Source organism: Patagioenas fasciata, chromosome 2, assembly GCF_037038585.1.
Source record: "Patagioenas fasciata isolate bPatFas1 chromosome 2, bPatFas1.hap1, whole genome shotgun sequence".
Classification (NCBI taxonomy): domain Eukaryota; kingdom Metazoa; phylum Chordata; class Aves; order Columbiformes; family Columbidae; genus Patagioenas; species Patagioenas fasciata.
Genome location: NC_092521.1, coordinates 13,997,337 through 14,141,515, shown reverse-complemented (window position 1 = coordinate 14,141,515; position 144,179 = coordinate 13,997,337). Strand labels below are relative to the sequence as shown.

The 144,179-nt window shown below is 44.8% G+C and overlaps 1 protein-coding gene across 2 annotated transcripts; it reads left to right on the top strand.

Moving 5' to 3' along the window:
* Nucleotides 1-63,568: 63,568 nt before the first annotated feature.
* On the top strand, nt 63,569-140,262 carry ZHX2 (zinc fingers and homeoboxes 2). Of its 2 annotated transcripts, XM_065832556.2 has the most exons (4): nt 63,607-63,694; nt 96,128-96,199; nt 130,996-133,679; nt 138,983-140,262. In XM_065832556.2, exon 3 carries the CDS (start codon nt 131,186-131,188, stop codon nt 133,673-133,675), a length of 2,490 nt encoding a protein of 829 aa, XP_065688628.1. In that variant the 5' UTR covers nt 63,607-63,694; nt 96,128-96,199; nt 130,996-131,185; the 3' UTR covers nt 133,676-133,679; nt 138,983-140,262. The 2 variants fall into 2 exon arrangements, with proteins under 2 accessions (XP_065688630.1, XP_065688628.1); XM_065832558.2 differs by lacking the exon at nt 96,128-96,199 and having other exon boundaries at nt 63,569-63,694.
* The last annotated feature ends 3,917 nt before the right edge of the window (nt 140,263-144,179 follow it).

Below are 144,179 nucleotides of genomic sequence, written 5' to 3'. Positions count from 1 at the left end.
TATGCACCACTTGTGCCCAAGATCAGTAGTGAATTCAAAGCAGAGTAGCTGGAAAAAGAGTATAGCCTCACATTGGAAGGTATTTTTAAGGCTAAACACATCCTGCAGAGGCAAATAAAAGAAACAGTCCAATATTTCTTGTCAGTAGGCACTTAGGAGCAGCCTTGACTGATCACAAACTGTGCAGCTGCTGAACCAATTCTGCAGAGACACTTTGGGCATCAGATCACTCCCTAAGTGACACACACACACATATGCAAAAAGATGTCCCCTGAGGCAATGTTCCCTTTCTGGATTTGTGTTTCCAGACCAGTGTAGATATAGGAGCACTCACCCTGAATCTACCCCATAGAGGTGTTGATTGACAGATCCACGTGGCTGTGGACCATAGAAATTCAAAACACACCTCAGCACCCTTCCAATGACTTCTGAACCTCCCTGCTCCATGGGAAACATGGGCACTAGCAAGTGGTGAAAACTACTAAAAATAAATGGGTATTGGTGTAGGGTCAGAAGCAACCTCACTGTCATAACCATCTCTGTCTTGTCAGGGCATGCAGGGATCTATTTGGACTCCATCATTTCATCCAGCTTTCTCATGACACATCCCAGCTTTGGGCTGGGGATATGAAATATGAAAATCATTATTGGAGAGTGAACTGAAATATTTGAAAAATAATAATTTTTCTTTGAATGTGCTTTCTTATTTCATCATAATATGACATAACACACGCTGCATAAACTAAAAAGAGGTCAACAGGATCTTTTCTACTACATTCAGCTACATTTGGTTATTTCTGGGAGTCCATTCAAAACACCACTGGTAAGTGCATCTCCTTTCTTCATCCTGTTGTTTTATTACAACTGTGCAGCCATATTGCTCCCTTGTTTCCTCATCAAACATGAGGTTTCTCTCCTTGCTTTGAAAGTCCTCCAAAACACTGTCCCACCCTATCAACCCAAGCCTTTACTACAAGATCAACTAAAACCCCAGCTTTGCCAATAGCAACAGCCCTAACACCCTTTTCTCCAGAAAACCCTCCAGCATGCCAGTTCGGAACCACTTACCCTAACAATCTTGTTTCTGTGTAAGGGCAATGAATATAAAGGCCCTGTGGATAGTATTTGACAGCACCAGCACAAATAGACCTGCTTGATTGAAATCTTAATGCACTATAAAAGAACATAGGATCGTAGACTTACAGGATAATTCATGTTGGAAGGGATGTTAGCAGGTCTCTAGCCCAACCTTCTGCTCAAAGCAAGGACATTTCATAAGGTCAGACCAGGTCGCTCAGTGCTTTGCCCATTTGGGTCTTTAAGAATCCTCCCAGGACGGAGATGGCACAGCTTCTCTGGACAACCTGCTCCCACATCTGACTGCCCTCATGCTGCAAATATTTTTCCCCTGTTCAAGTCAGAGCCTCATTGTTTCAATTTCAATGTGCATTTAATCAAAATAAATATGATCTTGATATATAATTATTATTTGTAAGCATTAATATTGTGTAATGCAGGGCTTTTCACTCAGCTTTGCTCTCAAAACTTAAGGGGTAGATAAATCTATATGGCCATTTTAGAGCTACACCAGCTGTTGCTTTTTTATTGTCTTGGGGGACAACTAATACACATACAGAGATATTCTATAACCAGTTACGATATCTTGCATTTCAATGTCCTTTACAGTAAAAAATACCCCCCAAGCACTTAAACATATATCACATAACTCTGCATTAACTGGTGGTTGCTTCTTTGGTAAAGCCTGGCAGCTGTTTAACCACAAACAGAAAATAAGGAAAAAATATTTCAGGATAAGACATGGGAAGTACTGTAGGAATTTGGCCTGTCCTTCTGTGGTAATGTTTCACTGGGAAGAGCCATCATCAGCATTTCTCTCAGAAGAGGTTGTCTGGAAAAAAAAAGCACTCTTATTTCACTTCAATACACCTAAATAGCAAAGCTCAGCATCTCCCAGTGATATTACTAGAAACTATTGGTTTCTCAGACTGATCAAAAAGCAGAAAAATTGCTTTTAGTTAATGAAATGTGGATTTTGCTGCCCCATACAAAGCTCATGTAATTCAAAAATTTCTTGTTGCCTTTTCAGTCCTGCACACCATGACTCACAACTTCACTAAACTAAACAGGGACTACACAAGAAAGCAAAATGCAGTGAGACATGACACATTTCTTGAATTGGAGTATGAACTGGTGTCCCTCCCGACACACCTCAGGATACCTTCGTTGTTCAAGAGTGATGAAGAGCACAGCTCTGCACCATCTCAAAAGCGTTCACTTCCCCTAGGCAGGGTCAGAGCTAAGATGTTTTAATCTGGTAATGACCCATCAGAGGCAAGGATTGCTCTTTGCTCATCTGCACAGCATGTGCAGATATTTGCCTTGTAAATGCCACTTTCCAGTGCTTGCTAATTAACCTCCTCTTCTGCTAAAGGAAAAGAGTAGGGACACCAAAGGGTAAACAAGCCTCGAGGTCTGGTTCACCTCCACAGAAAATCTGGATGAGTAACAATGACAAAGATGTTGTGGGTTCGTTGTTTGGGTTTTTTTTTTCTAGGATTGTTCAGTTTCACAGATTACAGTTCATGTTTTCTGGCAAGCTATTCAGCTGCGATTGAGCGCTCTGTGAATAAGAACAGATGCTCTACAACTTGTCAGTACCTTTCTCTACTATCCTTAGCCAGTGTGCTGGAAGAGGAAATCAGTGTAGTACATTTGGGTGGGTTCTTTTTTCTGTATAATGGACAATTTATCATAATGAGGAAGAGCGAGAAACAGAAACAATCGACAAAGCTTTCACAATTAACACGGGGAATCAGTCTGGTGACAGGATTAGCCAAGAGGCTCTGATGATTTTGCTTTGACATTCCAGGTTAATTTCTCTCAAAGGGTGGTAGAGACAACTGGGTTTTCTTTCTTCAGAGCAATTTGCAGCACTCATGAAATAATACAATAACCTCAACATGTTGCCAGTGTCTTTCAGGAATGAAGACATGTTCTTCACCAAAGCCATCAACATCACTGCATCAACTGGGAGACAGCATCTCCATCTACTGCCTATGGCAGAAGGACTTCTTTGACCAACTTTCCGAAGGCTGGACCATTGACTAAGGCAATGGAGTGGAAGAAAATAAAGGTTCTCCAACAACTCTTAGGTCTGGGAGCTGAGATATAACCCTGCTTGTTCAAGGTGCTTTGACCCTCCTGCCACCAGTGAAGTTCTCCAAATCCCTAAAGGACGAAGATCCACCTGACACCTGGCAGAGACCCCAGTTTACTCTTGCACATAACAGGAACGAGAAAATTCCTCAGCCATTTGTTTGGGTTTTTTTCTTTCCCTCATTGGACAAAGTAAAACTGCAAACACAGGGGTTTGTGTCTATATGGCAAACAAAGGGGTTTGTGTCTTGTTGAAGACAGGCATGATAGTAATAATAAATGCATACAGCACATTCAGCACACAGGGGAAAGCACTTCTTGCTGATAAGACTTATGCACCACTACAGCAGTGACCTCCAGACACTGATTTCAGGGAAGTCCTGAACAGGTTTAGCTCCCCATCCCACCACCTCTTCGGCTTGTGATTCTGAAAATAACCTACAAATAGGTGAATCCAGTGGCAAGGAGGCCATAAAATGCCAGTAGCCTTTATAGGGGCATCTAGGGGAGGTTCCAAAAATTCATTGCAGGGGTCAGAGATTTTTTTCAAAATTAATTTTCAGGTAGGATAGAGATAGATCAATCAGTGCATTAAAACAGTAGATTCATCCCTTCAGTTTAAAAACATTGCAGTTCATCCTTGTTTCCTGTAAGTGATTTTATCCCTCTTCTCCGCTTGATACAGACTTGTGTTTCTCAAATAAAAGAGTTCTTTAGTGCTGAAGTTGAATCTTAATATCAGAAACATAGAAGAGAATTCAGTAGGCAAAAAGCTAATTCTGCTAATACCCCATGAATTAAATTTTAGCTGACAATTAAAGAGAAATACTTCCTCTTCTTTTAAATGCCAGAGAGCAGAATTAATGCCACAGCTCAATTTCTATCATACAATGTAATAACACCATTATGAAGCTGAGAAAATCCTGAAACTTATTTTGCTTGGCCTCCAGCCTGACAATTTTCAGAACTGTGTGCAATGCGTGGATATGTTTCCCATTAAAAAAATATTTGTTAAGCTCCATACACTCAAGATGCAGGAAGAGACAATTCAATGGCTTATAAATTTCATCTGAACATCACTTGATTTTTCTGCTTGGCCTGCACTCACACTACAGTCTCCCTAAGTAGATGCAAGAGCCTATATTCAAATACCCTCCTGTACCAGACAACAAGGAATTATAGGCCTCTCAAATTTCTTTTGTCAGTCATGGAACTTCCACAGCCTCTCATCCACAGCTGGGCTGTTTCCTTGGACATCTTCTGTGCAGCATCATACCAAGTGCCCTGCTAATCCACTTCACCTAACACAAATAGGGAGATTCAACTCCAAACTGGAACACGTAAAGCTAAATGTCCCTGTGTGATTATATGTGTGCTAGATATCTGAGTTTCACTCATAAATGATCTACGGCTCAGTTTGTTGCCATTAGACATGCCCTAGGAGATCCCACATAATCTTCAGGCATTGTCATGGTCCGTTCAGCGATGGACTGATGATGGTTCTTTTAATTTGATCTCAGAGTGCAAAATTAAGGCAACCAAAAAGCCAAGGAGTTATAATTCAATCAAGCAGTGTTACTTTATTAATTTGCCTGTAAAGCAGCATGCGATAGAGAGAGAGAGTAAGAAAGAGAAAGGGGAAAGAAATGGGGAAAAGTAAAGGTAAAGATGAGAAATGAGGTTGCGTTTATCACCAGTCCAGTTCCAGAAGCGTCCCTCTGGCCTCCGAGTCCCGTGGAGTCCTGCCGCTCCTCTGTTGTGGTTTAGGATCCTCTGGTGGGAAGATCTTCAAAGGTGTCTGTTCTGGAGTCACCTTTTATGCTTCTTCACCCCCCCTTGCTCTCATGTTTTAGGCCAGTCTCCGCCTGGACTTCGCTACCCAGGCTCGTACTGCACAGGCTCGAAAGATTCACGCTTTCTTTTGCCAACGCTTACATGTCCAGCATTCAGGGGTCTTTCTCTGGTCCATTGGGTAACCTCAGGACTCTTGGCGAGCTTCTGGGCATGCTCCTTTTCGTTGGCCATTGTTTGGAGGAGCAGGTGAGGAACACGTGTAACTGAGGCTGTAGGTGAGAACACATCTTCTGGATGGCAGCTATTGTCCCTGAGTCGAAGAGACCCTCATAACAATCACTTTCAGGAGGCTGGGGTTTGTTTGGCTGAAGCAGCAGGCAAAGTCCACACAGCAGCGCCCCTGAATCAGAGAAACAGTGCAACACAATGCTTCTCCTCGGGCCTCTCTCCAATTCATTGTCCATCTGTTCTTTCGGTCTCAGCTTCAGTTCTCTAGGTTCTTGATGGCGATGTTCAGGCAAATACTGCTCCATCTTCAGACCAACTCTCACAGGCACCACTCCAGAACAGCCTGGATCTCTTCTAGGACCCTGTTTTGCAGATCCATCCAAACATCTTGAGCGCTTAAGAGAGTATGCCACATGTTATGAAATGAAGTCATGCCCTTTGCCTTGACTTAATCCCACCCAGAGAGGTGGAGAAAGAACTGAATTTGCACCTGGCAGTGTCCAGTTCCCTTGCAGCAAAGCGTTGTTAGATTCATTACACCACACTGGGCTGTATTCATAGACACACACCAAAACCAAAAAACAAAACAAAACAAAACAAACAAACAAACAAAAAGACAGCTTATGCTGTAAACTGCAAACTAGTCACATTCAGAGCTGGCTTGAAATCTGGAACACTTCAAGATTAAGGGCTGTATGGATCTGGCATATTGGCTCCCTCCCCTGGAAAGATGGGGTTTTTTGGAAAAGAAGAAATTAGACATAGATTCATAACACTGCTAATATTGTGAGGATGCTGGAATATAAGGACTGGATCAGGCCTGTTTCCCAGTATTAGAAAAATATTTTAAACAGAATTCATAAACAGAAAAATCTGTTCAGCGAAGTGCATGGAACATGGGTAATAATAAATCAGCTGATGCATTTAAAATGGCTCAATTTTTTTCAAAAGTTGCCTAGTTGATCTCCATTCTGTCTGCTGTGCAGCTCCATTGAGAGTGATGTGTGATTAAACCTTTTTGTGATACTCGTCTTGAGGCTAATGCTTCTAGTGTGGCCATTTATAGTACAGATTGTTTTCATTGCCATATACAACACTCACTTCAACCAACCAGAGAGAGGACATGCAAGAACTCATTAGCAAAGCCTTTAACTGCAGAAGCAGGGCAGGTTGTGGGCAAAAGTTTGGAACAGGTCATCAGCCTTGGGTATCCGCCTCCATGGGGCCAAGGCCACAGTTTGGGGTCAGGATCAGAACCAGTGAGGCAAACCAGGGTCAGACACAGGAAGAAAGGTGCACCAGGGGAGATTTAGGTTGGACATTAGGAAAAGGTTCTTCACCCAGAGGGTGGTGGAGCACTGGAACAGGCTCCCCAGGGAGGTCATCACGGTGCCAGGCCTGATGGTATTCAAGAAGTGACTGGACAACTCCTTCAGACACGTGATGTGAATTTTGGGCTTGTCCTATGCAGGGAGAGGAGGTGGACTCAATGATCCCTGTGGGTCCCTTCCAACTCAGGACATTCTATGATTCTGTGATTCTGTGACACCTCTGGGATGTCTGGGCAGGACGATAGGGATGGGAACAAGCTCTGCAGGGCCCATTGCTGGGCAGGGCTGTGGCAGAGCTGGAGACCAGCATCCTACAGCATTGCTGTAGGATCAGCCAATATCTAGGCCTCAATTCAGTTGCCTACACACAGGGATCTTGTGATAAGGGATTTTCCATGGAACATGTGAGATATCTGCAAAGTGCTAGCAGATGTGATATAGGACCAAAAATGGACAGGCTGATGGAGATGAGCAACTCTTCCCAGAAGTATCAGGTACCTCTCGGGAGCTGTGTATGGGCCTCTGGAAATTGCTCCTGACCACATGCTTGGTTGAGTAATTCAGTTTTACCTGGTAGGTGCCTAATTCAAGGTACACTGAATCAGTTTTCATGGAGTATTTTGCCTCTTGGAGAAGGAATGTCCCCTGGAAGCCAGAACGAGGTGAACCTGAGCTCACATGGACAAGCAAGATCACAGGAATAGGTGTTAATCAAAACAAAAGAATACATGGCCATTCTGTTTAAGGAGGTCTGGTCTATCATGGACATGGATGGATGTCAGAAGAGAGATGGTGTGAAGATAAGGCAGAAGTAGGACATGGTAAAATGGGTGAGTACAAGGCATGTTATGCTGGGCTAAAGGGAAAGAAACATCATGGGATATTCAAAGAATTTTACAAGTGGTATCCAGAAAACTCCTGGAGCCGATATGAAGGCATAAAAGCTCTGGCACCAGAAGTTTAGGCTGCTCTTTCTTTTTCTCCCTTTCCATCACTCCCATGAATTCTCCTGAATAAATCATAGCAGGGGCTTGTTGACTGCTCAGTACACAGCTACAGTCACGAATGGTGTCTTGGTGTCTTTCATTAATTCTCTTAAGAGAGTAATACTCTCCAAACATATTATCCAACCACAGACTGGTAGATGATCATTACAAGGAGTTCTTTTTTTGTTTCCCTTCTGGTTTGCATTTATTTGTCTTAATTAATATTCAGTCAGAGGAGTTCACTTTCCACTTAGATAATGAAAGAGAATTAACAGTGAAGTGGACTTTTTGGATGTATTCAGTGATCAGCCTTCATGTGCGCACCTCCTCTTATCTCAGATGAGAGGTGGCTCATGTGTCAGCAGAAAGGGGACGAAGTACCAGCACTTCTGAGTCCATCGCAAGGTGCAGCATGGACATAGATGACAGACCATTCTTGGAAGGAAGGATTCACAGGCAAGGGAAAATCTGGGAATCTGGCCTCAATTCCCAGCTCTGCTGCACCATGGTGGGGATTGAGCTGCAGTTCTTCAGTTTTTCAGCACCTAAACTCACCTGCTGTTCACCTGAACTTGTCCATAGGCTAAGGTGCTCTGTGTCAGTCTTGCTACACATTGCATTTAAATTTTATAAAGAAAGAAGAGTACTGGGGAGTCAAGTTATGGTGATTCATATGGCCCCAGGTTGGAAACAGGAGCGGCAGAGGGAGACTACTGACACAAATAGAGGTAGAAGCCCAGAGCTGAAATAGCCCTTGGTGACTCTGGGTATCACAACCTCTAAGGATTAGGAAGCTGTCCTGAGCTGGGTGACTCAGATCACCAGAGCTGGGGCTCAGACATCAGAGAGAGTCAGTCCAAAAAGCAGTGCAGAAAGCCTCTATTCCAAGCAACAATCTGCCCAGCTTTGGGCATCTAGAAATGTTAGCCCTATCTAAACACTGGCCCTGATGGTTTAGTCCTGAAACCTGCCCTGATGCAGGGTCAGTGACACAAATGCTCTCTAGATCCATGGTACCGACCTGGACAGGCTTGCTACCCTGACACCGTGGATAACACCAGAAAGTGGCCCCAGTGCTCCCTTCTTCCCTTCTGTAGCCCATCACCCTGGGATCAAGGAAGTGCAGTTTTCTGTTTTCTCAAGCAGCAGGAAGACCCAAGCCCCAGGATCCCATCTCCTGGCCAACAACCAACTCTGACACCAACAGCAGGGCCACTTCTCCCACTGTGAAATGCTTGGTTCAGCATTGCATTGGAGCTCAGAGGCTAGGCAAGGATCCAGGTCTTCAGGGTGGTATTTGAATGCATTAAACATTAGGCCACACTTTCTCTTTCTAAAATCTCTTTATTTGCTCCTTCTACACTTTCCAAATTCTGCAGCTAATGAGGCTGGGACCCTGCAGACAATTGCCTTAGTCCCATACCATCTCAATTAACACTTTTCACCCTACACACTGCATGTAGCAAAGATCCTATGAAAGAAATAATGTATAATATTTTTTCTGCTCACTATCCTTGCCCCAAGATGGATTAGTTCTTCTTTATTATGAGTCCTTTGTCAATCAGCCCAGGCAACCATAGCTTTATTACTGTGAGTTTAAATAATTGCGTATGTCTATCCTAATAAGAGAAAACATGGTTTGAATTTTGTAACAGATGATCTTTAGGACTTCAAGCCTTCTATGTCACTGCAGTTGGCCATAATTCTAAAATGACTAGTTTTATTGTAAATTTAAATTACTAAAATCTCATTAAATTCTGAGCTTTCACTGTGACACGTGCATCATACAGATCTTATTTACTTATTATTCACATTTCTATGCTGCTAATCATCAGAATATCCTCCTAATGAAAGAAGACGACATCATTTTGGGTAGGAAAACATTGCAATGCCAGGAGAAAAAAAATAACAACCCAAACTTTCTCCTCCAACCCTAGGTTGGAGGAAAAAGAATGTCCCCTGCATCAACCAAAAACTGCCAACATTAACACTGTGCTGGTACTTCCTCCAGATTTAGGAGGTCAGCTGTTGCAAAGAGGTAGATTAGACTGTTGTTACTCTACTGAAATATGGGAAAAACATCTGCCAATGTCTGTGTTGGAAGATTAGTATTTTTTAAATGATCTAATGACTACAGTTTAACCAATGGAAATTCTGGACAAGTAGGCAGTGGACATGCGATGCTGAGTAGATCTAAGCATGCAGAGATAAACCTCACACATTTGAGCTGAACCTACTGTTTTTAAGCTTGACCACTGTGAGAGAAGAAAAGTAATAGATGTGTGGATGTGAAAAGTGAGACATTTTCAGAGCTTTAGAGGTACTTATAAGATTAGTAGAATCTTGAACTATTGTTGTTGAATCTCATTTCTCTTTGCTACCTTGTAATTGGGTGATTGCAAAGGTTTACAATAACCAACATATTGTAGCACAATACAAGACCATAAAATTGCTTTGTTTGCCTGCCAATTATGTGGTGAGAAATATATGGCTGAAATGTCTTGCCACATAGGGGAAAAAATCATTTCCCAATTAGCTTTGTATATTTTTGGCTAAGAAGTTTTCTCATGAGTCACAAATCATTTTCTCATGGCATCAGTAGCCTTATTACATATGCAACTAATTTTGTTCTGTAATCTAAAGCAGCAACAAAATGAAAATTTCTGATGTCTCTCCTGGCATTCAGTTATGAGAAGCTGCAATAATTTTTTTCGCTGTCTGTAAATAGCAGTATATACAAAGGATCTCAGTAACAGGAATAGCATTGTGCTTTCACTTGGCAATAAGGAATATAATGAATAGCATATACAATGGTCCTGACCTCAGCGCATCAGTCACCATTGACTATTTTCTGTCGGAGTTCCAAAACAATGCCAGCTAAAAAAAAAAAAAACATAACACTCTTCTTTTACTTATCACATGGAATTAAATTGGCTCCACCCTATTCTCAGCAAGATCAAGAGAGAGTTCAAAATTGGTAACAACAGAAGAGAAATTAAAGATTCCTTTTTCATTTGCTGACCCTTAAAAAAGAGACAATTTTAGTAACCACATTAAATAAGAAACAATGTAAGTACTTGAAAATTGAAAACATTATCAGCAGAAAATATCTCACTTTTATGAACATTAGAAAAACTAAATGTAATGTTTCCTGCTTGCTTGTTGCTTCTGGATTTCTCTGCCTCCTCCAAGAAGTGGTCTTGCTGTCCCCCATGAGAGACCATCCACTGTGAAAACAGTGAAGTTTACCATAGGATATACATTTTCTGAAAGATGTCACACTTGACAATGGAGTTCGTGTTACAAGCTGGCTATTTTAATGTCAAAGTGTTTGTCTTGAGAGTGTCTTGAGATGTTACTTTTTCCATGGTCCAATTGCTTTGAATCCTTCCTGCTGCAAAAAGATGTCTGATGTAGCATAGACCTTTTTTTGAAAAAAACAGTCAAAGTCCTGTCCATGATAAAAATACTCCATAATGTCAAACTAATCACAAGCATGTTGAATTTGGCATACCAAATCTTCAAAGGTATATTATCTAGAGTTTTGGGACAAGGCTGAATTGTCCTACAAATCTTAGAAAACTTCCTGCTGCAGCCCACAAATGAAACAGTAGCATGATTATTTCACTGCAGGCATGAAAATTAATCCGAAGATTTAACTCGTAACATGGGCCTAAGTGGGAATAACTCACCTCAAGCCTTCCAAGCCTTTAAACATCTCAATACACCCTGCTGTCAGCAGAAACCTTTGAGTGGATTAGCGACAGATATTTTCAGCTTGGTTTCAGAGGTGCTACAGAACGCTAGAGACATAGTATCTCAGATACTACATTCAGGGTGGAGGGCAGGCACCGGCAAAGTCAGAGAGAGCCTTGCCTTGTCCAATTACACTACATCACATTGGAGGCCACAACCCCAGCTTTGACCCTGAGCATCCAGTACCTCTGTCAGCTTCTAACTACATTTTCATGTATAAGAACTGACCCATAGGTCACACCAGGTGAGTTCTTGAGATTGTCTTTCTTGCATGTCTGCCATCTATTATTTTAGCAAGGATCAGTGATGGCTGATCAATTAATTAGGTGCAGACACTTTACATACACCCACTTGGGTTTATGCTGACCCAGCAAAAGCACAGATGACAGGCTGACTGTGAGCAGTGGAGGCTTCTGAAAGGTCATGGCTCTTGAGAAGAACTTTCTTTTTAACATTTTTTTTCCTCTTAAAAAATTGTGGTTTTTTCCTCTTCCATTTTGGAGACTGGTCTCCTTTGCACAGTATGTAAAGAGACTCTACAGACAAAGACAGTCACCAGAACCATCGGTTCCTCTGTTGCCTCTCCTGCCTGGGTTGACAAAGCTGGTAGCAGGGACCTACCAGGTGAGCACAAGAGTTGAGAAAGGGAAGCGTTGTGCTGTAAAATCAGGCAAGACAAATAATAGCATGCTGACTTGGACTGTGTCAGTATCAAACTGTAACAGACTGACTCCAATACCAAGCAATCTGCAGATCTGGAAGGGTCATCAGGATTATAAACGTGATCCCAAAACCATTAGTCACAGAATCATAGAATAGTTTGGGTTGGAATGGACTTTCAAAGCTCATCTAGTCCAATCCCCTGCAATGAGCAGGGACATCAACTAGATCAGGTTGCTCAGAGCCCCATCCAGCCTGGCCTTGAATGTCTCCAGGGATGGGGCATCTACCATCTCTCTGGGCAATCTGGACCTGTATTTTACCACTTTGATTGTGAAAAATTTCTTCCTCATGAGCAGGCCAAATCTCCCATCCTTTAGTTTAAAACCCCTTGTCCTGTCACAATAGGCCCTGCTAAAAAGTCTTTCGCCATCTTTCTTATAAGCCCCTTTTAAGCACTGAAAGGCCACAATAAGATCTCCCCAGAGCCTTCTCTTCTCCAGGCTGAGATGACTTGCTTGTTTTTGTTGGTGAGGAATCAGGCTGCCTGTACATCTGTGACTGCTGAGTTCAGTTTCTTTTGCAAACCAGCATACTTTCAGATTTATTTTTTTTTTTAAATGGAAAAAAGAAAAAAAAAAAGCCTGAAACAGGAGCCAGTTTTGAGGCAGGCATGCCCCAGAAGGTGAGTTCACTTTTCTTGCTCAAAGGCATTTCAGCTCTGCCAGTTTGTTGCAAAGCCCTGGCTGCTTCAGGATTCTCCAAGCCCACCTGACTTTCAGATACTGGCAAATTTCAAGGAGGAATATGCTGCAAATCAGGGGATTTTCTTGTCAAGCATTGACCCAAGTGCACATCATAGCACTTACAGTCACTGATGGCTCAGTCCCAAGCAGTGACAAAGCTGATGGCCTGTTTCATCTTAATCAGCTCACACTGACTAGCTTTAATTACCTCTTATGGATTGGCCTTGCAGCTCTCCAATTGTACTTTTCTTGCCAAGATTGTTCATTTCAATGTTTTTCTTTCAAGTGTCCCAAGAGCACAGTTCATATGACTCCATATAAATCTCCAAATTTACAGCATGTCTAAGTTATACACAAGATGGTCAGGAAATCATGCCTAATAGGAAACTGTCAGCAGCAGATTATGAGAGAAGTGTGTGGGACAGGTTACGATAAGGCAGGAGAGAAATAGAAAGACCTGCAGGAAAACAAAAGAAGAAGCAGTGGGTCTGGGTACAGAGGCCAGGTCACCAGTCGGCATTTTTGCCAGCTTAATCACGTCAACTGATGGTGCTGTTTTTATAGTACTTCTCTATTGGCAAAAGCCCTAGCAATCTTACCAGCATAAAAAATATTAGACCTTTCTTTGTCTACTGTAAGAAAATTTCACAAACCCAAAATACCTTCTGTTTTTGGTTGAGTCTGTGTCTAAGTCCAACATTTAACTAGATCAGCCAGCCACCAGTCCTAACCTTGATGCGGGGATGGAGTCTGGGTGTCAGCACGGAAGAGCAGGGGTTGTGTGAAGGTGCTGCTCATTCTCCTTCCCTCACAGGGCTCCAGCCTAAGTTTGTCCATGGGTGAAGACAACATGGCAGGTGAAAATGGGCATGGTGGACCAGTGCTTGACCATAGGGTAGATGTCCATGACCTTGAGCCTTCCTCCCTCTTCCCAGACTTTTGTCTGTTGATCCCAGGGCCAGCACCCTCCTCCTCTTCAATCATAGCTCCCATCCAAGTTAAAATCTCCGTCTTGCTAAGAAGGACAGAAGGGAAGGCTGGTTTTAATAACATGGTTGACAGTAAGAACATTGCCCAGAGGACCTATTTCTGGCAGCCTTTGATGCCTTCCCCTTTTAACCTTGATAAGGGGTGAGAGGAAAAGAAGTGAGAGGCTGGGTTGTGAGGCTCTTGCTGGAGGAACACAGGAGGAAACCTGCCAGCAACAGAAGAGTGAGAAAGGGACAGATATGAGCCTGGCAATTAAAAAAAAAAAAAAAAAAACAAACCAAAAAGAACAAACCACCAGTGCCAATAGTCAGTGCTTAAAAGTCCAGCTGCCAGGTATTCTCCTGTCCTGAGTGCTCAGTTGCCTGGTCATTAAGCCCAGCCATCCCAGAGCGTTTTGGTCCCAGGCTCCTGCAGTGAAACTGCGTCTGTTTTTGAACAGGATCACACGCTAAGGGAAAACCCTGAGCAGTCCTGCTGGATCAGGACAGACAGTCACATCTTTATGCAGCCATACTGGTTGTGCAGCCCAGGCAGTGGTAAATCTTTGTTCCTCTGTTAAACACTTCTGTAGTTAGAAGACACACGTGGATGCATTTCGGTAGACCAGTGGGTGTGTTTAGCTATTTCTTTTTTGAAGTAAGAAAAGGAGGGGAAACCCAGCTTTTTAATAAAAGTTTTGTTTCATCCTCCCCCAGGACCTAGTTCAGATTTGTTTTTCCAGTCAGGACATTTATTCACCTGACTTGAAGCTAATCAGCAGCATTTTGAAGTTAAAGCAGAGTTTGTAAGTGAATCTTCTTGTGAATGAATTTAGGTGGAGGGAGGAAGGGTTAATTCTATGATTTTCCACTATGAAACCCAAAAAACTATCAGCTACTGTCTTTTTCCATATAGCTTTTTTTTCCTTTGCCTTTCTTTCCAAAGGACTGGGAGAGAAGATCCAGACCCCCTTCCCTCTGCACTTTTGTTTCTAATAGGTTTCAAACACTCCGCAATGAGCAGTGATTTTTCCCTCCCTCTCCTCAGACAGCTGAAACTGAAACTGCATTCTGCCGTCATCTGGCAGAAAAGAGCAGTATCAGGGAGCCACAGCAGAGAGGTCACCAGTAAAATGGACACGGAAAATGAAGTATGCGCTGCCTACAATAGGACACACTCTGGCTAATGGTCAAGGCTTGTCTTTGGCTTGCAACTATTATAGCTGCTAACATTTGAGATGTCCAAGCATCGCAAAGTGGCTCTGAAACGGGGATCCCAGGTCTTAGCTTGACATCTATGAGTATTTCCATCTCAAACTCGGTGAATGGTGAATCAGGTTCTTAACACAAATACTGAGAGGGAGAAAATACTGCCTTTTATTCAGTGCTAATATACTTGACCCCATGCACACTTTTCCCCAGCTGATAAATTAGAGCTTTTATTTGCATTTGGGTCCCTCTAGTGGAAAAAGAAAGAAGCCCGAAGACTGCTGGAAAACTTGCATGTGACGTGCTTTTTACAGAAATGCACAACTTGCAACCAACAGAGCTTCTGCACCTTTGTTTTACCATTTAAGACCAGGCCACACCGCAGCTTGATACAGATTAAGCTGTTGTGGTGATGGAAGCCAAATATCAGCCCCCACCTCCACGTTCTGAGGGACATTATTCCTCCCAGTCTCCTGGTCATCTATGTACCAGGATATTCAACACCTCTTCCATCATTCAGGTGTATTGGGATGGAGTGGCCCCACACAGCTGTACAGACTGGGAGTCAGCTGGCTTGGGAGCAGCTTTGCAGAAAAGGACCTGGGATCCTGGTGGACACCAAGTAAACCCTATTCAGCAGTGCACCCTTCCCAGCTCCATACTGAGCTGCAGTAAGACCAAAGTCAGCAGGTCAAGGGAGAGACCTTTCCCCTCTATTCAGCACTAGGGTAGCCACAGATGGAAAACTGTGGCCAGCTTGGGGCTTCTGAACACAATGACAGACCAGATGAAATCCCACAGAAGGCCACCAAGGTGGTTGGGGGCTACAGCACCTGATGTAGGAGGAGAAGCTGAACAAGCCGGTCTTGTTCAGCCTGGAGAAGAAACAGCTCAGGGGAGACCTTACTGCAGCCTACAGCTACCTAATGGGAGGGTACAAAGAAGGTGAAGTTCATCTCTTCTCAGAGGTGGACACTGAAGAGACACAAAGCAACAGACACAAGCCACCACAAGGGAAATTCTAAAGGCACACAAGGAACAAATATTTCACTGTGAGCACAGTTGAGCAGTGAAGAAAGTACCCAGATAGAGTGGGGAATCTCCAGCCCTGGAGATATTCAACACTTGATCGGACAAGGCCTTGAGCAACATGTTTTGATTTCAAAGACAACTCTGTTCTTGGCAGGAGGTTGAGCCAGGTGGAGTCTAGAGGTTTCTCCCAATCCAAATTATTATATTTTGCATCTCTCACCCACTAAATAAATCATCTGGGCCCTGGCTTTTGTGAAGACAATCTTGAAAATGAGCAGTGGCTATATAAGAAATTAGCCAAATAGACCAATGTCTGAAGGACAACAGTCGATCTGCATTTGTCCCACCTAAACCCACGTACCTGCATTAGGAGTGTGGCTACTCAGTCCTGGCCCATTCTGAATCACCCTCTATCTCTTCATCACAGAAGAAAGAAGCTAAAATGTAGAAGAATTCAGTGACACATTCTCATCAGCAGTTCAGTAGCTCAGGAGAACAATTTTTACGTGCTTCAAATCAAGGCACACTGCAGTTTAGAGATGAAATAACAAGATTTGGGGTGGGGAGGAGGGAGGGACTTAATGTTTTGCACATCACAGCCAGAGTGGCAAAACGGTTATACTCATTTGGAAAAAAAAAATGCTGGCAAACCTGCTTGACACAAGGGAGGTTTTTGTGTTGTTTTTTTTTTTTTTTTCTAGTTCTTTCTTCACTTTTCTGTGTTTTGTGACTACCTGATGTTGTTAGGAATTACAGGCCTGGTTTTGCTCCAGCTGAAATAAACAGAAAACTCACTGATTTTTCTACTGCCAAACTGAGATTTTTATGACTCAGTGGAGGTCAACTTCCACAGTGGTCAGCCCAGCACATGGACAGCCTGGCCAAGAGACCAGGCAGCCTTTCTCCAGGGCGAGGTGTTGACTGTCCTCAACACATGGCTGCGTGGGTATTTCCCCTCTTAGGCAAGGGCTGAGCAAGGGACCGTTCCCTCATCTCATGTACAACCGAGGAGTCTCTGCCAAACCTTTCAGAAAATATTCAGCCTAGAGCAGGAGGCCCAGTGAAAAGTTGTGGCTCCAAGGGTTAAAATCCAACTGAGCTGTGAGTAAAAGAAGTAATTTGCAACGTTATTGTGTACAACAGTATGAGCTGTTCTATATTCTGCCTGGCAGTGTTGGCACTGTCCTTGCAGGGCTGTGGAGCAAGTGTTGGGCCATTAATAGGAAAGTATATGGCACTAGGAGCATTCTTTCTTGTTTCGAGTTGTTCAAATACCAGTTGGGTGTCACACTGAAACAGGACAACTCCAGGATTGTGCTTTGACACAAGAATCTGCTCACGTCCAGGCAGAAAGAGAAAAATGTTGTATCTGCCTCTGAGACCAAAACCACAGACCAGAAAGTAAGTGAAGAACAAGCGATGGGACAGTGGTTCCCTACCCAGGTCACCATGAAGCAGTGAGGAGAGCTGATGATACGACCTTGAAAGAGAAGTTTGCTGCCATGGAATGAAAATGCCAACATGAATCAAACTACCTGCCTCCCCCTTCCATTTTGGGGACTGGAAAAGACCCATCTGACATTATTGAGCAGTTGAGTACCTGCCTCCAGAGCATTAACACACCAGGCTCCAGCAGGTGAATTTCAGCCCTTAAAATCATACAATTACCTGAAACATCACACTGATCTGACGGCCAGCCCCCTCAGTCATTATATTTGAGAGTTCAAAACGGTGTGAAAATTGAAGACCCAAGAACAGAATGCTTAGAGGGACTTGAGGGCTTCCTTACCTACGTAATTAAGTGCCTTTAATATCACAAAAGCATAGCAGGGCGTGTGGAGAGTCCATAGTTGGTTAGAAGGAACCAGCTTCCCTCATCCACCCCAAAAATGCCCTTGTCCAGTCAGGTTTTCCTGCATGTGGGACCCAACGGTGACGGGAAGGTGCCAGGCACTGAGAAAGCGCAAAGAAATAGCTGAGCATGCAGTTTGATTTAAGCCCCCAAGTCTATTAATACACAGCAGCCTCAGTGGACCTTTTCTGCCACCTCTCTCTGCCTTGACTCGGGGTTTGACAAAGCAAAAGGAGACCATGAAGAAAGAAGAAACCAAAGAATGGATGAGAACAAAAACACAGAAGCCAAGTGTTAGAGGAATGGGTACCAGATCTTTGTATAAGCAAATCTGTTGACAATCACTCAGCTACCCAGAGAAGACCATGCACCTTGAGCAGTTTCCCCATAAAAGGAATGTGGATTTTAAGCTAATTCTGATGGCTAAAAGCTTGCCATGGGGCAAGGAGTGGAAGGCAGCACATGGACCTCACTGGTAACATATTGGTTTTAAACACTGTTATGATCCTCAGTTAGAGGCATGACAGCATGATGTCCCTCTCTCTCATCTCTTGTCAGCTGTATGTCAGTTCTCCACAACTGAGTCCCAACATAGCTATTCTACAGCAGCCAACTTCTCGCTTATCTCCTGCCCACAAGTAATGTACATCGTGTTCACACTGTAGACCCCTAGCTGATCAGGACAACTTTGCATCCTCACTGCAGGGTATCTTGCATGGCAACTCTTTCCCAGCCCAAGGCTATGCTGTCTGGCAGAAACTGGTCCATCCCTCAGCCTCTGCTGCTGCCTCTCTCTGTGGGATCTCCATGGTGGTTGCTCTGCTTTTGCCTATGGTAGTGAGAGATCCAATGAGGCTCAGCAGTCTCTGCTCCTTTCAGTGAATGATTTCTCATTTCCCTACATATGAGATAGCAGCCAGTCTGGTTGGGAGTGCCCCTGCCAAAAACCTCCTGGGCAAAGGAGCTGACTGGCATGCCAGAGCTGTGCAATGACTCCTTATGGACCACAGGCAATCGTAGAATAATTCGGGTTGGAAAGGTCCTTCAAAGTTCGTCTAGTCCAACCCCCTGCAATGAGCAGGGACATCAAGTAGATCAGGTTGCTCAGAGCCCCGTCCAGCCTGGCCTTGAATGTCTCCAGGGATGGGGTATCTACCACCTCTCTGGGCAACCTGGGCCAGTGTTTCACCACCCTCATCATAAAAAATTTCTTCCTCATGTCTAACCTGAATCTCCCCTCATTTAGTTTAAAACCATTCCCCCTTGTCCTATTGCAATAGGGCCTGCTAGAAAGCCTGTCCCCATCTTTCTTATAGGCCCCTTTGAAGTACTGAAAGGCCACAATGAGATCTCCCCAGAGCCTACTCTTCTCCAGGCTGAGTAACCCCAGCTCTCTCAGACTGATGTCTGATAGGACAAAGCATAAAGGAAACCCACTTTTAACAGTGGCCTGAGGCCATGCTAAACACCTTATTGCTTGCCCTATGGGAGAGCTTCTCACAGCTGACCTTCACTGGCCCAAACACCGCCTCCCAGCCAGAAAAACCCAAAATGCCATCATGAGGAGCTGTAGAGATGTCTTAGCTAAGTCAGGACAGGGACTCCAATCTGTTAGCAGGGAGCTCTTCTCTTCCATGCAGAGCTATCTCTCACTCTGACAGTGGGTTTCAGAAATAATCGCCAACAATAGAGGGTTTCAGGACTATTTTACACTAGGATCTACAAAGGGGGTCCACAAGGTTACTAAACATCATGTCCCTCGTTCCTTCAGGTCTACTATTAGTAAAAGTTGAAAAGCTGGACACCACAGCACCCTGACTAGTTCAGAGCGTTGGAAAACCAGCAGATAATGAAATTAATAAAGAAGTTATACTTTCATCATATTTGGCTATAATTCTTGGGAACAAATGAAGACAAATTATGATGTTGATATGGCCTTACTGTGCAATTTTAGGTACTTGCTCCCAATGCCAGAAGTAGTCAAGTTTCTCAGCAAAACAATTTTAAGAAAACTTTGACATGAACTTCACCCTCTAATTCAGCTTGCAATTGGCTGACATTTTCTTCCAAAAATCACAGTCCAAAGGAGTGATGAATTTCAGATAAATATTTTTAAGGTTCAAGGAGTTTCAAGTGATAGAAGTGGGTCTTATGGCAAAAAATGTTTGGCAATACAGGCATAGCAATTGTTAATAGCTCCACCTATAACATATTCAAATTAGTGTGTACTGCAGAGTCTCTAGTAAAAAGTAGATTAGTGAGGCCAAGTGTTTCCACTATTATTTGCATTGATACTTGTCATGAGAATAGCAATGTTTCATCTTTCAATAAAAACATTATGTCTAAGCCTTTCTGGCACTACACATAAAAATTCCCTTTTCTCCCACATGTTAACATGGAGATTCACAGGCAACATGCCAATAAGACCAGAGAAGCTAAATTCACTGTATAAATAATTCAGGATCAAAACCACTGGTGGTAAATCTGGAAAGTCACCATCTGACCTACCATATGTGGTTACTATGGAAATAGCTTTCTCCTTTAACTTAATGTACTCAGTAGTGGGAACCATTTCCTTGTGATTCACATGTATCTCTGGCATGTGCTGCACTGCTAAGTGCCAGCAAAAAGCTGTTTGTTGCAGTGATATTATAACACTTTGACAGGACAACAGGACTGGAAACTGCCACAAACTGCGTCTGAGCTAACCAGAGTGAAGTTGGAATACCTGTCAGCAAAAGCAAATCAGAAGGGGACCTGGCATCCAGTATTGCCACATGGTCACGTCAAATGCCAGTAATATCAGTCCCAAATCGATAATAAAAGTGTAGCTCACAATGAATAGACACAGCTGGTTTCCAACCCAATATGAGGTTCATCGCCACACGCTTATAAAATGTGTACTTGTTTGGACTAAAAAAGATGGGTTTGAGATTTGAAGGAGTAAGTGTAATGAAAATATTTGAGAACTCAGGACTTCTACCTGCTACTGCTGCATTGTCTTTGGAAGTAATTTTACTTATTTATGCCTGTAAAATTGAAATGCTTATATATTCCTGTGTATACTTCACAGCGTTTTAACAGATCGGATATCTGGGTGATTACAGCATCAGTCAGAAAGAAAAGAAAAAAAATCTTGGGATTAAATCTATTGGAGGGACAGGGGAAAGGGAAGAAGGGTCAAGTACTGGTATAATTCTTCAGAGTTTTGGCAGAAACAAAAACAGCACACCGGTGATGTTCAAAATCAATCCATTTTGAGCACTACCGGGAAACAACATGAGAAACCAAACAGGAAAGCAAAGAACAGAATTATCAGAGCATTGTTACATAGGAAGTTTTTCCAAAGCCTTCATTTCAAGTATCAGATAAATAGCATGTTTTGCTAAGTACCAAAAAATATTTAAATTTATGTAATGCCTCTACAGTAGCAAATTAAAACTCTTCATCATACAAAGCCACTAAAACGAAGCCACCTCCAGGATGAAGTGCAGCAGTCATTATGCTGCTCATATTAACACTCTATTGAAGGGCAGCAGCAGAAGATACTAATTTATTTAATTTTTTACAAGCCAAAGCCATGTACAACCTCTATTTATCAACCAGAGCAGCCTGATCAGACCCTGCCTTTCCCTTCCATGGACCAGCAGAGATTCCTACCTTTGCAAAGACGTAAGAATTTCTACTCACTTACTGCATGACACATGCTGCAAAGCTCTTTAATTTGAAAGGAAAAGGGCAGGAAAGCCCTGCAGATTATGTTCTCCTTTAGGAGTGCTGGGATCCATCAGGCCTTGAAGAGTAGAAAGGGGGTCCCTAAGGAGCAGCCCAAGGGACAATGGGTGGGCTCACTGGCTGTAGAAAGCAGAAAGGCATATCCAGAGCGGTCAGCACTCATCGCCTCCTATGTCTCTCTGGATGACAGAGCTTTCCCACCCCTTGATGCAATCCACAACTCTGCAGTCAGATGTGGTGAATACAGCCGTTGGAGAATCACTGGGCATTTGGTGCTTTAGTAATTCCCGACTCACTCTAACTCCTTGCTTTCCCCCACATCCTTTTCTCTTTTTATCATAAAGAAAGAAGAATGGCATTCAAATATACCCAAAGTTGAGAAAACACAAGGCACAAAATTATAGTCCTTTTTGACACCTTTGGAAAAACACCTTGGTGTAATTTAGGATATCACTGATGACTCCAAACTGGTTATTTGATATTTACTGACATCCTGGAGCAGAAGGAGCTCTGGGGAAAACTTATTGTGGCATTTTAATATGTAAAGAAGGCTTATAAGAAAGATGAACAGACTTTTTGCCAAGTACTGTAATGACAGTATAAGGGACAATGATGGAGGGAAAGTTTGGGTTGTACACAAGGAAGAAATTTTTTGTGATGAGGGTGGTGAGACACTAGAAGAGATTGCCCAGAGAAGTTGTGGATGTCCCATCCTTGGACGGGTTGAAGGTCAGGCTGGATGAGATTTTAAACAACCCGTTCTAGTGAAAGCTGTCTCTGTCCATGCCAGGGCGGGTGGACGAGATGATCTCCAAAGGTCCTTTCTAACCTCAACAATACTACGATTTTATGATAGTAGGACATGGAAAAGTCATCATTTGCGACAGCTGGGTCACACTGTTACATAAAATCATGATGGTCACTCATTATGGCCGTTGTCTGCACCCAGATATGTTACAGACTGAGCTATTAAGATTCTCTCATCCTTTTGTAGACAGAACCCAACAGTGTATTTATTACTGATGTGACAGTGAAATGTAGTTGTCATTCAGGTACTCAAACATCCCACTACTCAAGTAACACATATTGCAATGCCTTTGGTAGAGTTAATTAACGATTTACAGACCCTAGCACAGGTTTCCACCTCAGCTTCATAGGTCAGTGTGAAAAGGTCAGTCACACAGCTGCTACACAAACAAATACTCATCAAAAGTGTAAACCACAATGCCATGATGTGGCTTCCTGAAGATACTTTCACGTAAAACCTTCCTCACTAGTGCTCATGATCAAAGGGTCATTTGGGTCCACCATCATTTCATTTTCTATGTGCAAGGAGAAAAGGGCTAGTAGCTGGGCATCCCTAACTCTCTCCACCTTCTGTTTTGAATTGCTGTCATCTTGTGGTTAAAGAACAGCAGCTTCAGACTTTCCCATCCCGCCTCTTAGCCCTCTGTCATTTCTTATTCAGTGTTTGGATAATCTGGGTCAGCTGAAGGACAGGGGATGCTGTCTAAGGAATGGCGAGCAATGCTCAGAAAAGGGAGGGATCAGGCTGTACCTGGCCCAGATGTGGCCAGTGTGTACCTCAGCTGTGTTCAAAATGGGGAGAAACACTGCCTTTTACAGTTATCAGATTTAACCATGGTTCAAGATCCTTCATGTCTAGATATGATGAAGCATAACACACTTTTTTCCTGAATTCAAAATCTTTTCCCTTAACAGCCAGCTAGTCATGATAGCAATTAAAAAGCTAACAGATGTGTCACTAGTTCTTTCCAGAGCCTGACCAGCTCTGTAATACATAGACCCATCACAGTCTACAGATTTACACTCCATTACCTACAGCACCGATATGCATTTTTCAAACCCAGGCAAATGAAGTTTGATTGCATCAGTTAAAACCATCAGCAAAACATGCATCAAGAAGTAACAAAAAGCTCTTCACTGTGGATAACAGTGATGAGAAAGCTTTTGATTTGATCTCATATCAGCTTTACCCCTTCCCAAAGTATAATACATAACACACTGGTTTTTGGAGGCAGTGTGCAGATTCCCTACGCGAACCCTCACAATGGCATTTATTAAGATTCTATGAAGTAATAGCAAGGATACTGTGTGTTATCAACATCTATTAGGCATTAGCCTGGCAGTACAGGGCAATGCAGAGCTCATGCTATCCAGCTGGAGAGCTTGAGATAGTGGGACCCTGGAAAGGCACTTTGCTTTCCATCTCCCTGCCTGGAGCGGGTCGGCTGCTCTGCTCTCCCGGAGCAGCACAAGTAAAGGACAGTCCCAAAGTGCTGGAAATCTCCTAAAGGGAAAGGTGGCTCCTCCACCTTCTCACACAGGGCAGATGCAGTGGCGACAAGGGCGACCTACACCCTCTGCAACTGCCTCAGTCTGGTCAGATGCATTAAATGGCTGCTCTGTTTAATCAGTCATTACAGAGATATATAATTATTCAAGTGAGGTGTAAAAATCTGAAACAGAAGCTGTAACTTTGTAGCTATGAGTGTGCTGAGATACAATCATATAGTCATAGAAATAAATATTTTAATGTTCTAAGGCAGCTAGTTACAGATATTGCCTCAGGTATGTGGTGGTGATCTCGACCTTGGACATATCCCTCAGCCTGAGCAGAGACTCACCTGGTAGCTGATAAGCCAGGTGCACCTCCCCAAGCCTGGCTGTTCCTACACATCAGTTTCCCAAGCTCTGCCTTGCCAATTCACATGGTGCTGGGTGCCTGTGTCTGGTCCTCCCTCACCCTCCAGACATGGAGTGCACACAGAGACCCACAGCAGCACTTTCAGGTCTCATCAGCTCCAGCTCTGCATGGGACACACACAGCTCACCTGCTTCCCAGACTGGCTCAGGTCAGCAAACACCATCTCCATGCACACACAGCGCTGCTCCTAACATTAATGAGCTCTGTCAGGCCTGTGTCTCTGGTTCGGTTAACCACAACGCACCATGAATGATGGAGAGGGAATGGTGTTGCACTCCCTGAGAGAGCCTGTCTGCCTCAGCGCTTTGGATGCCAAAGATGTTTCTCTACCAGGCAGGCAGACAGACCTCTTGTAATTAAGTAATGAGCCTCAGCACCTCTCATTACCTCACACTCACATATTTTATGCTGACTCTCCTTACCTTCCTCAACTTTCATGTGAGAACTGCTCAGATGCTTAATTCTGAAAATGATGGATGATCTACAAATGGGCAAATAATCTTGATTTCCTCACTTGTAATGAATATTATCTGGCCTAAGCAGACCTGTGCTGCGTATCTGAGAGCTTTACACACTAAGGTCTCCTTTCCTACAGCCCACTGAAATTCAAAAGCCATCTCAATATGTCCAAAACCTAAAAGACACAATTGAGTATTTTTTCACCATGTTTTATAGTTTTTATGGCATCTAAAGCAAACCTTTTAATAAAGGAATTGGTGTGATTTGCAATTATTTGTGTCAGGCAAACTCTGAACTCACAGCTGTTGCTAGGTTATCTGCATGTCCGCATGGCCATGTCCACCCATTTCTGTAGGGGATGCGTAAGAATTTGCATTATCAGGACGATGAAATGTTTGCACTCTCACAAATAGTCCAGTGAAATATTATTTTGTTTTGCACAAAAAGATTTAAGTTTCATCTGTTGAAAAAAAGGAAAGTCTTTGGCCCTTCATCCAATTTACAGACAAAAACATTTGGGCCTTTAGTTATCATGAACCAAACACAAATAATTATTTGGCTTTTACATTGTTGTGTTTGTTTGGTTTTTTCAATACAAACAGGAATTTTCCACATCAGTTTCTATTTTAACAATGAAATTATTTCTTTTCAAGCAGAATTTCCAAAGGAATATTCCAACTGGCTTTAGCTGCTCACATTTTTGTCCAATAAAGAAAGGGAAAATGTCAGTGCAAGAGACAAAAGCTGTGGAGTCATACAAGGATTGTATTTTACTTGGCTATTTCCAAAAATCTGTTCCTCAGTAAGTAGTAATTCTGAGTTCTTGTTCATCTACAGATCTCAAATAACATTTCTGAGAGATGTCTTTATTCTTAAAAATTCACTTCTTTCATGTGCTTTTCAGAAAAGGGATGTACATACATTTCACATGCAAAATTGTTTCTAGCCACCCACACTAACTTCAGTAACCACATATTCCAATTTCCATAACCCATTTTCTTCCCCACACTTTCTCCTCACTAAACTGTCAAAACCTTCATTGCACTGTAATCTCCTTTTCCATACAATTACCTTTCAAGAACCTCATTTATTTTCAGGTGCTATCAAATAAATAATCATTTCCAAAATTGATCACCAAAGCTAAAATCTGGGTTTATTGCTGCTGTCATTCTACATGTAGTTCACAGTCACATATACACCAGAGCACAGACATGAAGAAAAAAAGAAGTGTGGCAAGAAGATAAGAAACTCAGGGGATTTAAGGATCTAGAGTCTCGGATTTTATACACTCCTAAGCCTATGTTGGTGCTTGAAGCAGTAGATATTCACTGTATTTCACAAAAAGAAGCAGCCAAGATGTATGCTCCCATCTCACAGTTTCAGCCTACCCAGAACACCACATCTGGCAGAGTCCTGACGATGTTCATCCAGGTGACTTAAATCCCCATTTTTCTGTCTCCCAGGCTCATCCTGGGTCCTGACATGCAGATTGAGGTACCTGGTAGTAAACTCCATGTAAGAAGTTATACAGACCGAGCATCATGCAACATCATAATAGACACAGCATACTCCACTAGAAACTGAATTATTCGTTTCCTTATTTAACTTTCCTATCTCCATCCTTCAATATAAATGAAGTTGCTATAGAATCCATATTCCACTGCAGCCACATAAATTAGTCTATAGAATCATAGAATCATTTCAGTTGGAAGAGACCCTCAAGATCATGAAGTCAAACCGTAACCTAGCTTACTCTAACACTAAACCATGTCCCTAAGAACCTCATCTAAACAGCTTTTAAACACCTCCAGGGATGGTGACACCACCACTTCCCTGCGCAGCCTGTTCCAGTGCCTGACAACCCTTTCCAGGAAGAATTTTTTCCTAATATTCGATCTAAACCTCCCCCAGTGCAACTTGAGGCCATTTCCTCTTGTCCTATCACTTGCTACTTGGGAGAAGAGACCAACCCCCTCCATGCTACAACCTCCTTTCAGGCAGTTGCAGACAGGTATAAGGTCTCCCCTCAGCCTCCTTTTCTCCAGGCTGAACAGCCCCAGTTCCCTTAACTGCTCCTCATCAGACTTGTGCTCCAGACCCCTCACCAGCTTCATTGCCCTTCTCTCAACTCTCTTTTGTGGGAACAGCAGTTCTAGCTAAAAGGCCTTGGACAGATTATACAGAAGTACAGTTTTTATGAGTGTAAGAAGTGATAGCCCAGGCCAGTGAGAATGATATCTCAGGTCGGAAAACCGTTCCCATACATATGATGTGTGAATGTCCTTGGGTCTGGTCTGTGAACGAGCAGGAACGTAACTGAAACAAAGATAAAATCAGCATGGTGTGTTTTTAATAACAATTCTTGGAAGAACATCTGATGTAACATCTTAGTCCAGGTCCATATCTGTACATTCTATAAATTGTCACTGACTAATAAAGAAGGCCTCAGCCTAGCTTAGCTCTCTGCTCTGCTTGGCTCGGCACTCCTTCCTGAACCAGATCTCTGACTGTCCGTGCATCTCTGCCTGCGTCCCGGTGTGCGCCATTTCTAATCGCCGCTCTCTCTAGTACTTCAATGTCCTTCTTATGATGAAGGCTCCAATAAGCTACAAGAGGGAGTTTGAGGATAACAGATTCCAAAAGTAAAAATAGAAAAAGAGGATCCAACCTTCACAGTAGATGAATCCCCTTTAAAACAGTGGGGTTTTTCCAAAGTATCCTGGTCTGATGTAACTCTGCCAGGTACCGAAATTTTCGTAACGAACAACAGAACCTGATGGAATGTCAGGAAGATGTGCCAGGGGAGGCTTAGGATGGACATTAGGGAAAGGTTCTTCACTCAGAGGGTGCTGGAGCACTGGAACAGGCTCCCCAGGGAGGTGTCACGGTCCCAAGCCTGACAGTGTTCAAGAAGAGACTGGACAACACCCTCAGACACATGGTACAAACTGTGGGGTTGTCATATGCAGGGACAGGAATTGGACTCGATGATCCTTTTGTGTCCTTTCCAACTCATGACATTCTATGATTCTACTGTTTGCTTGCTTTGGCTCCAGGATTAGACTCTCCAGGTGCATTTGACAAGCTCATTCCAGAAGATCTGCCTGGATGTTCAGTCCAAGGGTGCAGTTACAATTGCAGCTGGTTGGCAAGATTTTGAAGTATTTGGGAACCCAAAACCAGGGGTTTTGTTCATAATTTATGCATTTTAAAAGATCTGTTCATTCTCATAGCATTCGCCCTAGAAAGAAATTGAATGACACATTGTAAAGTTCATGTATCTTACGTTGTCCTTTTGGAATGGTAGTTTTGATTTTCTTTCTCCTGAAATGGACTTCCAAAACAAAACTCAGCTACAAAAGTTACAAAATATTGAAATTAAGACCAAACATTTCTTTTGTATTTATCTGCTTTCCTGGAATTTCACTTACTTGGAAAGGGTGGTTTTTCCTTTCCAGTTGAGAACAGAAAATCAGAATTTCCTTGAAACAGAAGATCTAGTCTCCACCCGTACTATTTGCCATCAAATGCTAAAATGCTAGGAAAGGATCTTCAAATAATCAAAACCATATCTAAATTGCTCAAAATTTCATTCGTATTACACAGAGAAAATGTGGTCAGTGTGATCAGGCTAAGTCCCACAGTGGAGCATGTGGATCCAAATGGTAGGTCTTCCCCAGTGCCTTGCTCCACTAGAAGACTCCCCAGATCAACCACCATGCCAGAATGTAAGACACTGTTCACAGAGTTAGGCACCAAAAGGTCAATCACATCGAACAGCGGCAGAAGGAGATAGCAACTTATACCGATAGTTAGTTGTGAGCTTTAACAAAGGTTTGAACCAGAACCCTAAAGAATCTCTCCAAGCAGAATGACTGGATTGTCCCTGGATCAGGAAACACTGGTCCAATTTGCCTTTTATGTAATGAAACTCTGACTTGTCTCAGAAGTACACAATTCCAAATTGTACTTTTACCAGAATCCTGAAAGTGTCATTACTAGAGATATCACTTCTAAACCCAGATAGGATAGAAGGTTGGGCGCATTGCACTAATAAGTCAATGAACTCACAGACAATGACAGACTTCAGACCACACAGTGCCAAAGCTCTGTGGTTTCGATCTTCCTTTTACTCAGTTAGTAAGGGGTTGTCCTGCTAGGTGACGTATCTGGAATTTTTTGTTTCCATCCCCAAATAATTACAAGGAAGATGGAAATTATCCACTGGGAGAAGATAAATGAGTGTATAAGCACACAGGGAATTGAGAGGGTTGTTACCACACCCGGAACAAATGAATCATGGGACAACACTTTGAAGAACGTCATGTTATAGGAAATATTATTCCTGCATTATTCTAGAGTGTTTTAGGACAAGAAAAAAAAATACTTGTGTCATCACCAGGACTGTTAGGTACTTCCAATCTAGGCCTGTGCTGCCAAGTATTCCCAGAGTGGTGATTTAATTTTGGCTGTGTCACTACTGCTATGTCAGCTGTACTGCTGTGAATGCAGCTCTTGTGTCATTCCAGCGAGGCTGTTGCTGTCTTTCAAAATCCTTGTCATTTGTGACACTACAAATGGACCAGTCACCAAGGCAGTAGTTGCAATAATAAATTCTAATTGTGCATATGGTTAAGATGCATTACTACAGGTAAGAGTTGTTACGGGGCCAAGTATGGGACTAACCAAACTAAACAGCAGACTGAATAAGACGAGCTTTTAGGAGATTCATGCTAACCAGGTGTGTAAATGTTTGACTGTTCCCAGTCTCAGTAGAGTGGCTGGATGAGGAAAGGCTGTTAGTGGGTACTTTCCCTGGGAGAATGGGACTTCTGTCTTGGCATGGATCCTCCACTTCAGCAGTTACAAAACAGACCAAATGGGACCTCTTGTCACGTGTTGTACATAGAAATGCTAAAGTGTTCCAGCTCCTCGTTTAAGCTGGAGCACACTAGTTGTCCCTTGCTAGTTCCAGTAGATGGAGCAGCTCCTATCCTGCTGCAGATGTCTCACTTGTTCTGGACTTCTCCTCCAGAGCTTCACAAGCACACTGTGACAGCCCCTCAGGCCTTCAACTGCATTTTGGAAGAAAAATTAGGAACAAACAGATAGCATTCATCCTGAAGACAAATATATATTGAGTCGAGCACAAAATCACAAATAGAGAAGTAGAACCAGCTCCGGAGAGAGAGAGTAGTGTGCCAATGAAACCAAAGAGAAGCAATGTGGATGGATGCGCAGCCATCTCTTTCATCTACTTAATAGCTCTTTCCCCGCAGGGATATGTGAAAACTTAACCACTGGCCATGCAGTAAGCTGACACCCATTTTTTAGCTCACACAAATCATCTGACATCATTCCACACCCTGGTGGGCGAAATGGAGCTGGGGTGCAAATCCCACAGAGACAGGACCCGAAGACCCCATCCTAGTAGCTCACATTGCAAGCCAGTCATTGATATAGGGGCCTGGGCCAGCCAGACCAGCACTAGGGCAGGACCTGCTGCCCCACCTCCGTGCCACGGTGCAGACACGGTCTGCTGGGGACAAACCTCCACCTTCCCCAGGCTCCAAAATATGGACCGTTTAATGACAGATTGCATGTTGCCATGCCCAGGTGAGCAGATCAAAGTGCCTGCGTGCACAACCCACAGATAATGCTGTACACCGTTCAAGTTTGCTTTGCCTTCAGTAATCTTTTCCAGCAGCAGATGAACTCCTAAGCAGCAGAAAACTGCTGTATCAAACATAGGTCTCTTCCAGTTTCTCACTGGACCAGGGAAATTGGTGTCCAGAAAGAAGGCACCAGAGGCAGCAGCCTCCAGCTCATTCCTTCTCTCCTGTTCATGGAAACAGGAGGCAGCACAAGGCAGAAACCACCACGTGGTCAAGAGCAAGAAAATCAGTCATCAGAAAATCAGTCATGCTGTCTTCATGAGGAAAAGGTGGAAGATTTCACTAAGAACAAAAATGTCAAATGCATCTCCACCAAAGCATACTGAGGGTCAATTCTTCACTTATACATCGATCTCACACGAGTAAAGCCAAGAAGTATTTCTCCATCGACTAAAATGTCAATATGAACTCTTTCCAGCCTGAAGTGACCCATTTAAGTGGCAGTAGTAGAGACAAATCTTAGACTGTTAATGTATCTATTAACAAAATGCAAAGACAGAGGAGTTATGCTCTAGCTATCTTCTTAAGACTATGGGGCACAAATGTCAAGTGGACATGTATTAGCCTATTTTGGGCGACATACACAACACAGAACTGGGAAAGCTCTGAAAAGCGGGTAAAAAGCTAAACCCGTTGTGTAAATTGTGATAGACCCATAATAAAGTACAGGTAACCACAAGATGATAGTGAAAACACAACCATCCAATGTATCTATGTATAAATATATGTATTTACATATATAGCAGTCAGACCACTATATAGCATGTTTTATTGACAAGATGGCTTGTTACTGACTGTGTTTCCTAAATAATTGAACTAGAAGGGCAAATCCATCCTTGAACTGAGACTGGAGACAAAGACAACAAAGTGAGGCAGTGTGCCCTGGTTATGGGTGACAATGACTGTCAAACAATATTAACAGAGAAAGAATGAGTCCTGACATAGTCAAAAGCTCATTACTATCACTGACTGTTGGATCTCTCTTCTGCAGTCAGTGATTTCTCGGGTTAGACTGGAGGGACATTGGTTTTCTCTCTGAACAGTTTCAAGAATATTTTCCTTGTCCTAGAATTTTTGTAGATTAAAATTCTTGTACTTGGGGATACATCCAGAAAGTTTCTGGAGCTACATGATGACAAATTCCCTCACTACTGCAGCCTACTTCTGACTGACCCGGGGTGATGGGACTTTCCTCTTGCCTTTTGCAAGTGCTCAAAGAATCTCTTTCACAGTCAGAAATCAGGGCAACTCACCAATTTCAGTTCTTGAGGAGAGTAAGCTGGATCACCATTTTTAATCAGTCTAAGATTTTATGGCAAATAAAGTTGTTTTAAATGAGTCAGAGCAAAACCCATCATCCCCTCAGAACTGTGCATATTTCTCTCTACTCTGTAATTTCATCCTTGGAAATTCCAGCAATGTCAATCAGAGCAAACTGATTCCAAAGGAATAATAATGAAACAAAACAAGAAAATCAGTGTTAGATCCACCACAACTTAGGAACGATTTAAGAACTAAAGTGGAACTTCTACAAAACCCTGAGCCCTGAGGAAGTTTTACATTTTGTAGTGTCAGCAAAGCTGCAATAACAATCCTTCCCTCCACAGAAATTCACAAAGAGCTATAAACACCTACAGTAAGTCTAAGACTTATGACCACTTCTTAAATTGAATGTGTTGGAGGGGTTTTGTTGCAAATCCCAAAGTACTCTCAGTATTGTTATATTTTATTATACTACTTCAATAAGCTTTTAAATTTATGTACTGAACAAGGTACATTAACTACCATAGTAGCTGTAATCTGGTAAAGAGTTTACAAAAGAACAAACCTTAGTAATTTTTTTATATTGTTTTATATTTCAATATAAGAGCCAATATTTATTCTTTTAGCCTTGGTATGACATGTTAGACTCAAAAGTCTGTGAAAACAATTCCCTGGATTCCTAGGAATTGTAAGAAAAGAGCTAGGCTCTTTTATGTGAATGGGTAGCTGGAATAATAGGCAGCTCCAGCCTAAACATGGCATGTCATCGCCCAAAGGAGAAGCATGTGCAAAAGGCAAAAAGGTTTTACTTGTTATTCTTCCGTGAACTTACATATTTTAAGCAGATAAGCAGGGAGATCAAAGGAAACAGAAATGCAAAAGACACAACTTGAAAAAAACATCACCAGCATGACAAGGTAGAAGGCAAAACAGAAGTGCCAGGGAAAGGGCTTGCAGAGAAAAGTCACGGCCTCTTGTCACCCAGGTCTTTCAAGGTTCAGAAAAAATTGATTTGGTATGTTGCTTAAAAGCACCCTTGCCTGAGAAGGGGACTAGATTCTTTCCTCAGTTTCTCCTCTTCACAAGAGCCCACTGCTGCTGCCCAACACGTGCCTGGAGATTCCCACATCCAGGCAGGTCCCAGTGAAGTCACTGTGTCCCCAGAGGCAGAAGAATCCACAAGCAAAGCTCAGACCGTGAGGTCAAAGTGCTTGCAGGCTCAGCACACAATTCCTGCCAGCTCCCACTGTGCTTAACGTTAAACAGTCCGGCTGAATTCAATGGGTCTGCTCACATTTGCACACTTACTCATGAGTTCCCTAGGTGTTGCATGCTCAGTTTCTAATTGTAAAAGCCAAAAAAAATATCATCAGTGTGGGGTTTTGATTACAGAAGTGTAACATGAAGGAGAAAGTGGTGTGAGAAGAGAGAATTAGAGGAGTATACTGAAGTGTTAGTACAAGGAGCTATTGAAAAAAGAAAAAAGCATGTTACTGTAAAACTTCAAGGCCAATGGCAGTAAAATGAAATAAATTTTAAAGTTTAAGTCAATTATCATTCATTAAACATTGAGCCTGCGATAGGACTTAGAAACCAACTGTGTTGACTTTCACTGGGTTATCAGTCTGGGGGCTCCACCACCACAGAATAACCCAATTCAAAGAAACACCACAGTTCAGAAACTATTTTGCAGTCTACACAGAGTCGCTCTCTGTGAGAGGCTTTGGGAACCCAGGGGACACAACGCTGAAGCAGAAGCAGTCCTGCCTGAGAAGCCTCCCAGCTCATCTTTCTCTAACCTATTTGTGAAAATTCCCCACTGAAGGAAGATCCACAAGTTGTATCCTTGTCCTTACAGGAGTGACCCAACCAATTACCCCTGCAGGTTTTGCAGCATCCCACATCAGCTGTAGTGTGCCATGACTTTGTTAAACATGGATTCTGTCTGGTGTATGAGGCTTTATTTTTAATGTTTTAAAAGTTAGCATGAAAATTTATGACGGGAAACTCAGTAAATATGCTGATTACATTAGTTTTATTTTCCACTCCCTTTTATTGAAGAAGTCATTGTTTATTGGTATATTAATGACAGTATCTGTTCATTTAGAAGGTTTGTCTGGAGAGCAAGAGTTAATTCACTAACTTGTTCTGTTACTTCCACCTCTAGTGCCTGTTTCACTGCAGTCACCGTGGTGCCTCTCCTTTAACCCACACCTTGCTTTGAGGGGTCATCCAGAAACATGCAAACTGATGTGAATTAAATGCAGAGGGTCTTTTCCAACTGCCCTGTGTCAACCAAATTGACAAACAGACTACAGAGCCATATTTTTGTATTATGTTGTAATTGTGATATACAGTGAAGTTCAGTGGGCTGGTCTAAATTTGTCCTAGGACTGCTGTCTTGAATCAGAGCTGTGATCCATCTAGTTCACCATCCTGGTTTTTTTAGCAGAGCAAGTCCCATGTACTTCAGAAGAAACCTTTTAAAATATCACACAATAGTCAGATACAGATTGAACTAAGCTCTGCATTAAATCTCAGCATTAAATCTAATTTTTGAACACTGGATTATCCCAAAAGAGCAAGATTTAGTAATAAACTGCTAAAATCTCAGAGAGAGAGAAAAAAAAAAAAAAAGACAAAAATAGCTTTAATGTAGGAACTAATTTAGTAGCAATGGATAAAGACAGTATTAGCAGGAGATAGGTAGGCTCCAGCTGTCATCCTTTCTGATCTCAGATCCAGATCCAAAGTAGCATTTGCATTACTAATTGTTTTGTAGATACAGAAATCTCAGTGAAATCAGCAGGATTTCTGCACTCAAGTGAAACCCAGGCATGGCCTTGCTTCTTCTACCTCAGTTCGTGGCAGCCTTGTGTTCCACTTCAGCCAGGCTTGAGTGAATCCTGATTTGGAAAAAATTATTGCGGGTACCTAGTTCATGCAGGTACCTAACCCCAGCCGTACCGACCCCACAGTGTCCAATTCTGTATAACCATAGGATCCCAGAATCACAGCATGGCTGAGGCTGGAAGGGACCTCTTGGGGGTCATCTATCCAACCCTCCTGCTCTCAAGAGAGCCTACCTGGACTATAGTCCCACTGTCATCAGCAAGACCATTTCCAAGGGATGAAACTAACTACTCATGTATACCTTTGCACATAAGAACCTCCAGCAGATCCTAAGGGAAGATTTCTGTTCTTACTGCAAGGCGTTTAATTCCAAATCTTCACATTAGAACAGACAAATCATCTCAACTGTGGCAATTCAGAGATTTTCAATGAGTCACCATCCAATAATGACTGCAGGCATGTCTCCTGTGGAAAGGGCATGTCTCCTGTGGAAAGGGCATGTCAGCAACACTATGTTGAACTACTAGCAAAGAGACACTTTCTGAAACAAGATCAATGAGAAGATCTCATTCATACCTGTCTCTAAATTTAAGGTGTTTAAGATGTTCTTCAGGACATTGTTTAGTGCCAAAGTTAGGTTAGTCAATGGCCTTGATGACCTTAAGGGTCTCTTCCAATAAAAATGATTCTATAATTCTACAATAAATATTAACCATCTGTGGCAAAGACTGCAAATCAGAGGTACTTAATTTCTGGGGTAGAATTCAGATTCATGTGCAGAAACTTGACTGTCCACACATGCACTAGTAATGTAAATTCACATTGCGGTCAGCTCCAGGACTTGATTTTGTTGAATAAATATAACTGTCTAATGTTGTTTGATATGCTCCAGGGGATTGAGGAGATCTACACAGAGCTGAATGACATGGCACCGGACCCATGAGATGTCCAGTTCCTCCCTGAGCAGCATAAGAGATCAAGCATGATCTCCTAAGCTGATACCCCAGAACACCTTGGACCATTTTTGTGCAGGTTGCCCTGATTCTGCCACTTAACACAGCCACCTAGTGCCACCTGAGATGCTTGCCTCCAGCTACACTTCCAGAAGTGGACAGATCTTTAGGTCCTATACAGTATCTGCCAGGCCCACATAGGTGTGTCAAACACACTACAGCATCTCGAATGGCATGTGATGCACATTTGTGGACAAACTATATCCCTTTACAGTTGTTGGAGAGAAAATAGCAGTTCACACCGACAACTTTAGAAAGCTTCTTTGCGATGACATGAATCACATAATGGACATGTCTATTGCTATTTATTGAGTATAAAGAGGTTCTAGGTGACGAGCTCAGATACAGACATTAATGCTGTGGATATCTTCATCTGATCAGATGAGAAGTGCTCTGAGGAGCACAATTCACCATCTTACAAGGGTTTTTCTGGGGAATTTTATTTTTTCTATATAAAACAAACAAACAAGCAAACAAAAGGTAATTTTTGCACAGCTGGCTTAAACTTTAATATTCTTTACCATAAAAAACTTGTGAATATTTTTCATTTGGCAGAATGCTTTATTAAGAGTAGAAAACAGAGCAGCCCATTTCAGGAGTGCAAGTCTTCAAATTTTTCACAAAATATAGCAGGAGATTTTACTAAATTAAGTTACAATCAAGAGTGAAAAAGAGTTGGAATTATTACATCCCTTAAACCACACAAATAGATTAAAGGATGAACATAAATAGAATTACATGCCGCTTTGCAGTCTCTGCCAATGAATATTCTATCCAATCAAAGTGAATACATGCCTGATAGGATCAACCAAAAATGTTATGAGTGTGGTGGCTAATTATTGAATGAAAGGTTGGCAGTGGAACAAATAATGACATCTCATCACTAGCTCATCAAAACGAGCATTTGAATGTTGAACTGAAGTCTGTAAATAAATAATTTAAGACACTTCAACAAATTCTATATTCCAGGAAGTGAACCCAACTTAAATACGTAACAGTTATTGCAAGACCCACTTTTGATGTTTGTGGGAGTGGGAGGTGTTTCAAGAGGAACAGTCCTTCAGTCATTAAGAGCATCACAAAAGCAGCTCACACTATGCTTTTCTTGATTTACTTCTGTAAGTTTGGCATGAGCCTTTATATATTACAAACGTTGGGTATGTTTCTGTACTTCTAAGGGATGAGAGATAATTACTGAGGAGAATGGCAAGTTAACCATTGTTTAAATGTAATGAATAACATTAACTTGACTGAGCAGAACAACAAAAAAATCGAGAGAGGTTTGGGTTTTTTAATTTCAAGATGAGGATGATGCAGACTTATCACACCAAATTAAGCCAAACACAATTCCACAAAAATTTGGAATCAAATAGCACTTTTGCTTCCAGTTTTCATACCAGATCATAATCCACAAATTTGGCTCCTATCTAATGTATGGGAGTAAAAAAGGTTTCTCAGTACATAGAAACTTATTGCTTTTAGCCATGGCTATTTGGGCAACAGCATCCTGCCTTGTATGAGAAACAGTGTGGCCAGCAGGACCAGGGCAGTGATTGCTCCCTTGTACTCAGCACTGGTAAGAAGCACTGCATCTCGAATCCTGTGTTCAGTCTTGGGCCCCTCATCATAAGAAGGACATTGAGGTGCTGGAGAGAGTTCAGAGAAGGGCAATGAAGCTGGTGAGGGGTCTGGAGCACAAGTCTGATGAGGAGCAGCTGAGGGAACTGGAGCTGTTCAGCCTGGAGAAAAGGAGGCTGAGGGGAGACCTTATCACTGTCTACAGCTACCTGAAAGGAGGTTGTAGCATGGAGGGGGTTGGTCTCTTCTCCCAAGTAACAAGTGATAGGACGAGAAGAAATGACCTGAAGTTGTTCCAGGGGAGGTTTAGATGGGATATTAGCAAAAATTCTTCGACGGAAAGGGTTGTGAGGCTTCCGAACAGGCTGGCCAGGGAAATGGTGGAATCACCATCCCTAGAGGTGCTTAAAAGATGTGTAGATATGGTGCTTGGGAACACGGCTTAGTGGTGGACTTGGCAGTGCCAGGCTAATGGTTGGACACATTAATCTTAAAGGTCTTTTCTGACCTAAACTATTCCATGGTTCTGCGTTCCTGTAGAAAAAGGGGAATTAATTTTGTCCTTCCTGGAGCCTGAGAGAGAGCAGACATCCCATCACAGGAATCTAGAAAGTTCACGGTGTCTGGTTCATTTCTTTGGCTTTCAGGTGGGCTTTATCCTTCCTGCAAAGAAATCCCAAAATGCATTAAATACAATGACTCTACCTTTGATTTCTGTTAAAACTCTGGACCAGCTTAGACACAGACAGATGGAGACATCTTAAACCACTGCAGCAGGTTTTACAGAACCATAAAACCACAGAAATCTTTGAGTTGTAAGGGACCTTGAAATATCATCCCATCCAACTCTCCTGCCATGGGGGTCTCCCTCAGAGTCTCAGCAGCATGCACACAACTGATTGCCACAGTTTAGCTAAAAGATCGGTAATTTCCATTTTCCATGTTGTGACCAATTCCATCATTAACTGAGCAGTGATGGGACCCTGCTGAAAAGGACCTGAGGGTTATGGTGGACATCATCTGACTATGAAACAGTGATGTATTCTCATAGGGAAAAATGGTAAACTGCAATTTGACTTATATTTGGAGCTGCAAGGCTCCAAATCAAGGGAAGTAATTACCCTTCTCTACGTGGATTGCTGGTTCTGGTTTTTGGTTTCCCTCTGGACTGGAAAAGATGGTAACAACTTTCTTTGCATCAACAGCTTCTCTAAACTAGCACACACAGAAATAAAAGCAATACCACCCAGTCATTTGTCTCATTGGTTGCAAGTAATAGGAGCTTGTAATATTTGTGTTTATTTTTTTCAGAAAGAAAAGGCAGGGGAAGGACTGGCAATCAGAGAAACAGCTGTTCTGGCATCCGTGGGAAGGCACCATATAGCTTCAGTCTTTTCAGTAAATTGGCTTTCCTAGGAAAGTGTACCTAGTGACAGCTTGAAGTTAGGTCTTTGAAAGGAAAAAGTAACTTTAAGTATGTAACATGAGGACAGGAACAATTAAACACTGTTCTTGCCCCATTCACACCTGCAGAGTGCTCACAGAAACACACTTTGCTCTTTCCCTTTCCTCCTGTGAAATGTCTCCTGATGCATATTAAAGCACAGAGTTCTCGTGTCCCTGCTGACAGGACTCGAAGCAGAGAGCAAAGACAGTTTCCAGCGCTCAGAAAACCTTACACTTTGGGTATCTGGCCCTTCTGACTCAGTGCCCCCTTCACTGATACTCAGAAGTCAATAGGAATAGAAAAGAGAGGTACGTATTACACGCAGAGCACCATCCAAAACTGTTCAGAGTTCACTCTGGTTATTTTGCTGGTGCACAGATTTCAGACTTGAGGTGATGACAAAAATCATCCAATCTGTCTTGCAGCACTGCAGAAAATCAGGAATCTCCTTGTCATTCCTGCAGTACATCTGCTAAACCACGGTACAGCTCTATGATAGCCCGTTTTCTTTTTACTATAGAAAGAGAAGGGACCAGCAATGCACAATTGCTGGAGACTAATAAGTGCTCTGTTCTTAATGTCACCCATATGTATGAGAAAGTAAATGAAAGCCAAGTAAAGAAAATGGGACACAGAGGACCATATTTTCAAAGTGCAGCTCTTAAGCTGTCACCCATTACAAGCCCCATGCACATTAGACCCATTTATGTCACATTTGCACTTGCAGATTGAAGGCCTCTGGTGCAATAACTCTTCATTTTACACCAGCAGAGCATTGACGCCTGAGGCCAACGTGGCCCTGCGAGGAGCAGAGGCAGCTCTGCAAAAAACGGGTTTGCTTAGGTAAGAATTAAACCAGGCCCCACTGTTTATCAGACAGGTTCTCCTTGTTGTGTGTGAGACATTTGTCCATGCATAGGAAAAACAGTCCCTGCAGCTCTGTTGGGTCAGGTCTCTGCTGGGTCATCAGGCTTTTCCCCTCCTGAGCTCTGGCACATGAAGTGCAAAGCACACATCAGTGCTGGCGAGGTGGGGAAGAAGCAGGACCACCTCTCCTGGTGGCAAACCTAACATGAAACTCCAGCAGCTGCTTCACAAGATTTTGAGAATTAATTGCCAACATTTGCAACACAGGGTATTACAGTAAAATGGCTTCAATTTCAGGACTTTTTAGTACATCAGGCTGTAATTCCTGGCAGTTCAGCTGCTGCCGCATGGGTGCCTGAGTTGTCTCTGCAAAAGTGGTGGGAGTCATTCCAACTGTATGAAAAAAACGTGGACACCAGAAACACCATCGCTGCCCTATCCCAGAAAGTCACGGTGAAATATCTTCCTGCACAAATTCACATTCCAGACCACAGAAAGTGATTGGGGAGAAAAAATCAGAGGTTTATATTGACATAAACAAAGGAAAATAAGTAACAACCACCATCAGAGTTACCAGGTCTGCACATGTCCCAGATGGCAGAAGGCACAGCCTATCTGTGTTACAGGAAAAAGTGCTTGGAGCACAGATATTTTTAGTTGAAAATTTAGACTACGGAAAGAATAGTCTTGGCCATATTTTGCCCATTAAGCTCAGTGAAGTGCTTTGGGATAAGGAAATGAGTGAGAGAATCCCTGGCCAGATTCCACTTTGGCTTCTATCTACCGCAACCAACTTTGCAGCTAATCCTTGCACACCCCTCGCTTCATCAGAGCATTTACTAAATAACTTTAAGTACATAATTATCCCCCTCGCATTTAGGCATTAAACAAACACTCAAGTTTTGCTGGAGCAGGGCCCCTAGTGAGTAAGGATAATCGTGGATATAGCAGTAGCCAACAAAATCAATACCTAATTCCTTGCATCAGGGCCCCTCGCATGAAGGACTTTTGTTCAGAATGAGACCAGGAGTAGAATTTGCTCAGACCTCACCAAGATCTCAGGCACAATGGTGGGATTCAGTTCACCTAATGGCAGATATTTCCTGTACAGACATTGACATTTGCTCATACCTTCAACTCCTTTTATAGAAAATGGAGAGAAATAATGTGCTCTTGAACTGCTCTTCATCTGATCTCTCTAGAGTTCTGTCTAGGGAATTTATGATACAAACCATTTAGTAGTATCCAGTCAACTATACAGGGGCCAGCTGAGTGTGGACACATTGTTTTTAGAGGATGAATCCTTCCACCTATCTGCAAAAGGCAGGGACTGTCTGTCCACCCACAGCCCCCACAGAGGAGCTGAGACCAAACCCATCTGTGAGGGTCAGTGAGGAATCCTGGCCTGGCCCAGGAAAACTGGGGCTGTCACATCACTTTCTAGGCAGTAACCTGAGCAAAAAATACCTGCCTTTCAATAAAAGCCAGTCTGAAGTTCAAGAGAAGCCGGTGAGCCTTGTCCCAAATGGGAAGTAATCCAGTCCCTGGACGTGCAAGATAACTGCTCCACAAGAAGGTTTCCAGACAACAGCAGAGCCTGGGAGACACCTGTGCCCCTTGTAATGCCCACCCAGCACTGAGATGGACCTTGGCCTTGTGGCAGTCACAGAAGCTGCCTCCCCAAGTCCCATCTGACAAAGAAACAACAAGTGATATCACCATGTGTCACAGCTCTGTATTTCGGTGTCCGCATCTCGAGAACATGCTGGGCTGGCCTTGTATAACTAACTTGCCACAGAGGAGACAGGGAAAAGACATCCTGAGAGCACTGAGTCAGTGAGGCAAAAATAGTGACTTACTCCAGAGGATGCCCATACTTCAAATTAGCCCCACCAGACATGTTCATTAGTGGGGATGCTGCGCCCAGTGCAATTTCAGTGTCCCAAGAGAAGATGCGAAAAAGCAGGTAAGAAAATAAAAAATTATCCATGGTTTTCCTACAGCACATGGATTGCCTCTGTGATTACCAGGGCTCCAGGCTGGAGACAAATGAGCCAGGCATGCATATCTACAGCTTTGGTGGCAGTTTCACTGAAGTAGATATCCCAACAGGAATTGCTTGATAACCCTAAAAAGATATATCTTTAACATTGGCAATGCTGTTGTTTTAGTCCATCAAAAGCTTGCTGAATTCCTGCTTTCAGGTGAGTTTATTCTTTCTAACTCTTGTATTTATCTTTCTCTACTGAAGTTGTTTTATTCAAATCTGGCTTAATTCACTTGCAGCTTCCATCTCCAGAGCAAGACTTAGATCTCCTTGGGTATGGTAACATGCCTACTGTAAAAGTCAAAGTGCAATTAGCTAAGGCAGAGAGCGCTACTCCTCTCTTATTGCTGGAGAGCTGAGGTCCAAAGAGACAGTGTCACACATTAAATGTTTGGCAGCACATAAACCCATTCCTCTGGAGCTTTATCCTCACATCCTAACTAGAGCAAGGACTGACACCCACTTGGTTTCTACCTGGCTTGCAAGGCTTTGTGGTTGCTGTTGAAAGAGCTGAACCTCCTGCTGGGAGCTGTGATGACAGTTCGGGCTGTGTTGGAGTTATGCAGCTTTAATCAGATGTGGACATGTCTATGCTGTGTTCATTAGAAACTCTCCCAGTCCAGTTGCAAGGTTCTTCGTCAAGCCATGCTGAACACCCTCACTGCGGATTATTTAATAGTTGCTGGCATTAGATGTAATCTATCTCAGAAGCTGCAGAGATGCTGTCCAAGAAGTTCACAAAGCTCATGCAAAGAAACAGATACTGCCTTTTCCTCAGGTCAGTGCAGAATTCACTCCTTGTCCCAAGCAGCTGCAAACAGAGGTGGTGAAAGACTTCTGGAGAGCAAGCACTCCTCTGATGACTTCCAGGTATCTCTCCAGAAAGCAAGGAGGCCCATATCAAGCATCAAGAGCACATGTGAACGGCTGCCACGGCAGGAAACCGCTCAAGTTATGAGGTTTGTTTTCAGTTCTTTCCCCAAACTCAGCTCCATATGTTGCTACATTTTTCCAGCCTGCAAAGTGATTTATGTGGCATGTTGCCTAACATTGCAGTGAGTGTGCCCATACGAGGCCACGCAAGTGCGCGCAAAGAACTCTGCACCGAGGCAGGTCCCACCTCTGCAAGGGCAGGCAGGACCAACATCGCTGCCTGCAATGCTCCTGCCCTTCTCCAGCTAAATACAGAAACCCCAAGGAGCCCATGCATTTCCGAGCCCGCAGTGCATCAGGGAAAACCCTGTTTGAAGTTCCCGTCCCTGCTGCAGCTCTGGTCGTGCTGTTGCATCCAGTTGAGGGAAGACACTGTAACTCTGGCAGCAAACTCTGTCCTCTTGGCCATAAACATCTTGCAAATAACCCTCTGGTGTCTTTGGCGCAGCACCATGCCTGATGCTCCCACATAGATTTCTTCGTCCAAGATTCACAGAGCAACACGATGCAAACAGCATCTTCTATCCAGAAACGTAATTGCGAACTCTCAATTGATTTTGTGCCATAAAGATATACCATAAAACTCAAGCGGGCTATTAATGAGAAAGACGTTAGCAATAAAAACCCATATAAGTTTGCCCATAAACATGAGCAAGCATTATGAGACTGGGAAACAGACGTGCAAACCCGGCATGTTGTTTACTTGGGGTGATTTTGCTAACATTTGGAGCTCTGGTATAATAACCCTTCACATAAATACTGCAAGACTCCACTACATAATTATTCCATCTTGAATGTCATCATCTGTACTTTCTCCCAGAATACAAGTGGTTTGGATAGTTGGAGGGAATATTTGTGACTCGATCGCTCAGTACCAGGTTCAATTGCTTTTGCAGCAGCATGAGCACATGTTGAAGGTATGTCAGCTCCAGGGGAGGCAAAGAGAGTGGACGAATTTGATCCCCACTAACACCACATCCTGGAGGGTGGAGGAAGTGCAGTGCAAAGTTGGCTAAACTTGCATCTAACTTAAACCATGCCTGAAATCGTAAAAATCTGCTCTCTGTGACACGATGACTGGCACCCTGGGCAAGGAGAGGGCAGTGGATGTTATAGGCCTTAACTTTTGCAAGGCTTTGCATGCAGTCTGCCATAGTGTCCTTATCATCAGATTGGTGCAATATGGGCTGGATAAGAGGACAATAAATTGGGTGGAAAATTGGCCATGGCACCAGGCTGAAGGAGGTGTGACCAGCAGGGCAAAATCCAGCTGGCAGCCAGGAACTGGCATTGTCCCTCAGACCAGCCCTGGGACCAGTACTGCTTCTCGTTTCCCCTAATGGACTGAGGGATGTCTCTGCAGACACCAAACCAGGGAGTGGGACATACTGGAGGGCAGGCTGTTGTTAAAAGGGACCTGGAGAGGCTGGAAATTGGGCTGAGCAGCTGTGGGACTCACAGATGAGGAGCCCTTCACCAAACTGCAGGTTTCTACATGATCCACAAAGATCCTGCCCAAGTGCTTAAATTCCCCTCGTCCAAAGTTTTAACTGCCTCGTGTGCCAAAATCCTTCCTTCCCAAACACAACATCACTGATAAGGTGCCATCCTTCATCTTGGGTATTGGGAGTCTAAATGACTTAGAGGGTCTCAAGTTGAGATCCTTGGCCTGAGGCCATTTAGTTTTAGCTGGAAGGTTCAAGAAGAAAAGACCATGCATTAAGAATAATGAAGTTTGTAAAGAGAATTTCCCTGAAACTGCAATTCAGTTCAAATGGGGTTGCTTTGCTTTAGCTTTATATTCGCCTTTCACCAAACCTGCCTGGCAACCTGCAGACAAGCACAGAAGGACAACCATGTAGGTGTGTTTGCTTTGTCTGGAATGCAGGAACTCTTGAACGGGCTCCCTGGTACATACTGAAGTCAGAACAGCTCTCCATGGGGCAGCTGAAAGGATTAAGCCCCCATTGAACAGTGACAGAAAAAAAAAAGGATGAGTGAGACAAAGAGCAAAAAGAGGGAAATCAAGACACTGTTCTGCATCTGCAAGCAACCCCAACCCTGGCTAATTTCTTGCTCACCTTGGGAAGCAATTTTGGGTATAAATTTGTAGGAAACAAGAGCTTTTCACCTACATCTTTTAGCAGCAATGTCTAACATTCAGGCACTCCTAGCACTTGTTCATCGCTTTGCCTCAGCTGAAGCACTCAGACCCTAAATAGACCCAAAATGGGGATGTAGCTCCACAGGAGACTTCCAGACCAGAAGTTTCCCCCACCTCTTGCATTTACAAGGGATGTTTTGGCAGGAAACGAAATGCCATGTGCAGGCAGGAGGAGGTCAAGGAGCCATCCAGCTCCAGCAGCAGAATCAAAGCAACCCCGAATCTGCCCTGCAGCCTCACTGGTCAGTGTCTACCTTGGGGATGGGATTGGGGCAGACAAGAAGAAACGAGGACCAGAGTCTTCATGCATCAGAGGAGCATCCTGCACATGCCAGGAGAAAGGGCTGGGCCCTTCCCCACTCACGGTTAGGGGCTGCTGGAAGAAAGATGCTCCCCACAAGAGCACGATTCAAGAGTCAACACCTCAGCCTTTCCCACCACCTGGGCAAGAAGTCTGCGAATCCCAGCCTTGGGCTCCCACGCCCACTGTGAATTCCCAAATGGGAGGTGTGAGCTCACAGGACAGCAGGTCACCTGAAAACAAGGCTCACAGGTACACAGTGATGCAGTATTCGATTTGTGGTGTTGAACCTGAGGATTTCTGTCAATGCCTTCATCTGCAAAGGGGGACTACGGTATTCACTCCTCTCCTTAAAGCTTCTGAGAGAACATAAGGCTTGAGCTCAGGGAAATCTGCCCACATCATGCTCACACATAAGACAGCAGGTCCTGCTAAGGGAATGGGAGAGTTTTAGGTGCTGAATCAACATTAGGTGGAAAGAAAGTAAGGTCTCCCCCTTTGTCCTCTCCAAAATACAACATTCATTTTGGTTTTTTCAGGGGTGAATTCTCAAAGAAACTACTCATTTAATGCAAAAAGCTGAGGCATTTAATCACAGTAATGCCATTCATAACATGACAGTTAAGCATCTGTTGGTTTTTACATTATAATCTTGGGTAAATGTGGGTAAAGATCCCTGACCCCAGAGCGCAGGAACAGCAAATCCCTCTCTCCAGTAACTCAGATTTATCCTCCCTGCATCAGACACAATTTGCATGATTATCCGCAGCTTTGCGAGTGATGTAGGGTAAGTCAAACACAAAGGAAGCCCTCATGACATATCACTGTTCTCATATCTGGTGATTTAGGCCATATCCTAGTGACAGCCTAATCCAACCTTTTCCAAATGTTCTCTACTACTTGACATTCAAGTTGTCTCACTTAACCCCACCCATTGCTTGCACTGCCACTGGCTTTCTCATCTCAACTTTTCTCAGGCTTTCAATGGAAAATGGCTAAAAGTTATGTGGTTCTGCAGATTAGCTGGATCCCTTCCAATGGTCTTACAGAAGGATCCAAGCAAAGTTTAGGAACATTAAATGGATACTGAGAACAAATTGTATGGACAACCACAATTCTTAAATGTTCCACCATTTCCACTGTGCTTTCCTGTTCCTGTTAAATACTTTCAAAAAGAAACTCTGGGAGGATAACAGTTGCAAGAGACACCCAATGTCTTGCACTATGAGACCGCATTGATAATGTTTTAATAAAGTGTCAAAACCTGGAGAAATCAGCTGCCTCACTGTGCATGTAAAACAAGTTGCAAACTAAGCAGAGAGCTAGCAGACACCTCCACCAAGTGTCCTCGGCAGACCACACAGATACCTGGTTCTGGCCACCAGCTATCGAGCTCTGCCTTAGAAGCTGCCTGGGGAATGCTCGCAGCCCCTCGCTCCTTCGGACTGGTGAGACCTGGGCAATTCCAGGCTCCAGGGCAGGGCGGCACAGCACTTGCAGAGGCACCAGGGGCAGCCCAGGATGGCAGTCTGCAATCACCATTTTACAGACAAGAAATTCAGGTAGCAAGAGACTATAAGTGATTTCCTCCCCAAAAAAATATGGGGTAAGGTTATTTTCTGAGCCCAGTTCTCCAAGGTCCTATCCCAATGCCTTATTTTCACTGTTAAGCTGCAAAGGAAGCTACAAAGCCACTAACCTCAAGCAGCTCTACCCCTGCACCACCACCACTCTGACATACCTCTAAAGAGAGTATTTGTCTTTTAATAACCTTTTTTTTCCTTACCCAATTAAAAATACTTATTTGTGAGATGCATCTTCAAAAACAGGTATTTTTAAATGCTTCCTGGAGGGATGTGTTCAAGCTATAGTGTGATGTGAAAATTTATAGAGGTATAAGTAAAAAAATATATAAGGTCCACTCCTTAAAATCAAGCAGCAAAAAGCAACTGGGTTGTCCATTATTCCCTGGGACTGTGCACGGCTCACAGGGGCCAAAATTTCACCCTCAGCAGCAGAACAGCTTAGTGAACACATACTCTGGGAAACATGCACAGAAAAGGCCAAGTCAAAGTTCAGCTATTTTGGAATTGTTAATGTGAAAAATAATACTTTATTATAGGAAAAAAAAATCCTAGGAGATTTCCTCAGACACATTTATCACTCCGAGCAACTATAAGGAGCTTATTCAAACTTTCCATCCTCATATTAATTGTAGCAGCACCTTGGAGTCCCAGCAAGAAGGAAAGCCAGACTGCAGCAGGCATTTTGCAGGCACACAATAAAGGAGACAGTGTGTTGTTTGGGAGTTTACAATGGAGCAGATGATAACAGAAATAAATAGATGAGCTTTGGAAGAGCAAGAAGTGTGGAAAGCATCAAGCAAAATTGTAAGACTTTGAGTAAGCTGTGAATGCATGGAAATTGTTTTATAATTGACATTTTTCTGAAACCCAAACTATATCACTTGCCTTCAAGTGGACAGAGCAGTATCGCAAAAACCTTCAGTACATTCAGCACAAGCTTGACAGTCACCAATGAAACCAATTGTTCCCTGAACAGTTCAGGGAAGAAAAAAGGGCCAGAGCATCATGATACTCAATATCACTGTGCTGATTAAAGTCTCTCTGCAAATTATGGATGGGTCACCTGAAACAGGCTTCTTGCCTTTTGTTTAAAGTTTCTTTGCTGTTTTCCAGTTCAAAGAGAAAAACCTTCTGATTGTGTTAGAATTTAAAAAAATAAATCATCCTTCTTCAATAACACACAGGAGGCTCTCCAGTTCACACGTAACAGCAAAACAAAGCAGGTTTGGAGAACAGAAGCCTGCTTTTATGTCATTTGCTCTACTGAGATGGGGCTTGTATTTATCTTCTGAGGTCAACGAGAGCACTCTGATGGGTCTCACTGTACCAGGCTTTACAAAGCAATCACATCCTCAGTCTTAGGTTTGAGAAATCTGTGTTGCTGAGTCCTGGATTCACTTTGTCGCACTGATTTCTAGATCCATGTGCAAAGCCTTGCGTGCAAGTTCTCCGCCTTATGAACAGCAGTACTGAAGATCTGGTAGTAGACTGCACTTGCATTTTCAACAGGAGAAGGTATCATAAGAAAGAAGAAGAAAGGAGAGAAGATGGGGGAGGAATTCACATTCTTTTATTATGCAGAACTACAGGAAACAGAGGAAGAGAACCAAATTGAAAGGAAGAAGATCAATTTCAGAAGGAGGGGGTATTTCTCGGAGGAACACTGGAGGTACTCAAAACAGCAGAAGGGCATAAGAAGCAGACATGCAGCACAGAGAACCTGGGTACATCTCCTCAGTCAAATGCCCATTCCACAACAGGTCTGCAAGGTGGCACATGGTGCACTGCAGGACGTGTCCCAGATGTTCCCCATGGGCACCAGTTGGGTCTCCTGAGAATGAGTCCCAGCAGCAGAGAGTCCAGACCCAACACATTTATTCTCAACACTCACTCTTTTCTACTTTGTGAATATATCCAGATGTGCCAGAAAAGAGGTCAGAGCCTCTCAACCACTTCAAGTGCCACAAGATGAATGTAACACACTCCAGGACTGCTCAGCAAGATGGTGAATCCAACACTACCAGCTTGGTTTGTTGGGAGAAAACCATAAAACACAGGAGAGGCAAGTGGTGTTAGGAGCTTATGGATTACCATCCATGACTCAATTTCTAGAAATGCTACACGTTTACCACCAGCACCAGAACTGACAGCTCTGAGTGCTTTCTAAAAAACATAATATAGGATTTTAATATGTTTTTCCTGATTCAGGCAAATGTCAGTATCTCTCATCATTACATGGATGGGGAAGAGATTGCTGGTCTTCTAACATTTTGGCAGAAAAACAGAACTCTAGATTAAAATATATATAAATCAAGACTTTGTTAGAAAATAAATTCTTCAGTAAAAAACACTGGAACTGTATCATTTCAGAGAAGCTGGTCAGCAGGAAAGGGCATCATTTTCTTTCTTTCTAATAAGCACATTAAAAATGGATGAAAATGAGCACACAGCCCTCCAGCACCTCCCAGCCTGCCCACCCTCTGGGGTTCAGTTGGAAAACTGTGCTTGGAAAACATCTACAAAAATATTGGCAACTCTCTATCAGCTTTTCCCCAAAAGACCTAATCAGCTTTTATTATCCAAACAGATCAGATGGCTCGGAAAATCCACATCTGTACAGAGCTGCCGAATGGGAAATGAGATCAAAATGTGAAACTAAGAACTTCCGAGAGTTCCTTCATAACTGACATTAAAATCAGAAAGAGGAGAAGGAGGTTTGGCTTCTCCATTCCCCCACTTTCCCCCAGCTCCTGAAGCCCCAGCAGAAGGAGACTGTCAGAGATGGAGAAATATCCCAGCGGGGCCAGTGAGCCCCTTCCCAGACGATTACACGGGGGAGGAACAAAGAGCTTTGGTTTTGAGGAGCCAGCCCTTGTGATGGTCTCAGCTACCAGCATCGTGCTCAAACAGATGAATCAATCCTTGCAGCCCAGAGAGAGAGAAAAATACGAACAAAAGCACTTTCCACTGGTGTTTTTTAAACCAGAGACAATACTTTTAATATAAGGCCTGTTTTCACCGATTTAGAGATTCCTTTTTAAATGCAACATCAGGGCTTATTAGAAGAAACATTAATCTTAAACTCAGCACACAAGTTTCTCTGCTCATAGTCTTTCCTCCTCTGGAAAATACCAAAAAGATTGCACACCTTCTTTTTTTGCTTTGGCAGTGACTGCTGTTGTTATTATTTTCCTCTCTCTCTGCTGATGCTGCCAGCTGAGCATGGAAAGACTCCTGAATGGAGAAAATTGACAGGAGAAAAGGTTCTTGGAGTGAAGGTCACCTTACATCACTTAAACTTGGTAGGATTAGGTCATTTGAACTCCTATGGAGCTAGGAGATGTGGTGTTTGGAGGTAGCTTCAGCTTTTTCTTCAGTGTTCTTGTTCATTCACCATAAAAACATTTCCACTAGGATGAATTTGAGTTTAGCTTTAGTCTTCCTACTTTCTGTGGTTGTGTTAGAGTACAGAGGGCTCTCTGCAAACCTGTTCATTTCCTCCACACTAAAGAAAGAAGGTCATAACTCGTGTCGAATGCCCCAAAATATAACCAGAGAAACCATCTCAGGGACACAAAAATGAATTAGACACATGCAGCCCAAGGCAATGAAAATAATGTGAAGTGGGAGGAGTTTTTCTGTGCGAACAACTGACTATTCAGATGGAAAAGCCTCATTAAAGGAATATAAAACTTCTGACTAAACAGATCCACGTAATTATTCAGATCTGCAAAAGCCAAGATAGTCCTGAGATAAGCTTTCCATAGAGTTCTCCTCTGATGAGTGGCTGTGATAAAGCACTTAGACCAAATCATCGCTTTATTCCCAGAGCCAGATAGCAGGACATGCCATCGCACAAATATTTATCTTCACCCAGCTATCAGCAACAAAGTCAATAAACACTTGATGCATTCCTCATCCCCGTCTCCTGGAGTCTGGCTTTTGTAGGGAATATTAGTAGCAACAGGCAGGCTTGTAGCCCAGCTATAGAAACAGCACAAATGTCATGTTTGTACCTCATCCCAATGCCATGGAGTATTTTGGCATAAAAAGGAACATCTTGTAGTTGTAACACCTGTCTACCAAAGTCCAGACAGACACATACAAACCACCTTGTGGAGATAACAGACAACATTTAATCAGGCCAGACTTGAACTTGTATCTGGACTGAGCTACACGAGGCTCCCCAGCCTTATCCATCCCCTTAGTGATCTAAAGTATAGTTGCATCAGCCTACAAATTGTTCTGTGCTTTCTACAGAAAATGTGGATTTCCCACAACCTCGGTGTTGTCTTTATGTGACTTTTGGGTGTGTAGCGTATAGACAGCGCACAGGGCTGGTACATCATTCTATCTGAGAATTAGGTCCCACTGGAGCCAATGATACATCTGCCATTTTACTTCACTGGGACCAGGATTTCAGGCAAAGTGGTGATGAAAAGTAGGCAGTAGGTTGGAAGAAAGGAAAAAAGTGTCATCTGGACAGCCCAGGGCCTACCTGTTTACTGGCAATAAAGGAGAGCTGTAGCTCTCACGTTACAAACATAGCTGAAACTACTAAGCTCTGTGGGTAGAAACTGTGCTGTCCTCCACCTCATGAAACCTTAAGGTGTCCCCTTTTCTCCTGTGCCCTATGGAGATACTGCATGTTTCATATGGTGACCACTACACTTTGCTGACACAGTCACCAGATGGACCACACTTGCAGCGATCCTCGGATGCAAATATCTCTTGAGTTTATGGTGGGATTCAGATCACCTGCAGCTGTAGTGGTGACACCCTTTACACCCATCTACATGTGTTTCCAGCACCAGGCACACTCAGATCCACCTTCCCCAAATCTCCAAGGTGAGCACCTACTAGTGGTGAGCAAGTCAGGACGGAGCAGGAGCACTGCCAGGGGCCCTCCACAAACCTCTCACAGACATCCATGCCCAGAAAACATATCTTCTAACATTGGCACACACCACTAGCTAAACCAACAGGAAATTACCTCTTAACTATCCCATCGTTTCTTATCTTCAGCATCTGCTCCATCATCTTCTCTAGCTAACTTCTCTCCAGCAATTAATTAATGAAAATCCACTGTGACATCAGCTTTGGTGTTTTAATTGTCCAAAGTTTAGAAGAAATTCAGGAGCACCTTCTCAGCCTGCACTCTCTGACTGCAAGGTCCACTGCTGCACTCTCAGCATTTTCCCTGTTCCTATGGCATCAGATGAAGGAACCCAAGAGCCTCGCTGTCACTTGTATTTCTTACCAGCTGGTTCATTGGGTTTTTTTTCTGTAGTCTGAGTTTCTCATCATGGTTTGTTACCTCAAGTGCAGCCTGACACTGATGTGGCTGCACAGTTTTCAAATAACGGTGACTGACACCAGCTTGGTGCCCAGGTAGAGGGAGCTGGCAGACACCCACAAGCTGCTGAGTCAACATTATTGCATCCTAAAGAAGCCCCTCACTGAACTCAGCTGTGATTTCAGCGGGAGCTTTTGGGCCCTTTCATAAGACAAACATTTCTCTACGTAAGATCTTCAGGGACCACAGATGAAGGTGGACTGGCTGCATTAGGCATCTGTTTTCCATTGCAATCAAGCCGTTTCGAAATCACTTGTCTTTATTGCTGAAGCGTTAATGTTTTACCACCAGCTTCAATGGGAATAGCTATGCCAGAGAAGCAGATGAGGCAGTCCAGCACCCTGCCCCCTTTTTCTTTATTTTTTTAATTTTACAGTACACACAAATATTAACATATCATTCTGATAAAGCTTTGTTTACTGGCGCAACGCCAGCCCCTCTGCAGTGCCTCCTGCTCGGCAGCCTAATCTCTTGAAGTCTGAGGGATGCAGTCCAAATCTCTTAGCAACATTAAATCTCATTCAATTAACTTTGTTGGGGGACAAAGTTAGTTTATTACCACCATTTGCCAGTCTGCTTATATAATATGCCATCCAGCGGCTAGGCCATTCAGCCTTTAGATATGGCCAGGAGACACAGCACACTCCAGTACCGGAGCTCTGTGTAGGAAAGCACAGGAAAGACATGGACCTGTTGGAGAGAGTCCAGAGGAGGCCACAGAAATGATCAGAGTGCTGGAACAGCTCTGCTGTGAGGACAGGCTGAGAGAGCTGGGGTTGTTCAGCCTGGAGAAGAGAAGACACCTTTTTGTGGCCTTTCAGTACTTAAAAGGAGCCTATAAGAAAGATGGGAGAGACTTTTTGGTAGGACCTGCAGTGATAGGACAATGGGTAATGGTTTTAAACTAAAGGGGGGAAAATTCAAGCTAGACATGAGGAAGAGATTTGTTACAATGAGGGTGGTGAAACACGGGCCCAGGTTGCCCAGAGAGGTGGTTGATACCCCATCCCTGGAGACATTCAAGGCCAGGCTGGATGGAGCTCTGAGCAACCTGATCTGGTTGAAGATGTCCCTGCTCATGGCAGGGGGGTTGGACTAGGTGACCTTTGAAGGTCCCTTCGAACCCAAACTGTTCTATGATTCTGCCTAAAGTGAGCATCCTGAGCCACAAAATAATCCATTAGCCAAAAACCCCAACAAGTCCTCAGAAAGGTCCACAGTGGCAACAGGTCCAAGCCACTGCCTGGATTTTAGTGCCTTCTGTTGGTGCCTCTTGCGGTCTGCACCCAGCAGAGACACCTGCTCCAAGGCATAGCCGCTCCCTCTTTGGGTTCATATGAACTCCTCAGCTTGAGAGCCACTGGTGCAGCAACCACCAAAGAGATGAACCAACACAGCGTGGTCCTGAATGCCCTGCCCACGCATGTGAATATACGTCTCTGTCTGGCACTGCTCTATAAATAAAAGGTCATTATTGCCTCCAAGGGAATCTCTTTTGTACCTGTAGCAAAGCAGGAAAGCATATGAGAGTGTCTTCCAGGTCCCCGATGAAGAAAAGGAAACCAGTACTGAACTCAACTAGAAGATGTTGGGTGCTGTACTCTCTGGGAAGCAGTGGGTTAACGTTGTAGGCCTCTCCTGTATGTGACTTTACACAGTATTTATGCTTGGTTGCAACATATGAATCTTTAATCACACTTATAAGATATTAAGGGGAAATAAGTTTAGTCCAAATTCATTTTTTTAATAGAACTAGTCAAAAACAATGAAAGAAGCAGTAATTTGTTTTTACCACACAGCAGGTGGCATTACATCCTTCATTAAATTATACAGATATAATTAATATTAATCTGCATTTGTATCACTATCCATCAAATTCAGTATACATCACACCATGCTTAACATAGCATTTATTTTTAAACGTATTTCACTAAAGTGTTAAGACATAAGTAAAAGAGGTGAATAGGGCCTGGACATGGAGCAACCTTTTTCCTACCTCCCCCTTACAGAGTAGATCCCAGCACCTCTCTGAAAGATCTGCACTGACATTATGGCTTTAAGGAAATCAAAACCTGCTGCAAATAAATTCAAGAGGTTAGAGGAAGAAGGATCCATTATCTTCATATGTTTTAGTATTAAGAAGCACAGTTCAGAAACCAGTTTGCTCTATACAGTTCATAGCCAGCAAAATGCATGTCCACATCTTTATAAAGGTATATGCCTTTATCAGCTACTCTCTTGGTCTGTCCCCTCCATGTCTTTTCCAAGCTTTCTGCTGTATTGCCACCCATATATTGCAACTTCCAGCTCCCATCCTGCCAGCTCAGTCCTGAATGAAACACAATTGTTGGCAGCATGATGTTAAATTTAATTTGTGTCTAGTAATGTAAATGCACCCTGGGGTTGAAGCAACAGGCACCTATTTTTTATAAATCAAATTTTACATACAGTATCATTTTTTTCCCCCAGACACTCTCAGAGTGCAAGTAAATCAGTATTTTACAGGCAGCACTTTAGCTGAATTTAACCATCTCTGTGGAAAAATGTCACCATAAATTTGTCACTGAACCAAGGTGACATTTAAGGTGGCTACTCTGACAAAATAGTTTACACCAACAGAGCTGCCTTTCTGGGTTTTTCAGGATTGGAAAAAGACATTTTCCTTCAGTTGTAGTAAATACACATGGCCTAACCTGTAATTTAGCGTGTTCTCCAGCAGCCAGCTTTGCAAATCCAGCTTTCCGGAACTTACAGGAGGTATTACTAGCATGGCCTTGCAGCAAAGCAAAATCTCGGAGCTACCCCAGCATGCAGAGAAAACCGATGTGCTGAGGACCTAAGGGCAGATCTCTTACTAAGAAGATGACATGAACTCTTGGCTGAGCCCTGGTGGGATAAAGACTCAAATTTGTTCCTGTGAGTGCTGTGACACCATTTTTTGTATTTCTGATAGTGATACAGGTACACTTTTCTTCACGAGTAAGAAAATTCCTACTGCCACTGCTGAGATCCTGGCCAGTTTCTAAATACTTACCATAACGTGTAGTAAGCCAAATTGAGCATTCCTGCTGGTGTCAGCAATGGGAATGAACGATGGGTGGCACAGCTGAGCCAACAGGTTTAGACTCAGGGGATCCGCTGTGCCACAGGTTCCTTGTGTGGAGTTGGCAAAAGTAGCAAGGTTCCCAGTGCTGGTATTAAATTTTATGAATTCTTGGTTGCAGCCGAAGCCACTCAAGAACTTGATCTCAAGTTTCCCCAAGTCCCAGTTTCCCACTGATAAACTGGAGTAACTATAGGGGCTGATAACATGAGCATGGTGTAAAGCTTATGAACTTAATCTTCTAAGCACCTTGAGACTTCAGTATGGATGGAGCTACAGAAGTTTTGTTATTTTTGAGTACGTACAGCCAAAGGCCAGTAAACTGATGACATTCACCTTCAGAAAGGAGAAGATTTTAATCTTCTCACATTAAACCTGCCCAGGGTAAATATGCTTCTATCCTCCTGCTGTCAAAATATGTTGCTGTAAGTGTTTAGTGTAACATTTGACCTGTTTCCTTCGTAATCTTCCTAGATTACGGTCAAGTCATTTGCACTTCAATAGCTCAGGGGCTGTGCTCCATTTTCTAGGGTTGGAAAGTATCTCAGTTGTAAAAACTTGCTGGAGGCTGTAAAATGGCATAAAGAGGCTGTGCCAAAGAGTATCTTTAAAGACAGTTTTGGAGGGAGAAAATCATTGTAGTTGATTTCTATTTTCTCCTCTTTTGGGTTATGAGCCTAAAAAATCATGGAGTTCTTCAAGGTTGTCTCTCCAAAATGGCTTAAAAACAAAGCTGCAGCAACCATTTGACGGCTTTCTCACTCGACAGGTAAAGCAGAGACTCATCAGTGCAAAATGAAGTGGCCTGATTAGTAATACACTGGGACTATATCGCTTATGTATATTTGAAAACAGACAGGGAAGGAATAGCCATGTCAGGACTGTAAGGCTCATGTACCAACTCCACCATAAGGTACAGAGGAACCTGCAGCAGCTGAGGGCTGTGTGCTCTTCTATTACCATACAGACCTTGATAGAGCAGAGCCACTGTGGTCCCCTAGACCTTACCCTCATATAGAAGTTGCCACAAAGTCTTAATACTTGAAAGTCTAATGCTATGGAAGTCTAATACTTCTCCTCTGCACAGTGTGCCACTTGAGGAACTGAACCATTTTTTATAAAATCATAGAATCACTTTGGTTGGAAGAGACCTTCAAGACCATCGAGTCCAACCATTAACTTAGCTCTGGCACTAAACTATGTCCCTGAGAACCTCATCTATACATCTTTAAAACCCTTCTAGGGATGGTGACTCCACCACTTTCCTGGGCAGCCTGTTCCAGTGCTTGACAACCCTTTCCATGATGAAATTTTTCCTGATAACCAACCTGAACCTTCCCTGGTGCAACTTGAGGCCATTTCCTCTTGTCCTATCACTTGCTACATGGGAGAAGAGACCAACACCCTCCATGCTACAACCTCCTTTCAGGTAGTTTCAGGTAGTTACAGAGAGCTCTACAGATTCTCTCCTCCCATTTCCAAAACACTTTGCAGTTTTGCTACCAAATATTATTTAAAAGGCACATACCATTGAAGTCCTCATAAACAGCATCATGTCTATTCAGCAACAAATAAAACAGTCAAACTAGACTGCCTGTTACCTTTCCAGCTCCCCAGAGGTGGCAAATTTTAACACCAGTCCTTCTAGAACTGCCAAATATCCCCATCAGTTCTGTTTGCACCACCAGTATAAAGCTGCTATATTCTAATCTAAGGGACAGATAAAGACACGTTCTGAAATACATGCTAAAGTACAGATAAATATACAAGCTGTCTCAGTGAATTAGTTACATGTGCAAATCGCTTCCTGGAAGAGCAGGCTCAGTGTGATGGTTAAAATCAGATCCAAAATCCACAGGAATCACAGAAAAAAAGAAAAAAATCCCCTACTTTGAACTAGGAGCTCTGAACCAGGTCTTTGGTTAACTGGAAATGGATAACACTGGGTATGACACCTGCTGGGCGGTCTTTGGTCACAAATCCATGCCAGTTGTCCACAAAGGCTTGCGACAGTTGTCACCCTTCACACCAGGCTCAGCGGGGAGGTGAGAGATGAATGCCTCAGAAAGCCAAACCACTCACCTCAGCCCTGTTATCTTCTGGATGGGGGGGGGCAAAGCCCCGGGGGAGCATAGGTGAAGTATGCATCGCCACCGGCCATGCAGTACCTGCCTCCAAACATGAAAAAGAGAGTTTAGTCTCCAGTGCTTGCAATCTCTGGATACACAGGGGCACAAAAAGGAAAAAAAAGTCTTAAAAATTCCAAGGAATTCTATTGAAGAAGTACCATAAATTGTTTGAAAAGACTTCTCAAGGAAATCAACTTTCTCTGAGAAATACATGATTTCTCAAGCAGGTACTGCTCCGACCTTAGCAATGGACTCCTGTAAAAAGCTCCAGGGAGGGCTTTTGCCCGTCTGCTCCAGGACAAATCCCATCAGCTTGTAGCAGACATCCCACTTTTATTAGCAACAGAAGCTGCTTTTTATTCCTCCTGCCAAAGCAGCCTGGCCTCCCCGGTCCTGCAGTGAGGTCATAACTCAGGGTTGATCACATCACAGCACGTTGCCATGGTGATGCTTGAACTGTCACAAAGGATGTGTGCTATGATTTCACAGCAGATGGGCTGTGAGGGAGGAAGCCCTCATTTAAATTTTAAAAATTGCTTTAGTAATTAGTAAGAGCAATAGAAAAAGACATTAAAAAGAAAAGAAAAATCCCCAAACCATCTCTTTCAACAAAGGTTATGGGATTCACGTGGGATCTGCAGGTCATCCACAGGGAGGATGGACGAGCTTCTGCTCTGAGTTCACCTGGCTCTTGGGGTTTCTGATGGGTCCAAAAAAGTCTGGAACCTGCCAGGCTGCAGGAGGCCCAGAGCAGCAGTGAGTGAGTGAAGCCCCTCTGAGCATCAGAGTATTTCAAAGCAGATCACGCTTTGGGCCTGACAAGAATGGCAGAGGGCAGGCGGAGGGTACCACAGGCTTTATTAAAACACAAATGGCCTGATGGAACAGGAGCTGTAGTGCCCTGGCTTTAACGAGGAGCTGGCTTAGGTACTTCTGTGGCCCTTTTTCGTATAGCACAAGGGGCCCAGTCAACACAGCTGTGCTTATGCTTGCATCCTTTCAGGGACATGGCAAAGTGTTACCACTCAAAGGGAACAGTGAAATCCGTTGGCCCCCAAATTCTCCTAGCCTAGTAGCACTGGCCCACGCAGCAGCCTGTGCTGGCCTTGCCCTGCATCCTCAGCATTGCTCTCACAGCTCAACAACCCAGTCCCACCTATCACTCTGCACTGTGGAACTGATATCACAACAAATGACAGTGTCAAGCTTTCCAGATAGCCATGGTGCAGCCCTGCTCCCCCCTCGGACTTCTCCGTCCCCAGCAGAGGTGACCTTGAGGAAGCAGAGCCTCAGGTCCCCATCCCTGTGGCCACCATGGCTCGTTGCAGAGATGCTGGTGTCCCCCAGCTTGCCACAGCAGCTCTCTCCCCCATTGCAGCAGCTCAGCAACCTCAAGGCAGAATTAAATCTCTCTCCCCTCCACCTGCAGCAGGCAACACGTGATGGTTCAGGGACCTTGGGCTGAATCCTCATATTTAATGGGGAGAGCAGACTTCAATGCAGCATGTTCCTCATTCGTTCAGTGACTAACTGTTGATCTCTCTAAGAATAAGCCAGATGGTTCCCGTGATAAGTGATCAGCTCTCCTGGAGTTTTTGAAACAGAAAAAGACAGATGCCTGTATGCCTCTTGCCAGGACCCATCTAAAGCTCAGGCAATGAGTGCAAATGCTTAGGGAGGTTGTGTTCAGGGGATTCTCTCCATCCAGGCTTAGCAACTAATCTTCCTCACCAGCCCCACGTCCTGAAGGGGAAGCTTCTTGCCTTCTGACAGCTTCCCCCAGCTTAAGGGCACTATAAATCATAAGGTCAACTCTTATAATTGGATCAGACTTTGATATTGCTCTCCTTTTCTGTGCACTTACATTAACATCTCACTTTATATACAGTGCATCTGATCGGTGCTCACTACCTCAGTTTGCATTTGCACACCCTTGTGATTGAGAACACTGGTAGGATCAACAAAGAGTTTTAGCAAAGGAGAAATCTTGATATGGAGATTTGTTTTGCTGAGGTGGAAAAAAAAACAAAACAAAACAAAACAACCACCCATGTTGGGGAGCGAGTGGCAAACACATGAGGCGAAAGAGCTTTATTTCTTGGTCACTGGTCTGCACAAGATGCCCTGACCACCCGCCAAGCACCGCTTCCTGCCATCAGCATGGAGATCAAGATCTTCACGAGAGGGGAAAAAAGGAAGCAACAACATTTGTCTGCTGACTTCTAATTTGTTTTACCTTAATTTCTACTGCTGACTGCATAGAAAGCCTAATTCCACTATTGAGCTGTCATTAAAAACATCAACTGGGAGCAGGGGAATTGCTGTACCTGTGTGGGGTAAAAGGAATGGGGTGGAAGCTGTAAAATTAGCAATTGAAGCTGAGCGTGGTTACTCCCAAAACAAGCTCTAAGGCAGCAGCTTGGCCCACCAGGCTAGGGTTGGTTCACCTTGCCTGGGTTCACCTCACACATAGAATCATAGAATGTCCCAAGTTAGAAGGGATCCACAAAGGATGATTGAGTTCAACTCCTGCCCCTGCATATGACAACCCCACAGTTCACACCATGTGTCTGAGGGTGTTGTCCAGTCTCTTCTTGAACATTGTCAGGCTTGGGGCCGTGACACCTCCCTGGGGAGCCTGTTCCAGTGTCCAGCACCCTCTGGGTGAAGAACCTTTTCTAATGTCCAACCTAAACTTCATCTGGCACATCAGCCCACCCATTTTCTGCTGCATCCTGTGGACAAAACTCCAACTGATCTTACAATTTTAGGCCAGCATAAAAACGAGCAACACATAGCCATGCATTTAACAGAAAATGACTGTCCAGGTCTTTTATTTATGTGCAAAATGACTGTCCAGGTCTTTTATTTACATGCCTCTGCTTTGGCTCTTAGAGGATGCACGTTCATTTTGGGGACATTTACAGTCTCTTCAGAGCGAAATTCGGAGTTGCACCTGCAAGAGAGGGAATTAGATCTGTATTGCTGACTCAGCCTGCAATTTCACAGGATTAAACAGTCAGAAAAAACATTAGGCTGAAAAAGACTGAAACATATGTGAAAATACACATGTGAGACACTCATCTCCTCAATATAAAAACAAATATATATATACATATCAGAACACACTTCATTATCTCTGACCAAGGTATTATTTCACAGACAAGTTTGCAACTTCATCTGAGGGCTTTATGGAGCAGATGTCACTTTAATTCTTGAGAAAGTTCACAGAGGAAACAGAGAGGGCACTAGATTTAAAGTAAGCAAGTGCTCTGCCCTCACTTTCGAGGGAAAAATTGCATGCATGTGGACTGTGCTTTGTAATCAGTGTGGTTTCCGTTGTGTCATTAATTGAAAAGAGAGGCCTTATGCAAAAGAAGTTCAAAATTGCAAATTTCCTTTTTGCATCTTCTGTAAAAGTAATTTCCATTTTGTTACGTGCATTGTTTTAATGTTAAGTTTCTATAAACGTTACATACCTAGAGTTGGCAAGTCTTGATGTTGCATTCATCACTCATACTTTGGGGAGGGGCGTGATATCCCGAGGAATCACGGTTTTGTAATTACACACTCTAATCATAAGCACTGTTCTCCTCTCCCTCAGTAAACTTTTGATCCTTTCAGTTAACTTCAATTAAACTTGACAATCAGAGCTAACTGACCAACCTAAAAGCCAGTATCTGGCTAGAGATGCCACACCAGCCTATTGGTCCCACTAATCAAGATTCAAACAAAGAAGGAATTTGATGACCAACATGATGACCAATGAAAAACATGCGCAGAACAGATCACCGTGCACTGGATATTTGCACTTTGATGTGCAAAAATGCAAAGTAACACACAAGAAAATGCAAAGTAACAAGTATCCTTCGACTTACCTACGGAGTCTGAGCAGCTTCTCTAGCAGTAACATCGAATATACAGTGCTCGAAGAGTTGTCCTTAGGTTGTTTATTTGGGATGGCAAGAGCAACTGCTACATTTTTAGACCCACATCTTCCTCACCTTAAATACAGTCAGTTATGCTCCATTTTAAACGATCTTCCAGCTCCTAATTTGTATGGCATCACCCAGGGTTTTGAGGAAGGCAGATAAGCCTCACTGGGGGCTTTACTTGGTGGAGGGGTCGCTTTGGCCTCAGGTTAGAACTGTCTTTGTTACAACCCGGGCTTAAAAATCCGAAGCCCGGGACCCAGCTGCCATTGACGGCCCTTTTTTGCACTTGAAAGGCAGCATTAGCCGCCGTATCACTCAATCAATCAAAAAGCCTTTTGCATTTGGCAATGCAAAAAAAGAAAAAAGTTAAAGAGGCCTTAAAGTAAGTGTTAATTAGGACAAGAGCAAGCAGATGATTTTTCACCTCTTTTTCCATTGATATGGCCCTTCAAGAATGTATTAGATTGATAAGCACAGTGTTCTTATGAAAGCACTTCGGATAATATATATATTTTTTTTTTCCAAATTATAGAAAAACAATTTGAGACAGTGAGGGGGGGGGGGAGGGGGAAACGTACATCCTGGAGGAAAATATTTTTGCCCCTAAAATAGGTCTTTTTTGTTGTTGTTTTACAAAATTCAGAAATATCTCCAGGGTTGAACAGCTATTGAAGAGTTAAACAAAATATATTCCGTAGTATTTATAAGAAAGAGGAATTTCCATTAAAAAAAAAAAAACCCTGAGGAGGAAAACCAGAAGTCAATGAGCATCAGCAAACTCTTAACGGTCATTTTCCGTGCCACCAGCAACTGCAGAGAGGAAGCCCATGCTTGTCCTTTCCTAACAGCTGCAAACTAGAAAGAAGAGGAAAAGTTAGCACAAATCTCGGAGCTGGTGGCAGAAAGGAAAGAATCCATCCTGTTATCAAACACTTGCAGAGACTGTACTCAGTCAGGCAGTCAAAAACACGCCTACTCAGATAAGGGTATCCCTGCAAAGAAATCTCTTGACACTGCTTTGACATATTTACGTTCTTCCGCGATTATGCAGTTGCAATAATTTCGAGCTCCTCTTCTGACACTCGAACACAAGCCGCTTCCCAGCCCTCCACGGGGAAGGGAAAGAAAATGTTGCCCGAGGAAGTTTTCCAGCGGAGTTAGGGGCTGCAGCAGCCGGGCTCTGCCCTGAGTGTCACAGCGCTGCGGACACGGGGCAGGGCGGGAGCCCGCGCAAGTAGAGTTGCAAAGCCTTTGGAGTTTTAAGTATATAATTAATTTAATGCGATCTGATCAAAGATACTGCACCGTAGATCGCACACCCCTGAAATTACAGTGAGATTATGCTACTCCTAAATCCTATTAGCCCGGACTTGTTGGAAGATATTCTATCTAGAAACAAGATACAATCGGTAAATTATTTCTTCTAATTAATTCATTGAAGTAAACAGAAAACAGCCTGAGTCCTATCTGTCTACATCTCTTTGGAAGAAAGGCAAGGAGGCAAAAGAGTTCAACGAGTTTTAAATGGGGGAAAGGATCCCTACGATGCAGCAGAGGAGCAGAGATTGCAGCATCCCTTGGAAATACACCCCACCTTCTGCAAAGCAGTCAACAACCATCGCTTGAAGCCCACCCAAAATCGGGTGGCTTGGATAACCTCTATCACAAGCCGAGGATGAGCCTCTCACCTCCCCAGGTAACCTGTCCTGCTTCGGAGGGGCAGCCTCACGGCAGCGGCACAGACTCATTCAGCCCCTCACCAAACCATCACCGTCCCTATAGTGGGGGTCCAGCCCCCGCCGTCCTTGTAATGAGGGTGTAACCCTGCGGTTTCTACAACTGGGGTCAAACCTCCACCGCCTTTGCAACGGGGGTCTAACCCCGCCGTCCTTATAACGGGGGTCCCAGCCCCCGCCGTGCCTATAGCACGGGGTCCACCCCCGCGGTGCCAACACGCGGGTCCTGTCCCCACGTCCTGCAATGAGCGTCCAGACTCTGCCAACCCACAGGGTCACTTCCAGCCCACGCGGACGCGGACCGAAGGTCCTCACCCTCCGGCCCCCACACCGACGTTCTGTTCCCCTCGGAGCCGCCACCGCTTGCACCGCCCGGGGCCAGAGGGGCCGCCCCCCCCCGCGGTCCCCGACTCCTCCCGGAGCATCGGGGGGTCCGTGTGGTTCCGCCCGTGGAGTGGGATGGGGGGCGCGGCGGGGACCGGCGGAGCGCCCGGCGGTGCCACTGCCCGGGCCGGACATGGGCCGGCGGTGTCACCGCATGGGCGGTGGAGCGCCCGGCGGAGCCCACGCGCGAATCGCTCGGGGCGGGGGGCGTGCGTGGAAAATTCGTGGGGCTGAGCCGGAGGAGGAGCGGCCGGAGCCGGGCAGGGGGATGACAGGGGGGGTGGGCACGGCCCCGCTCGCAACTTTCCGCCGCGCCGAGGGACCCCGGCGGCCGCGCCGGCGGTGGTATCGTATGCAAATACGCATGCTGACGTCAGAGATCATGTGGGTTTTGGCGTAGATCCCCACCGATCGAGGGCTCTTTTTTTTTTTTCCTTATTTTTTTTTTTTTCTTTTTTTTTTTTCTCCCGTTTTTTATTTTCCGCGGCGGGGCCGGGCCGGCGCGTACGTGCGTGCGCGCGTGGCGGTGCGCGCGTGTTTCCCGCGGGCCGGCGCGGCGCGGGCGGGGGGCGCGCGGGGTCCCGCGGCCGCGGGGCTGCCGCGGCGGGGCGCGGAGCCGGTGCCGCTCCGCCGGGACAGTCGGTGCCGCCGCCCTGGGCGCAGGTAGGAAACTTCCCAGGCGGGTCCGTGTGTATGTCCCCCCCCAGCCCCCGGCGGCGCGGCGCTCCCCGGCCGCCCCCCCTGCCTGCACACATGCACTCGCCGGCGCTGCCGCCGCGGCCGCTCGCACCCAACTTTTCTTCCCGCAGAAACTGTCCGGTTCCCGGGACGCCGGCGGGGGTGGGAGGGCGGGGGAGACGGGCGCGGGGAGTGGGAGCCGGGAGGGTTGTTCGGGGTGGGCTCTTAATTTCTTTACGTATATTTTTAATTTTTGGCCGTGCAACCTCCTTCCCCCCCCCGTCCTCCTCCCCGCTCTCCGCCGCCTCCCGATCGCAAGTTTGGGTGAAGGGAGGAAGGCAGGAGGAGGAGGAGGAAAGCGCGGGGGGGGAGGAAAAAACATGTCTACGTTTGTCTATGTCGACATCAGCAACACAAAATATGGCGTCCGCTTTCGACAGGGCGTTACGTAGAGGCAAGCAAGGCGATTTTGTCAGTGCGGTGTTCAAAAAGGAGCCGCTGGCTCCCCGGGAGGGGAGGGGGGGCACGGCCGCTCCGAGGGTGCTGCAGGCGCAGGAGGGGCCCGGGCGCCGCCGCCACGCGTGGCTCCGCGGCCGGACTTGGCAGCAGTTTCTTCTGATTTCATTTTTTTCCTTCTGCTTCTCCCCCCCCGTCTGCTCCCCCGTGACGCCGTGGCCGTGGCGCGGGGGCCGCTGCCGGTAACTGCGGAGAGCGGCGGCGGCACCGAGCCGGGAGCGCGGCGGGCAGAGCCGGGCGCCCCGCTCCATCCTCCTGCAGCCTCTGCCAAAGCCTCTGCTTTCCTGTAGCATTTTGTTTTCCCCAGGATAGGAATATTTGGAGAAACTCGGCCTTTGGCACATTGCACCCACTTTTTTCTTTTCTTTTTTTTTTTTTTTATTAGGAAGGGTGACTTTTCCCTTTTGTTTTACTTGGTTTCCAAAGCCATCACACAACTGTCTTTTTTTTTTTCTTTGTCTCTCCCTTTGGGATGAGGAAGTCAGCAAAAGACACATTTTTCTCACCTCTTTGCTAGGAATAAAACTTGGAAGTGGAGTTGGGATGCTCCTGTATGACTTTGGGGTATCCCTCTGCCCAGCTCTTACCTGAGCTCTTTGCTTTGCACCTGGGAATCCCTCCCAGGGAGGGAGAGAGCCTGGCAGGCAGACGCAGCCCTGATATTTCCCTTGGGATCCCCAGGCACCTCTCTGATGAAGGCTCCCCATCCTCTCTGGGCAGGTGCTTCTTTTAAACCCTGGAAGCTTGCAGGGACTCTGCCATGCAGGGAAATTTGGCAAAAGTTTTGGGTCAGAAGGTGGAGAGCAGAAAGGGGGAATGCATCTAGAGGAGTGGGAATGGGAGGGAAGAGGAGGACTTTTGCTGGATGGGAAGGTGACCTGGTGATGAGGATTTGTGGGTGTCAGCACCTCTTGCCAGCGGGTCCCGAGGCAGCAGAGCAGGGAGCAGCAGGTGAAGGTGATGGAGTGTGCAGTGCCTGGTGACGCTGCTCCTCGGGCAGCACCGGGGATCCCCCTGAGCAATGCCGTTGTGCTGTCACCTAGGCAGAACTGTGCTTTCCTATTGGATTTTTTTGTCCCACGGTTGTCAGGGTCCTAGTCCAGGAAGGGATTTTAGCACATCCTTCAGTGTAGCAATGACAGTCATCCCAACAAAAAAAAACCTTTCCAAATCAGGGCTGAGAACTAAAATGTCAAATGCCTCAATCCTTTTACAGCAAATGATGGCAAATCACTGCCACTCTCTGCTTCATCATCCAGATCACCTACAAATAATCCACACGTAGTTGGTCAATGAGTTGTCTTTTTTTTCCTGAACTATAGATTAAACTTTGTGCAAGGTTTGTCCCTCCTGACTGGGGCTGGGGTAGTTGTGCAGGTGTAGGTGTGACTGGCCGGGGTCTCATGTCTGTGACAGAAACCTCTCACGTGTATCCTTACCGCGGAAATGGCACATGAAGTGACACGGCTGTGTGCTGCCGTGGTTTTAGTAGACCAGTGGAGGAGTAATTTTGTTGTTTTAAGAGGTATCTGTGACCGAAGTGCTTTGCCAGTGTAATATATTCCTGTCCCGGTAAACCCTTTCTGATGTAGATGTGGCTTCAGTCTGTTGTAGGAACTCAGCAGCTCTTTGAAACACAGAGTTGCAAATTGCTCTCTAGGTCAGGGAAAGCAAGGTACTGGCCAGCAACCAGGAATATAAACGCTAAAAAGCCCATGCATTTTTAAAGTTGTTGGCCAGTCCTTATTTTACTTCAGCAGCTGTGTGCATGTTTATCCCCTTCCAGACTTGTGCAGCGTATCTGCAGCAATGAATGGCCAAGAGCTCTCCCATGTTCATCTTCTTTTCTTGTACCTGTGATGAACTCAGTGCCAAAAAAGTGCTTACAGATGTGCATAGCTCAGTTATCAGCCAAAGCTTGTGTGATTGATTACTCACCATCATAAAATGACATTTTTTGTGCCTGCCCACCCCAGAAGTTCCCCTGTCAGAGTTTCATCCCAGAGGACATCTCTGCTGTCTGGGTTTGAAAGGAGCGCGCTCCTTCTGACCGCTTTCTCTCAAAGTAACAGGTTTTTTTCCTTTTTACCCTAGTTACAATCAACAATTTCTAGACAGTGGCTGTAAAATCAATAATCCATTATATGAGACAGCACAAGTTGGCAGCATTGCATTTTGATTCTTGTTTTTTGGTTGGTGGTTTGTTTTTTTTTTTTTGGTGGGGGAGTTTTGTTGTATTTTTATTAAAAGAAAGAAAAGCTAGCATTACATTCAGCATAGTTGCTTGCTGCTTCTTACAGTTCCAAACCAGTTTCAAACTGGTGCAGGCTGGAATGAGAACATAGCAGATTTTGCTCATCCTCGTACAAGATGAAGATTTTAATGCCAGGCATGACATCACTGTGTTTGCATGTGCAACATCTTTGGGGTTTATTCCTTTTAGCTTTGTTCTTAACTAGGATGATCCTCAGAGATATCACTTGGAGTCTTCTCTGGTTGGGGTGTTTTGACCCGCATCTAAATTATTTTCCTGCATGTCCGCGTAACTCATCAGTTGAAAACATCCATTGAAAATTAATCAAAATAGTATTTTTATTAAAATGTGTTTAGAATTAATCAAAATAGTATTTTTATTAGAATGTGTTTAGGTACGAACAGTGTCACAACTGAATTCCCTGAGATTTTAGCATGGCTGTCAGGTCACAGTAAAGCTCCATTTGCTTTTTGTGTGGACAGAGTATAATTGTAGTTTTGACTTTCTTTCAAGTGTGAGGACAATTCAGCAAGTGTGGTTTTTTCCCTAAAAGTTGATGCAAACTGAAGGTTGTAATATGCACATCTACCTGATGGTATCTGTTCATATAGAAAGTAGGCAATAAACAAAAGTAGTCATTAAAATCGTCTATAAAAGCTTTAACTTAAAGCCATTAAAGTAATTGCTGGCCTTCTGTCAAGCTGTGTTTACATGTGTTCTGTCAGCTGAAACTAATATTTGTGTTGTTAGTTTATTTTATCAAACCCACAAAAGTAAGTAGGTCTGAAATTTACTGGATGTTGATGCCACGATTCGGTTCAGTCCCAGGGTAGCAATAAGTTTGGTTTTGTGTTTGTTTTTCTGTAAAAGCTAGAAGAGCTGCTGATTTCCAGAATGTCATGTATACTTTTCATACAGGGTAGTATTTCAGAATTTGGTTTGCAAAGGTGTCGCAATATGAGAATGAAGTGAATTTGGCCCTTGGAAGATGAAAGGAAAAGAGCTCAGTTCCATCCTTTCCATCCAGAGGCAGTTCGGAAATCACCAGCCCGGCCCTCCCTCCCCAAAGCCACCGTGCCTTCGCAATTCAGAAGTGTTGTTTGATTGTTTTGTTTCTAAAAAAATACACTTTTGGTTGTTGCAAGAAATAATGTGAGTTTGGATAAAAGGCGGTGCACTTGGCAAGCTTTTCTCTTTAACCATGAGACCTAAAACCTGTTTCTAAAGTGAAAAGTGAGTTTTCTGTAGAAGGAGTTTACATAAAATGGCAGTATTTTGAGTCTGCTGGTGCAACTGAGAGATCCAGTCAAATTGAGGGATGTAGGTTTTTTTCAGGGAGACGTGTGAAATGATTTTGTGTATTTAGAACTGAGAAACCTTTAAAAGTCTGGTTTTTTATTAGTGAGCAGAGGGAGAATGGCACAGGCAGGCAGAGGAGGTTTTGACACTGGTAACTGGAAGGGGACATTTAAGAAGTGCCCTTGAGAGGATTTGTTGTGGTAGCTGAGGACGTGGGTTATGGTGCTGCATCCCCTGGAGTTCGGGGAGCAGAGGGCAGGTGCCTGAGCTGCCCAACCGGGGCTGGCAGGGGGGCTCGTGCGGCGCTTGGCACAGGGGAGCGTTTGCCATCTGGAGGGGCTGACGGAGAAGAGAGGAAGGGTCGGGAAGCAAATGGGGAAGGAGGTGATCTGTAATGCCTGCATGCTTAGAAATCACACGTCGGTAGAGGAAGGGGGGGATTTCAGCGAGTTTCGACAACCTTTTGTGCGTCAACCCGGTGCACGGGGTGCATGCGGGTGGTGAAAGCAGGACGTGTGTGAGCAATTCAGTGTCACTCTGGCAAAGAGCCTCCTCAGCTACATCTACAGTTTATATCTTCTGTGGGTTGTGGCCCTCAGGCAGACTTTCCAGCAGGGACCTGGTCTAGCAAAGAGAAGCCTGCTCACCACTTGCTTGCCTCTCAAATTAACTTTTACAGACATTTTGGGAGGAATTTGCAGTTCCCTCACCGCCCCCATAGACTACATGTTAAGCAGGGCCGTGGTCCAGGCTTACCCTTGGGCTCCTTTGCCATCTACATCGTTTCACAGGCTCTGAAGTGATGCAAGTCTTCTCCGTCTTGTGCTGCCCTTTGTCTTGCAGATGGGAAGGTGCGAGTCTGCCCACCTTGGGGCTGTGGCTCGAAGGGCAGCCCCGCATCCATAGGAACACAGAACCAAAGAAGGGTTTGGGTTGAAAGGGACCTTTAAAGATCATCTCATCCAGCACCCCCTGCAATGACCAGGGACATCTTGCACTAGACCAGGTTGCTCAAAGCCTCATCCAACCAGGCCTTGGCCACTGTCAATGATGGAGCATCCACAGCTGCTCTGGGCACCCTGTTCCAGTGTCTCACCACCCTCATAATAAAAGATTTATTCCTTATGTCCAATCCAAACATACCCCTTTTTAGTTTAAAACCTTTGCCCCTTGTCCAATCACTACAGGCCTTGGTAAAAAGTGAGCATGTATATATTTCAGACTACTTAATGTCTCATTACACAGGGAGCCCACAGCCTAGGAGTGCACGAGCACTTTGGTTGGGTTAGCATCATGACCATGCCAAGAACTTGCTCTTTAGGTGAATTTGCTGGTTGTGGGTTTATCCTCCCAACCCTATGCATTGAATTTGAAAAGCAGCATTAGCAAAAAACACCCCTTTGGTGGTGTGACAACCTTTCCGCTCATGGGTTTTGCCAGTGCAGCTACATCAGTGACATGTCCTGCCCTGGGCTGATACATCCGTGTGGTGAATGTCAGTGGTACAGACCTGACACGAGATGTTCCCGTGCAGAGATGTCTGCTGTCATGTGCTTGTTCAGCTCCTGGTGTCTGCACATCAACACTCCTCTATGGGAATTAAGCTTGAGTTAAGCCCAGTTCTCCTTGCAGGAGCAGGCCTTGGAGGCTCTGGGGCACAGGAGCGGCTGTATCCTGGCCGAGACACGAGTTCCTCTGTGCATGTTGTGGAGTTTCATCCAGGCTGGTGTTTTCCGATCAGGACATAGTTCAGTTCACATGGGAGACTCCTCCACAGCCTGAAATTCATCTTCCATCCTGGAAAAATGTGGCGAAGCTGAAAAATGAAGTTATTTACCTTGTGTTACTCCACTCACCGTCCTCTTAGCTGTGGGTTTGCATGGAAACAATCTTGGCAAGAAGCAAACTTCTACTTCACTCTCTCCTTTCTTAAGTGAGATATATATATCTGTATTTTTTTTAGTGTTATTTTTTAAGTTGCATCTTTTCAGTGATGTGGTTTACAGTGGCACCAACAGAGGGGACAGTTTACTTCACGTAAGCAGTGAGAGGGGTGGGACGGGAACTTCTCTCTCGCACTGGTTTCTGTGCTCCATCATGGGCCTGAAATCTTAGTTTTCCTTCCTTTTTTTTCCCCATTCTTCCTGTCCTAACCTTATTTCCCCTCTTAAATGCTAAATATTTTTTTTAAACTTGCAACCTCAAATTACCTGTCAATTTTGCCTTTTCTTTTGTTGTTAATTGTCTGTTTTTCCCACAATTTTCTAGTAAGTGTTAAAAACTGTGTATTTCATTGGCTGGAGCTTAAACAGAAACAAATGGAAAGAGTTTTTCATGCTTGTTTTGAGTCAATTACAATAACTAAAGAAGCCTCAAGTTCAGAATTATTTAACCTTTTGTCATGTCTCATGAATGGAGGAAGAAGCTCTGTGAGCAAAGCTGTATAAGGAAAAATGTGATTCCATTCTTTTTATTAATAAACACAATCTTGTTGTTTGTGTTTTGTTTTGTTTTTTTTTAAGTAACATCCCAAAAAAAGCAGGTTCTGAGCTGCTGCTGAAGACACCTTCAGAGAGGTTTAATAAAATAGTATTTCTCAAGAACTCAGTGCCCCTTCCCTTACCTCCGATACATGGGTTCCTTTTTCCCACTCTCCAAGTTTTTGACAATTTTTTTGTTTGTTTGTTTAGTATTTCTAAACCTAATCACATGCCTATTAGTTTCAGTGACTTTGTGTTGCATTTCACTCAGCAGAAGTGGGAAAACAATTGCTCTTTTCAAAAATCTTATGTTCAAGGAGAAAATCCCAGAGTAAACAGTTGGAAGTAGTAAGTTTTGTTGGATTTCAAAGGGTGCCGGGCGGTTTTCGGTCCTCTCATGCTGGGGGAAGCCGGAACAAAGCAGCCAGCGCCGGCATCTCCGAGCTTTGCTGCCGGGCTGGCAGAGCGCTGCTGATTCACTCTCGCACGAAATAAAGTCCTGATGGTTCTGGCCTGAAGTGTTTCTGAGGAGATGCCTTCCCCACCCGTCTTCTCACCTCCCACCTCTAAAGTAAATATGTTTTGTTGTGGTGTGGTGGGTTTTTTTTCCAGCATCCTCTTCAGCAAGGACTGTTAGGCACCACAGGGAGTTTTTCCTTGTCTTTTGTCTCTCCAGAAACTGATTTATTTAAATTATATGCCGGGAGCATGCTGCTGTTACAGGCTTCGGTGCTTGCCGTCTTGCAGGCTTTGGTGCAGTTTACTTGAAAATCGTGGAAGGTGAGGTTATCCCAGAGGATCGTGCTCCCCCCTGAAGCTGCGTGAACACCCTGCATTTTTCTAAAGAGGTTCCCCTTGCTGGACTTCTGAGAAGAGCGGCGTTGGGTCAGACCTGTTTCTTTCCATGTGACTGAAAGGCGAGGAAGTTGTTTGAACTTCCACATGGCTATCGCTGTTTCCACCCCTGAGGAGAAAACTGTTGCACCAACACCTCCTTTTGCTCAGCCAAAGGTGGTTACAGAGCCCTTTGTCACTCACTTATTTCCTTGACACCATCCGGCATCGCTGTGGCATTTCTTGCAGCCTGTCACATTTATGATGCCACTTTTTATTACCGTCATGTGATGCTCGGTAACAGGAGGTGTCGTGACATTGCCGTTGCAGGTTTCTGGGATCTATTCCTCGTCTCTCGTGACTGGGCTGCCAGGTTTTTCTTCAGGCTTTGAGAGCCAGAAACCCTTTTACCTGGACCTTAACGTGAGGCATGGGTCTCCCCAACTTCTGCTCAGATACAAGCATCTTGCCAAGAAGGCACCACCTCCACTCTGCTGTCATTTTGAGGGTTAGATTCAATTTTCTTTGGGAAGTTAACAGTGATAAGATGTTCAAAAAAACCTCATGTGGGGTTTTTGAAGCAGGGAAGGTCCCTGGGGATGCTGCGTGGCAGAGTCCCCGTCACCGCCGTGGCTGGCTGGTGGCCACTGAGGACCTGCAGGATTTTGCTCAGCAGCTGCAGGTGGGAAGTTTCCACGTACAGATGTGGTGATGAGCAAATGTCATCCACAGGCAGTTTTGGAGGAAACTGCTGCCTTAGGGAGCCTTTGGTTCCCTATATCTGCCTGGGATCTTCTGTCATAAGAAAAGGGATAGGCTCCATGTGTGTTTTAAAGTAATTAAAGTGACCAGGAAGAACGATGTGCTTGGGGGGAACTATTTTCTTAATTGACTTGGCATCTTCTCTTTCTTTAAACTTAGAGCATCTTGCAATTCTGCCGTTGTTAAAAGTTTTTACAGGATACCCCCCACACGTATCTGATGGCATCTCAGCTGTGTGCCTTGCAGTTATGTCAGGGAGATAGAGGTGATTTGGGAAGTCTTGCACAAGGCAAACACAAGTTTCAAAATCCACAGTTAATCAGATACAGGAAGAAGAATGTTAGCTCTCTAAAATATTTTGCTTTCAAGCCTAAATATACTTGAAGCCTTAAATTCTGTTTGCTTGTCCTGTTATCTTGGATCTTAGCCTTTATCTATGAGTATCTTATGCTCATGTTTTACATTATTTTTATGTGTTTACCCTCTGTGCGATCATTCTGGAAAGAGTGTGAACACTCAGTGTGTGTCTGAGCCAGGAGAGGAGTCTCCCAAGTTATTACTTATGCTAAAAAGAGCTCCTGCATAGGGACAATGTTAGCTCTGGCCCCATCTTTTCTCCGGCAGCAGATGAGAGCATCGAGTCGGTGGATTTAAAGTTAATCTCGTGAAACCTGAACTCCTTTTTGTTTGCTGTGCTCTTGCTTCTGTGTGAGCAAGAGACGGTGTCCCTGCAAAGTGCTCGAGAGCGAGTGCTTTCAGCCTCGGGGTCTGGGGCTCTGGGGTGCGGGGGTGACTGGGCACCACCACACTCCTCACCAGCTGGCCCCGGTTCCCTTCTGGGCCCTCTGAACCTCTCCCATAAAAGGTCTAGGTGACTTAAATATATATATTTTTTTTTTTAATCCACAAACCCGCATTTGCACCCTGTCCCCAGTTTAGGAGGAAGTACATTGTTGAGGTCATGTTTTGCATTTTTACTTTCTTTGCAGTACCCTCTTCCTTCCCCTCTCCCCCCACCTGCCAGTTCTCACCCTGCCATCCCTTCGGAGGGGTCTGTCCATGTCCCCGCAGGGCACCTGCCCCAGCAGGATGCTCCCAGGGCAGGGAAGGCTCCTTTCCATCCACAGAGAAAGGGCTTTTGTGGTGCTTGATGAAGCGTTTCAAAATGTGCTATGAAATGTGAAGCACCCCCTGGTGTGCAGGGTACATAGCGAGGAAGATATTGGATATTTAAAATTAGAACTGTTGCATCACCGAATCGGTGGTGATGTGGTGGACAGTATGCGGTATTGTATGGCAAAGGATTTGTGGCTGTTTGGGAGCTGCCTTACTTACAGAAAGTAGTGGGCAGTGAGTGGAGATGGGGATTGCCACCCCATTTTGCAAGTGGTGTATTTGCGTGGGAAATCAGTGTGTAGCAAACTGCCGAATTCGTACATGAGCCTCCTCTCCATCAGTTTCTGCAACCAAGGTTGAAATTTGATCATATTTTTCTGCTAGCTGCCTTGGACTTGATGCATCCTTTCATATTTGCCTCTCGCTGGCACAAGCAGTACCCCATGGTAGATGGAGCTTTTGCAGGACCGCTCAGATGGGCTCATCTCATTTCATTGAATGTGCTTTTGTTACTTTATTTTTCGATCTTCCTGTATTTGTTCACACCTGTGTAGATGGGGGGCGTTATTTGTTCATTCTCACTCTCATCCTGACCATTTTACTGAATCTCAGGGTGCTACTGTGTGTCACACGATCACTGTCATGTTGGATTTGGTTTGTGCATCTAGGCACTGCCATGGCACCCTCCAGAACAGCTCCCGCGCCAGCATTCTGGCACAGATCGGCCCAGAGACCCTTCTTCTGCTCAAATTCGTGATTGCTGCTCTGCACAGCAGCACAGATAGACTGTGATTTGCCACCCTTTATTATCGGTCTTTTACAACCTACAGATAACTCATCTTCAAACACTCTTCACCTTTCGCCGTGGCCACTTGGCCTGGTTGGGGTTCCAGCTTGATTAACTTTCAGCAAGCGTGTGAATGGCTCTTGTCCCTTTGCTGTGTTTTAAAATCAGTAAAAAGTATTCAAAAAGTTAGAAACAACAAGCTTAACACACACTTAATACCGGAACTTTGACAATGTAGCTAGAGGAGGAGGAAAAAATATCAAGAATCTTGTTGTTTTTACAGTTTTGTTTTGTTTTGAATGAAACAGACAAGTAATAGGAAGCTGATTAAGAAACATTTGAATTTGGGTAGATTTTTTTTGCTCATTAAACTTTTTTTTTACTTGTCTGCGGTTTTTAAGTATCCGTTCTTGAATTATGTAAAATAGATGGTGTGAGGGTGAGGAACAGCCCAATGCACGTCTGGGTTTGGCAAGGTTGTTCATATGTGGAGTTTCATTCTTCATGTGATTTAAATAGTTCAAGATATTAAAGTCTTTAAATCAAGGTTTATAACAACCTTAAGATAATCCCCACTTAAAGCATGAAGGAGTGTTACATGCTATGGGTTTTAAAAGGAAGCAATATATATTAGTTGCTAATTATGTACTTTATTATTAAGTTCAAGTAGGCGGTGTTCTTTTTTTTTCCCCAAGCCATGTTTGGCAAATGATCGTTTTAAATCTAATTACAGAATAAAATAATTACTTGAAATTTAACATAATAAACTTATTTTCTAGGTCTTAATGCAATGAGGATTTTTTTAAGGTCACCTTTGATCTGCATTGGAAGTTGGCAGGCAGAGTCTTGTTTGAAGGCAAGCAAAGCCAAGGGCCAGTTTTGTTAAAAACTAGAAGATGATCATCCCAGGAGGTGCTTGTTGGAAGCCCCCTGTTTAGATGAGAGTCAGGTGTTGATGGAGAAGTTTTTTGTCTCTTCAGTGAGTACTTGCAGATAGATTAGGTGAATTGAAGTTAATTATTTAACAAAAGGCCCAATGCTGCAGTTGCCTCTGACTCCTGCACTACTTTACGTCCTCTGCTTTGGAGGATGGAATGAAGACTGTAAACTTGGAATTAAGTTTTTCTTTTCCTTTTATTCTTCCCAATAAATGCCAGGCCCTCGACTACCAGCTTTGAGCATTACAGCCCAAACAGATGAAGTGCAAAACTTTTGCACTCTGCGCTAAGGACACTTACATAAAAGGGTGGTGTCCAGATTGCATCCAAATCCCACTCAGTTCATGAGCTTCTTGAAGAACATGAGTCTGCACTGGCTCTGTCCACCTGGGGATCTTCAGGGAGTCTCTCTGCTACAAATCCAGGCTTTTTTTGCAGACCCGTATCAGTTGTTGAGCAGAAAAAGCTTCATCTGTCACAATGCAGATGTGATATGAGCTGAAATCCAGGAGCCTGATTATTCCTGGGGCCATCGGGGCCAACGCAAACCGCTTTCCAGTGCGTTTGACTTGTGAGATTGAATTCCTGCCTGCACTGGGAGAGGGGTCAGACTAACCCCTTCATGGCATCAGTGATGGGGATCTTTGCTCCGCACCCTGTTTTCATGAGACCAGTAGGAAGCTGATGTCTTGCCTGACAACCCCTTCTGTGAAGAATTTTTTCCAAATATCCAAACTAAACCTCCCCTGGTGCAACTTGAGGCCATTTCCTCTTGTCCTATCACTTGTTACTCAGGAGAAGAGACCAACCCCCTCCATGCTACAACCTCCTTTCAGGTAGTTGTAGACAGCGATAAGGTCTCCACTCAGCCTCCTTTTCTCCAGGCTGAACAGTAGCTGCCAGGTGCCTTTCAGCAAAGCTCCCGGCAAGTGGAGTTACAAGCAGTGATGGCCAAGGGGACAGTTCGTGCCCCCTGGCTGCAGGTGTGCAGGCAAGGCAATGTCAACTCAGAGTTATGAAAGAATAAGCACAGCAAAAATACCTTTTCACCGTTGTCCTCACTGCATACAAGGCTGAAATCACAGGAGCTGTTCTTTGAAGTCTGCTGCAGCTGCCTAATCGTCTTGTGAATTTGGCTTTGAACAAGCAGCTGAGACCTTTAAAAGACCCAAAACCCCGTTCTTTTTGTTGGCATTTTTACATATGTACGACTTCAGGGTGCACACACGCACCTGCACATCTGCACTGCATGGTCCTACCTGGGTAAGTGTTTGGGGCATTGTACGTGTGTTTAAGTGAGGTGCTGCACTGAGGCTTTTGCACTCCTGCAGATGTGTCTGGACCATCAGGACAGTGAGTTCAGACCCTTTGCAGTGGTCTCCATCCCTGCTGGTTGACAGCAGTGGGGCAGGAGGGTCAGGTGTGGGTCTGCTGCAGGTCCTGTGATCAGCTCCTGGATCTTGCCACCATGGGGAGGATTTGATAAAAGGATCAAGCTGTTCCTTTGCATTATCACATTGTAATGATTGGGCAAACACTGCAGTTCTTGTCTTGCCTTTACGTCTGAGATCAGCAGCAGCTGCTTCATTAACTATTAATGGCCTGCTCATTAATGCTGTAAAAGGCTAGGACCAATCTTGCGGATTTTCTGGACTCTTCCCCTGAAATATTTATGACTTGCTCGCTGTGCAAAAGGGCAAGAGCAACAGCAGAGAACATGCCTCCAAGTTTTGTTGAGCATTATTAAAGAGCTCATGAATATGAAGAAGCTGGCATCTTCTCTCTTTTTTTTTTTTTTTTGGCGTTCCAAACTTGAACTACACATCTGGCTGTAGGGGTTGAATGAGCTGGTGGTTTGCTGAAGCATTGGTGGCTCTGTTGGTCTCTTGGCAGCTGTTACTCCAGGCAACCCGCTGTAACACAGCAGATTCATAACCAGACTAACCTAGTCTTGTGTCTGGTCTTCTACCTTCTTAGTAGAGTCTTGACTGCTTTGCTTATGATCTGTAGTTGCTGTAGTGCTTTCCTTTGCATCATGCTCTACAAGCACAAAGGTGTAAATGGTACCTGCAGGGAAGGTTTTGTTACTCTTGTTTAACAGATGAGGAGACTGAGACACAAAAGGTGGATAGTGTTCCTGGAGTCAGGCAGTAGGAAGCCAGTAGAGGTTTTGCCCAAAACTGCAATGCTGCTTTTGATATGTGTGGTTAGTGTAAAAGAGGGGAACACTAACCAAGCTTCCTCTGAAGCCATTACTACAAGTCATTCCTGTCCCCTGCCAGACAGAGCTCGTAGGTGCTTGCAGAGAGGAGCATGGACTAGTGCTTTCGCTGGGGAGGTGGCAGTTGTTTTAGTACCAAGAAGCAGCAGGGAAGCTATTTTTTCCCCTCCATCCAGATTTTGGAGATAAAATTGTGTTCTTCCCAACTCTTACATCTACCAGCAATAGAGAGTCTGTCCACTAAATCCCAACTGCAGCTTGGCTGGTGGCGTGCCAGGCAGATTAAAATCCATATTTCTTTCCCACAGCCATCTGCAGAGCAAACATTAGTGTAAATACATGTGGGAGGCTTTTTTTTTTTAAGCAGGGAGATGTGCTTTAATGCGAACAGGTATGACTTCAGAAGTGAGGACCGGTCTACAGAGTTTAACATCTTTTTCATGTGGAGCTGGCCTTCGGAATAAAAAGGCTCCTGTGTGTTTGGAAGGCGCAGGCTGTGTCAGGAATGACCAGCCTTTAATGCTGTTCAGGCTTCTGGACTTGCAGATAGCATCAGAGTGGAGCCAGGCAGCAAAATAGATCTTTATCAGGAGCATTCCCTGGTACAGCTTTCTCATTATTATTTCTTACAGGGTGTGAATATTTTATCCCACATCATATCAGATTACAGGGGGTCCTTGCTTTGTCTCTTGGAGCCATTCATTTTAGTTGATGGGATGAAGTTATGATGGATCCAGGGCAAAATTTCAAAGTCTTGTCCGTGACTGACGTAGTGTTTAAGGGTTTATCTTAACACCTTAATTTTATACTGCTACAAGGTGAAAAGCCTACTCAGGTATCTTGGTGGTAACCATAACGCAGTGGTAGAACATGGCCGTATTGTGTCCTGTATGACTGCAGCAGGCTCTGGTGGGACTCCATTGTCACACTGGTCTCCAGGAATATTCCAGCAACATGCTGAATGACATTTGAGTTTCCCCTCAAAACTGGCATAAGTGTCTCTGGGGAAGACTTCAGGGACTCTGCTGCTTCAAGAATGGCATCCAGATCTTGAGCGATGCTTGTCACTCTTTACTGAAGCAATTTCTCCAAAAGCTGGAAAATGGGTACATGAAGGATTCGAGTCCCTCTCTCTTGGCTGGTGCCCTTCTCCCTATTATGGGGTTGTAGGGTTGGTGGTGGCATCTGTTTCTGGATGTGGGTGATTGTTGAGTTTGGGTGTGTCGTTTGTGTCGCTCGTTTTGTTTATAGTCTATTTGGGGGGTATGTTAGTGGTGTTTGTGTACTCAGTGTCCTTAGCAGCAGATCCGTTTCCTGAGGCTTGAGGGGATCGACGTGTTATGGGATATGGTTTAGGGTTTGTTATGGTGCTGGTTATGGGGGTTATTATTGGGGGATTTGTTGAGGGGTGGAAGTCGGGAGTGGTGACTGTTGATAGTGGGGGGATGCTTTCTGTTCGGTTGGATTTTAGTGGTGTGGCTATGTTTTATTCGCATGGGGCTGGGATGTTTTTGGTAGCGGGATGGGGATTATTGCTTACGTTGTTTGTGGTGCTGGAGGTTGTTCGGGGGTTGTCTCGGGGTGCGATTCGGGCGGTGTAGGGGAGGGAGTCAGAAGATAGTTTAATGAAGAATATCAGCTTTGGGAGTTGAAGGTGAGGGTTTGACTCCCTCTTTTCTGATTAATGGGAAAACTCTAAGAAGGGGGGTGGCCTTCATTCTTCGGTTTACAAGACCGATGTTTTTATAAACTATTAGAGTTTAGTAGTTGAGTAGCTTGTTTTCTAGGGCTCCGATGGTAGGGAAGAGGATGAGGAGGATGATGAAGTAGGTGAGGGAGGCTAGTTGGCCGATGATGATGAATGGGTGTTCTACAGGTTGGCTTCCTACCCATGTTAGGATGAGGAGGTTGGCTACTAGGGTTCAGAATAGGAGCTGAGAGAGGGGGCGGAAGATTATTGTACGTTGTTTGGATTTGTGGAGTAGGGGTGTGAGGAATAGGATCAGTACGGAGGCAGCTAGTGCTAGTACTCCGCCTAGTTTGTTAGGGATGGAGCGAAGGATAGCATATGCAAATAGGAAGTATCATTCTGGTTTAATATGGGGAGGGGTGACTAGTGGGTTTGCAGGTGTGAAGTTTTCTGGATCTCCTAGTAGGTTAGGGGAGAATAGGGCTAGGGTTATTAGGGGGAGGAATATTAGTATGAAACCGAGAATGTCTTTTAGGGAAAAGTAGGGGTGAAATGGGATCTTGTCGCAGTTGGAGGAGATGCCTAGTGGGTTATTTGAACCGGATTCATGTAGGAAGGTGAGATGAATAATGGTAAGACCTGCAATTATGAACGGTAAGAGGAAGTGGAGGGTGAAGAATCGTGTTAGTGTGGGGTTGTCTACTGAGAAGCCACCTCAGGCTCATTCAACGAGGGTTTGGCCGATGTAGGGGACGGCTGAAAATAGGTTAGTAATGACTGTAGCTCCTCAGAATGATATTTGTCCTCAAGGTAGGACGTATCCTACGAAGGCTGTGGCTATGAGGGTTAGTAGGAGGATAACTCCTGTGTTTCAGGTTTCTTTATACAAGTAGGAGCCGTAATATAGTCCTCGTCCGATATGTAGGTAGATGCAGATGAAGAAGAATGAAGCTCCGTTTGCGTGTAGGTTGCGGATTAGCCAGCCGTATTGTACGTTCCGGCATGTATGTGCGACGGATGAAAAGGCTAGGGAGGTGTCTGCAGTGTAATGTGCGGCGAGTAGTAGGCGGAGGCTGCAGTGCAGATCTGCCTTATATTTTAGTTACCAATGGTGCCTTTACGTTTCTGTCTGTAGAGCTGCTCTTTTCCTGTGGAAGATCTGCGTCCTCGTCCCAGTGAGAGCATGAAGCTCCACGTAAGTTTTGGGAGCCCTTTCCTTACTTCTTCCTTGGTAATTAGGAGGAGTCTGCCCAAAACAGACCATGTTACCTCTCTCTGAGTTTGGGGTTGAATCACAAGTGAGGGATGTTTCAAAATCTCTGTTCCTGAGCAGAGGGAACACCAGTGTAACTCCAGATGTTGGGGGCTGTGTCTTATCTCTGCCAAAGACATCAATTATCAGGTATCAATGATGTGAGAAAATACAGCGATAATTAACATTTTCAGTAAGAAGAAACTGTATTGCATGAAGTGACTGGAAGCGGGAGGGGTTTCCTGTAGAAACATCAGCTTTCAGTTCTTCGTGTCATAATGTGAACTGAAAGAACTTCTGGCAGCAGAGGAATTCCAGATGTGTCATCTGCATGGCACTGAGCTGTGGGTTACGTTTCCAAGGAAAAAGCATGTCTGTTCACACTCTTGGACAGATTCCCCATTTCAGCACTTTCAGACTGAGGACTGGACTCCAGAGGATGCTGCAACTCATTATTAATTTTCCTTTTCTGATGGTGTAAAGTCCAGCCTTTAAAGTGACATCTTGGCATCTAAGTGGTCACTAGTTCACTGTGACTTGAGGATCTCTAGCATTTTTGGTAGAAATCAGGCTATATCCATGTTTGCCTTGTATCTCTGGAGTGTTACCCAGACATGGAAGTGTTAGCTTAAATTTTCATGTGTGTTTAGATCAGTGGGTACTCCAGCCAGCAGCTGCTTTGGTTCACAGTAAATTCTTACTCTGAAGAGTGTTATTGAAGCCTAAAATTAAGAGAAAGAAAGGGTAAAAGCAGCCTCGTAGTTCCTGGGTAGAAGTGGGTGAGCAGGTCAGCCAGCCAAATAAAATGGCTTCTGGTTGAGTCTGGCATGAAGCTGTCCTGCAAGGCCTGCTAAACTTGGCCTTTTCGGAAGGGTTTAATCGTCCTTTGAGAGGTATTAGTTTCTCATTTTTGCCACTGATACTGTTTAAGTATTGTGCTTGCCTTGGCTTAAGCGGTGCAAAATCACCTGGCAGCTGTCGTGCTCACATAGTTGGGTTCTTCTGCACTAACGCGACATGACGGGGCCCAAACCAGCGCTCATCTAGAGTTTGCATATCAATGAAAACTGTCCTGTTTGGCTTTGTATAAAACCATTTATTTCATGGCATCAGCATCTTGACTCTTACTTGACAGCATCCAATGGTCCCTGCCTCCAGTGGCTGGAGGAGCTCTGTACGGAAAGGCACAAAGGCTGAATTTTGTATTGCGGCAAAGCTGTTCATGTATGCTGGGAAGTTAGCTCACATCTTGTCTTCTTCTGAAATACCTTGGGGTTAAGCTGTGCTATGCTGTTCTGGCCAAAACGCGTGGAGAGGTGTGAGACCTTGGTGACATGGCCATGCTGGCACATCCGCTGGGAAAACCACCTGTTCACCAGCCTGTGAGGGACTTGAGCTGGGCTCTGGTAGACCAGGGCTTTGCTGCGACAGCCCTATCTGCCATGTAGTGTTTTGACAAATTTAGGCAGATATTCGCCTGCTGCTGGAGCACTTCTGGGGTCTCCTTTCCTGCAAATTTTTAAAGAGTGTTTTCAGAACCTCCTCAGTAAAACAGAGGCAAAAGGCACGTTTTAATGTTGCAGGTCTTCTCTCATCGTCCTTCTTTGTGGGGTGGTTCTGGTGTTCTCCCTGTGCTCCAGAGCAAGGTGTGGCAGCTGTTATTCTAGCTATGTGCCATCTAATGCTGGATAATGTTGCAAGATCCAAAAATAAAAAGTGGAAAAATACGCAGGCAGAAGAAACAAAGCACAATTTTACCTCTTGGGCAGAGCAACCCCCTTCCCTCTTCAAGCACAGCTTCACCCCCCAAGCCTGGAAAGACAGTAACTCTGTTGGGTTTTTACCACCTACTCTGTCTTCCCACACCGAGTTTTAATCTTTGGCTCCCTTCAAGAGCTTGTGTTGTTACACTGCTACTACAGGTCCTTTGGTGCAATACTGCTTCTCTCTCCCTCCTCAGCCTTTTAGAGTTACACATTTCTTTGCTCAAGAAAAACACCTCGAGGTCATCCCCAGCCTCATTGGAGAAGCAGGGAAGAGAGCAGTTTATAGGAGTTTATTTAATCCCATCTCTCTTAAAATAAAAGCACCTGCTATGTGCTTGCATATTTTCCGTCACAGTATTTGTGATACAGGAGAGTTTTGTTACAAGTATTAAGTGTAGAAGCACTGAAGAACAAAAATGGTTTATACAAGGTCTGGCAAGGAATTAAAACCTCCTCTCCCATAGCCTGACTGGGACCATACCCTCTCACTTCTCCCTGGCTTATGAGTTGCTACCTGAATAGCTTGGCTTCTTGGCACAGTACAGGACACACTGATTTCCAAACAAGTCCCCAAGGATGTGCCAGCTGAGTGCCACAAATGGCAAAGGCCACATCAGACCTGCGAGTCTCTTATTTGTCTGTTTACTTGTATCTTTAAAGTTAACTTATTGCCTTTGGCAAAACTAGAGCAGTCATTCAGTTTATTGGAATTGCCCAAATAAGTCTCGGATCAGATAAAAGTCTGTCGAGATGTGATTATCAACAAGAAAGCGTTGCCAGCTTGGCCTCCATGAGGAATGTGGGTTCTGACTTGAAACAAATGCATGGCAAGGCTGTGATTTCGGCTTGGTTTTCTCCCCAAAAAAAGAATGGGAATTGCCTCATCCTTCATAACAGTCTTTACCCACCATGCCCCCCAGTGAAACTCAGCACTTTTTCATCCTGCAAGGGGGATCCAGAAAATTACTTTGCTAGAGCAGGCTACAGTCAATACACAAACATGCTATGGAGGAGCTGAGCCTGAAATGTTGCTGCTCTCCAGCAAATCTCCTATATACATGTGCCAATTCTCATCATAGCCGTGGAGAGCAGGGATGCCCGGCTTCCCAGGGCATGAAGCTCTCACATTTAGCCTGTTCCAACAGATCACAGGACCTCAGTTGTAATGTCCTTAATCACGTCTCATTTCCCTGTTCCCCCTCTTCCAACGCTCTCCCTGCAGCCAGGAGCTCACCATTACTGTAGGAATTCACACCAACATCCCAGTTGTTCAAAAGCAACACTTGCTATTTTTACCTGTTTATTGGGATTTTTTTTTGGAAATAAAATGCTCAAGACAAGTCAATAAGAAAAGCATTTAAATGAATGTGCAGTCATTATAAATGATATCAGGGCGAAGGAATGCAAACAGGCCAATCATGGCTTGGTGCTTTTAGCTCTCATCCCTCTGGTTTGTTTTTAATTTCGAACACAAGAAGGGGCAAGTATTTGACCATATGCTTGCAAAATGCTGGTTACACATGTCTTCCAAACTGTGTTGTCATAGTAATGATATGTCATGTGTGTGTCATGTTTTGCCATGCTGTGAATGTGCCCATGTGACTCCAGACCTTACTCCGTTTCTGTCTCGTGTTCTTTGTCACCAGTAACAACCATTGTTTCCAGTCACTTTCTACATCCATTCTGAATAGATTGGAAATGTGATTTTGTGTCAGTCAGTGCCAGTGGGAAATTCATACCCTGGGAAATTAGGAAGGGTAATGCAGGGAAAACGTTAAGCATGTGCTTAAATATCGTTGGTGTTGATCTAGTTAAGTGTGTTCTTAAGCCTTAGGAGCTATTGCCAAGTGTTGGTCTTAATGGAGGGTTCTGAAAGAAGGGGAATTGATCTCCACTTGCAAGGGCCCTAAGATGGAAGTGCACCTTGAGGGGAGCAATAATCAGCAGAAGTTGTTGCTGATAGTGCTGTGAACATTACCTTGGTTATACCTTTTCATTTTCCAAAGATAAGATCCTTTCAGCGTGATCTGAAGATTCCTTCAATTTTCAAAAATGTTTTTTTTTCTCCCGTTGTGATTTGTTTTCCCTTATTTTTCTTGTTGTGTAGTTGCCTTTGCAGTTTTAACAAGGTTTTGAAGTTAACACTACTTTGAGGTAGTGATATCTGGGCCAAAGAGGTTCACACCTCTTTGGTGTGAGCAAGTTCTTGTGATTTTTTGGGAGGAAGGTCTTGTGATGAGGATGTGGAGGAACACAGAATCAGGGCTCCTAGGTCCAGATTCGATCTCTGTGGCTTTCCCTCCTGTGAGCCTTTGGCAAATGAGAGATTAATGCAGACTCCATATAACCATCTTTAAAATAGATATCCCTTGGGAGTATATGGATTAATTAACATTTCAGAGGCGCTTTTGAGTTCCTTTGATAGGTGCTGCAGAAATGCAAAAGGGTTATTTTTCTTGCTAGACACAGACTGTCTGAAGGATGTATTTTAATGATGTTGGTTTACCGCCTAAGAGCTCTTTTTCAAATGGAAGACTATTTAACTTCTTATGTGTGTACTAATAACGGTGTTTTACTGCCAGTTTTAGCCAAATAAAATATACAGTGTCTGGACCAAGACTGGGTTTGGTACCTTCATGTCATGAAAGCTCGTGCTGATAATTTGCCAGTAGCCTCAGGGCTCTGATAGTAATTTGCCAGATGCTATACAGAACCTAATTTGCATCTGTATTTACATAAATGCTTTAATTAAAATTATATGCACCAACGTGAGGTAGATGAGCAGCACTGCCTGCTATTTGTTTAAATTCCTTGAAAATAGTACTCTGCCTTGACTGCTTCTTGCCAATCATACGACTTGACAAGGCTATTTGAGATACTGACTAGAAACTTAAGAGACTTCTAGTTAGGCTCTGCTGCAGACTGAGAAGTGACCTTCAGCTACCAGGGCCAAATTCTGCCTTTATTTTAGCAAGAGAGGAGATTTGAGCATCTTGATTCTAGGGGTCAGATTTGGTCTGTGGAGGCTCTAGAATCAGGGTTGTTTTGTGCAGTCAGGATTTATAGCTTCTTGCAGACCATGTCTGCTTTGTCACACATGCAAGATGTGAAATCCCACTGAGGACAGTAGAAAAACATTTTAAATACAATTTCCATGAATAATAGAATTTTTGAGAACTGTTCATCTTTGAACAGAGTGTTACAAAGCTGCTTGTAGGGCAGAGCACTCCGAAAGGGATTTCTGGGCCCAAGCAGAGTCCTGTGGGACATGTGAGAGCTCATGGCTGGGTTTGGACGAAGGTAGTAGAATCTCTGGCTGAGGTTTATACTTAGACCACACATTTAATCTGGAAAATGCAAGTACATACATACAAATAAATCAAAGCCCAAATTCAGTCTAAGTTTTGCAGTTTGCCTTTGGACTGCAGAGGATGTTCTGGTTGATGTCGCTGTGCTGCTTCCCAGTTATTCAGATGTAGTCAGGTCTCGCGAAGGGAACAAATTTAGTGGCAAAGTTATGACTGATTTCACAGACAGCTTTGAAGATAATGAAGGACAAGCTAAAGAGGGCCGTAACTACCCTGCCTGGATTTGGAGGGTTGGTGAGCTTTATTTAAAGGTTTTTACTTACCTTGCTCCATACAAGATACTTCAAAGCCACTGTTTCCCTTGCTGAGAGGTTGAATATAAGTCTGAGCATCACTACTTGCTTTCTCCAGTGAACTCTGACTGTATTTTTTTGTCCAGTTTGAGAGAGGCCCATACAGAAAGGGCAGGTACTGGTCATTGCAGGGGTGACGTGGTGCTGGGGCCACCATCCATTCAGCACTGGGGCTCTGCCGGGGGGACGTAGCCAAGGCAGCGTTTTGCACTGCTGGGACATGATGGTCTCAATCAAGCAATGGGTATGACAAAGACAGATTAGCAATCTTGCAAAGCTGCAGCCTTAGTTTAAACTGAAAAAACATAAATAAATCTTTACTATCAGTCTCACTTTACCTCATCCGTAATGAGAGGTTGAAAACATTAAGTTCATCACGGCGAGAGGGTGCTCTTGAGAAGGTGGGGAAGGCAGCTGAAGGAAAACAGCTCTTCTGTCCCCTGGTGTGAAGGAGAGGAGGGGACTGAGCGGTCACACGATCCTGCTTTTTACGGTCACTGAGTGGAGCGAGGAGGGAGGGCAGCGCAGAGCTCAGCTCCTCGCCGCTAACGAAGCTTTTCCACGTGAGGGAAGCAGATGAAGGTGAGGGTCTGGGACGTGGTGCACAGGGAAAAACAAAACAAAACAAAACATCTCTCCAGGGAAAGTGTCCTGTGAGGGTGGGATGTATGTGTGTGTGTGTGTGTGTGTGTTAAAGTCTGCTCTGCAGATGCCTGACTAGCAGGGAAGTCTATCAGCCAGTTGTCCCCTCCCAGCCCCTTGCTTTTCCCCTCTGCCATCCCCACCGCATCTCCCAGCAAGGCCAGCACTGCAGCCCGACCCATGGGAAGGAACAGGATGGCAGCTGTGGGGCAGAAGCCCCAGAATGTTGGAGTTTGCAACCCTGTTTCAGCACTGAAGCAGCCGCTGGTTTCAATTTGTACAAACATCCAACGTGTTGGTACTTCTGTTGCTACCAAGTTTGGTGCCTCTGTCTTTCTAAAGGTGACCTCCCAGTGTGTTTTGAGGTGGGAGATCAAGCCAGGGAGGGGTTTCTTTGAAAAATCATTGTGTCTGTCTGATTTAAAAATTCACCGCTAATGCCTTAAGTGTACCAGGCGCTGTAAGCCAGCCTTTAATCAGCCTCTGCGTATTTTAAGAATTGTGCCAACCGTTACTGCCTCAGAGATACCTGGAGATTTGGTCCAGAGAAGCCTGGCCTAGTTTTTTCGGGGTAGCTAGCAACGTGTTTTCCTTTCCCTATTTAACGTCAGCTTCCCCAGTCTCATTTTTCGAGGTGTTTTCTTCAAAAGATCACGAAGCTCCGAGCAACCAGTTAAGTGCATGAGGGAAGAGAGAAGTCAGGGTGTAATACAGCAATAATTCTTGTAATTATAAGTATGCTAAGTATATTAAATATATTGTCAGCCATGGATGGAGTACGGTGTGGTGGGTGCTGAAAGGAGGGTCACCCTTGGGCGAGGGGACCTCCGGCCCTGCCATGGTCAGGACATCTCGCTTGTCTGCGGCTCTTTGGTTATAGATGTGCAACGCTGGAGGCAGCATCTAGCAGCCTAGTGCAGGGCTGTCACTGTTTCCCTAATGAAGACAAGGCTTAATTGGATAAAATCGCAGAGAGAAGATGTTGGGGTTTAATAATTTGCGTATCAGAAATCATTAAGCTGTTAGGCTGGGGGTTTTGTTTGCGTTACACAGCTGGTGTAGTGGAAATGATTACTCATCTTGCTATCCCAGCTCTTCAGATTGGGAAAACAGAATACAAAGAGGCTGAGGGATCCATCCTGATGATCCTCTGGATCTTGAGCATGCCAGACGGGCATCCCAGAGCCAGGAAAGAAAAGCTTGGCTTACTCAGACCCCTCTGGAGCTCTGACTCAGAAGCACATGTACAAATGGCCCTACTCACCGTGTCCCCAGGTCCTTGCAGAACAAGGTCTTGCCAAGCAGGTGCCCAGCTTCCCACAGCAGCACACTCGTTACTCAGGTGCCTGGGCAATGTGTTGTTATTCCAAACGTAACACCACGACCAAAATGTGTAAAAAACCTCTCTTAGAAGCAAAAGGACTCCATCCCGGCAAATCACTTGAGAGCTCTATGTTTTCACCAAAAGTTTATTAGACTTACCAACTACTTTATGTTTTTTTTCTGCTGACATTTGGAGTTGCAAGCAAATTTTCTGAGTCGCTCCTGCTACAGCCACTTGTTGGTTGGCATCCTCCTGGAAGTGTCCTTTCTCTATTTCCCACTTGTGTGTACTAATGAAGTTGATTTGAGACCTTCAAGATGTCTGCAACAAGTCTCCTCCTGAAACAGGATTCAACCTTTTTTCACACAAGGCCAGTTTTTATTTATTATTTCTGTTTCAGAGCACCTCGAGACACAAATTGGGCTTGATGAAATTACATAAAACAAAGCTGAAGGCTGAGACAAATAGTTCATTATCGTGGAGGAAAACTTGGCAGAGGAGTAGAGAAGTGGAGGGATGAATTAATGGTAAAATGTATGTGTGAGTGTTTTTGTCTCAGATTAGCTTTCCTAGATGTTGTCAGCTGTCTAAGTTTTGCATGCCTAACAGCAAAAAAGTTAAATAATATTTAATAAAAACAGAAGCAGAATGTGAAGAGGGCATTTACTGAATTTGGAAATCAATCCAGATGTTCTTTCACTGTTAGTTAGACTTTATTATTAAAAAAAAAAAATCTCCCTTTTTGATTTGGAGTCACCCAACAAAACTAATCCTTGGCTCAGATGGATGTTTGACTTAAGTTCTGATGCTCTCTTTTTCTTCTTTTTAAACTAAAAAAACCTTAGCTTTAAAAAAATGATATGGTATTTGCAGAATCAGTAGAAAAGCTGACCCAGATAAAAGTGCGCAAAAATTGGTTTCATGCCCTAGAACTTTTCCTGTATGCTTTTTGATGCAATGTATCTGATCCTTCAAAAGGGAGGTAACATACAGTGATCTCAGCAGCTTTGAAGAATTGTTCTGGAAGAATAACAAGGAGCACTGGAGAAACGAGTGTGCACGTGTACCTTTTTTTTTCCTCCTCATTAAATATATCGTGAGACAGAAGAAATTAATGTCATGTTGCTGGTTATGTGGAAGGATTGGATAAATTTTGTATGAAATCTGGTTTTGTCTGATTTTTAAAGGGTGAAAGTGCGTTCCTCCCCTTCACAGTAGGGTGAATTGCACTTCATCTTCCTTGGTTAAAATCTGCTACCTACTGGAGTGAGTGGCAAAGGTGTATCCAAATAGTAGCAGGATCCACTCTCTGAAATGTAATTATGCCCTGGATCCTGAATTGGATAGAAAGCTGTAAAAAGCATCTGCTGCTACAGATGTATTCCAATATAAATAGGATCCAACTCTTAATTTGATTCAAGTGCAGCGCTTAGGTAGGAGGGAATCAGACATTCAGTGTCTGAACCTGTATTGCTTTGGCTTCCAAAAACATTGCAGGCTGTGGACACAGAGGTGTAACAAATTGGTGCTCAATATGGGTATCACCACAGTGAAGATGATAAATTGATAGGACAGATTTGTGGGGCCACGAGCCTGGCAGGCTGTAAGGAGAAAGTTTCATTCCATCCCTTTGTATTCTCTGCCTTAAAAATAAAAAATTTTTAGCCGGAGGGGAAGGATGGGCCCAAAGTTACTGGTTCTTAACAGAATAAGCAGACGCAGTGCCCAGGCTGTGCCGGCTATCCCAAGGATAGGGAGAAAAGGCCACAAAAGCAGCTGCTTCATGGGGATTTCCACAAGCTTTTCCAGTCCTGGGGGGGTCAGACGCTGTTTTTCAGTGCTCGATGTTTGCAGACTTTCCCGTTTCACTGCGTTTGCTGGAGCCGGCGGAGACCAATGTGCTGGGGCTGGGGCTGTGGAGCCAGGGAGCGAGTGGAGCAGCAGGAGCGTGTCCCGGGAGATGCCCTCCTCAAACGGGATGTTCCGGAGATTGCAGCGAGGAGAGCAGATGGAGCTCAGCACCGAGCAGGACCATATAGCAACGTGTAGGGGACTGCGGGCAGCCTTTCTTACGTTCTGTTTGTGGCTCCTGGATTACTTGTAGCTGAAAGTAGGTCACCTGGCACCAATGTAGGGGCTGCTGACCTGGGTGCATCTCAATTCATTTTCCAGATACAGACACTCTTCTTGAGAACAAGAGATTCAATAATATCTAATGGCACTGGTCTTCAAGAGCCAATGGAGCACAAATACCTTTATTTGGGTGGAGTGACTTGCTTTATGTTTACACCTTGTGCTCATTTAGTTTCTTGTTCCACTTTTGCACCGATGCTGCTCTCTTGGGCAGGAATTTGCAGACACGTCAGTGCTTGCAGCTAAAAGTAGGAAAGGTCTAAACAGCCGGAAAAGGGAAACCCCTTCCTCTTGTATTTATTTTTATAACAGCAAAACGTAGTCACTGGCTGGCCTTATCAGTCTTTTTTTTTTTCTTTTCCCTTTTAAGTTTTTAGGGGTTTGGTTTTCTCTTTGTTTTTTGTTGTGTTTGGGGTTTTTGTTGTTGTTTTTTGTTTTTTTCATTTCAGCTTGGGGGCTGAGGGAGACAAAAGAGGGAATGAATTAAGAGCAGAAGAAAAGAGTGTCTGCTGTTGGGCTGTGTCATGTGGTGAGGAAATCAGGCTGAAACTGGAGAGACCGGGCCAAACCTAACAGCAGTGCTGGGAGGCTTTAAATTGTGTCGCTCTGACAGCGGATCTAAGCAGTGAAAATAGCCAGTGATGTTTCTGGCTGCAGTCTAGGTTAAATAGTGTTGTGTACACCTGAAACGATGCTGATTGACTGCTGTTCACATTCTTTGCCCTACCTGCCTGCATGATGCCTTTTTCAGGTGGTCTGGAATGATGACCCCATGCTTTCCAAATTGACACGTGCTCTTAGGCCATGCGGACTGATGTGGGTTAGCATGTTTTTGTATCGTGTTCGCTTCAGTTCTCTCTGTTGGTCTTTCCTTTCTAGCACTGCTGTTGTTATGAGCTTGGTTATTTGGGGGGGGAGAGGAAGAAGCGTGTGACTCTTGGCTGTGTTCCGTGTACAACATACACCACATCTCTTCAGCAAACTCATACGCTGACACCTGGATGTATCTAAACACAGGGACTGGACGTCTCGTGGTGTTGAAAATTAATTAACAGATGAACAGTCTGCAGCTTGGTTGTTTAAAAAATAAAATAAAAGTTATTGCTGTACGTATGTTGGGCAGCAAAAGGGCCCTGCAATAGTGCAACTGTAGCAACTGCTGTGTTGGAAAACAGTTATCAATCATGGTTTGTCAGAGGAGGGTCTGACAACTGTTTTCCAACACATTCATTACTATGGGCAAGTAGGTAACTAACCAGAGGGTGACAGTCTGAAGTACAAGGTTTAAGATGAATAATGTGAAATAGTATAACTCTACTAAAAGCCAAATAAATTAATTATGAACTTTTTGTTGGCCAGAACCATACAGGACATCGCTCCCTCTGCTTGAATTTTCTTACGCAATCAAACATTCTTCTACTTACTTTAAAGCCCTTGCTGCCAATTTAAAATAGTACACGAGGCTGAGATTTCTCACCCTTCAAGAAAACACTTCAATTTGTTCAAGGAAAGTAGGAAGAGTTAAGGAGATAAAAAAGACCCAGTACCTTTCTCTGTACTGACATCTGCAGCTGAGGGATGTGTTGAAAAGTAAATATAATCTGCTTTGAGCAATGCTGTCCCATTCTCTTTCATTTTGGTTAGGTGCTCTGGTTCCCAATGAACGAGGCTTAACAAGAGACAGTGAGATGCAGAAAGCCTGTATGACCTGAGCAGAGACATGGGGGTCATTGCCCTACGCTGGGGCCATGGGGGTTAATATTGTTGTTTGTTTGCATATTTTTTAAGAAAGTGCTGGGGTGAGAAACAGCAGATAGTCACAGTCTGTTTGTCCAGTGCTGGGGAAGCCATGTCAGGCCAGGCCAGGGTGGGGCCTGGAGCACAAGTCTTATGAGGAGTGGATGAGGGAACTGGGGCTGTTCAGCCTGGAGAAAAGGAGGCTGAGGGGAGACCTTACCACTGTCTACAACTGCCTGAAAGGAGGTTGTAGCATGGAGGGGTTGGTCTCTTCTCCCAAGTAGCAAGTGATAGGATAAGAGGAAATGGCCTCAAGTTGCACCTGAGGAGGTTCAGATTTGATATTAGGAAAAAATTCTTCCTGGAAAGGGTTGTCAGGCATTGGAACAGGCTGCCCAGGGAAGTGGTGGAGTCACCATCCCTGGAGGTGTTTAAAGGACATGCAGAGGAGGTTCTTAGGGACATGGTTTAGTGCTAGGTTTAGGTTACTGGTTGGACTCGATGTTCTTAAGGGTCTTTTCCAACCAAAATGATTCTATGACCCTCACCAGCCCCTGCCTCACCTTGCAGCCACAGCTGCTGCCAGCAACCAAATCACATCTTTATACCAGCCTCAGATACAAGTATAGACGGGCAGGTCTCAGCCCCGGCAGCTGGCGGCCAGGGGCTCCGAGCAGAGCTCAGGAGCAAAGGCAGCCGTGGTGGCTGCTGGGCTGCTGTCTCCATTTCGGCTTCATTCAATAGGCTGGAAAGAGGTGGCTGAGCATTGAGTCGGGTAGGGGTAGGGCTGCTGGGGATCACAGAATCATAAATACAAAGAGTCATAGAACAGTTTGGGTTGGAAGGGACCTTCAAAGCTCATCCAGTCCAACCCCCCTGCAATGAGCAGGGACATTTTCAGATCAGGTTGCTCAAAACCCCATCCAGCCTGGCCTTGAATGCCTCCAGGTATGGGGCATCTACCACCTCTCTGGGCAACCTGGACCAGTGTTTCACCACTCTTGTTGTAAAAAATTTCTTCCTTACGTATGGCCTCTTTAAAACTGTCACCCCTTGTGCTGTCACAACAGGCCCTGCTAAAAAGTCTGTCCTCACCTGTCTTACAGGCCCCTTTTAAGTACTGAAAGGCCGCAATAAGGTCTCCCCAGAGGCTTCTCTTCTCCAGGCTGGACAAGCCCAACTCTCTCAGAGACGCAGGGATATCTCCAGGCCTCCCCAGGCATCACCATCTGCACAGGGTGTGTATGTTGACACAGAGACCTCAGGGCACTTTTGTGTTTTTAATGGCTTTTTCATGGTGTGTTCAGGTACTTAAGGAAACTCTGGATTGTGTTTTATGTGTTTTTCTTAGGGATGGGTGCAGGATGGGTTAATTTTATGAGCTTCATAAAAAGGTGTTGAAGTGAATGATGCTCATGAACATGTTGCTCGTGCAGAAATCCACCAGGTTTGGTGAATGTTTAGCAAGGACCGGACTGGCAATGCGGAGCTGTTGGGGCACTTGGGATCCATTGAGATAACTGAGATTTCCAGCGTGTGGATACAGACGACTTTCAGGAACACTTGTATCTGCTAATCGTGCTGTAATAACAGTCTGCAATCTACAGGCTGCAAACCCCCCATTTCCCACACAGCTGTGCATATTTAATTCAGTTGAAGGCATTTCTAGTCTAGTGTTAGAAGTAATTCAGATTGCTAAGGTGGTAATTTTCATCATGGTAGTTTTTAGGGAAATCGAGGTATAAGCTAGACTCAGAAGTTAATAAATGCTTAGTACAATAGGAACTCTGGGGACATGGCAGGCGGTTGCCAGTGCCCCAGCCTGCACGCCAGCCTCACCAAATTCCTGCCTCGCTGAGCCAGGAGCTGAGGAAAACAGTATCATAGGGCTTATTAGCTCTATGAAGAGGGTTTTCCCTGACCTATTGCCTGTCCCACCAAATTTTGGGTGTTGGGACAGGCAGGAGATGGGGATGGATCACCCATGGTGTTGGGGCAAAGCACTAAAACCTCGTGTGGCTGCAGAGGGTGAGCCTGACCTGCTGTGCAGCGATGCTTTCAGCTGACCTGGTGTGCAGCGATGCTTTCAGCTGACCTGCAGCAGGGGTTAAGCCACCAAGTGGGCATCTTTCAGGAAAAGAGGTCAGGAGGAGTTTGGGTTTTATTTTTCTTGGTCTCAGGCACAGTTAGGGAAGTGCTTTCAGGGCTCCCAACACTGTAAAATGTTCTTTTGCAAAATTGATCATTTCCGTAGGCTGAGAGAGTCTCAAAGGAACTTTTCTGTAAAGCAGCTACGAAATACTGTAATTTCTCTTCCATACCCTAACAGCAGCTCCAGATTTACATTTTAGCTCACTAAAGATATCCTGACAATATGTATTTTGGGAGAAATTTAATGGTGAACAAAGCAAAATAATCCCATTTTCAGGTGGTTAGTACTGTAGCGTTCGGGTTGCAGAAACCATGTGGAGCGCTGATGTTTATCAAGTTACAGGTATTTTAAAAATATTGTTGTTTATTTTGTTTTAATTTTGCCATGAGATGCTACTTTTTTTTGGAAAGCATCCAGAATAAGGAAGCAGCTGGTGGCTGAGTCTCCTGCTCAGTGTGCAGAGAATGAAGGATGGTTGGGGTGGCTGGAGTTACCCTCTGTGTGCTGCAGGCAGCGTACACACACAGACAATTCCTGAAAACCAGGCAGCTTGTGGTAACTCATAAATCACTGTCACCTGTTTCGTATGTGTACTCACCGGGACACCATGCGAGAGCAAGCAGATACAAATCTCCCCAGCTCCTGCCTGTGACTGTGCAGGCATTTACCTGGCACGGCTCATGTGGGTGAGGACATGACACCTGGATGAATACTCTCCTGTGGAGTGGAGAGGTCTGCTCTGAATTTTCATGATCCCAAAGCTGTGATGCATTTCGGGGCAGTGATGCTTTCGTGCCAGGCAGAGCTGCATCCCCTGCCTTGAGCTGGCTTGGAATAAGCGTGGCCCTACGGGAGGCTGCCTAAGACAAACTCAGGCAGGACTCATTTTCTTTTCACTGGTAATTACCTACCTCTTGCAAAAAAAAAAAGGGGGGGGGGGCATTTCTGTATAAAACACGTTTGTGACTCTTTCATTTCGCTGTTGCCTAACTCCAGACTTTCAAAAGCAGTAGCAGATCTCCCAGAACGATGAAATTGTTTTAAAGATCTGAAATATGTATGTGTGTATATATTACCAACTTCTTCCTGAGCGTTATGCTAAACTCAAGTCAGATTCTCATAGCCGCAAGGGGTAGAAACTTTTTGCATACTTTCTGAAGAGGATTGTACGGTACGATCGCAACAGCAAGGGACTGGATTTAATGACCCTGGAGATTTCTTCGTGTGTTAAGTTTCCTGAAGTGGGAATCCTCAGAGAAATTTCACCAGCTGGGTCTTTAGGAAAAGCACCAAAAATTGTGTTGTGCATTATACAGTTCTGAGAAGTGGTGGCACCATAGATACGTATTTATTTTAATTATCTTTCTAAGCAGAGGTCAGAGATGGGGGGAAAGACAGGGCTGTATTTCGCTATATGGGATTTTGTTGTTCTTTAAAAGCATTTTATTCGTAGAGTGGTTTCCGTCCTTGTTGGCAAGATATAGGGTTACCTTTACGCACTGGACACAGCACTAAAAAACCAAGATTTCAGATACTGGGTTCAGTGTAAGATAAGTGGACAACCCATTAAATACAGAAACTACTCAGGCCTGGGCTTGCAGCCTACGATGGAAGAATGGGGAAATTGCCTGGAAAGAGGAGGAAGGGCCAAAGAAGGCATCCTGCAGAGTCCAATAAGAGGTGGAGGTGTAAATAGCACAAAATTTGCAGCTATTCTGTATGTTTATTTCTCTTCTACAGTTTAGTGAAACTAGCATTTTTTTGCCTTACTCTGAGATGGAGCAGAGCGAGAAGCAGCTTCCCTGTTATCTATGAATAAACATGCAGCTTTTTCTATTCTAAGCTCTTAAAAATGGTTTTGGTTGTGTAACAGCTCCTGGCCTCCCAGCTCCTCCAGTAGCCATAATACTCTTTCAGGAAACCAAGTCTTATCTTCCCTTGAAAAGAAGCAAAAAAATACCTCCCTAACCTGCTGGGAAGTAGCAAAAGACACTGTGATTTCTTTGGGGTTGCCAGCTGACCTACCTCTGGCCTGGTAACAACAGTGTGAAGTTTCAAACTCAAATACTTCAGCTGGAGCTGAAAATGCAGGTTGTGCTCTTGCTCAAGCAATCCATAAGCTTCTGCCTCTTTTCTTGAGGGACTAGCAGGGTGTTTTGCTGCATGTATTTCTTTCAGTCAGGGTGGCTCCATGTCCATTTATGTTCTCTTTTCCTGTTCTTTGCAGGCGTGGCAATTCTCAGGTGTGTGTATATACACCTGCACAGCCACTGCAAAGTGGGGATATGAATTGTATTGGTGCTGCCCTTGCAACTGCTGAAAGTGAACCTTCCTCTCCTGTTTCTTTTGGGGAAAAAAAAAACCAAAAGGCAAACATGAGGAAAGCAAACTTTAGCTTTGGGACACAGCAAGTGAGTCCCTTTAAGGAAAAGAAGGGAAATTTTGATGGCATTTTGTTGAAGTTCCCAGGAGCCAAGTAGAGCTTGTTCTGGTACGTGTCTGCTGCAGTAGCTGTTTTATGGGTATTTCCAGTCCGAACTTCAGCAGAACTACCTTTGGATACTGGTGTGAGTGCTCTGCACTGTCTGCTTCGCCTAAGAAATGTGGATTTTTTTTTCCCTCAAGAGGCCCCCAACATTCATCGTGTTACTGTAACAGGGCTGGAGCACCAAATCTCTCAAATTCTGTGTTTGTCAGTGGAAAAGGGAATTACTGCAGTTCCTGTCAGTCGGCATTCCTGGGTGCTGGCTTAAAAACTAAGTTGTCACTCAGAGAGTGGAAGAGGTGGCTGCTATTTTCTCCCTTTTTTTTTTTCCTTTTTTGCTGACTTACATAGCTTTTCTCTGTTGTGTAGGTAACAAAAGTTCTACTCACCTTCAGAGATGTATAAGTACTGAGATTCCCAGGATGTAAGAAATGCAGTGCTGTGAGTATTTTCTTTCTGTTTAAATGAGAAACCCAAGCTTGCCCAAACAGAAGAAAGATTTTTTAGGTTTCTTTGTTTGGTGTGATTTTTTTAAAGACACTAAGAAATGTTTACAGCAAGCAAATCCAGTCTTTTGGAACCACTTGTGTGCCTTTGGCACTTCTTTGCAATCCACAAAATAAAGTCAGCATTGTATTACCACATAGGCCAAATAATTATCTCACTGCAGATATGAACCACATGAATGCATTTAACTGAGAATATGGGCAGCAGAATGGACCATTAACACCATCTGAAGCCTGTTTGTTGTTTTCAAGCTCTACCAACCATTGAAAGACAAAATCTTGCTGGAGAGTTGAGGTGTTGCTCATGAAGAACGCCTGCATCTTTCGAAAGCAGAGAAGAGCATAGATTTGCCATGAGGTTGTTTTTTTGTGTGTGCACAGCACCCCAGCCCAGTCTTCAAAACAGAAAACCGTCCAATATTGAACTCTTCCCTGACCTGATAAAATAACTTTGGAGGAACTTTTCACCATGGGAGGCACCTACATGCAGGGCTTCCTCCCTTGCTCCAGAGCAGCTCAGCCAGGAGCTTTTTTAAAATACATATATATATAAATATATTTATATAAAAGTATATATTTAAGGAGCAGCTGCACTATGGCCTTTTCCTATGCATTGCTAAAGGGGCTGGGCTGTGTTTTGCCAGCAGCTGTGGCTGGTTTGCAGCTCTCCAGCTGGACTGACCGGGACTGCACTAAACCAACCTGGGCAAGCCTGGCCTAGAGCCCATGTCTGTGTGTTTGGCATAGTGTAGGCTCTTAAAACAACCCCTCTGGAATGGTGCAAGGCTGGACAACAAGACTAAAATTTGGATTGGAGGCTTGGATGCCGTTGCTCTGAGCTTTGCTGCTTTTTGTAAGTACATTTCCTTTGTAGAGGGGTTGAATAAGGTGTTTTCTTTGAGGTTTTTAAAATCAGCCCAACTGCTGTCCCATTTTTACCTTGTTCTGTGATGATGGAAGTCTATGATTGCTTGGAAATCAGCAGAGTTTTGTTTCCATTTTTATTTCAGTGACTTACAGGCTGTTTTCTGTTACAGCAACACAAATCTATTCGGGCTAGAGCAGAATAAAAACCCAAATTGAAATCAGCCTGAAAAAAAGAAATGGCTATGTTTTGTTAACAGAAGAGAAACCAAGTCCATCAGTGTTTGGTAAAGACCTAGAAGTTCCTTCATAAATACTTAACAAGCATTCAGAAACTGGTAGTAAAAAAAACTGACTAGGGAATCTTACTTTAGGCTTTTTTGGAGGATACTGTCAATGAGTGTAGTTACTGAGAGAGAAAGGATATAAGATTATGATGATTTTTGTATTGATCTGCCCTCAATAAGGTCAACAGCTTATATTCTACCTTTGAATTGAAAACATTTTCTCTGAACTCCTTGCTGTTTAAGCTGTCACACAAGACTTGCTGATCGAGCTGTGGGGTTTCTTTTTCATCAGTTACTTAGAAAACATTGCACAGGATGGGCTTTGGCCCCTTCTTTTATGTCTGTGTTGGCTTTGGAGTAATGGGAAGAATAGACATGGATTTAGGTGAAGAAAATTCAGCAGGAAGATGCCACGTGTACGTATGGTGTGTCTCAAAGTATATCCACACACTAAAAATGCTCTTTGCTCATCTCAAAAGCGAAGTTTGCTTGTTTGGGGTTTTTTGACGTTTGTTTTTTTGTTTTCTGTTAAGTAGGCAGTGTTGAAATTTGGCAGGTGTTCCCGAGGTCTGAATGAATCTGTGTCCTAATGCACCCTTGTGGTGGTTCCTTCCACAACAGGAATAAACAAAGGGACCTGCTCCTGCCCTTCCAAGGTGGACCACTAGTCCCAGGTAGATGTTATCTGTGTTGTAAAGTCAAAGCCAAGTGATAGTGCTGAGGGTGACGTGCAGTTCCTGGGTGCCTCTGATTAATCATGGCTGCGTTAAGAGGGTGGAAGAGAAAACAACAGCAGGCTGCTTGGAAGCTGCCCAGGTAACTCGTGAATGGTCTCAGACAGCTCTGAAATTATTGCAGTGAGATGTAGTTGTTGTTCAGCAGTGAAAGGAGACTGTAAATTCCCATTTATCTGTCTCCTTCTGCTCTGGCTGTATGGCAGAAGCCCAAGTGAAGAACTGAGGAGCATGAGAAGGCTGTAGCAGGGTGATGCTGGCTGAGAAACTATCCTGCTCAGAAGCTGGGCGAGAGACCAGAACTGGAAGACCTCTATACCTGCATGTCCCTGCTCTGCCTCCGCTTGTATTGTCCTGCAGATGTTTCAGGACCAGGTGTTCAATGAGAGATTTGATGGAAAGAGGGGAAGGAAGGCTTCTTTGCCATTTCCCTCTTTCTCTTTGCCTCCCCAGCACCCAGAGGGTGAAACCTGCCCAAGGCTGCTCCCAGAGGTGCTGTCTCCTGCATGGGGTGGCAACCTGGGTTGCAGCAGTGGTTCAGGGTGGTTCCAGCTGACGTTTACACAGAGAGAACCTAAACCAAGTGCTGATCTGGGGAGCTCCTGCCACTTCTGGTGGGCCTGGGGACACTGATGAGCAAAAAGAGGCAGGGAGATGTGGTTGCTTCACCTGTTAGGCTTTAATGCATCTCCCCTTTGTAAGGCAGCATCTCTGTTCTGCTATTTAAAAGCAATACCAACTTTTTTATGGACAGGATTCCCCTGATGGGGGTTTTGTTCTCTGGGCAGTGCAAGGCAGAGTCATCTTTTCATGAGGGACCAAGCTCTGGGAGGATGCAGGAGGAGGGTTTCCTTCAGGTTGTATGTGCCTGAGGAGAAGCATCTTCAGCTGTACTGCTGTGGTGTGGCTGCTCTCCCACCCCAGGACACTGTGTGAGGACAGGTTGGTGGGTTGGCTGCAGTTCAGGTGGGGCCTTGGCGTGCCCAGGGCAGGATGCAGGGTTGGGCTGCGGGGCAGAGCAGGTCCAGCAGCAGAGCATGAAGGGCAGGGATGCACTTTTCATGTGTTGGAACAACTTGGGACAAATAAACTTGGAAAAATTAACTGGTTTATGTCAAGGCTTCTGGGTCTGTAACTATAAAGATGATATTACTTGCAGTGGGCTGTTCTCTACCAGATAAGATTTAGATGGGTTTTGAGGCTTCAGGGTTTTGTGGTTTGGTTTGCTTTGCTTTGCATTTTTAGGGGGGTATTGTTGTTACTTGGAGCTTGAGCAATGAATCTACAAACATTTTCTGTCAAACCAAAGAAAGGGTCTGACAGTGGTGTGTCCAATGAGTGCCAGCACTACACATGGTGGCGGCTTTGTGAAACGCAGCCACGATGCTGCCTCCTTGCTCTTACATGGGGTGAGAGGTTGGGCTTCAGCTGGGCAGCCCTCAAAGCCGGAAACCATCGCTTGTCACCAGAAAAGCCACCTCTCTAAATGGTGCACTCCTCACAAAATCAATGCACATTTCTCCAGTGTTTGGTCAGGCAACTGTAGGGAAATGTTGAACAGATGGTGTTTGTTTGTTTTTTTTTTTAAATGGGGGACAAAATACTACTGTAACAGAACAAAGATGGGGAGGAGCAGTTGGTTGGAAAGCAGAAGACGCTTAGTCAGGAGAGCTGAGGCTTAGCCAAAAGCCTCCGTTGCCCCCTTCGTCTCGAATCTGAAGGCCAGGCTTAGGCTTTGGATTGTGACAGTGGCTTTCACCTGGGAAGGGGTGAGATTTTTTTCTATGTGACTTCAAACTTGCATTTTGTGTTGTGGCCAAAGGGAGGGAAGAGGGCAGGTTTCCCCAAGTGCTCAATGCTGTCTGGGCTTCGGTAGGGACAGGTCTTCTGCTGGCCAGCTCTCCAGCAGCCCCAGTGTGGTGGTCCTTTGGGACCTTATTCCATAGTCAAGAGTTGATGGCACTTGAAGAGGCAAAAGCGAGTTTTGTTACATTCTTATTTTTGGTAATGTCTCTTCTTCCTTTTCTTTTCCATTAAGCATGATGTCACAGATGACATCAGTCCAATAACTGCTTGTGGTTGTCATAGTCACAGCCTGTGACACCCAAACAAAGCAGCAGGAAACCAAAGCTGGCATGCAAATGCTGTAATATTCATCACGTTCCTTTCAGTTAATAACTACATGGTTAGGTATTTATTTTCCATTTGAAAAGAAGAAGGGGGGCATTAAAAGCACAAACTTGAGTTGTTGAGGGATAGGAAGGTTGGCCCCAACTCCATCTGAGCAACGCAGCTGCACTTCTCCCTCATGGTCCTCTTCCCCCAAGCCAATGTTGCTCTAGACCTCAACCTCTTGACTCCCTCCTGCAGCAGTTCCCGTTGTTGCAGACCACGTGGCGATGCCACAGCATGGACAAAGGCAACAGGAGAAGTCTCACCACCTCTAACCCAAGCTGCATCCCTGGGAAAAGCCTGCCAAGCGCTGGCAGTGAGTGCCGGCAACAGCCGTGGGTCAGCTGTGGAAAAGGCCGGCTTTGGCTGCTGGGTGGCTGAGGTTGCGGTCCTTGGAGTGTGTGGACAGAGGGTGTGGAATGTTTTCTTCAGCTTGGTTGGGGATGTGTTGGGGAGGAGGGGGTTGTTGTGTTTGGATTTTTATTTTTTTTTCTAGATCTGTAGAATAAGCTGTTCAGGATAAGTGGTAGAGCGGTTTACCCTTGCAAGGTTTAATCTCCGCTCCTTTGGAGTTTTGCACAGTTGGCCTGGTGGTAGGAAGGCACCTGCTGCAGGAAATAATTCCAATAATTTTCAAAAAAAATTTACAGAAATAGATCTGGTGCAAGCACTGTGTTTGCGAGATGAGCACTGGAGGCGGGTGGTCGGCGCTCACTGGGAAGGAGCCGCGTAATCCCCTCGGTGCCACGGGGACATGGGAAGCCACCATCCGTGCCCCTCACCAAAACTGCCCCTTGCCCAGCACTGTCCCCGTTCGTGTCCCCATGGGGACACGCTGACCCTGAACACTCCAGCATGGCTTCCCCAGAATGTTTGGGCTCGTGATGGATGTGCTGAGCGGGGGGCCGGCGGCGAGTGCGGAGCAGGCAGAGTGCGGCAGCAAGCGCTGCCTGTCTCGGGGGCTGCAGCTTCAGGCGTTCGGTGCCGCGGGTGCTTGCAGGGGGGTGTTCATTATCTAATAGCTGGTGGTTGATTAATATGCTCTGAGTCAGAAACACCAGGGTATTTTAGCTTTCTCTAGTTGCTATGGCAACATTATTTTAACAAATAGCTTTTTAATATTTAATTAAAACTCAGCTTTTGGCAAGCTGGAGTAAGAACTATTACAATTGCTACTACAAAGGGTTGGCAATGAAGTGTATTTCAGAGTCACGTTGTTTTTGTTGGTTTGGGTTTTTTTTGGTTTGTTTTTGGTGTGTCCCCCCCAACCCCCTACCGTCAGCTTAAAAAAAAAAATAAAAGGTGTGGGGGGGAAATCAGTAATTCATTAGTTGTGAGAAACGTGCGCTTGTTCCCAAGACACAAAGCAAATGTAATGCAAATCGGCAGTTACTGTTCACAGCTGAATGTTGTCACTTCTTTAACATATAGTGCCAAGCCAGCTCTGTAAGGATGGTGTGCTATGACAGCGTTTATTAGTTGCTGTTTTGTCGCTGGCGTTCCTTGTTCTACCTTTGCTTGCTGGGTGAGATCATTCCCTTTCTGTTTACTTCATGTTCCGTCTGTGTCAGGTTGGATGCTTTTCCCTCACCAGCTTGTAGAAGAGGTTGGTGCTGTGTCAGGATCAGGGTCTGGACTGATTCCTAGTCTTTTTTTGTAGGTGAACTCCTCTGCTCCTTGATAAAGAATGATTCTGCAACATAGACAAATGAACAGAGAACTCGGTCTCCAGAGAAAAATAAATATTTAACAGCTCTCTTTGTAAATACCCTTTATTTATAGAACAGTTGCACGTTCTATTGTGCTTGGTAAATGGGGATGCTTTTTATGCAAGAATTCTGCCTTGAGGGACACGGTGGATACTTAATGTCATCTGTGATATAATAATGAAATAAATGTGTTGCTCTCGTGGGATTCCTTCCCAGCCCCTGTTTTCTGTGATTAACTTCAGTATCGCATGCGTAGTCTCTGTTCACGTTGCATCCCTTAATATTGTACCGAAACATTATTTGAAAAGTAGCACCTTTATTTCCTGCAGGGGTGGAAAGGCTCTTGAGTGCTGTGACTTGTGCCAATGTTGTAGTTTAACCTGAGCTAGCAGTACAACCATGATAGCTGCTCACTCACACCCCAGATAGGAAAGAGAATCAAAAGGGAAGGGAGGAACTTGGATTGAAATAAACACAGTTTAATAAAATAGCAAAATACTAATACACTACTAGTAAATACATATATAAAATGGAAATAGAATATAAAATAAAAGATACTCAAGGCAATTCCTCATGAACTCCATCCACATAGAGCAGGGAGTCCCAGGAAACAGCACTTGATCCCAACAGCTGAATGCAAAGAGAGAAAACAGGAAAAAGGCAGAGAGACCCAGAGGCCTCTGCAAAATGTCAGGATGGCAAAAAGGCCAAATTAAACATCCCGAACAGAACTCCCCTGAACAGGTCTCCGAGAGCAAAGAGAAAATCCAGAGAGAGAGCACACAGGAAGATCCTGACTCTTCTTAAATATGGAGCATGACCCTGGTGGGATGGAATGCTCTTACTGATCAGTCTGGATGCCAGTCAAGCTCTGCCCCATTCCTGCCCCCCTTCCTCGATGCCTCACACCTGTGGGCAGAGCGCTCAGAATGTCTTTGGCTTTCAGACCAGAGCAATTAAAAACATTAACTCTGTGCTGGATGTTTTCTCTTGTTCTCGAACTCAGTCCAAATAATGACTGAGCTAGTTATGAAAAAGAAAGGTTTCTAACTGCATGAAGAAAATTAACTCATTTTCATTCAAATCAGCACAGCTGAGGAATTTGAGGCTATACATACATCCATCACGTATCACTGTGGTGTCTCGCCAGGTCCCTGGGATTGATGCATTTGGTGTCTTGATGGGATGGTGCTGTTATCCCACCTTATAAATGGAGAAAGGCAGACCTAGAGAGATGCACTAGGATGTGTCTTACCTCAGCTACCTGTAAGTCACACGGTTGTTCTATGGTAGCTGTCTAACCACTCCTGGGAGCAGTTGTGAGACTGCACCATTTGCAGAGGTGTTTCACCCTTCTTTGGGACAGATATTTGAGACAGGTTGTAGCCGTTGACCCTCAAAATTGCCCGTTTCTCCCTAGTTGCTCTGAGACATAAATTAGATGGGGAAAATTAGGCTAGAGAAGTGCCATCGTGCACCAAAGATCTTTTATGCCCATTTCTTTAGGAGTCCATAATGGTGTCCTGGGCTGGAGGATGTCCTCGGTTGTTACACTGCTCTGGTCACGCAGTCTCGTGTCCCCCTTCCAAAGCAGCACAGATAATCTCTGCTGCACGTCGCTCATGGGTGGCCACCCAGGATTAAACAACTCAGAGGGACATGCAAACCCAGTCCCTAGGCATGTAAATTCAGGTGCAGGAGATCTGCCTAAATTCTTCTAGCAAACCAGGAAGAGAACTAAGGCTTTCCTTCCTATTTATGCTGGAGGTGTACTGTTGCAACCAAAATTATAGTGATAATATTGCTGCAGCAACATTACAAATAGTATGGATGTGTGGTTCTTTAAAGCATCCTTCTTTGCATCTCATACGTCTTAGTATGCTAAGTGTTTTGGACTCTGTGTAAACCCCTCTGCTAGCTGATTGCAACTTTGAGGAGTCCAAAGGTGATCCTGGGATGTGATGGGAACTGTCATGGGAGCACGATCTCTGGGTGGACAATGACAAGCACTGAGCAGATCATGCTCTCCACCACCTGGGTCAGCTCCTGGTTCCTGAGAGGTCTGGGAAGGAATCCTTTCTGTTTCCCAGCAGCAAGGAACTGAAATGTACTGCAAAAGTAAAATTTGACTGTTCTCATACGAAATGTGGGTCTCTGTGAGGCTTTGCAGAGGGATGGTGGGAGGTCCTGTGGAGCCAGAGGGGCAGTGTGGGGAAAGCTGACAAGCAGATGGGTGAAGCTGGCATTGCCAGTGGAGCAGAGGAGATGAGTGCTGCTCCATTAATTAACACAACCAGGCAACTCCAGAGGGACAAGGAGGACTGAGAGGTTTGAACCAAACGCCCTGACCGAGGGGGGACTGTGGAGCCGCTCTCTGGGAGGAGGGAGACAGGTTTGTTGATGGTAACTGGTATAGGTGGGGGTCTGAGCAGTGGTGCTTTTGACTATTAGAAGGTGGAGGGTTAAGTAGCTGAAATGGGAATTGTGGTGAGAAGGCAGAGAAATAATATTTCTACCTGAAATTTTCATTCTGTGGCAAAATCTTGAGAAGGATGGAGAGAAAAATGCTGCAGGATAGCGATCCTGCTCGGGCTATGAGCTGGAATGTAGAAGTGCCTCCAGGTTACAGGTGAGAGAGATGTGGCCGATAGCCAAAATACAGGCAGTAGAGCAGATGGGAGAACAGGGACAGTCAGGAGCACGGCTGTCCCTGAGCAGACGTGGTGCGGGGGCGAGCAGCGGGCTGTGGGTATGGATGGCTGTGCCTGGAGCCTGCGTGGTGGAGCAGACCCGGCTGTGAGCGGTTTGGGGAATCCCTGCTGTGTATTGCTCCCAAGTGTTGTGATGGGTAGCAGGTCTAGATGGTCAGATCTGCCTGGAAAATGGCTCCTGAGGGAAATCAGTGTAGTCAGGAGGAGAAAAAAAGTAGGAGATAAAAGCCCATATTTTTGTTTGGGTAGATGTGCAATGGAGTCGTACTGGAAAAACTGAAATGTGATTTGCAAGGGGAAATAAAAGGTCTGCTGCAAACACAGACTGGTGTCAGAGAGTTTACCTGCCAGGTCCCCAGCTCAGCCTCAACTACTCAGCCTTTCCGTATGTGCTATGTAGGTTTTCAATTTACAGTCATCTGGGAGTGGCACGTCATCTGGAGAGGCGTGACGTGTGCTCTGGCAGGTCTGACTTTGCCACCTCTGAGGGTAAGGGTGGGTCTAAGCTGGCAAAAAGCCCTGAGTAGGAGTAAATGGAGTAAAGGGTACATTTCTCCTGAGTATATCTCTCCTCTCAGAGATAACAAGATAACAAGGACTCCCCAAAATGAAGCCTGTGGGCCTTTATTTTTTTCTTTTCAATGGTGGTTTAGGATCCATGCACACACCTTGTATTGCAAGCCAGTGATCTGTCAAAATCCTCATGTGACCAAGCAGGGGAATTCTTCCTCTCAGCCAAACACTCACTCCCAATGCTTAAAGCCAGCCCAGACTTTGCTAGCTTTCCTCTTCACTGGTCCCAGTTGATTTAAAACACACACTTGCCAAGCACACATGGAAGTAGCAGCAAGAACATCAAGAGATGGAATAGAGAGTCAGGTGAATTGAAAAGAGATGGGAAGCAGCAAAAATGGCAATGAATTTGCCTGGAGCTTCCCATTTCTACCTGTATCAGACCTTTCCTTTCTCTTTTGCTGCCGCTGGTAGTTTTTGGTGGTGTTGCCTTCTCAGTGGCTGCTTGCTTGTTAAAGTGTCTGCTGGAAGTCAGGGAGGGTTGATATCCTGAAAGCAGGAGCGCTTGAACCTGTGAGTCTGCTTGTGTGTTGGAGAAGACACTCTGGTCTCCTAACTCAACAGATGCAATGGGGGTGAATATCCCCTGCTTTGCATCACAAATAGTTTTGTACAATGCAGCTGTGATATTTGCAGGGGTAATGTGTGCTTAGTCCCACTTTTGCTGTTGGTGGAGTTAGGGTAGAGCATCACGTATGCACTGAGCACAGTAGCGGTCTCTGAGTTGTCTCGGTTTTCACTGTCAACATTAGTCATGACTCAGGTATAAACAATCTGGCATGTTTCCTGTCTGCACATCTCCAAGCACGGTCTTCTGCTTGCATGCCTCAGAGCAGACTGCAACTGCATTTGCCACGCTCTGAAATCCAGCCAGGCTTGATAGAGATGAATCAAACCCCGCAGCGCTAGGGGCGGCTGGGTTTCGGGTGCTGCTGGGAGAGTGTGTAGAAAGGGCAAGGAGCGAGTGTGGCACTTGGGATCTACTACAGGAGGAGACTTAAGCTCCAGCAGGATGAGGAATGGTCTTGTGTTTGCTGTTACTAATATTATATATCTGTTACTTATATATAATATATGCTTATCTAATGATCATATGTTAATATATACTATATAAATACAAAGAAGAACTGCATTTGTTTTTAGCTTTATTGTAATCTGTTGGATCCCCATCTTGATGTGACCTTGCTCCCCCATGGTTCATCTCTTCAGTAAAAGAGCCCACTGAGTGGCCCTGACCAGGACATCCCTCTGGTACTGGAGGAGTGCAGAGAAGGAGCAGCTTTCTTCTTTGATCTTGCTTCTGCCAAGGTCAATAGCAAAATTTCAGATGACATCAATAAGCCAGAATCAACCCCAGTAGAAATAACTCCTAAGGTGCTTGGAGACAATACCTGTGAGTAGGTGAGGAGCAGCCCCTGTGTGCCTGCAAAGGGGACAGGAGCATAGCCCGAATAGGGGTTGTTTCACTATGAACATGTTCGTTCTTGTGCACGTTGTCAAAAGGAAAGAAACTTCTGCAGCGTGGTGTGGTGCTTTCTGTTGCAGCAATAAGTTTTGCTCTGTTACTGTAGAAGTTGTGCCACTTCTCCTAAGAGAAGATCTAAAAGCACCTTACTTCGCTGTCTGTGAAAAACTGAAGGATGTGTTTTGTGCATGTCATGGGGATCTCTGAGCATCTCTTTCCAGCTGAGTAATTTAGAATCATAGAATCATTTTGGTTGGAAGAGACCCTCAAGATCATCAAGTCCAAATGTAACTGAACACTGGCACTAAACCACGTCCCTGAGAACCTCTTCTACACATCTTTTAACAACTCCAGGGATGGTGACTCAACCACTTCTCTGGGCAGCCTGTTCCAATGTCTGACAACTTCTTCTGTGAAGAAATTTTTCCTAATATCTAATCTGAACCTCCCCTGGCACAAATTGAGGCTGTTTCCTCTCATCCTATCACTTCTTACTCAGGAGAAGAGACCAACCCCCTCCATGCTATAAGCTCCTTTCAGGCAGTTGTAGACAGCGATAAGGTCTCCCCTCAGCCTCCTTTTCTCCAGGCTGAACAGCCCTAGTTCCCTCAACCACTTCTCGTAAGACTTGTGCTCCAGACTCTTCACCGGCCCTGTTGCCCTTCTCTGAACTTTCTCCAGCAACTTGTGTCATTTGAACGAAATCCTGACCATGTATGTCAGCCTTGCACTAGCCCTGACCACCAGAGGTGACAGTGAAATTGGAGGTACACCCTGTATGTTAAAAGTGGTTGTGACAGGCTGTGGCAGCTTTACACATGCATCACCTTCATAGATCCCAGAGAGGGTTTTCGAGCATAGAAAGCAGGCAGGGCAGGCTGGGGGTCAGGTTTGTGTCCCCTGGCATGTAGTGCGTGCCCACAGTGATGGTACGGGTAGGCACAAGGGGATGGTGCTGCACATCTACATTCCCAGTGGAGAATGACTCTAATGTGTCCTTCAGCTTGAGGCCGACCAGGTGAAAAAACAATCCTGTGTTTAGCTACCAGGCTGGCCCCAGCACTGCTCTGCAATCGTGGTTTGTCTGCTCCATGCACAGGTATGTGCTCAGGAACACGATAAATGGAGAGGAGGGAGATTGTCATCTCCAAACAGTTGCTGTGGTGGCAGTGGGGAAGGAAACTGGTTTAGCTGCTCTTGGTTTTGCTAGAGGAGTAGTTGACTCAAAAAGAGTGTTTGAATAGCAAAACAAGTAGCAAGGTATTTTGAGGGTTTCACAAGCTAGTTGCAAAAGGAATAAACATGAAAAAAAAGTCTCATAAGGGCAGGGAGTTTCTGGGCTGCTGCTCCAAGCAACATCCCCGGGTTGGGGACACTGTGTAGCGCAACCCTTGCAGGTGGTGGAGCCGTGGGTCGTTCCAATGTGTTGGTTTGCTTCAGGCTCATGGAAGCTCAGCTCCACACCTGCCCAGTGCTTCTCTTTGCTTGTCCGTCTGTGCTCTCCTTGCCCAGAAGCACTGCGTCTGCAGGAGGGGGCTTACTTTGTCATTGGCAGTGGCACTTAGCAAGTATATTAAAATATATATATACATATAGTAGTTCATGAATTACCTCTGTAAGTCACAGTCCCTGCTTCTGACACCTGGATTCTGCAACGTGTCACTTTTCTCTCAGCAACTAGATAGGCATGTCATTGTGTCTCTGGCCGGTCAGAGAGATGGACTGAAACTCTTACTGGTCCTTCTAAAAACCTCTATCTATTTGCTCTGCCCTGGGATGTGTCAGTGAGATGGAGCACTGTGCTCAGGTGTCATGTCCTTTTTTGTGGCTACCTGAAACATATGCCTGTAAATTTAGCAAAGGTAACATCAACGTAATGAGCTCTGAGCAACGTACAGCAGCAATAGCGTGACAGCTGCTGGAAAACTGCAGAGTCCCTTTCCAAGACAGCTTCCCAACACCCTGAGCACCAAGGCGACACCATATCAGCCGCCCACTGGCTATCAAAAGCCTCCCTTAAATGTGCTGCTTTTACCCTGCCTTCAAAGCCCAAATTTTGCAATAAATGATGCCTTCAAAATGCATCAGTTCTTGGCCCTGCAGTGCTTGTCTGTGGCCTCCTCTGGGCCTGGTGTAACATCCTCAGAGGCTCCCGGGGCTCATTGAGCATTACAGTGTGTTCAACTGTTGATCTGGGAAAGCCTTCTTGCTATAAAACTCCTGCCTAGTAATCATGCAGATAAACCGCTTTACATTAATAGCTCAAAAAGGCTGGAGAATGTATTGGGATTGGGACTTTCCTAGTGCTAACAGTTAAACTGAATCCTGTCTTTCTCAAATTTATGAAAAACAGTTTTATCTGTCTTGAGAGGTTTTCTTTTGTTGTTTAAAGTTCTGTAAATCTACTTGGGAGATCCTAAAATTGGATGAAGACTGTGCAACTGAGGCATTTCTGTGTTAAATTGTGACTTGAAGCATAAGAAAATAAAGGTCCTCTTGGCTTGTTGCATTAGTAGGATATATTTGAACCAGTGTGTTGCATGTCATTAAACATATGGTGAATCACATCTGACATACATGCCAAAAAGAGTCTGAGATAATGGGACCAAAATGTCATGCAGTAACAATATTCACATAACAGAGTAATTTCCTGGAATATAATCCTTGGGGAACGCAAAATTCAATTTTCAAATGTATCCCTGTTTCTATCTTGCCCCTTGTAAAGTAAAACCACTGGAAATTATGAATCCCTTGGTTGTTCTTACAGCAAGTTGTGAATGTTAAGCTTCTCATTGGGTCTTGAGCGCCTTTTCCTACCCCACCTTCACCTGCCCAAGGGCAGAGTGAATCCAAGCACCATCTGTAGCATCACCACCCCGTGCTGTCTGTGGTGGAGGTTCCCCATAGACAGAGACATCTTCTGCTTTGTTCTTCATGTCTGCCAGCTGTTCTTCAGGTCTCCTGAAACAGTGACCGTTTGGGGTAACACTGCTGCTGTGTATGTTGTAGTGGACAGAAGATTCTCTGGACTTGTTTGAGGTTTATAGGATATCTTCAACTAAAAGGCATTGCCTGCAGTTAAGTGCATTGTGAATCAATGCTGGCACAAACTGTCTTGTTCTTCAAGGATCTTTTGCATCTTAAGAGAAAGTATAATCTAGTCTAATTATGTTAGCCTATCCTAAAACTGCCATAATTAAATTTAAGAGATTGCCAAGGTTGAAGGGTAGGGTTTCCTGAAAGCCAGCTTCCAATTCTGTTCAGTCTGTCCCTAGTCTGTGTTTTAAATGTTGACTTCAACGTCTAGCCAACCTTCTTTAACTTCCACTGTGTTAGTCAAACAGCTCATTCACTGGGACCTTTTGCAGACTTCAGTCTGTTTTCACAGTCCTTATTGAATTAGATTGGAAAAGCACTGTGGAATTTTGAAGAAAAGCAGAATGTGGATTTGTGATCTTTCCTTTTTTGTAGTCTTTTTGAAGGAGGAAGCCTGGGGCGTCTTCATCTACGTGTAGACACAAATTGCTAGTAAAAATACAGCGACAAATGTGTTTTATTACTGCCACCTTGGCCAACATGCTGAGCCATCAGAGTTGAGATGGGCATGACTGTGGGCTGGGCTAAAAATTTGGCAGGAACGAAGATAGGTTACAGGTTCGGTGTGGAGAGGAAGGCCTGGAGCCCCTGCCCAGGGCTCCGCTGGCAGAGGGAAGGTGCCCTGCAGGGAGGGATTTGGCAGCAGCAAGGCTGGTCTGTGGCCATTTGAGTTGAATTCAGAACTATAAGAGGCTGAGGGCAAAGCTGTTTCTTATTTATTCTCCCCTTCTCTCCAGACCCTTCTAGCCTATTATTTTCTCTCCTCTTCTCCTTGTCAGCAGCCCAAAACCCAGTTGAGGTGTGACCCAACACTTGCTGTTTTCATCATCTGCCTACAAACCAGCCTTCTTGCCCTCCGGAGAGCCCTGTGCTGTCATCCATGAACTCTCACATATACGCACAAAAAACAAACTTTCAGCATTTATCTTGGTGGGACTGTATTAAAATCACACATGTAACATCATCAAAGCTCTGGTTTAAGCAGGGCAGATGGAAAATGCCCTGCTGACCTAATGCCCATTAAAAAAATATATAGCTGGTGTCAATGGGCTGCTTTCTTCTTCTTTCTTTCTTTCCTTTTCTTATCATTTCTGTACTTTCTCTTCATAAGAACTTCAGTGCTGCATTAAAAAGACTACAAGTGCTTTTCATCTTTAGCTTTTTTTTTTTCCAACCCCCAATTTTACGTCTTCCCAGCAAGCTTCAGGTTGTGGCATCAGCCTTTTTTATTATTTTAAAGTGATTGATTTATAGCTCTCCTACCTGCTGAGAAAGATTGACCTGCTACTGAGCATCTTCAGACAGCCCTTCTTTTGAGTCACTTGGGACTGGAAGCGAACAGAGGACTGAGTTCAAAAGTGTTTTTTTTCCTGGTGATATTTACATCCTAAGGAAAGAGCAATTGTGTGTGCTGGTTTTGTGTGGCTTGATACGTGTTGTGTGTATATGCTCCTGCATGTTGACATGGGACCGTCCAAGGAGGAAAGACTTTTTTTTAACCAACACAATCTTGATGTCTTGCTTCAGATCTGGATGAAGTCTCATTGCACTTTTTTTCCCCATGCTTCGAGTATGCTTTTGATGGGTTGTTGCTGTGTGGTTTTAGGGATGGTGATGGTGTTTTTGTTTATGCAAGCCTCAGGCAGTGCATTGGTTCCTCTGAAATACGAGGTGTGGATCCCATCTGAAGCCCCTGTCGGTGGGTTAGTGAATTTGTGGTTCTTACCCCACTTTGCTTCCCTGATCTCTCTCTGCACGTCTGGGGCAGGAGACACGGGGAGCAGCGGTGCTGAGCCACCATGCCAAGAAATGAATGGGAGAGGATGCCTTTCGCATCACTTGGGTTCACTGCAAGCTCGATGGCCCATGGGGGCTATCCCGTTGTTCGGTATTTGAAGCCTTGAAAAAAATATCTCGGGGCAGTCTGCATAGGGTTTTTTCTTCAGTTCCTGCTATCTGATACCAACGCTAAATTGTTTTGCTTTCAAAGGAACAAATTTGAAGTGCCAGGATGTTTGGTCTTGATACTTTCTAAAGAATGAATCGGCCAACACTGAATCTCCTCAGCCGGATCTTCTGCTTTTATGCATTGGTCTGAAAAACTGACCTCAGCAGTTAGGCCGGTATATTCCACAAAAGGGGTAAAATCTGTCTATTCTTGTTTGAATTCAATTTTGAAAGAATAAGGTATAGAATTAAAAACAAATGATGACAGGAAAACAGAGGGGCCTTTTTTAAACTTGCTTTCTTAGACCTAACATTGAGGCTCCTTTTCTCACTCACACAACAGCTAAAACATCCCACAGACATCGCCCTTGAACTCTTTTATTCAGTGCCACCTTTCATCTTTAGGGAACTGCTAGAGATGCCGTATTTGAACCTTGGCAAGTGACAAAAGAGACCAGTGAGGATTTAGACACCAGCGCTGCTCTGAAGATGAATCAAACGTGGGATGACCGTCCTGTCTAGTCTCTCCCATCCTTTCTTGCCCGGGGGTGGTTTGGATGCAGTTAACTGATGTGAACCGCCAGTATTTGGAGAGGAGGGGTTTGGGAGCTGGTTTCAGCAGCCAGATCCAATTTCTCAGCAGTGTTGGGTGCAACTGGGCTGTGTTTCATCATATTCGCTTTATTTTAGTAAGTGTTATGAGAGGACTGCTCAGTGACTTAGGATTTTCCATTACAGGCTCCGCAGCCTTTTCACGCTCCCTGGATGCCGTTCCTCCTCCTGCAGTACCATGCAGGGGATAACTTTGCTTTAAAAATCGTTTTTTTCAAAAGGAGAGCAGAGGCCCATGACCTGCATGAGTGGGGCGGCATTTTAAGGGTTTCCTGTCTGTTCCCTCTCTCTCCCTTTTGATTGTTACCCTTAATTTACTGTTCTGAGGCCACAGGAGATACCAGGGGAATTGAATGCACCAGGTCATATTGGACCTGATTCCTCCCCAAGCAGAAGCAGCCCTCCTCCACAGGGACTGCTTCTCAGGAGTGTTTCCAGAGGCCACACAGATTAGGAGCAGTTTTTGTGGTTTCCTCTGCCTGATCTTCCTTCATCCCTTGAACATTTTTGTGGGGGTGGAGAAGGTGAAAGGGATTGGATGAAAAGCAGGTCGCATCCACGAGACAACTCATGAAGAGAAGGACTTCGGGGAGAAAAGACAGAAGTAGTTCAAGAATTCATGTTGTCTTCTTGGGTTTGTCTTTCGGCGTGGAGCATGCAGTGAGTCTTGATCTAGTTCTCTAAATATCACAAAAGTCCTGATACAGGAGTTGCTTCAAGAGATGTTCATGAGCAAGCATTTTCCCATCAGAAAGGCACTGATCTGCTTGAACTGGAGCTCCTCACATAAATTTGTGTTTTGCCAAGGCTTTTGTTAGGAGAGGTGTCTGAGTCCCAGGCTGCATTGAGAGAGGTGATGACTGATTAACACTCCTCTGAGATGTGGTTTCACGTCTCTGCCACCCCCAGCATTCATCTATGGAACTGCTGTCTCTCCCCTTCCCGCCTTCTTATTTGAATTTTGGGGTCGAATGACTTCAAATAGCAGAATCAGCTCTTGCTGTGGGAAGTGTTTTTTCCTAAACCTCTGAAACTGTTGTGCAAAGAGCTGGGGAGGGAGGATGTTTTAGACGAAAACTTGTGGTTGCAGAGACAAGCTTGAGAACATAGAATGTTCCATTGGTGCTGCAGCAGCAGCAGGTTGGTGGTAGCAGAACATCAGGTGCGACCTGTGGCGTTGGTTGTTGGAGGCAGCTACTGAGCCCCTCTAGTGCAGAGAACGTTTTTGCGACTACAAAAGTAATTTTCTGCCCCGCTTAGGAAACAAAACACGTTGGCTGTGCTTTTACAAAGCAACCAAACCAACCAGCCTACAAATAACCCCGCAGCTGGTGACCAGTTGGGGCTAAGATGTATTTCAGCAGCAAGTCTGTAGAAGTGCTGCCTTTCCCCAGAGTATTCGGTTCCCCGGGGCAGTAGGATTGCCCAGCTGGAGTCGACAGCCAGAGCTTTTTGTCATGTTCTTTCCCTGCCCTCCTTTGTTGCACAGCAGAAAAAGCAGAAAAGCAGGCGATGGTGGGTTGCCATGGAAAGAGCTGCCACATCTCACAGAGTTTGTAGTGGCATGTTTGGTGGTTGTTTCTTTTTGAGAGAGAAATTTTCACAAACATCATAAAACTAGGAGGTGAACTATAATAACACAAGCTGGTCAAAAGATATATGGCTCTTGAAATTATATCATGAAGGATTTTTTTTTTTTTCCCTTCACTTGGAAGGAGCACACATGTTTTGGCAAACAAATACTGGATATTAGTGTCACACTGGATTTTGATGACTGGTTGGTTGGATGCTGTTTTGCAGAGCAGAGAGGGGGAAGGAGGAAGGTGTGCTGGAAGGGGGAAGGTCCTGGGCGTGCTGCTGCAGCCTGGTCCTGGCTGCTTCTCTGCCTCTCCTGCTCCATGGCCCTGGCACGCAGTGTTATGGGTTACTAACATACCGTGTTGAAGGAGATGGGCCTTCAAACTTCTTGTAAAACTTCACTCTGAGAGCACACTGGCTGAGTGGAGGTGATTTCTGAGTCCACACCATACAGTTGATCCCAAATTTGGTGGTTCTCCTGGCTCTGTCATTTCATGAGCTGTTCCTGAACGCTTTCTGTGGTGGTTACGCTCAGGGCTTTGCAGGATTTCCAGCTCCGTTTGGCTGGAGAGGCAGCACAGGCTGCCCAAATGACGTGATTTTTTTCGGAAACAGTGAGACTTAACACTTCTGTAACACCTTCCCTCTGCAGACCTCGCTGGGCTGTGCTGGCAGACAAGCAGGGCTGGAGCCAGCACAGGTCACAGGTACGGGTAGGAAGAGGTTAACCCTTTCTTTCCACCTTCTCTGATGATCCACAAGACCAGCAGAGCTCTGGAGTTCACAGCAGGAGGGGGAGGTGGGTTGGGAAGGGAACATGAATCATGTGAAATAAGAGGACCACTGAACTAATGAGGCTTATGGGATGTTACAAACTTAAGCTCGAGTCTGGCTTTTCTTCTGTTGACCGAGACAGTGGCGAGTGACCATGTTCTGTGTTTACTCCTGTTTCCATGCTCCTGCCTTGCTATGGCTTCCTGGCAGCGTTGTGTTTTATTCATTCCAATGTGATCTTTTTGGAGAGTAGCTATTGATTTTTTTCTTTTTTATAATTTGGGGAGGGAATCAATTAGGTCTACAAAATTATTCAAAAATAATTTCTTCAGATACTTTCTAATGGAGCAAAGTTGCTCAGCGATTTCTGACATACCAAAAAGGCAATGTGAAATAATCGATGGACCTCACGAGAGGCAACAAAGGCACATTTCCTTAGGGAGATGTTTTCCGTGTGTATGAACCAGCCTTTGCTTTTTCAAACGAGATCCCTCCTACTCACCAGAAACAGGAGGAGAAGAAACACAGTTTCAAAAAAGAAAAAAAAAAAAAAAAATTAGACAAATATCCTGTTTTAAGGAGCAGTTCTCCTCCTTTTCTGCATTTCTCAACTATTGCTCAAGCATCATTGTTACAGTTTGTTCATCTGGACATGCTATGAAGTAGCCCCGGGGGAATCGAGGCACCAGGGAGACAAAGCGGCCAATGCCCCATGCTGGGAATAGCGAGTTCACCCCGATTTAAACACATGGGACAAGGTGACTGCGCAGCATACTTTGTCACGCTTTAAGGTGTTCTGATGGCAAACGCTTCCGCTGGTAAGAAATAAATGAATGGAAGGTTTTGCCAATTCTTTCTGGTTTTGTTTTCCTTGGCAGTTAATTCTTCAGCATAGCAATAATCTGTCTGGGTGAAACATGGTCCCTTTGTGGTTTGGGAACATAAGGGGCATTCCAGGCAGATGCCAATGTGTCCAAGCTTTGGAGGGTTGAGATCAAACTCAGTTTTGGAAGTAGGAACTGGTTTGTTCTGCATCCCTTGATGTTTAAAATTAAAAGAAACAAAATGTGTCCTTGTTTGTGGCGTACTTGATGGCACAGGTCTGCGAAGGCATGGATTGTGCTAATCTGATTGTTTTCACAAGTGTGTCCATTATGATTATTTTTAATACGTAATCAGATCTTACGACACTTAATTTACTTGCGAAGATCTTTTGCACTTTCTTCCATTGTGTATTTCCAAAAGAAGCACTGCTTCTTTTGGACTGGAATATTCAATTGTGAATGATCCAGTAATCATCTCCTTTTCGTATTTCCTGGGTGAAATGAAAATACAGAGGCAGTTCAGCGTCCTGCTGAATCCCACTCTTTTCCAGCAGCATTGTGTCAGGGTGTGCTCACCCTCTGTCCCTCGCCCCCATGCTGGTGTCCTTTCCTGCAGCTCCTGGGTTCTGGATGTTGCTCTCCTGACCCAGGGACCCTCATTGCAAGGGCCAGTTGAGGGAAAGGTGGGACAGGCTGGATTCAGAGCAATGGCCCAGAGCTGCTGCAATGAAATAAATATATACAGACACACATGCAGGCTGGCAGATTAAGCGTAAATGAGAAGATATGGCACAAAGGAATTGCATATTGGTAGATCAGATCTATCTGCCATCTTTATGGCCTCTTGAGGACAAAAATATACTTGGAAATTGGAGAGCCTTATATTCAGGCTGCTATCATAGTATCCAGGTAGCAAAAGTCCTGCAAAGAGGCTGATGGCAGAATTCCCACGGTTCCTCAGAACCTGCAGTTCAGGTTCAAGTTTGCAGGAATTAATGCCCCAAAAAGCAGCAACCGCTCCCCTGTCTCCTGTGTCCTGCAGCACTTGATGTGGGAAGAAGAATCTCGTGTTGGCGAGGGGACAATATTTGGATTTGTAGGTTGCAGTCATTGCGGAGTTTCTAACCTGGCTGTGGAAACCCAGCTCTGTGTGACAAGGGGGAAGGATTGCATTGTGCACCCAGCTTCTGGCACGAACAAAGGTCCTTTGTGGCCATGCCAAATTCTCCCAACAGCAAAACTGTGACTGTGCACAGAGGGCAGTGGCTCTGCCCTGTGACAAATCGCAGCAGCAACGGGTGCTGCGAGGAGGAAGGGGAAGCTCATTCAGTCCCATGATCCCCAGGGCAAAATGCATTTGCCATGTTGCTTGTATGGACGCTTAATAAACTGTACACACCCTCCTAAAATCTGTGCCTTATGGCAAGGCAAGCCTTTTCCCCATAAGCAAGCACAGTTTTGAAAGGCTTTCTGACTCTATTCCTTGCATTTTTTGATTTAAAAATTGTATGTATGATCTGTGATTATCCTGAACAAGATAAATATTTGATTAGGAGTGTATTTGTTGGATGACAAGAAATTAGAACAGCGGTACAGGGTAGGAAGGTGTTACTCGGTGCATAACTTAAGCTGCAAACAACTATTAATTTTAGCCTTCAGATGGTGTAGACATCTGGAACATCAGTGATGCTTCCACTGGCTCCTGGTGTCCAATGATGGACAATAATTGGTGGATTTTGGTCTTGTTTTAAATGCCTTAAACACCTAGTAAGCTGGTGAAAGTGTTTTGTGACCTGCAGCGAAGGAAAGGCATACAGGTGTTTCAAGGGTTCTTGTTGGCCTTGCTGTTTGTTGTCTCTTTGCCTCTTCTGCTGAACATAGGTGCTCCGTCATGCACTCTATAGGATTATACTAAAGTGAAGTGTGTTGCATGGGTATCAGGTCTGGGTGCTTACTAAGAAAAGGAGAGATAATTAAATACACTTTGAAAACAGAGTGATGAGATCAAATTTGAAGCCAGTAAGGGAAAAATGATGTGTAGAGGTGATCTAAGTGGGAATTGCAGGAGGTGAAGTACAGCAGATGTAATAACACAACTTCTGCAGACACGACATGTGATTAGGATGATGGAAAACAGAGTAGCTAAGCATCTTCCAGAGGGTCACTTTTTCTGTATTTGACCTCAGAGCTGACCGAAGAACTGATGAAGGGGTAATGTGATGTGTGCTAGGAACAGTTTGTGTTACCGACAGCAGGAAAAATATGCCCTTGCCTGAGAGGTGTGAATCAAGTTGTCCAGTGCCTTCAGAGGCAGAAAGAGAGAAGAGTACAACTATACTGATGGTGCTCACAAACTTTAGATGAGGTGGGATCGTCATGAGAAGGTCTTCATCACATGAAAGTGCTCCTTATGGTACTAGATTTTTCCAGCAATTAGGAAAAAAAAAAATTAAAAAAAAAGAAATGAGAGAGTTCTTGAACTGTAGCATTGAAGCTAAGGAAGACCAGGAGGAATTGGTGTGAGTTTGCTGGTGATGTGTTTTGCTGCAGAGAAAGGTAACTTTTAGCTTGTGCAAGGACAGAGGGAGGTTTGGCATTGTCAGAAGCAGACGAGCTTCTCTGCTGTGTACATGCACCTGGCCTGATGACTGATTTTGGAGGGAACGGAGATAGTTCAGACCTTTGATCTTCAGACTTTTGCTTCCTCCCATAAGCCTGCTGGCAAGAGTTGTGGTGCTTTTGTGGCTTTGATGCTTATTTGCTGGGACCTAATCTAAGAGTACCAACTCCTCTTGCAGGGGCTGTTAAATATTTTTCAACTTGCAAGCCAGGAGAATAACCTGGATTTACTGGAAGATGAAGCAGTGGCCTGTAGCACAGAAAACCTGGAAGCGTTTTCCCGCCCTGCTTGGAGACCTTGGGTAAAGCATGATTTTTGCACCATCGCTACCCCATTCCTTTTGGTGGCAGCAAGCTGTAAATTCACCTGGCCATTTAATGAAGCCTCAGCCGTACTCTCTCCATGCCTTAATTGCCTATCTGAGCAATGGGGGTAATAGCAGTGCCTTAATTCACAGGTCTGCTGTGAAGCTAAGTGTCTTAACAGCTGTAAAGCCTCCAAATAGTGGGCCGGAGGGATCCTCTGATCACCACAGGTCATTAACTATCTAAGGCAGACCCCTACGTGAGGGGAAAGGAGATACACATTTTACATAGTCAGTGGAGATGTCATTTCTTTTAGAGAAGAAAAGCCTCCACATGTGGAACTACGTTTTTTCATGGTCTGATACAAGGCCACTTTTGAAACAGTCTTTCATTTGAGCACAACAAAATGTAGTGTAAAATGCAACACGATGAGAGTGAATGTTATTTACATCAAGATACTTGCAAAGCCCCTCAGCAGAACCAAATCTGCTGGTTACCAGGGCCAGAGGTAGCTGGGGAGGTCAGACAGATGCAAAGCGCTGAAGAGGCACCTCATTCCTCCCAACCAGCAGCAGCCACCATTCCTGCGTGGTGAGACAGCAGAGATGTGGCCTCCTGACCTTATACACCTGCTTTTTGTCTCTTAGTTGAGACAGTGGCACCAGCTACAGCTGGGAAGAAGTTGTCTCAGGTTTGAGGGTGGAGATGTGTTTTCCCAGCAATACAGGGGTTTATCTGTATCACAAGAGTCACCTAAATAAAGATGCAGGCTGGGAAACACATATGCGTCATCTGCCAGCAATTTAAGGTCATTCATCTGAATTTGGCTAGCAAGCAAGAGACCTGACCTGGCTCTGGGCACAGGCAGCATGGGTGTCTGCAGTGTGGTCCCCTGAGCCAGCAGTGGGACGTGCATGGGGCTCTGTTTGCACCCCCAGACAGAAACATGCCATTTTGACGTGGGATGCCTGAGGTTTCCCTCCTCGGTTCATCAGGGTATTGAACCGTGTGAGTTAGGCCAATGGCTGACTGTTCGTGTGCTTAAAATTGGAGCTGCCCTGAAGTGCCGTGGACATCAGATTTGTTTGCTACCCTCTGGTTGAGTTTGGAGGACACTGAGTATTCAGGTCCTGTGACAGTCCTTCTCGTGGTTTACAGGGGTGATTTGGTTTCGAAGGAGATGTGTTTGAATTCCTGCTTTTGGAAATGTGAAGGTGAATGTTTCCAATGCATGGCTGAGCAAGTATTCAATGTGGTGGGCTCCAAGATGCTGCTTTGTACCCCCAACCCTCCTTTTAGGCTTCCTTCAGTGGCATCTGGCACCGTAGCTCCAGGCTTTCCATTCAGGAAGCAAGTATTTTTAGGTATTACAGTTATAAGCCAGACCCAATGTTTTAAAAGGGGGAAATTATTGTGTACAGAAACTTTTCCCAGCCGTGCAAAGGTTCAGATTGCATAAGCAGTGTCAAACTGGATGACTTGCAGCGATAGCCATGGAGTTCACTAGAGCGTAGATGAGTGGAGAGGGAAATGGGGGCAGCAGAGAAGAACAGCGGTGTTTTGGGGGCTCAGTTAAAACTGTCCTGTGGGAGGGAGACCTTATACTAGTCTATTTGTAGTGTTTTATTATCCTCTCATTGGGGAACATGAAGATAGACAGAGAAGCGCTTGGGAGGGGGGAAGGAAAAAGGTACAGTGACTCATCAGCTTCGTAAATCACAAACCATCTGCATTTTTCTAACACATCGTGAATGAATCAAAGCGGGAGGTGTACAGCTATAGACACATGCAGGTTACTAATGTTTTGTGTTAATTATTTTCTTCCTCTCTTTTGGGAGCTCTGTAGACTCCTTCAGTGCTGCTCCTGTGTTGGGTGAGGCTGATGCAAATGCTGCTCCTCATATTGGACAAATAGGTTTGGCCAGACATCCCACAAGTCTGCCTGTATTGCCTGCCATGTTCAGATGTGGTATCCTGGTGATACAGATTTATTCCCCTTCCTTTTCCTCTTAAATCTAAACTCTTCTAAGAAGTGGTGACCAAATAATCTCCTCGCCTCAGCCTTCGCTCCTTCCCCTCCGTCAGGTTCTCTGGGTGCTTTACTCTCTGTTTCATGCTGTGCCATGTGCTGCCTGAGCCAAGAGGTGCAGGACTTGAGGGGCTACTTCTTGAGAAGTTAAAGGGTAGTTGTTGCTCTTATTTTTTTCTCTTTCAGAAAGTCAGAGCTTATATCTAGTCTATAGCCATGCAAGAGAGACACCCAACATATGCATGTAACATTTATTTTGTTTTCCCCCTTTGTACTTCACCTGCAAGAATCTTAGTAAATGCCTAGATAATATCACTTAAAAAATTGATGCTCTAGTGTCAAAAAATTGACACTGTGGTTTCCAGAGCAGGAACATTTGTGTGAAGAGAGACAAGCAGTGTGAGAAGTACTAAAGCAGGAAAAATTCTGTACTGTTCCTTAAGTTTTGTAAGCACGTGGAATAAAGAAATTGAATGTCTTGATTTTGTGAAGATCCATCTTCTTACTGCTTTGGAGGCATTTAACTGATAGTGTCCCTATAATAACAATAAATCTGAAGAGAGATAATATGTAATAATATGTAAAATACATGGTATCATAGGAAATGTATACATCTGTACCCTATCTGGGTGGTAGCAGCATCATAGAATGATGACATGAAGGAGAAAGGGGACCAGATGTTGCTGTTAAGATGCTTGATCTTAACAAACGGGAAGCTATTATTACTGAGTTGCTTGAGGAAAGAGTGCTTTATTTCACACACCCCACTTCCAAAAGAATTGGCTCTTTAAAAGCATACCTGAAAAGACATGAGTAGTGAAACAGAGTAAACTGTTTTTTCCTGTGTAAAATCAAAGGTGGATCTGTCCAGGTTTTAGCTGTGTAGCTGAAGAAGTGTCTACAGATAACTTTTGTTATGTGTCTGTGAGTCTCTTGTCTTCCCACCACATGGTGCTGGATAAAAACTCAATATGAAGAATTACTTAAATCAGTGACTTTATTCCAGTCCAACGATGAGGATTTAGCGAGCTGCACAGACAAGTAATTAAAGTAATTAGAATGAATGTTTTTATAGTGTTTCTATTTCTCTCTTAAGAAATCTGTTGGTCTTTATTTCTCTCTGATGATCGTGCAAGTACCCACTCTAGGAGTAAACACACCACTGATTAAAGGAGGTAATTTTGACATGGTACGTGACGCATCTTTGGAGCTTGCTGCCCCGAGAAGCTGTTGATGAGAGGGTGTTGGACAGAGGTTCAGGTCCCCTGAGGGTGCTGAGAACATCTACTGAGGGTGCTGAGAACATCTGCTGATGTACCCAGCTGTATCTTGCATGGGTGATTCATACATCTTCTTGCCTAGAAGAAGTCAATTTATATTTTTCTTCCCAAAGGAGAGAGCAACGCCCCCGGCACATACCCACTAACACCTCTGGGGTTTGAGTGGGCACAGTCATAGGTACCACTGGGACTTTGTGTCCCTTTCTGCCCATGCGCTTCTGCAGCTCTGACAGAGTCCACCAGCTAAGCCATGTGTTGAGCAGGACACCAGCGCTGGTGCCTCTGACAGAAGCCTGGACTACAAGGAAATAATGCTTTTTCCAAACTGTGCCAACTTCAGAAACTGGTGTGAGCTGCAGCCCTTGTGTGCTGATTGCAGTGGCCGGGAAGCAAGGAAACCTGGATTGTTGTCCCTGTCTCATTTTGTCCCTCTTGCTTGTTCCTTGCCCATCTACTCAAGTGTGTGTCCTCCAGGAGAGGGACTGTCTCGGTGGACCTGAGATTAAGGCCACTGTCGTGGGTGGGACAAGTGACTCTTGCTACAATATAGATAGTGGTTTGGGGCATGAACTAGTCTATGAGGTCATGTTTTTCATCATAGGTAGCTTATTCTGTTATTTTCCAAAGAGAGGAAAAAAGGTAAAACCAGGCCTGATCTGGATTTTAGCAACTAAACTCAAGCATGCATTTAGAGAAGTGGGGGAGGAACTACAAACCAGCAATTGCAGATGAGTATTTGAAACAGAAAATTCAGAGCACTCAGTGTTCAACCTCCCCTGTTCTGGGAAGGGTTGGCTACTTGTGTTTGTACAGCATGCAACACAGAAAAACCACCACTTCTCCCATGCCTTTGGCTTTGCAGCAGCACGAATGAGAACGTTTCAGTTCAAAAGAATAGTCTGTGAATGGTGTATTCTGAAAGATGCCTGTTGCATGGTACTGCCTGACACAACCTGTTCTGGTAAAGCCTACAGAAGGGTGTTTGTTTGTTTGTTTTTTCCAGAATACCTATGTTTTCCAGAATAAGTTTCTTTATCTCTACACAGTGGTCACATCACAGCTGAGCTGTTGATGTACAAAGGTAGCTTGCACGTGGGTGGGCTTGGGCATGCAGTTCTCCAGGGTTTTCTACTGCTGTTGGTAGCTTTTGAAACCCCATTTCATCCTACCCTCAGCCCATCTCCACCACCAACCCTCATTTCACCTGCTCTGGTGAACCTGCTTTAGCAGGTGGGTTGGAGTAGGTGATCTCCAGAGGTCCCTTCCAACCCCAGCCATTCTGTGGTTCTGTGATTTTTGTTTTAGCTGTGTGAGTCTCCCAGTGATCGCGCTGTAGGGGTGCAAGGCAGAGGTGGGATCTGCTTCTACCGCAGTTCACAGATGTGTTGACATCCAGTTTCACAAGATGTGTTGCTGGTGGAGTTGGGAGTCCTGGAGGCAGTTTGGATTGCTGATCACCTTTGAAAGGTGTGAGCCTCTGGTCCTTAAAAGAAATAAAAATTAACAATTTCTGCTTCTCAGTAGACAAAACTTCTTGGCCACGGCACCCTGCCACAAACATCTATGTGGGTTGTTTTTTCTTTCTAATTAAAAATGTCTACAGCGACATATGCGAATTGAAAATGTATAGCACTTTCAAATTTATTTTTTCATGTGTCTGCAAAAAATTATTGCTCTAATGATCTGTATACCTCCTCATTAATTGTTTTTTATTCAGCTTACCAAGAACTGCAGAAGTGTCGGAGCTCTAGGCTGCTCTGCATTAAATGCTGTTTTAAAAGCTCTGCTCTGCAGTTCACAAAACCTGCCCGCCTTTCTGTTGTTTTCTTTTGTACATCATTACAGTCCTGATCCATAATGCAGGAATATTTGCCCTGGTTTGCTTCTGCTTAGTCTCCTGCATGTAATTAAGCAATGTTTTTAAGTGTTTTATCACAGTGGAGAGCAACAGCATTATTTTTTTGCTGTGCTAGCTGATGCGCTTTTTGATATTACTGTAGCAGCTGCATGCTAAAAACAGTTGTAAGGAAGGAAAAACATCACCCTAGGCATGTTCCTTTGTTGCACCGTGAAATGTGTGTTTCACCTCTCATCCTTGGATTTGTAGGAGAATAATATTACTGGGACACTAATGAATGTGAGTTGGGCCCCTGCTATGGAGCAGGGTGGTAGCTCTGCCCCGTGCTGCGTGTTTGTGTCGCTGTAGCCTTTGTGGGTGAAGAGTGGATGACTGGGGAGGGGGATATGATGCTGCCAAGTAGTATCAGTTATAGATTAGAATCATAGAATCATTTCAGTTGGAAGAGACCCTCAGAATCATCAAGTCCAACCATAACCTAACTCTGGCACCAAACCATGCCCATAGGAATGTGCCTTTTAAACACCTCCAGGGATGGTGACTCCATCACTTCCCTGGGCAGCCTGTTCCAAAGCCTGACAACCCTTTTCTGCTCCAAACTCTATGGGCATGACTTCTGGACCAACCACATAGGTTGGAGTCAAGTGTTAAAAGCAGAGATGCTCCCAGGGACATGCGTTTTTGAGTCCTGGGGGAGCCAGGGACCCACAGCTTGGAAGCCTACAAGAAGGAGAGGACCATTGCTGAACATAGCCACAAATTAATGGACCTGCTGACATGCAGAAGAGATGCAGCATTGCAGTGTGGTTGGTGATATGTCCTGGTAGGGGTGGTAAATTCGTCAGCTCAAGGAAAAAGTGGATACAGGTGGTGTTTCTGCTTCAGAAGCAGCCTGTGGTATTTACAAGGCAGTGGGCAGCAGGGCCTGGCTGGCATCTAAGGGCAGAGCATGGCATCTGCATTGGGGTTTGAGATCTACTTGTTGCGTGATGAAGTGGGATAGTATCCCAAAACAAAAAGGGGCTGAAAGACAAGTCCTTTCAAGTGAGATACAGCTGGTGTTGTGTTGTGTGTGTCTGTTACTTCTGTGTCCCCCAGCTGGGGAAGGGACTTTGGAAATCTCTGAGGAGGAGTTTGTGCCTTTGTGGTACTAAACATCATATTCAGACACAGAGGAGGGTTTTGGGGAGTTTAGGGTGGTTGATGTTTTTGTTTTTAAATTACCAGGGCATTATTTGCTGTTGCTTGTCCTGTGTGGCAGAGAGGATGCTGTTCATGGAGACTGAGCTCCTGAGCAGCAAAACAACAAAATGCTTCTGCCCTCTTTAAACATCAGTGGGCCCTTGCAAATGAAACTCCCTCTATTTCTGCACTGATTTGCAGCTATCCTCGTGGTGGCGGTTTCCCCACTGTTCATTTTTGGATGAAGCCAGGTGCTGGGAACTCTCTGCTAGCATGGGGCAGTGCAAGTGAAGCAGTGAGACGAAAAATAAGAAAGATTTTATTGGCAAACCACACAAGTATCACTAAAGTGGTTTTCTTACTGCTTTTTGTTTGGTTTGTTTTTTGACAAGGCAAGGTATATTTGTGGAAAGTAAAGACACATTTGCACAGTGTGTGGGGTTCAACCTGTTTCAGCTTCTCTATTAATTTCTTCCAGCCCCGGGCTGGAAGCAAGATGCAGCACAGAGTGGTGATACTTCTGATGCACTTCTCCCTTGCTGCCAAAGTTAACGTTTTTCCTGCTTTTTAAATTGTTGTCCCTTCAAATTTGGTTGTCTTTGGACAGCCTTTTTCAGACTTTCTCATGTTGTGGGGTATGAGAGAAGATAGACAGCATCTTCCTGTGTCTCTCCACTGCCTTACAACTTCCCAGCCACGGCTTTCAGGGGTTTGGCTGATACTTTGTATGACCAGGCTGTGTCCCAGCTGCCGTGGAAAAATCACACTCTGCCACCACCTCGGAGGAGCCCATGTGGGAACAGCACTGCAGAAGAGGAGTTCACTCTCTACCCAAATACTTGACTTTTTTGGGGAGGGGATGTGGAAGGCAAGGTGGTATAAAACTAACTACATGCACACAGGAAAGATGGGGAAGAGTGAAAAGATTTCACTGTTCAGCAAGAGAAAGCTTTTTGTTTTATTTTTTTTCCAGACTTTTGCTTGAACTGTACAGTTATCTTTTGCTGCTGGAAGGTGGCATTGCTACACAGGCAAACATTTTCCAATGCCAACCAGACCTAAAAGCATGGTTTATTTTCCCTGTGTGGTTCTCCACGGTTTCCCCAGTCTGGGGCCAGGTGACCAGGTAGGAAATGTGATGTTTCTCTGTGTCATGCACAGAGTTGCCAAATTAGGTCCCACTTTATTCTCACGTCAGATGCTCTGGAGCCATTTTAACAATGGTTTGAAAGATCAGATGGCTGTGGCTGGATTATTTAATTAATTAAACAATTTTTGGAGATTAAACAAAACGAGACTAGGGCCTCGTAACTGCTGTGATGCACTTTTGGGGAGATTGGTTTAAAAGAACATGTTGCTTCTGATCTGTGTGCTTCCATCCCGGATGTCTTTGCTGAAGCAAAGCAAATCGAAAGCTCTTGTTCCTGCACACTGGCTCCCTGTGGTTTGGTTTGGACCTCGTTTGTGACAGCAGCTGTCTGCTCGGAGCTGAGAACTTTTGTTTTTCACCTGGTTGCCTTTTGCTGCCTTGTGGGTTTGCTCAATTAAAAAAGTTAAACATTAGGTGGGTTTTTGTTTTGGGTTTGGTTTTTCGTTTGTTTTTAATGTCCTGCGGCATGGCAAAACAAGCAGGAGATGGGGCAGGTGAGTGAGCTGGAGGGCCAAGAGCTGCCTCCCATGTGTCCAAGGACAGCTCATGGGGCAGCCATCAGCAGCAGCCCAGCACCTGTGGCCAGCCCACCGCAGCAGCAGCCCCAAAAGGAGGTCAGTTTTCCGGAGTCCAATCTGTAATAAAACACAGACAGTGCACCAGGCCAGCTCTAGGGATAGAGGTTGTCATATCCCTGGTGCAGCCCTGTTCATTGAGCACCAGCTGTGAATTTTGCCCTTTGAAGGGATGTGTGTGCCATGGACAGGGCTCTGGTGATAAAGTGTAGCTTGGGTTCCGATCATGATGTACTGGTTGCTAAGCCTTGGCAGTTTCTGAGGGGAAACTTCTCTCCCTCCCACCATATTCTGGGAATCAGTGCTAGCTGGAGGATCAGCCATCTGCAGGTGAAATCCAGAGGCTGGAAGGCCAGGCTTGTGTTTGCCTCTGCCTGCCGAACTCCAGCACAGCAGTCACCAGGGAGAGGTGACTTGCTACTAAGTCAGAGGTGCTGAAGTGGCATCATTTAGCAACTTTGTTAGGAGCCACACCATGTATTTAAAGCTCTCTGATGGGGCTTTGATGTTCCAGCAAGCAGCTTGTGTTTGAAAGCTGCGAGATGCTCTTGGTGCTTTCTCTGGTGTCCCCAGATGAGATGTGGCAAGTGTACATGGTGCTGCTCTGGGACATGTGCCGTGGTGGGGGGTGTCCGTCCTCTGTAGCAACCAGGTATTGATTTATCCCAAATGACGTCCTTACCAAGGTCCTGAAGGGGCCATGGCTTGGAAGTCCCAGTAAACTCTCCTCATTCATGCAAGTGCTGGGTCTTGTTTCCTCCCCTTCTTTCAGGATACAGGTCAAAGGGACAAAGTTGGTCTCTGGCTGGTCACAGTCTTCTGCTTCCCAACACTGCACATCTTGGACTGAAACTGTGTTGTTACTGACCTCCAAAAAGACGTATTTGACTTGGGCTTGGTTTCTACAGTGGGTAGTGATTCTTGTGTGACAGAAAAGCTATACAGAGTGCAGGGTTACCAAAATAGTAGTTAGAAATACAGAAAAATGCTCTGTGGAATAGGACAGGGAAGAAAACAGAAGCAACAATCTGTACAATATTCTAGTAAAACTGTAGCAGGCAGAATTTTTCATACATCCACCCATTAATATCTGTTTTGGAGGGATCTTGATGTTTCCTCCATATCAGAGCATCCTTGCTTGGGGCCGATCCCCATGTCCCCATGAGAGGCGGGAGCTCAGCACAACCCCCCAGTCTGGCAGCTCACTGGATTATGGAGAGTGGGGAATTTAAAATATTTAGTCTGACTTTTAAGAAACCTTTGATTCAAAGTCGTAACCTAGCTGTTTCTCATTCTCCACTCTTTCTCTCCCATTCCTTTATCTTTTTGCTCTTAGCTCTTTCTTCCTGGGCAGGGGAAGGGTATTCGGTGAAATATAAATAAGCCTTGCTCTGATGTCTTCTGATCTTTTTTTCTTTTGCTGATGTTGCCAGACGAATTTTGCGGAAGGTCATACAGCAGAAAAGGAGCAGACCATCAGGTGCAGCTGTGTGGCCTGGGAGGGAGAGCGAGCCCCTCAGGAGCATCCCAGGAGCCATAGATCTATCCTCATCTTCTCCACTTGTTCCCAGGGCCCTGCCTTGTGCCTCCCTTCCCTCGTGTGTGAAAATCAGTCACAAGCACAGTGGGATCTGTAAGGTAGAGTGAGGTTACCTGATCACCTTCACAGCAGCCAGGCTTACGCAGCCTATTCTGCCCTCTTCTCGCACCTTTTGGCTCATTTCAGCCAAGGAAAGAAGCTTCAAATGCAATTAGTTCTCTGCAATAGTCATTAAAAACGGGTGGTCAGGAAGATGGGTGTTTGGACAGTGTTTGTCACTAACTTTTGATCTTGTCTGCGGTGGGACACAGCAGGCCACAGATCACAGCCAGAATACTCTGCGGGAGGACAATTGTGAGGGGAAGTAGAAGAGAATTGTGAAGGAATATGTGGAAATAATAGAGAATATTCAGTGTAATCCAATGTAAAGGTCAGTCAGGACAAATCTGTAGAAAAACAGGCATCATTTGTTCCACTGTGTTGATCTGCTTGCTTTATTATTAAAAGGGAAAAGGAAAAAGAAAACGGAAGAGGGGATGTTGTCTTAGAGGTGCTAATGCTTTGGGGAATGATGTCGGTGATGCCAGGTTAGAGAGAAATGGCACTGTCATCCTGACCGAGCCAGATGCCTGAGGCAGGGCCATAAGCCCACGGGCAGCCCCATCCTTGTTCCATGGAGCTGCACAAAGATGCCCCATTTCTCAGACAGATGCCTGGAGCTTAAATGCACCATTTAAAGTCAACCGGATGGTCCAGCACTTCACCAAATTGGAGTGAGTATGTGGAAGCATCCAAGCATCCCCGGTCTCTGTTGGGGCTGGGAGGTACAGAGGTGGGGGTGACTGAACACACGGCACCGTGGCTGCTACATCTGCAGTACAACGAATAGTGTCTCTGCACGGCATCTCCTGCATGCTGTGTGTTTAGTGTTTCACAGCTTGCATTCTGCAAGAGCCTTATTCATGAAGGTGTTTTGTGGAGAATTTGTGTATTGAAGTGTTTTGTTGGTGGAGAATTGTTTCATGCTGGGTTTCGAGTACATGGAGCTGAAAGCTGCTGTCACTCCTCTTATCCCCAGATGGAGCCTCTTCCTCTGGCAGTTTATCATTTGGGGTTCCCATATACACAGGAGTGGTATGATCTGTGATGGGCAAAGTAGCAGAAATACACTCCAGAGACTTGCAGAGTATTCATCAGCTGCAAACAGAACTGAGAAGTTTGCGGTTGCTTCTGCAGTGACTATTTCTGGTTCTTGTGTCAATGCACAAGTGAGAGGAGCAGGTTCAGGGACAGCACTGAGGTGGTTATAGGCTGTTGATGTTGGATGTGTCCGGATGTAACCGCAGTGGGAATTTTACCTCTTTCAGCCTTTGTGTCTGCTGGGTGCTGGATAAAGCTTATTATTTACAAGTTTCACAATGAGAAAATGTGTGTTTGGTTAGACATGAGATCATAGAATCACAGAATGGTTTGGGTTGGAAGGGACCTTTAAAGATCATCTAGTCCATCCCCCCTGCCATGGGCAACGACATCTTCCATTAGATTTCTAGTTCAGATTCTCCATTTAATGTGCTTCTGCAAAAATCAGCGCAGGTCTTGCCTACTCTGCAAATGTCCACTTTCCATCCTCCTGCAGTTTGTAAACCCTGGTGCCTTCCCCAGCCCATCCCACGGACTCCTTGATTGTAGAAGGTGAGTTAGGGTTAGGGTTAGGGTTAGGGTTAGGGTTAGGGTTAGGGTCAGGCCTGGAAGTATTACGAAGCCAGAGCCCATCTGATCAGGGAGAGGAGCAAATTGGAGTCAAACCTTGATTAGAAAAGTCATCTTCTCAAATAGGAGATTGATATTGGTTTCCTTTTTATTGATGCCTGTTATGAGAATTAAATTCCCCTCCTTCCACCCCGATGAATTTGGGTAGTTTGTAAGACAGCTGGTATAATTTTCCTTTGTGGTCGTGATGACTGATGTTGACCTTGGATCCTTTTAAAAATATGTGTTTTACAAAATTCTTAAATTTGGGAACTTCCAAAACCACTTCGATATATGAATCATGCTTCAAAGTAGATCTTTTTTTTTTCAGTTCTCTAGAGAGTGAAGATCAGGGCTTGATGGGAATTCCAGCAGGGTCACCCTGTTTAAAAGGGATCTAAGGGCTTCTGTGACCTTTGCTAGCTACCTCTGTCAATACCAAGTAAAAAGTGGTGTTTTAAGGGAAACTTTTGTTCCAGAAAAGACTTGATAGGCCTCCATAGATCTGCTGCAGTTTCTTTGAGCCCACTTCTGATCAAGACACAGACCTTTGAAAATGTTTATTTGCGTTAACTCTTCTTTCTGCCTTTACTTTTATAACCAAGGCAGGCCCTATAGCTTTATTTAGAAATCACCCATCATTAGTAACAAGAATCATTTAGTAGACATATTTACAAGGTAAGTGACAGTGGGAAGTAATTAAGTTTAATATAAATCACACTTAATTTCAAATCTGCAGGCTTCAAAATAAGAATTAATAGAAACTGCAGCTTCTATAAAAAGATGAAGTATTTATAGCAGTATCTTCTTTCTTTTCCAGCTAAACACATTGAGTCTAGTGGAGATTAAAATCCCCTGTCTGTTCATCTTGTTTGTTTCAGAGCCATTTTCTACCTGTGGTGCGCTTAATTGCAAATTGCCCACTGCTTTTGTTCTTTGTGCAGAGATTTGTAACTCTTTTAAGTTGATGATGAGGGAAAGGAAGAGTGCAACGTTATCTGAAATTGCCTTGTAAATGCATGTATCATGAGCTGTGGCTTTCTGCTAAATCTGTGTTTTGTAGATCAGTGCCTAACGACATGTTCTTTGTTTCACAGGTGTTATGCAGCTGACAGGTCTGCTGGCAGAGCCGATGGTCACAACCGAGGCAGAAATTCTTCATTGAACAAAACAGAGAAAAATCATAAAGGAGAGTTGGAGCTGTTTGCAAGATCTGTTGAGCTGATTCCTCACCCTGTCCAAAAAAAAGTCACCATTTGGGACTACAGCCCACTGCCAGCAGCTGCCATGGCCAGCAAAAGAAAGTCAACAACTCCCTGCATGGTGCGAACTTCTGAAGTCATGGAGCAGGAAGGCACTGAGGGTGCAGAAGCACCTAAAGAGAAGGGGGCTGGCACACCACAGCAGGACTCTCAAAAAAATTGGCCTTCAGAAAGTTCAGTCAAAGACTGCGAAGTGGTTGAGGCAAAACCCCCAGCTGAAAATCAGTCTAAGAAACCCCAGGGTGGTTATGAGTGTAAATACTGCCCTTACTCAACACAGAACTTGAATGAATTTACAGAACATGTTGACACGCAGCATCCAAATGTCATTCTCAACCCCCTGTATGTCTGTGCTGAATGCAACTTCACAACCAAAAAATACGATTCTCTATCTGACCACAACACAAAATACCACCCAGGAGAGACTAACTTTAAACTGAAATTAATTAAACGCAATAATCAGACTGTTTTAGAGCAGTCCATTGAGACCACCGCTAACGACATCACTGTCACAAGCGGTGGGCTAGAAAATGTAGAGTGTGATGATTCACTTCATGGGGGAATTAGTGCAAGTAAAACGCCAATGATGAAACCAGGAAAACCTAAGGGGGAAACCAAGAAGTGTCCCAAAAAACCGGAAGAGGGAGTTAAGGAAAACCACATGGATGGTACTGTCCCTCGCCTCATAACTGAAGCCACTGAAGCGATTGCTTGTATAAATGGAGACCTTCTCCATGATGTGTTAGCCCATGTTATGCCCTCTGTACAGCTGCCACCAAATATTAACCTTGTCCCCAAGGTCCCGGTACCACTGAACAGTACCAAATACAACTCTGCACTGGACACTAATGCAACCATGATCAACTCCTTTAATAAATTTCCTTACCCAACACAAGCAGAGTTGTCGTGGTTAACAGCAGCGTCAAAACATCCAGAAGAACAAATCCGAATCTGGTTTGCTACGCAGCGTTTGAAGCATGGTATAAGTTGGTCTCCCGAAGAAGTGGAGGAGGCCAGAAAGAAGATGTTCAATGGGACTATCCAGGCAGTTCCCCAAACCATCACTGTCCTGCCAGCTCCTTTGACAACTGCAAAAATGCCCCAGCCCATCATCCAGACAGCTTTGCCTTGTCAGATACTGGGCCAGACTGGTCTGGTTTTGACTCCTGTGTCAAATGGTTCAACTGTTTCTTGTTCACCAATTACGCTTGCTGTTGCCCCAAACCAGGGGCAAAAGAGGACGATACAGACCTTATCGAGCGCCCCAGAGGCCAAGCGTCCTCACGTAGTCCAGGTGCCTGAGATTCCTGCCAAATTGACTGCCCTTCCGCTGACACCAGCTACTGAGCGAAAAAAGACGAAGGAGCAGATAGCAGAGCTGAAGGCCAGTTTCATGGCAAGCCAGTTTCCCGATGACACAGAAGTCTACCGGCTGATAGAGGCAACGGGTCTCTCCAGGAGTGAGATCAAGAAGTGGTTCAGTGACCACAGGTACAGGAGTCAAAGGGGCATTGTGCACATCCCTGGTGACGCTTTAGGGAAAGATCAAATAGCACCTTCAGCTGGTCGTCATGGCCGTTCGTTTCACCCATACACAGATTTTAGTCCCCAGAGATTCAAAGAAAAAACTCAAGAGCAGCTCAGGGCCCTTGAGGAGAGTTTCTTAAGGTGTTCTTTTCCTACCCAAGGAGAACTGGACAGGCTTCGAGTGGAGACTAAGCTGAGTAGAAGGGAGATAGACTCATGGTTCTCTGAGCGGAGAAAGATAAGGGACAGCATGGAGCAAGCTGTCCTGGATTCAATGGGATCGTACAGAAAAATTAAAGAACAAGGAACTCCCAATGGTGCAATAAGCCAGGCAGAACTGCTGAGCAGCTCCCAGCTCCCTGGTGCTTTATCTGGGTCCTCCACCACCTTTAAGAAAACCCAAGAGCAGATTCACCTACTGAAAAGCACATTTGCAAGGACCCAGTGGCCATCACCCCAGGAGTATGACCAGTTAGCATCTCAGACTGGACTCACAAGAACTGAAATAGTTCGCTGGTTCAAGGAAAACAGGTCTTCACTAAGAACAGGATCGCTTAAATGGATTGACCAGTATAGGCAGCAGCACATTGTTGATGGTCATAATGAGCAAAGCCAGAAAAAGGGATCAAAACACATCGAGAGTCCAAAGAACGGTAATGAGGTGTCTCGGCAGCATTACCAGGAGCATAAAAAACTGAATGAAGAGAATGGGGGCAAGCTAGTGGTGAGGGCAAAAAGAGACTGTGAACCACTGAAAAACTCTTTGTTGGGGAATCAAGCGGAGGGTACGGACAGGTTGGAGTGCAACAGCCACGGCAGCGAGGAGAACGAGGAGCCGGCAGAGGTCAACTGGGTGGAGGTGACGGTGGGTGAGGATGATGCTGCGTCGGACTGTACGGACAGCTGGAGCCAAACGGCACCCGAAGGCCAGGCAGAGCTGGTAGACTTTGACTCTGAAAGTATATCTGGAGACAATTCCCACGTATAGACAGGTAAATGCAGATGGTGCCCTGTTTTCTCTGAGCCTGCCTCTGTCTGGGTGTGCTTCCAGCATCCCATAGCCCCTCTTCAGTATAAATCCCCAGAGCCCATCTCTGCTGGATCTGTGTGCCTGCTGGATGTCTGAACACAAGGCAGACCTGTCCTGGTTGCAAATTAAAACAACGCTATGGTAGGGGAGGGGTTAGTGCCATTTGCCTTGTTTCTTGTTTCCGTGTGTGTCAAGTCCTGGATAAGGGAGTTTGCTGGGGTGTGGGGTTTTTTGGTTGTGTTTTTTGGTGTTGTGATTTTTATTTTTTTTTTTAATAGCAATAAGTGATTAAACCTGAAACTTTCTGCCTTTAAACAACCTATTTAACCTCTGCGGAGCTTGATATAAAAAATACCAGTTGAGCCACACAAACAAATAGTAGGTAACACTAGTTGCCAATATCCCCCTTGCTAACAGCACTGATCTCTCATGAATAGAGGCTGTGTCTGGTTTTGCACCTCAGGTTCTTCCTTTGCAGCATCCTGCCATGCTCAGAATAAAAGGTCACTGGGGGAAGGACCCAGGACAGAAATGCTTCTTTATGCAAAAGCAAGAAAAAAAAAAAAGAAAAAAAGAAGTTGTAGGGACTGAAATGGCTCATGCAAATGGGCTCTCTTCCTCTTGCAGGTGCGAACTGTTTCCAGCTTCGCTTTGTTCTGCTTGCTCACCCTAGAGGCTTAGGAAGTGCCCCAGACTAAGCTGTGTGGGTGTTTTAGCAGCTCTTCTTCACAGGATCTTGAATTTAAAAGCAAGCTGCAGGGCCTGTCTTTAAGGGGGTTTTATACAATCTTTCACAGTGTGGAAGGATGTGTTATTTGGAGACCTGAAGCCTGTTTCTGATCACAGTTGCACAGGTATAAATCTGGAGGAAGCATCGTCAGCATTTCTTGCCTTGCATGTTGAATTGAGTTCGCTGGAGCCTGTAACATTTTGTGGTCAGTATAAACAAGTCTGTCTCTCCCAAACTGGAGTCTCCTTAAGCTAGAGCTTATCCCACATAAAGCTCAGCACTCTGCATTAACAACCACACTGAGAGAACACCTATTTTAGAAAGAGTTAGTAGTTTTCTGGTGTCTAATAAGTACACTATACTTCAGCGTTTCTTTGCAAGAAATATATACAAATTTGGAAAAAATAAAAATTTTTAAAAAGCCAGGATTTATAGAAGTCCCTCCACACTTGCACTGAAGACTTTTACTATTGCAGCTGGCAGTATTTGAACTATTATCTGTTGCAGTTTTTCTTACCAAGGCCAGCTCGTGAGCCCAGAGGCCTCCACTTTCTCCTTGTGTAATACTTGGCCAAAAGTCTTCTGGCCGTTTTCTCTTGAGTTGAAAAAGGAAACCCTGCAGTGGTTTTATTTTGAACTATGAATTTTGTTGGCTAATTTTCAGAAATGTTATCACATCTGTATCACAAAGTCTCTTAAAGCTCTGGAGTGCAATGCAAGGCACATTCCTGCGTTACGCTTGCAGAAGTTGGTAATTAGGGGTGTGAGGAGCGGATGGTGTTACCTGTGTGGCAAAGGCAGAGATGAGAGGAGGAAGGACATGGAACATCAACCAAAGGCACACTGGGCTGCCACGGTTGTGCAGCCACGTGAGAAAGGAGAGCCAGGATCTGATCTGCCTTTTAAAATCAAATGCATGATGAATAAATGCACTGTAGGGTATTTTTCAGGATGTTAATCCAGATCATTACCCCCTTCTAGCTGTGAATGTTTGTACTGAGGAGAGGGAGCAGAGCAGGGGCTGGGAATGGGGAGGACGGCAGGAGAAGGAGGACTTGCCTGAAACCACTGTTCCATACAAACCTCTTGTACCATGAAACCCAAGCTCTACAACAACCCTCTTCCAGCAGCACAGGTTTTGTGCCTGCATTTTTGTGCTTGTGAGCGATGTAGCATTGTGGTCAACCTCCTGCCGTTGTGCCCTGGGGCAGATGCTGACTGTAAAGCTCCAGGGCTGTGGAGGTGCTCAAGTGTTATCAGAGAGAAATTTTAATAAGAACCTTGATCACAATTAAACTTTTTGCTGTGTTATTCTTTTGATGAGGAGCTTCCTGGTGGCTGGTTGTAAAATGCACTGAGTGGAGCTTCTGCTGCCAAGACCATGCAGTAAGATCAGAGGACCATTTTGTCCTCTGCTCTTCGCCTGTTTCTCAGCATGCTGACCTGGGGACTTGACAAAAGCCCAAAGTCTTTTTCATTTTCCCTTATTCTCCCTGTAAGTCTCAGCCCAGAAGTGCAAAGTGCCTGCTCTCTAGTGCCTGTATGGAAGCATTGTCACAGACATTGTGACACAAAAGCTGGAAGCTTTATACCACACGTTGACGGGACCTGTGGAAAAATCACAGCTGTTGGCTCCTTTTTCCTTCAGGATAAGCTTTCATTCTTATCTTACATAACTTTTAACTAAAACCTTGGTGTTAAATTAACAAGGTGTTATCTTAGGTGACATCCAGGGTATGACTCAAAAGTGAAGACTGCGTGAGACCTGACAGAGAGCTTGTTTTTGCCTGTTGTCATAGGAAGGTCTGATTTTTCCCAACATCATACTCCTCAGTACCTTAAAGGGATTAAGTCACTGTCCTGGCCGCATGTAAGAGGTGGACTGAAAAACCACAGTCATTATTATATCAGCTTTCACTGCAGGACTGTACACGTGCAGAAGCATGCTCCTTTGATATTCATGGTGTTGCTATTTTCTCAGCTTGCTGTACATAGTTTAAAGTGAACATTTTTCAGTGATCCATCTCCATCCTGTTGACAGCTGAATTTGTGTGCAGCTTCTGTAAAACCTGAGCTGTTCCAGACCATCTCAGTCACACTCTACTCCAGTGTGTAGCTTTAGGAGTTTCTGAAACTATTAGGGAGTATTTGTGTTACAGCCTAGACAGACCTTATGCCTTAGAAAACTGAGTTTTTCAAAACTGGTCTGTGTTTAGCACATTCTGCTGTTGCTGCAGACAGTGGGAGTTTCATGAGCTCCTGGCCTCAATGAGAGCAGGATTTGCGCTAGGCTCTGAAATACCATCCCTGGCCTAAGAAAAGGCTCTGTTACTAAGTCCGTATCTGAAGCTTTTGACAAAATTTGGTTTATTTCACAGAGCAGGTAAGGTTCCTGAACAGTGAGGCAGACAGACCTGTCCCCGTAGGGTACAGGGCCTTCAAGATGCTGAGTGGCTGCTGTAGGGTGCACTAAAGCCACCACTGAATGTGCTCCACGTGCTTGCAACGAGGCCCAACTGCTCTATCGAGAGAGAGCTTTAGCTCCCTTTCCATCAATAGAGATATTCCTGTCTTCCAACAGCACAGGTCAAAATTAGGTCTCTTGTCCCCATCTGTGCAAGCCTGACAAACAGAAACTGGTCTTGAATTAAATAGAGCAAATTGCAGCTCAAACAGGAGAGCGGGAACGGAGCGTGCCAGAGCGGTTGGCAGCTACCGCTGGCTTTCTTCACAGCATTGTCTCCCCATGGGGTTTTCCCAAGATCTGTCTTTCCTCAGCCCAGAGCTTTTGGTTTGTGTTATGTTTTTTTCTCAGAAACATACTCTTCTTTCCCCACCACTACCTTCTCTGCTGCAAACTTTCTTTTTTAGAGTTCTCTCATGACGTCCATTTTAAGTCAAACCCTGCAAGATAAGATGTAGGCGCCAAGGTCCGTAGCTCACAGTGGGAGTGATGTAGGTGGACACCCCAGATGATGTGTGCCCTGGCTCTTGATGGCTGTGACACTGCTCTGTGGAGATGTGCCAAAGAAAACCATGGCTGGGGAGATTGCACACTGGGGGGTGGGGGGAAAAGTCTGAAGGAAGTCGCCCCTTACTTCTGCTGTGTGCATCATACCAGGCATCAGAGGTGGTCTGGGTCCTCTTAGCATTTCCAATCCCTTTTGCACCACCATGGGACCTGAGATTGCTCTGTTCCTGGTGGGCCGGTGTGTTCCTTGGGGTCCAGCACCAGTAAAAGTGAACGGCACAGAGCTTTCCCTCCCTTTCTGTCCAAGTTCTCAATTTTCTTGTGATTTAAGGTTTCATCCCTAAAGCCAGCTGTCATGCCTCTTAGTGGTACTGGGCTCCAGGATGTTGTCCTGAAGTCAGTATGGGACTGACCAGTGGTTTCTGCAGAACTCAGGTTGGCCTAAAGCATTTCAAGGCATGAGGCCAAAGTGTGGAGGACTTGCCATTTCCTCTGAAACCAGTAGCTGTGTCAGGGACCCAAGCTGTAACGTGATGAAGGGCTTCAGAGGGGGGAACAAAACCCAATGCAGCAATTAAAATTTTCCAGCAAGTTAGGAGGAGCAGGAGGCTCTTTGAGGAAAGGACAGGGAGGACTTTCACCTTAGGCGTTGGTGCAAGCCCGTACCTTTTTACCGAGCTCGACTGCATTACTTTCTGCGTTGCAGAAGCCGGAGAGAGCTCAGTGCTTTTGTGGGAAGTGACAGACCGGATAACAACACTGGTAAAAGGTGTGACATAGCGAGTTAGCTCAGGTTTCAGTCAGCGCTGCTGCAGGACGAGCGAGGAGGATGGTGCAGGAAAGCTGCCCCGCGCTGCTGCGTGCGGCTGCGGCCTGAGTGGGTGCTCGCACCTCTTGCGTGTTTTCACCTCAACGGGGAAAAACATGCTGAACATAATCCTTGTCACAGAGCCCTTGCTCTGCGCTGGGAACTGGGGATATGTGTAGGCGGGTATTTGAAGGTTGGGTTTTCTGGGGTTATTTTTTAATCTCCGGTCCACGGTGCACGAGTCATAGCGGAGCCAGGGAGCTGCTCTGCAGAGTGCAGGCACGTGCAGTTTTTTCTATTGTCTTGCAGTTTGTATAATTATTTTCTAAAGTCATGCAAAGAAGATTATTTAATGAGAGGGTTTACTGGGGAAGAAAGACCTGAAGTCATCTTGCCTTTAGCAGCATCCATCCGGCGATGGCAAAGTAGTGGCCCCCAACCCATGTGCACATTGTCTTTGAGCGTGAAGATCCACCCAGGATCTGCAGTAGTGAGGGATCAGCAGAGTCAAGGCTGGGCTATATGTCCCTGTTAGAAATCTATAGGGGGTTTTGTGATAGCTGGGCGTTATATACAATGGAAATCCAGCACCTACCGCAGCATCAGGCTGTGACACGGCAGGCTTCAGGGTACGGTTAATGCAAAATACAGCGCTGCTGTGCGTGCAGGGATGTAAACTGGATGCTGTGTTAACTGACTGCTCAAATAGTTCTTAGTGCCCTAAAAAATAATATGTTGCGTTCATAATTTTTGCAGGGGTACTCCTCCGCTGCTCTGTCCTGACGTTGAAGGGGAAACGCTGTACGAAAATAGAAGAAAAGTCTATTTTCCTGCCTGGGGTGAGATAGCATGTTCCGACTTCAAGTCTCAAGCCGCGCTTGTGGAGGCACAGCGAGAAATACTCTCATGGAGCATCATCATGGGATCGTTTATAGTGCCAAAGTCCTACTACTGCATTGAAAGAGAAAAGAAAGAAAGAGAAAGGGGTTCTTGTACGTAGGTTTCTCCTTAGCGTCTCTCCCACCCACTTTCCTACCCAGCCTCTTCCTCTACTGGAACAGATTTGTACAATGTGGAAATTTTTTTAACTTCTTAATAGGTGCAAGTTATTCTTGCATATAATGCCATTGCAAAAATGTGAGGGTGGGTTTGGGGTGGGAAGTATCTTTTGTGGGGGAGGGAGGGGAGCTTTTTGTTTTCTGAAGTATTTTAAGACAGATTTGCAGTTTTTTGGAGTCAACATCTGAGCCCAGATCCCTACCCCAGTTTACAATTCAGCCCACTTAAACATGTTACGGGGTTGGGAAGGGTCATTCTGGAGTGGTTGAGGTTGTGGGGTTTTTTCTTGTTGTTTTGACTTTTTTGTTTTGTTTTATGGCCTCCTGCTACTGGTTGAAGTATTTAAGTCTCTGTTTTCCTGTGTTTCTGTAAGGCGAGTCTTCTCCAGCCCCTGTATTTCACTTTACACAAGCCAGCCCCAGCTGTGGCTCTCTGAAGATTTGGCTAGAATGCCTTTTTGGTTTTGTTTTTTGGTTTTTTTAGCACTTTTTGTTTAAACGTGCAGTACAACCCCTAGAGGGGCTGGAGTGAGGAAATGAAAATGCTTTATAATCCAAACTTGTGTTTCTTCGGCTGGTACGATGGACACCATAACCAACAGTCTGCCCTCCAGCTTTAGATGTTGTAGCGCACAACAGAAATTTCTGATTAACCCATGCCACTAAATTTTTAGATCAATCCTAGGTTCCCGAGTGCTTTTTTTTTATTTTCTTTTCCAAATCCTGCTAATTTGGATTTGTGTGGGGGTGTCTGTCCATGCACGTGTGAGGAGGAGGGAGAGCAGGAGCGTGGGTGCGTTGGTGAGGGGGTGCGGGAGCCGTCGGGTTTGTTCCTCTGATGAGCTGGGTTCAGAAAACTTGCCCACCTTTCCATACGCTGCACAAATACGATGCTAGGGAGTTTGAATAAATCCAACTTTTCTAACTTGTTGCTCATTTGTTGTAACTCAATAAAACAAAGGCTAAACATTTTGTTAACCTTTTTCTTGTCTCTTCATTATTATTATTATTATTATTATTATTATTATTATTATTATTATTATTATTATTATTGTTTTATTCCATTTAAAACCCAAACTCAGCTCTCCCTGGTGCACAAGGGCTCAGTGTCTTCAGAGCTGTGATTATGACTTTAACTGGTTTTCCAGTAATCAGCTTGGCAAACACTAACCAGATTAAAATGAACTTGGTGAACTCCTGATATTTATTTTCCCGGTGTTAGGTGGCTGTTGCCTGTGCCTGGGGGCTGGGTAGCACCTGGCAATGGGGGTTTGGGGGTACCTTTATTTTGGTTGCAGTCACAAGCTCAATGAATGAATGAATGAAACCATCCCCATGACTCACCCATATGGAATTATTTTCATTAATCATCAGCACAACATTTAAGTGTTGAGGGAGGTTTGCAGTGGGTGGGGGCGAGTGCTTGCTGACTTTACAATAAATTCGTCTAGTTTGTTTCCGAAGAGGAGCAACGGAACGCGGCTGCGTTTGCACAACATGGGCCAGCGGCAAGAGGTGGGGAAGCAGAGGCAGCTGGAGGGTGAGTGTGCGCGTCCCGTCACGCTCAGCGCTGCACGTCGTGCTCTGTGTGCGTGGAGGCAGATGCCCAGGCAGGCGCGTCCATACCCCCCATGCAGGCTGTCAAATTGATGGATGCCGCTGTCAGGTGGTCAAAACAAAAATGCCTCTGAGTACGCTCCTCCAGGACTCCAGAGGTGTAACAAACTAATTGCCACTTCTGTCTCCTTTGCTTACATGAAAGGATGCTAATATTTTAATTGCCCTTGTGCGCAGTTTTTAACAGCCACTTGGTGGCTTAATATTCCCATTGGCATCTCCCCTGTCTGATGTGCGCATACGTCTGTGTGTCTGGAGCACTGACCTACTTTGCTTCACCAGCAGCACTGCCAGGGAGCTCAGCAGGAGGTTTAGGAAGAACAAGACCCACCTGGGTTTTCTGTGTTTGTAGAGCCCCAGACACAGTGAGATGAGGGGCCGGAATGCTTTAAGATCTCTGCAATTCAAATAAAACAATAGCAGTGGCCCTGGAGTCTGTCATCACACAGATAATAAAGCTGAAGCTCTCCCACAGCAAACAAAAGGGTTTGGAAAAGGCTGGCACAGCCTTTGCCGGCGGCAGAGCGGCAGCACCGGGTGGGTTTGCGCAGGTTGTGGTGAGATACCAACCCTTCAGACACCAGGTTTTAGCGGGGAAAGCCGATCCAGTGGCCCCGTTTTTTAGCTTAAAGCAACCCAGGTCTGCACAAAGATTGCTTCAGTGGGGCTGCCGGAACAGGTTCACAAACCGGGCACTGCCAGCAGCCTTTGTTTTTAATTAATACCAACGCAGTGACTGCGTTTCTAGGAGAGTCCAACCGGCGAGGCACAATCGGGGCATTGTTTGTCTGCGGCGGCCGTGAGGGACGGCCTTGGCCGTGGGGGTTCATTGCACTCAGATGAGAATAGGCTGCTGACACCGAGTTTCCTCGCGAGGTTGGTGTTTGCACCACAGCACAGCCCCGCAGCCAGGGGACGGCTGGGGACACCTTTCCTAGGCAGGGATCCCTGGGGTCTGCAGGCCCTGGTGCTCAGGTTTTGATTGACATCTTTCACAATGTGTTTTAACCTAAGTCCCTTGAAATGTTCTAACCGGAGGAAATCTAGTTAATACAAAACCACAAAAAATTAAATCAGGTTTTTGCACTAATGCAATGCTTTTTTTTAAATGTTGTGGCTTGTAGAAAAATCCGTAACTTGGAAGTCAGGAATGACTTGAATTTAGGTGGCCTCTACTTTCATAATTTAGTCTTCTTGTATACTGGCAAGAGGATAGCTTTTCATTATATACACATATACATTACTTCTGCCTGGTCCGTAAGATGCAGAGCAGAATGCTGCTCAGTAAATTTGCTGCCGTTAGCAACTGAGTGCTGTCAGAGATCTGGGGACTCCAAGCGTGTAATAAGTACAATTTAGGACAGATCAGACAGAAACCTTATGAAAAGTGACCATGGTGATAGACCACCTGAATAGCATAGAATAACAGCTTCACAGAATGGTTTGGGTCAGAAGGAACCTTCCAAGATCATCTCATCCAATGCCACTGCCATGGGCAGAGACATCTTTCCCTACATGAAGCTGCTCAAAGCCCCATCCAACCTGACCTTGGGAAGTTTTGGGGCAGAACCTTCAGCCCATATGAACCTCTTTAGAGTCTAAATTATTTGGTTTTCACAAATCCTTTTTTTAAAAAACAAACAAACAAAAATCTTTTCAACTACACTGATCCAGTGGCACCATTTCTAACCTCAAATATCCAGTGTTGACCTTTGGGAATTTTATTTAATGCGTACATTTCTGTGTCTGCAGGGTGAAGCCCAGCAGATGCAGGCATCACTCAGAGATGTCTCAGCACCATGTGGACCATCACAGGCTGGGAGGGGAAGCGCTGGGTTATGCAGGAAATCTGAGTGATTATAAGCATAATGATAATTATGTGGTGATGATAACTTAAAACCTAGAGAAATACAGAGGTAGAACAGCAACCACAATAATATTTGTGCATTAGATTTGACATTAGTACATTTTTAACCACTGAAACTTTCCCTCTCATCTTCTTGTAGACCTCCTATATTGTTAGGTAGCAAAAAGAGACATCCTGAAATCTTATTAGCTAATAGGAGGAGGAAAAACAATTCATTTCAAAGTCATGTAAGGCAACGTTGAAGGAAGGCTGTTTGGCAGCCTGATAGCAAGGAAAGAGCACACCGGTGATGGAAAGGAACTTTTTTTAGTCATCTCCTGAAGAAAAAGAGAGACCTGAGACCATTTAGATCAGCGAAAGGGAGAACTTCTGTGCTTGTGTAATCAGGAACTGATGGGAAGCGGTTATGAATGTTGTCTGTGGCTCTTGAATATAATTCTGAAAGTGTTCATAGTCCAGCAGGAAAAGGGAATGTATTGAGAGCAAGAGAATGTGAGATACACAGCAAAGGAACCACAAAGCAGCATAAAACCCAAGTCTTACACAGCTGAACTGTATCCCAATCAGATTATTGCAAGCTCTAGTGAGGCTGGAGGTAGGAGCTGGGTGACCTAATCACACATCTTCAGTGCAGTAAGCAAAAGCAAGGGTTTTTCTTTCCCATTGTTTTCTTCTTTCTGTCAGACCTGATGCTCTGAAATAGTAGTTCTAATTCTATTACAATTCTCATAATTTAAGCGTACTGAGAAAAACCACACAGCCAGCAGATTGACTTGGGCACAGTAAATGAAGCTGCTTCAGTACACGAACTCATCCTCTCCTTGCTCTTTTTGTCTTTCTTAAAAGTCTAGATCATCCCAGTGCAATAGATCATGTAGAATTTAGCATACAACAATCTTAATATAAAAAATAATGGGTTTTCCAACGTATCCATGAGATAGTTAAAGGAATAATACCATTAACCTGGGTTTATGGCCAGAGAAACTGAGATGCTTGTGGTTATTCACAAGCCTGCAGAATAAATGTGCTAAAGGCAAGAGCTGGAGTCAGCTTGGCCTTGTCATGACTTCCCAGCAAGGAAGCTTCATTTTATATTTGTATCAAATCTTTGCCATTTCATCAGTGTTTCTTATTCTTTCACCCAGAGCCTTTCCCTTTCCAAGAGGCAAAGACACAGGGATGGAAAGTGTTGGGCTGGGGCTCCTCAGACACCCACATTCTGCATGATCCTGCCAGGAGACCTTCTTCCCCAGCACAGCTATCTGGAGAAAGCTGACACCTTCCAGCCTTCTTTCCCTTCACCTGCCTCCCTCCACCTTTATATCTCTGCCTTAACATAGAATCATAGATCACAGAATCATAGAATACTTTGGGTTGGAAGGGGCCTTCAAAGCTCATCCAGTCCAACCCC

What these genes read in the sequence shown, in the direction of transcription:
- ZHX2 (XM_065832558.2), top strand. Translation starts at nt 131,186, where the DNA reads ATGGCCAGCAAAAGAAAGTCAACAACTCCCTGCATGGTGCGAACTTCT.